At 46.4% G+C, this 141,611-nt stretch overlaps 4 protein-coding genes and 1 pseudogene across 6 annotated transcripts; 3 read left to right on the top strand and 2 right to left on the bottom strand.

Annotated features, from left to right (window-relative positions):
* Positions 1-15,559: 15,559 nt before the first annotated feature.
* On the top strand, positions 15,560-28,455 carry ARPIN (actin related protein 2/3 complex inhibitor). Its single transcript, XM_027089372.1, has 6 exons — positions 15,560-15,907; positions 18,477-18,552; positions 21,424-21,556; positions 24,687-24,893; positions 25,274-25,437; positions 26,286-28,455. Exons 1-6 carry the CDS (start codon positions 15,618-15,620, stop codon positions 26,292-26,294), a joined length of 879 nt encoding a protein of 292 aa, XP_026945173.1. The 5' UTR covers positions 15,560-15,617; the 3' UTR covers positions 26,295-28,455.
* A 2,687-nt stretch (positions 28,456-31,142) lies between these two features.
* On the top strand, positions 31,143-88,907 carry AP3S2 (adaptor related protein complex 3 subunit sigma 2). 3 transcript variants are annotated; one of them, XM_027089373.1, is made up of 6 exons: positions 31,143-31,300; positions 34,853-34,944; positions 35,573-35,684; positions 58,929-59,000; positions 86,231-86,338; positions 87,949-88,907. In XM_027089373.1, exons 1-6 carry the CDS (start codon positions 31,232-31,234, stop codon positions 88,075-88,077), a joined length of 582 nt encoding a protein of 193 aa, XP_026945174.1. In that variant the 5' UTR covers positions 31,143-31,231; the 3' UTR covers positions 88,078-88,907. The 3 variants fall into 3 exon arrangements, with proteins under 3 accessions (XP_026945174.1, XP_026945177.1, XP_026945176.1); XM_027089376.1 differs by lacking the exon at positions 87,949-88,907 and adding an exon at positions 72,379-72,516 and having other exon boundaries at positions 86,231-86,339; XM_027089375.1 differs by lacking the exons at positions 86,231-86,338; positions 87,949-88,907 and adding an exon at positions 72,379-72,659.
* A 5,180-nt stretch (positions 88,908-94,087) lies between these two features.
* On the bottom strand, positions 94,088-97,385 carry LOC113610880 (60S acidic ribosomal protein P1 pseudogene; annotated as a pseudogene).
* A 15,500-nt stretch (positions 97,386-112,885) lies between these two features.
* ANPEP (alanyl aminopeptidase, membrane) lies at positions 112,886-133,116 on the top strand. The gene is made up of 20 exons (XM_027089235.1): positions 112,886-115,245; positions 115,776-115,918; positions 116,028-116,167; positions 116,595-116,721; positions 116,809-116,963; positions 117,226-117,339; positions 117,439-117,582; positions 117,763-117,828; positions 117,952-118,017; positions 119,596-119,771; positions 120,036-120,115; positions 121,420-121,553; positions 121,673-121,728; positions 122,655-122,802; positions 125,948-126,039; positions 126,498-126,608; positions 126,736-126,903; positions 127,631-127,771; positions 128,196-128,277; positions 132,505-133,116. Exons 1-20 carry the CDS (start codon positions 114,641-114,643, stop codon positions 132,691-132,693), a joined length of 2,937 nt encoding a protein of 978 aa, XP_026945036.1. The 5' UTR covers positions 112,886-114,640; the 3' UTR covers positions 132,694-133,116.
* A 4,838-nt stretch (positions 133,117-137,954) lies between these two features.
* Positions 137,955-140,168, bottom strand: MESP2 (mesoderm posterior bHLH transcription factor 2). The gene is made up of 2 exons (XM_027089285.1): positions 139,338-140,168; positions 137,955-138,500 (listed from the first exon to the last, which is right to left on the bottom strand). Exons 1-2 carry the CDS (start codon positions 140,166-140,168, stop codon positions 138,231-138,233), a joined length of 1,101 nt encoding a protein of 366 aa, XP_026945086.1. The 3' UTR covers positions 137,955-138,230.
* Positions 140,169-141,611: the final 1,443 nt, after the last annotated feature.

Consider the following 141,611-nt stretch of genomic DNA (forward strand, 5'->3'; position numbering starts at 1 on the left):
GAAGCCCGGTAGCTTAATCTTTGTACCTGTTTTTTGTTTGTTTGTTTGTTTTGTTTTTTGTTTTTGGCTGCACCCCACGGCTTGTGGGATTTTAGTTCCCTGACCAGGGATTGAACCTGGGCCACCGCAGTGAAAGCACTGAGTCCTAACCACTGGACCACGGGGGAATTCCCTTTGTACCTGTTTTTGATTCTTTCCTCTGGGGAAATTCATGGACATGGAATGGTTGAGGCAAAGATATAGGAAAAAAGTTAAGGCCTTTGATATAAAAAATTTCCTATGATCCTCAGGAAAGGTTTACCAAGGCTCATTCCCACCAAGAAAATATACAAACAATACACAAGTCCATTTCTCATATCCTCATCAACTATGAGCTTTATGAGTCTTTAAATCCTTCCTAAAAAAATTTTTTTCCGTTATGTTTTAATTTGCATTTACTTGATTACAACTGAGATTGAATAGTAAGATGTTTCCATAGTTTAAAAAATTAACTAGTTTTTAATTGAAAAAGCAATTCATGTATATGGTAAAAATATCAAACAGCATAAAAAGATACACTATGAAATAAGTCTCCTTCCCACCCTGAAGCCCCAGTCCCCCTGAGGCAGCCACCATGATCAGTTTCTTGTTTCTCCTTCCAAAAATATTATGTACATAAGCAAGCACACATGCAAGAAGAAAAGCATTTATGTCCATATATAATTCTCCATTTTAAAACCCATGAGTCTAAAGCCCATGATACTGTACTAGGATATTAACAAATAATTTTTGTCTTTTTCATTTATTCTGGACTGAGAGAGGTAAATTAAAGTCTCCCATTTCTATTGTATTTCTAATACACATAAAACCCATATATAATTCTCCATTTTAAAACCCATAGAGTGAAATACAAACTCCCTGACCTGCTTATGGCTCAGACCTCATCTGTACAGCTTTCCCCACCAGTCACCACTCTCCGACGGCAGTGGCCATCTTTGTGGCCCTTGGCATCCTAAGCTCTTTCCTGTCTTGGGGCCTTTTTTCTTGTGCCCTGTTGCCTCAACTCAGATAGCACCTCTAGAGAAGTCTTCCCTGACCACCTGTTCTAAAGCAGCCCCACTGCACCCAGTCTCTCACTGTCACATCTCTTTCCTGAGTTTCCTTCATAGCATTTAGCACTATTGGAAATGATCTCATTTCTGGGTTGTTTTATTTGTTCATTGCTTCTCTTCTCTACCAGGATGCAAGCTTCATGACAGCTTGGATCTGAGCTGTTCTGTTTACCTCTATTTCTCCAGTACCTGGGACAGTTCTCGGCATAGAGCAAGTCCTTGATTAATATTTGCTGAATGAGTGGTTGTTGAGCACAGTGTACTCTACTGTGCTGCTTTACTTAAGCAAGTAAGAGAGTTCAATATTGCATGCAAACACACCTATATATGTTATGTATATATATATGCTTCATTCTTTTTTATGGCTGTGTAGTATTGCTTTGAATTGATATTTCAGTTTATTGAGCCAGTCCCCCATTGATGGACTGTTTGGGTGTTTCTAGTATTTTGCTATTTGCTCACATATCTATTATTTCACATATATAGGAATACAGTCATAGAAATAGTTCTATTCCTAGAAATTGAACTGCTGAGTAATAAGGTATGTGTGTGTATGGTTTACTTTATTTTACTGAGGTATAATTGACATTATATTAGTTTCAGGTATACAACATAATGATTCAATATTTGTATATATTACAAAATGATCACCACAATAAGTCTAATTAGCATTTCACCACACATAGTTACAGAATTTTTTTTCTTGTGATGAGAACTTTTAAGATCTATATGTTTGTAGTTTTAATAGCATTGTCAAGTGTCCTTTCAAAAAAGTTGCACCAATTCACACACATATTTTCCCCAGAAATGTATGTGAGTGTCTCTTTATGTTATAGCCAAATTTGTATTATCAAATGTCCTGATCTTTAACAAACTGGGGGAAAGTATGGATGAAAGCAAAAATCGGCTTTCATAGAAAATATAAATATAAACTGCTAATAAAACATGTTAAATATTAAAAGAATAAAATAAAGTCCAAAAAAAATGATTTAAAAAACCATGTTAAAAGATGCTGAACCCCACTCAGTGTTTTTATTTGCATATCTTTAATTATGAATGAGGTTGAGCATCTTTTAACATGTTCACAAGCAATTTATAAATCTAGAACAATGGTTCCCCCTCCGCTTTTTCATGTCATTGGCAGGTCAGTGCAGAAATTCTAAAATTCAAAGAGCCAAATTTATCAGTCTTTTCTTTTATGGCTGAGACTTTAGGTTTTGTTTAGAAAAGCTATCCCACACTGAAATTACGAGACTTTTTTCTATGTTTTCTTCTGGTGTTTTTACAGTATTAAAAACATTTTATCTTTATTGGTATTCAATTGTCCTGATACCATTTATCGACCTGTCTGTCTCTTCTCTGCTAAGTTGTAATGGCAACTTTATCATATACTGGTGTTTTATATGTCCACCTACACCCTCACCATGGGATTGTGGAGTCACACATGAATGTATAAAGTTGCCTTCCTTGAGATTTTATTTTTGGGAAGCCTAAGAATCTTGAGGCATATGCTATGTGGAGGGAAAATAGGCAAGTCCCTTTGAGAGTACCAAGAAAGGAATATTTCTCAAAACTATGAAGAGGACAGAAATCTGAGGCTCTTGATGGGTGCGGGGGGCACTTTTCACCCTCTATCTCAAGGGCATCAGGAAGATGGCAAGGCCTAAGTGTGTTAGAGCTTGGAAAATTTACAACCTTATAAACTGAGACTGCTAAACCAGATAGAATGAAAATAAATGGAGTTAACATTCAATTCAGGACATTTTAAAAAAACAGAAAAATAAATGTAAAAAAACGAAAACAAAAACGGGGCTTCCCTGGTGGCTCAGTGGTTGAGAATCCACCTGCCAATGCAGGGGACACAGGTTCGAGCCCTGGTCCGCGAAGATCCCACATGGCGCGGAACAACTAAGCCCATGCGCCACAACTACTGAGCCTGCGCTCTAGAACCTGTGAGCCACAACTACTGAGCCCACGTGCCACAGCTACTGAAGCCTGCGCGCCTAGAGCCCATGCTCCACAACAAGAGAAACCACCACAATAAGAAGCCTGCGCACCGCGACGAAGAGTAGCCCCCGCTTGCCACAACTAAAAAAAGCCCGCAAGCAGCAATGAAGACCCAATGCAGCCAAAAATAAGTAAATAAAATAAATAAGTTAAAAACAAAAGGAAGGAATTTGTAAAGCTAAAAAGATAAAATAATGAATTAGAAAACAGGAAAATGGTAGAACTAATAAATATATTCAAAGAATGATTTTTGGAGAGAAAAACTTAAAAACTGGTAAATAAGGATGAAGAAAAAAATGGTAAAGCATACTCATAGCAAGATACTGTACTAGGATATTAACAAATAATTTTTGTCTTTTTCATTTATTCTGGACTGAGAGAGGTAAATTAAAGTCTCCCATTTCTATTGTATTTCTAATACACACACATACACACACACCTGTGCATACACACACATTTTTTTAATGACATTTCCCCTTCATGCACCATTTCCACTCCCATTCCAGCTCTACTCTTCCCCCACCCTTGTCCGCTGGTGCCCACTAATGTATTTAACTATGTGTCCTTGGTTATGCATGTCTCGTCAAATGACATACAGTATTATGGTCTGAATTGTGTTCCCACCAAAGTTCCTACATTGAAGTCCTAACCCCTAGAACCTCAGAATGAGCAGTATTTGGATGTCAGGTCTTTTAAGAGGTAATTAAGTTAAAACAAGGTCTTTTAGGATTGGCCTTAATCCAATATGACTGGTGTCCTTTTAAGAAGAGAAAATTTGGACACAGATATTTATGTGGACAGAGAAAAGAACATGTGAAGATACAGGGAGAAGACTGCCATCTAGAAGTTAAGGAAAGAGGCCTCAGAAGAAACCAACCCTGCTGACATCTTGATCTCAGACTTCGTAGCTTCAGAACTGTGAGGAAATAAATGTCTGTTTAAGCTACCCCATCTATGGTATTTTATTATGGCATCCCAGCAAACTAAGACATCCAGTGTTGGAGTATGTATGTGTTTGTTTTTTAAATTTACATATATCTTAGATATAGACTCAGTTTGTTTCTTTTTTCCCTCTTAGTGCAATTTCTAAAAATATTTTCTTTTTGCTTACCATATTTTCTACAGTGTATATTGATTTTTATTGTTTTTTGTTACTGTGGTAAAATATATATAACATAAAATTTACCATCTTAACCTTTTTTTTTTTTTTTCTGCAGTACGCAAGCCTCTCACTGCTGTGGCCTCTCCCGTTGCGGAGCACAGGCTCCGGACGCGCAGGCTCAGCGGCCATGGCTCACGGGCCCAGCCGCTCTGCGGCATGTGGGATCTTCCCGGACCGGGGCACCAACCCGTGTCCCCTGCATAGGCAGGCGGACTCTCAACCACTGCGCCACCAGGGAAGCCCTTAACCATTTTTAAGTGTACAATTCAGTAGCATTAAATACATTCACATTGCTGTGACTCATCCGTCTCCAGAACTCTTTCATTTTCCCAGACTGAAACTTTATACCCATTAAACAACAACTTCCTCTTCCTCCCTTCCCCCAGCCCCTGGCAACCACAATTCTATTTTCTGTCTCTATGAGTTTGACTATAGGCACGCTCAGAGATATTGCATGTTCAGTTCCAGACCACCACAATAAAGCAAATAGCGCAGTAAAGTGAGTCACATGATTTTTTTTGGTTTTCCAGTGCGTATAAAAGTTATGTTTACACTATATTAAGTGTGCAATAGTTTGATGTCTAAAAAAAAACCAATGGGCTTACCTTAATTAAAAAATACTTTATTGCTAAAAAAAAGCTAACCATCATCTGAGCCTTCAGCAAGTCCTAATCTTTTTTGCTGGTGGAGGGTCTTGCCTCAATGTTAATAGCTGCTGACTGGTCAGGGTGGTGGCTGCTGAAGGCTGGGAGGCTGTGACAACTTCTAAAAGAAGACAGCAGTGAAGTTTGCTGCGCTGATTGACTCTCCCTTTCACAAACGTTTTCTCTGTAGCAGGCAATGCTTTGGATAGCATTTACCCACAGTAGAACTTTTTTCAAAATTGGAGTCAATCCTCTCAAGCCCTGCTGCTGCTTTATCAACTAAGTTTATGTAATATTCTAAATACTTTGTTGTCATTTCAACAATCTTCACAGCATCTTCACCAGGAGTAGATTCTATGTCAGGAAACCACTTTCTTTGTTCATCCATAAAATGTAGCTCCTTATGTGTTAAAGTTTTATCATGAGGTTGCAGCAATTCAGTCACATCTTCAGGCTCCACTTCTAATTCTAGTTTTCTTGCTATTTCCACTATATCTTCAGTTACTTCCTCCACTGAAGTTTTGAATTCAAAGTCATCCAAGAGGGCTGGAATCAACTTCTTCCAAACTCCTGCCTGTTAATATTTTGACCTTTTTCCATGAATCATGAATAAAGGCATCTAGAATGAGGACTCCTTTCCAGAGGTTTTCAATTAACTTTGCACAGACCAATCAGAGGAATCACCCTCTATGGCAGCTATAGCCTTATGAAATATGTTTCTTAATAACAAGCCTTGAAAATCAAAATTACTCGTTGATCCATGGGCTGCAGAATGGATGCTGTGTTAGCAGGATGAAAACAACACTAATCTCATTGTACATCTCCAACACAGCTCTTGGATGACCAGATGCATTGTCAATGAGCAGTAATATTTTGAAAAGAATCTTTTTTTTTTCTAAGCGGTAGTTCTCAAAAGTGGGCTTAAAATATTCAGTACACCATGTTGGAAACAGATATGCTGTCATCCAGGCTTTCCTGTTCCATTTATAACACAGGCAGAGTAGATTTAGCATAATTCTTAAGTCCCTAGGATTTATGTAATGGTAAATGAGCATTGGCTTCAACTTAAAGTCACCAGCTGCATTAGCCTGTCTTTTGAAACTTTGAAACCAGGTATTGACTCCTCTCTAGCTACAAATGTCCTAGATGGTATCTTCTTCCAGTATAAGGCTGTTTCACGTACACTGAGAATCTGTTATTTAGTGTAACAACCTTCATTAATTAGCTTAGCTAGATCTTCTGGGTAACTTGCTGCAGCTTCTACATCAGCACTTGCTGCTTCACCTTTTATGTTATGGAGATGTCTTTTTCTCTAAACTTCATGAACTAACCTCTTCTAGGTTCAAATCTCTTTGCAGCTTCTTCACCTCTCTCAGCCTTCAGAGAATTGAAGAGAGTTAGGGCCTTGCTCTGGATTAGACTTTGGCCTAAGGGAATGTTGTGACTGGTTTGATCTTCTATCCAGACCACTCAAATTTTCTCCATATCAGCAATCAGGCTGTTTCCCTTTCTTATTATTCATTTGTTCACTAGAGTAGCCCTTTTAATTTCCTTCAAGAACTTTTCCTTTGAATTCACAATTTGGCTAACTATTTGGTGCAAGAGTCCTAGCTTTCAGCCTGTCTCAGCTTCGACATGCCTTCCTCACTAAGCTTAATTTCTAGCTTTTGATTCAAAGTGAGAGACATGGGACTCTTCCTTTCACTTGAACACTTAGGGGCCATTGTAGGGTTATTAACTGACTTAATTTCAATATTGTTGTATGTCAGGGAATATGGAGGCCTGAGGAGAGAGAGAGATGGGGAACGGCCAGTCGGATGAGCTGTTCCCACCAACATAACATTTATTAAGTTCTCTGTCTTACATGGGCATGGTTCATGGCACCCCAAAACAATTACAATAGTAATATCAAAGATCACAGATCACCATAACAAATAAAATAATAATGGAAAAGTTTGAAATATTGTGAGAATTACCAGAATGTGACAGAGACAGGAAGTGAGCAAATGCTGTTGGAAAAATGGTGCCAATAGACTTGCTTGATGCAGGGTTGTCACAAACCTTCAATTTGTAAAAAAACACAATAAAGTGAAGTGCCAAATGAGGTATGCCTGTACTCTAGGCACCTCATATAAGTGGAATCATGTAATATTTGTCCTTCTGTGTTTGGCTTATTTCACTTAGCATAGTGTCTTCAAGGTTTATCCATGTTGTAGCTGTGTGTCAGCATTTCCTTTCTTTGTAAGGCTGAATAAATACTCTATTGTATGTAAATACCACAATTTGTTTATTCATTCATCCACTGATGAACGTTTGGGTTGTTTCTACCTTTTTGCTCTTGTGAATAATGCTGCTATGAACATGGGTGTGTAAATATCTCTTTAAGATCCCGTTTCAATTCTTTTGGATAAATACTCAGAAGTAGAATTGCTGGATCATACAGTAGTACTATTTTTAGTTTTTGGAGGAACTTCCGTACTGTTTTCCACAGCGGCTGCGCCATTTTGCATTCCCACCAGCAATGCACAAAGGCCCCAATTCCTCTACATTCTTGCCAAAATTGGTTAATTCTCTTTTTGTTTTTATATAATAGCCATCCTAATGGGTGTGAAGTGGAACCTCATTGTGCTTTTAATTTGCCTTTCCTCCTATAGCTTTTAATTTTTGAATTTTAATCCTACTTTATTTGACATATTAACATTACCTTCATTTAGTTTCTTTGTGGATTGTAACATGTAGCACTATGAAGTTCCCTTTTTAAAAATCTGATTTAGGGACTTCCCGGGTATCTCAGTGGTTAAGAATCCATCTGCCAATGCAGGGGACACGGGTTCGATCCCTGGTCTGGGAAGATTCCACATGCCGAGGAGCAACTAAGCCTGTGTGCCACGACTACTGAGCCTGCTGTGCTCTAGGGCCGGCGAGCCACCAACTACTGAGCCCGTGCATCACAGCTACTGAGCCCACGTGCTGCAACTACTGAAGCCCGTGCGCCTAGAGCCTGTGCTCCACAGCAAGAGAAGCCCGCGCACCGCAAAGAAGGGGAGCCCCGGCTCGCAGCAACTAGAGAAAGCCCATGCGCGGCAATGAAGACCCAAGTAAAAAAAAAAAAAAAATTAAAATATATGTGATTTAATGCCTTTTCTGTTAAGTTCAACCTTGTCCATTATTAGTATTAAAAGTGTGCCTCTTCCATTTTGGTTTGCATATTTCTACTCGGTCTTTGCCAAGTCCTTCTGCATTTATCTTTCTGGCTCACTTTGTTTCAGAGAATTTTTGTATGTGATTGTATTAGCTTGGGTTCCTCAAAAGGCAGAGCCAGAGACAAAAATCTTCCTTGCCATTACTTAATTACTTAATGAGGGAGTGCAATCCCAGGGACGCCAGAGGAAAGAGCTGAGGAGCAGGGAATGAGGGAGAGCAAATCTAAGGGTGCATTACTCAACTGGTCACCACTTGCAATTAAGAGGGAGTGCTTGTCTGGTCTTATGGGCCCATCTTCCAAGAAGCCCTTTCTTTCTTTCCTTTTGTTTTTTTGGGCCAAGCGGCATGTGGGATCTTAGTTCCCCAACCAGGGATCGAACCTCTGCCCCCTCCATTGGAAGGGCAGAGTCTTAACCACTGGGACCACCAGGGAAGTCCTCCAAGAAGCCCTTTTTTTTTGCGGTACAAGGGCCTCTCACCACTGTGGCCTCTCCCATTGCAGAGCACAGGCTCCGGACACGCAGGCTCAGTGGCCATGGCTCATGGGCCTAGCCGCTCCACGACATGTGGGATCTTCCCGGACTGGGGCTCGAACCCGCGTGCCCTGCATCGGCAGGCGGACTCTCAACCACTGCCCACCAGGGAAGCCCCAAGAAGCCCTTTTAACTATATTTCATAACAGTCTGAACAGGGAGAGAAAGGAGGAAGAATTTGTCTGCCAGCTTCTGTCCCCCATTGGTCAAAGGTTCTCTCCACAGGTGTTCACTCCTCTGCACTTAGGGTTGTACAAGCCCTGGTGCCCAGAGGGCCCTGGTGTCTCGTGCTTCAGCCTCAATAAGGACGCCCCAGGGCAAGAAGGGGAGACAAGTGACACAGGGACGCCTGAGGCACTGTTAGGTTGTACCCACGTGAAGTGAGTTGAAGCACACATGGTTTGTCATCACAGCAACAGCTAGAATGGAACAAGTGGCCAAAGGCCCCAGAGACAAGTGGGGCGAAAGGTCCAGCACAAGCACCATCACTCAGACCTGCTTCAGCTGCCCCCACCCAACCTGACTGCTGTACTACAACATGGGACCTCCATTTTTGTGAGAAAAAGATTCCTTAGTCTCAGGATTCCCTTCAAGGTGGTGGCCAGCCACACACCTCTGAAAAGACTTTTATTTGAGAGTCTAGTTCCAGGGTAGTGCCTATTTATCTACTCCCATCAACCCCACGGGGCATCTCAAAGATACCGGTGGCCCTGTCCTTCCTCAGTGCCTCTGGGACTTCCTGCCCCTAGTCAAATGGTGGGTTCTCAGGTCTTACAGAGTAAATCCCTCTTACATTCCACTCTCCCTGAGCCTTGTGATCACTTTCTCAACATTGTGTCAAGGAGGTTCTGGCATCTCTACCTCACTGTCATGTACAAGTTTCGTAGCCATCTCCACACACAGTTGAGACCAGCTCCAGGCATCCTTGCTAGAATATTGAAGGCCACGTCGCAGGTGAATGCCCCATGTCAATACATTCTCTCCAACTGAGCCTTATGTTCCACTCACCCCGTCCCCAGTCAATCACCTCAGATCCACTGCCATGTGGCTTCCCTTTGTTCCAGGTGGCACGTGTTGACCAGGCCCTGCAATTCCTTGGGTGTGTAAGCTGAGCCTCTGGGAGGAGGGACTGTACCCTCCTGCTCAGGTTGTGGTGAGCCCTGATTCTGATTATGTGCCTGGAGGCAATGAGTGGTGAAGGACGCAGATCTTAAGAAAAGCAAATGACATTTTGCAAGGCATCTGCTTCCGGTGAGGACTTTGCACTGTCTCCACATTAGGGGAGGGGCTGCTTCTGCTGGCCAGGAGAGTTTAGGGGAATTTGTGTTTAGGGGATCAAGGTTTTCATGCTCATCCACCCAATGTCCCCATCCCAGGGTCCCATGCTATTTGGAGATTATCAAACCTGCACATTCAGCCTCCTTTGGCAGCTCTGTCACCCTTACAATCAGCTGCTGAGCCTGACTTTTAGCAGTTTGCCCTGAAGCTGCAGAAGATGAGAGTCTCCTTAAAAACTGCCATAAAACTCCCTGTGGCTTTCATGTATCTTAAGTTGGCTGTTAGCTACTCTAAGCCTATCATTTTCTTTTCTGCAAGGTTTCTTATGCTGTTACTAAAAGCTAGCCTACTCTACATTTCTTATAATTATCATTGCCCCCATACAATCAAATGCTACATTCCATTTTCCAGCTCAATTTCACCTTCTGCCTGCACCTCCCCCCAATTAACCACAGATGAAAACCTTAGTCATTCTGATGCCACTTCATGCCAAGGGTTATCACCACCCGCTTACCACTAGCAATCGTGTCCCTGCTGCTGTCAGAACAATATAGGTAATCCAATTTCACAATCCTATCCTGAAAGTCTTCTTTTGAGGACCACCCTTGGGAACAATTATCTTTGGGGGCAAGTGGTGCAGTGTGCCCTTGAGATGAGGTGTGGGGGATTGTTTCTGCGTGAAGTCAGTTGGAGCCCAAGAGGAGGTGGGTCACTACAGAGAGGCTAGGACAGGATAGGTCCAAGGCACTGGAGAACAAGAGACTCAGATATGGCATTAAGAGATGTTTGCTACAAAGGCACATCACAGGTTTTCTTTCCAAACTAGGTTTACCCCATTTGCATGTATTGATGTAATGTGATGGATAGGTTTAGTTCTCATTCTGGCATCATGTTTTATGTTATGCTTTCTCTCTTGAATGCTTCCTTTGTTTTGCAATCTTTTGCTCTGTGGTGTGTATGTGTGTTTTCTTCAGGCTATTTCACTGCATTGGTGGCAACTTAGCACGCTATTTCTTCTGAAACCACCAAACTTTATCAGGACAAGATGTGTCAGATATGCTAAGATATGATCTGATGCATAAAAGCTAAGAGTCCACATGCATGCCTGCTCCTGGTTTTTTTACTGTTATGTATTCGTGCCTGACAGAAATCCTGATAAATTCTATTTTGCTTTCCATCAAAAGAGAAAAAAAAGTTGGTGTGTTTATAATTACGTGCACAACTTTAGTGAGAACACTCCTGAAACTGCTTCCATTTTGACTAGACTTTTTTTTTTTTTGGTCGTGCGGCATGCAGGATCTTAGTTCCCCAACCAGAGACTGAACCCAGGACCCTGGCAGTGAAAGCATGGAGTCTTCACCACTGGACCGCCAGGGAACTCCCTTGACTAGAGTTAACGAGAACTAAATCCTCTGCTTACAGTTTTACCTGTCTGGTAAGCGGAAGAATTTTCTTCATAACAGCTTCCGGCTCCTTAGTTTCACACCTTGTTTCTCCTACACTCCCCACACAGTCCAGGCACTGGGCACTGCAGGGCACGTTTCTCCTGTGATGTGACCCCTTGCCATGCTCTTCTGTGTCGCCCACTCTGTTCCCTACAACAGATAAGCCATCACAGAGGGTGGTAGGGCACTCCAACACCAGGACGGCCGGCGAAAACTGAATTATAGGCGGGAACGACTACAGACCACATAAATCTATTCTGCGAGACCCAAACTAAATGTATCTCTTGTCAGCTTTCCTTCGCTCAGGTTCATTCCAACATCATCTAACATGAGGCAAAGGAGAATTTGGGCAAAATAAGATAGTGGTCTTAACTGACTGCACCAAAACTGTCTTACCTATGAAAATTTTACAAAACCAAATGCCCACGTGAACACATTGTTAGGGGCCTTCAAACCCATCCTGAAAAGGGACCATGGGGCTTCCCTGGTGGCACAGAGGTTGAGAGTCCACCTGCCGATGCATGGGACGTGGGTTCGTGCCCCAGTCCAGGAAGATCCCACATGCCGTGGAGCGGCTGGGCCTGTGACCCATGGCCGCTGAGCCTGCGCGTCCGGAGCCTGTGCTCCGCAACGGGAGAGGCCACAACAGTGAGAGGCCCGCGTACCGCAAAAAACAAACAAACAAACAAAAAGGGACCATGGAACTGAGGAAGCTTTAACTGTCTCCATGTTGTACCTCCTGGTTTATAATTTAATGTAGAGACATCAATAATACACAAATAGGTGTAAGAAAGTCCAACAAAGTTGTTTTTTTCCCCATGATGATTGATGCTTTTTTAGGAAACAAATATCAAAACCTTAAAAAAAAAAAGTTTTCTTGTTCTTTTTAGTTGCCTGTCTTGCTGGTGCCTGGTTGGCCAATTGTGCTGATGGGGTGAAGTCACAGAGCCCAGTAAGCAGATTACTCTTTTTAAGAAAGGATTTACAGCAGTGCAGTCTGATAGAACTTTCTGCAATGATGGAATGGTTCTTCTCGGCACTGTCTAAACTGGTAGCCACTGGCCACATGTTGCTAGCTTCGAGCTCTTGAAATGTGGCCAGTGAGACTTTAGAACTGAATTTTAAATTTTATTTAGGTTTAATTAATTAAAGTTTAAATTTCAATAGCCACATATGGCTAGTGACTGCAATTAAAGAAAGTGAAGATTTGGAGCCATTTGAGGGGGAAGATGACACAGAATGGGGAAGTAGGAGGGGGGCGTTCTGGCCATGAGGTTGTGACCAGCCTGGGGAGTATTTTGGCCTGTTTTTGTTGTTGTTTTTTAATAAATTTATTTACTTATTTATTTTTGGCTGCATTTGGTCTTCATTGCTGAGTGCGGGCTTTTTCTAGTTGCAGTGAGTGGGGGCTACTCTTTGTTGTGGTGCACGGGCTTCTCATTGCGGTGGCTTCCCTTGCTGCAGAGCACAGGCTCTAGGCACGTGGGCTTCAGTAGTTGTGGCACATGGGCTCAGTAATTGTGGCTTGCAGGCTCTAGAGCACAGGCTCAGTAGTTGTGGCACACGGGCTTAGCTGCTCCGCGGCATGTGGGATCTTCCTGGACCAGGGCTCGAACCCGTGTCCCCTGCATTGGCAGGCAGATTCTTAACCACTGTGCCACCAGGGAAGTCTCAAAAAGCTGTACGTTTTTAATGTATACAACTTGATGAGTTTGGAGATAAGTACACACCCATGAAACCATCACTACAATCTATGCTGTAAACAAATTTATCATTTCCAAAAGTTTCTTCAAGCCTTCTTTTTTTTTTTTAAATACTTTATTTCTTTGGTTGCTCTGGGTCTTAGTTATGGCAGGTGGGCTCCTTAGTTGCAGCATGTGAACTCTTAGTTGTGGCATGTGGGATCTAGTTCCCTGACCAGGGATCCAACCCGGTCCCCCTGCACTGGAAGAGCAAAGTCTTAAACACTGTGCCACCAGGGAAGTCCCAAGCCTTCTTTCTTTCTTTCTTTCTTCTTCTTCTTCGTTTTTTTGCGGTACGCGGGCCTCTCACTGTGTGGCCTCTCCCGTTGCGGAGCACAGGCTCCGGACGCGCAGGCTCAGCGGCCATGGCTCACGGGCCCAGCCGCTCCGCGGCATGCAGGATCCTCCCGGACCGCGGCACGAACCCGCGTCCCCTGCGTCGGCAGGCGGACTCTCAACCACTGCGCCACCAGGGAAGCCCTCTTTATTATTATTGTGTGTGTGTGTGTAAGAACACTTAACGTAAGAACTGTCCTCTTAGTAAATGTTTAAGCATATAATACAATATTGTTAGCTATAGGCACTCTACTATACAGATGTCTAGGTCTTATTCATCTTGTACACCTGAAACTCTGTGCCCTTTGACTACTACCTGTGCATTTCTCACTCCTCCCAGCCCCTGGCAGCCATTCTACTCTCTGCTTCTATGAGTTTGACTATTTTAGATTCCTCATGTAAATGAGATCATGCAGTATTTGTCTTTTTGTGTCTGGCTTCTTTCACTTCCAGGTTCATCCATGTTGTTGCAGACTGGCAGGGTTTCCTTCTTTTATTAAGCCTGAATAATATTCCATTGTATGCATATACCACATTTTCTTTTTCCATTCATCCACTGATGGACATTTAGTTTGCTTCTACGTCTTGACTATTGTGAAAGGACCATGGGAGTGCAGATATCCCTTTGACATCCTGATTTCAATTCCCTTGGACATATACCCAGAAGTGAAATTGCTGGATCATTTGGTGGTTCTATTTTTAATTTCTTGAGAAACTTCCATAGTGTTTTTCATAGTGGCTGTACTAATTTACACTCCCATCAATGCTGTACAAGGGTTCCCTTTTCTCCATATCCCTGCTAACACTTACCTTTTGTTTTTTTGATAATAGTCATTCTAACAGCTGTGAGGTTTTCCCTGATGATTAGTGATGCTGAGCAGCTTTTCATATACCTGTTGGTCATCTGTATGTTTTCTGTATGTCTATTCAGTTCCTTTGCCCATTTTTTTTATCATGTGTGTGTTTTTTTTTTTTCTTTTTCTATTTCTATTGAGTTATGAGAGTTCCTTATATCAGCCTGGGGAATTTTGAAGAGACAGAACCAAAGGACAGTTCTGCCCAGAGGGTCTCCTACATCCTTCCTTCTTAGAATTTAGGGAGCAGTCAGGTAGGCCAGATAGGGGTGGGTTTGACTAATCCATTAGGCACAATGCCTAAGGCACAGGAAAATATATTAATTTCTTTTAAAATCAGAAGAAAAAAAGAATTTTTAGGCCAAAGAAAATGTCTTAATATATATTAATATATTCATCTTTATGTCAACCCAGTCATAAAATATAAGTTAAACACTTTTTTTATGGAGGAGGGAGCCCTTGAAAACAAAAATGCCAAAAATGCACAAAAGTCATAATGTGTGGGCGGAGGGGGTGCTTCTTCTACCACTGACAGCTCAGCTTGGGCCCCCAGGTATCTAACCTGGCCACCTCCCCTTTGAAGTGTCCCCCAGAGGCTACACTTTGACTCCATGAATGGGCCCACCTGCCCCAGGGCTTGCCACAAAGGAGTCAAACAAGAGAACCAAGGCTCTCAACAATCCCGGGGTCAAAACAGACCCCTGCACCCGGGCTTGGGAAATGCATCCTTAGTTACATACTTGGGCACAGGGCAGTAGGGAGCTGGGAAGGGGTCCAAGAACTGTGCGGGAAGACGGCGAGGGGCAATGCTCCTTTCTAGAATGAGTTTATTAAATCCTTACAACCCCTCTGATACTGACCCCGTTTTACGGAGGAGGAAGCACGGGCTCAGAGAGGTTGAGGAACTTGCCCAAGCTCACACAGCTGGGATTCCAACCTTGTTAGGCCGTAGATCTTGACACCCAAGACCAGGCTCCTTCGTTACAGATCCCTGGAACCCCACCCTCAGCCACTGTGCGACCTCGCGCGCGGGCATAAAGAGCAGGTCTGTACTTAGCACCCCGCCGTCCCTGAGGGCTGTTCCCTTTTTCCCATTCCTGCTCTCTGGAAACTCATCCTTTCAGAGCTGATCCTATAGGCTCTCTGGGCCTCAATTTCCCCTTTGTGCGTGTGTGGGGCAGGGGTCTCCTTCTAGTAACAAGGAAGAGGGAAAGAAAGAGAAGGGAGTGGCTCCCTTCCCCACCCCCACCCTCGGGGCTAAGGTCCCAGCCGGGTCTTCAGGGAAGCCCACCTCCCGCCAAGCAAGGTCCCACGGGCAGGAATGGGGCTCGGCCCCTTTAAATCCCGCGCGGGAACGCCCGGGGCCGGGCCGCGCCGGTCCCGGATCTGCAGCTGGGAATTGCTGGTCTCCGCGTGTCCTCCCGGTGCTTCCCCTCGCTGTACCCCACCTCGCGGTGCCCCCAGCCCAGCGTGCAGGCTCCTTGCGCCAGGCCTTGAGGGCGCCGCGGCCGTGGGGAGAATGAGCCGCATCTATCACGACAGCGCCCTCCGGAACAAGGCGGTTCAGAGCGCGCGGCTGCCCGGGGCCTGGGACCCCGCCGCCCACCAGGGGTAGGCTCCGCCCGCGTCTCCCCACCGCTTCCCGGGCCCGGCCTCCGTTGGCTCCCGAGGCTCAGCTTTGAATCCGGGCTCCCTGGTTGGCAGGGGGAGGGGGTGCGGTAGCGGGGTCGGGTGCGGGTGGGAGGAAGGGCGGGGCTCGCCAAAGACCTCCCTGGCCTCCAGACCGCTCCTCCCTGTGCTCCCCTCGGAGCGCACCCCTCTGAGACACTGATCGGCGTGAAGCTCACCGAGGGTCGGTCCCGACTCCCAAGCAGGGCTCAAAAGGCGGTGCTTACTTCACGTCAGCCTTTGTCTCAACCCCACCCCGGTGACTCTAAGCTTCACCCCGCTGCCTTGCCTTCAGGCTTTTGCACAGGCTGCACCCCGCTCCGGAAGGGACAGTGTCCTGCTGGACGGCAACAGCGGGTGGGAGTTGGCTTGGCAGGGCCACGGGAGGGGCAGGGCCTGTCTGGAGGGCGTGTTAGATCCGGAGGGCCAGGCCCTGCCATCACGGACGCCGAGGTCATGAGAACGAATGGACGATTCAATTTGCAATTACAAACACTAAAGAATGAAGGGCGCAAGGGGCGGGGTGCGGTAGGGGCAAGTAAGGTCCAGGGTGTTTTCATTTTTCATCCCCATCCCTTCAGCTGCCCCCACCCCTCTCCCATTTCCGTGGTTCCAGAAAAGGAAGTCCCCAGGTTCTGCTTTTATGAAAACTAGAATTGGGAAGCGGAGGTCCGGTTCCTCTCAGTGAGAGACCCTGCGATCTTGGGCTCGTCACGAAACTTATGAGTCTGGGTTTCTCCACTTCTAAAGTGGATACGAATGAGAACAGGAATATGAAAATGCTTTAAAACAGGTGCAAAGGGAAGATACTTTATAGCAGCTTAGACGCCGCCCCCCCCCCCCAAAATTCGGTGAAATAAAAAAGTAAAGTCCTCCGGTCAGAATGGCCATCATCAAAAAATCTACAAACAATAAATGCTGGAGAGGGTGTGGAGAAAAGGGAACCCTCTTGCACTGTTGGTGGGAATGTAAATTGATACAGCCACTATGGAGAACAGTAAGGAGGTTCCTTGAAAAACTAAAAAAGAATTACCATATGACCCAGCAATCCCACTACTGGGCATATACCCTGAGAAAACCATAATTCTAAAGGAGTCATGGGGCTTCCCTGGTGGCGCAGTGGTTAAGAATCCACCTACCAATGCAGGGGACACAGGTTTGAGCCCTGGTCTGGGAAGATCCCACATGCTGCGGAGCAGCTAAGCCGGTGTGCCACAGCTACCGAGCCTGCGTTCTAGAGCCTCCGAGCCACAACTCCTGAGCCCGCGTGCCACAACTACTGAAGCCCGCACACCTAGAGCCCGTGCTCTGCAACAAGAGAAGCCACCACAATGAGAAGCTGGCGTACCACAACAAAGAGTAGCCCCTGCCCCCTGCAACTAGAGAAAGCCTGCATGCAGCAACAAAGACCCAACACAGCCAAAAATAAATAAATTTAAAAAATAATTTAAAAAAAAGAGTCATGTACCACAATGTTCATTGTAGCACTATTTACAATAGCCAAGTCATGGAAGCAACCTAAGTGTCCATCGACAGATGAATGGATAAAGAAGATGTGGCACATATATACAATGGAATATTACTCAGCCATAAAATGAAACGAAATGGAGTTATTTGTAGTGAGGTGGATGGACCCAGAGTCTGTCATACAGAGTGAAGTAAGTCAGAAAGAGAAAAACAAATACTGTATGCTAACACATATATATGGAATCCAAAAAAAAAAAAAAGGTTCTGATGAACCTAGGGACAGGACAGGAATAAAGGCACAGACGTAGAGAATGGACTTGAGGACACGGGGAGGGGGAAGGGTAAGCTGGGACAAAGTGAGAGAGTAGCATTGACATAAATACACGACCAAATGTATAAAAGATAGCTAGTGGGAAGCAGCTGGATAGCACAGGGAGATCAGCTTCGTGCTTTGAGACCACCTAGAGGAGTGAGATAAGGAGGGTGGGAGGGAGACGCAAGAGGGAGGGGATATGGGGATATATGTATACATATAGCTGATTCACTTTGTTATACAGCAGGAACTAACACAACATTGTAAAGCAATTATACTCCAATAAAGATGTTTAAAAAAAGTAAAGTCCTTTATATTTAGTAAACACAATAGTTTACAAAGCGCCTTCATATTCATGATCATATGTTATTGTCATAGAAGCAGAGTGAGGTGGCTATTACTCTCCCATTTGGTGGATAAGAAGACTGAGGCTCTGGTTACAGCAACCCCTGCAGGAGGGGCCATAGCTCAGTCTTGCAGCCTGTCAATGTTCCTTCCTACCCTCCAGATGGTGCCCCAGCCTTTGGGACCCTCAGAGGAGTGGGGGCCCAGTGTGGGAGCCCAGAGAAAGGGGCTGCATCATACTGGGCCTGCCCAGGGACCGGGTAAATGGGAGACACACCTGGGACTTGCTTCTGTCCTAGTGCAGACCCTGACCTGGGCCATTGCACTTGTGGTTCTTGCCTGAGGACTGACAGAACCAGTTGAGCCCTCATGCTCTCTCATCCTTAGGGGGAATGGCGTCCTGCTGGAAGGAGAACTGGTCGATGTATCTCGGCACAGCATCTTGGATGACCATGGCAGGAAGGTGAGGATGTTTCCCTGGGGGCACCCGCAGGGCACTGGCTTCAGGGTCCTCACCCACCAAAGCATCTCTCTGCTTGGCTCTGCCAGTGCCAAGACTTGGGGTCCAGCTCTTTCCCTGAGGGGCTCACAGGGCAGGTGGGGGGGGGTGTTGGTTGGGAGATTAGCAGCCAAAAGGGGCGACAGATGGAAGGGGTCAGTTAGGGCTGTGCTGGGTTTGATGGGAGGGCCTGGGTTCTTGCTGAGAAGACAGACCAGGCCCTAAACCCGAGGGGTGTGTTTGGGGTCAGGACTGGGAGTGAGGTGAGTGGTTCAGGACTCAGGCTGTGGGTTCTGAGTGGGCTGGAAGGCCTGCCTTCTGAAGAGGTCCTGTCACCTTCTGATGGAACAAATTTAGAGTGCTGGGAAGCTTGCTGGGTAGGCAAGATGAGTGGCTCTTTATTCTGGGGCTGAAGGTCCAGCTCCTGTCCTCTGGCCTGGTGGTTCCCACTGCCTCCGGACCTGATGGACAAGGTCAGAGTGAAGTTATCTGCCTGTGTGGGTGCAAGGTCAACAGTGACCTTCCCCTTTAGGGGTACCAGCTCTGTAGCTGGGAAGTCGTGTGTACTTTGGATTGTTTAAAATTGAATTACTTTAAATGCACGGTTGGAGTTTGCTGTTAGAAGGCGCCTTGAAGTGACTGCATTTGCAGAGTGGTGAATATCTTAGCATGGGTTTACACATCTTTTTTTTTTCTTTTCTTTTCTTTTTGGCTGAACTGCAAGGCTTGAAGGATCTTAATTCCCTGACCAGGGATCGAACCCTGGCTCCCTGCAGTAGAAGCGCGGAGTCCTAACCACGGGACTGCCAGGGCATTCCCTTGCACATCTTTTAATATCACTGTGTGGCTGGGTGTTTTGGAATGTTGGATTTTTATAAAGCAGGTCACTGGTGTGGACCTGGACCTCCACGTGTGTAGGGGTGTGAGAGCGTTGAGGTGGGAGGAGGGTTGCTGAGTTCTGGGCCTTTGTTTCCAGCCTGAGTGTCAAGCCACGTTGCCCGGGGCTTCGGTTCCCATGTCCATGCCCTTCTCCTCTTGTCCTCTGAGCCTCCTGGGGTTATGCCCTTTATCACCCACCCATCTCAGATGTCCATGGACACTCCTGGCATTCTCCATTCTGTACTAGCCAGTGTTTCTTTCCTGAGCACTAATTCTAAATCTCCACCCCCCCCCAAATAACCCCACCCAGATGTGCTGACCACCTTATCTCCTTGATCTGTAGAACCAAGCTCATTAAATCCCTTCTTGAGGCAGGCCAGAGGCCTGGGGCTACACACAGCTGTTTTTTCACCCACACCCCATGTGAACAGCCTCAGCTCCGGCTCAGCACTAGTTTCAGGTCAAGAGATGCTTTGCTGCACCCTCCCCTCCTTAGCACGCAGGTCAGCAGGCTGAGCACAGCGGTCTGGAGCCGTAGCCATCCTGCCCAGAAGAGCCCAGCAGTAGCTGAGTGGAGCTGGCCAGCCTTGGCCGTCCTCCACAGGCAGGGTGTCCTCCAGCCCCTCTCCAAACTTGCCTTCTCCAACTCCTTCTTTCCTAATGATAGTGCACTAGACGCCCCCGACCACCAGCCTGCAAACCTCCACTGTCTCCCCTCCCCCCTCCCCCAGGTGAGTAATGCCTAGTCCTGCAGGCCTCCTACCTTGACCATTTTCCCCTCCCCTCCCTTCCTCTTTCCATGTCTGCTCACCTCACATGGGCCCTCAGGAACTCAGCCTGTCCTGACTAAACCTTGCACCCCCTCTCCTGGTTTCTGGCTGCACCCAGCACCCATTCCTGCCCTGCTGCCAGCTTGTCTCCTGAAAGACACCTCTCAGGGTCTCGCTGCTGTCCAAAAACCCTTCAGGATTCCTTCTAGTCTACCACATAAAATGCAAACTCCAAATGCCAACTCAAGGCTGATCCCCCACTTGCTTCCCCAGCGTGGACTCCCATGAGACCTCTCAGGGTCCTGCATTGCTCAAACATCCACACAGGACCTTGACTTTTATTTTATGTACTTGTCTAGGCTCTTAATATTCTTCCTACACCCTTATCCCACAGTTGCAGGTTTCTCCCCACTCTGAGACCTTGCCTTCTCTGTTTCTCCCAGGAAGTGGTTTCCTTCTCTTTAATCTCCTGTTTTGTGTGTGTGTGTGTGTGTGTGTGTGTGTGTGTGTGTGTGTGTGTGTTTTATTATAATATTTATTTATTTAACTTTTTATTGATGTATAGTTGATCTACAGTGTCGTCAGTCTCCTGTTTTGACTAGGACAGCTGGCAAAGAATTTACAGCACATTTCATGCTTTATACTGTGCTTGCTCCTTGAACCCTTACAACGTGCCTGAAAGTAGACATCACGTTGTCTCCAGACAACAGGGGAAACTGAGGCTAGGGGTGATTTGCTCCAGGACTCACATCTGTTGGAAGAGGCACAGTGGCTGTCCTCACTCAGAACTCCATTTCAGTGCCCTTTCCATGGCATCTTGGCTGCTTCTGCTTCTGCTTCATGGTATTTGGGCTCCTTGGTGCTCGGGTTATGGTTTTCTGTATATTCTTTCTGTCTCTCATATGTGGAGGCCTTGGGGTCAGGCTCTGAGCCCGCCCTCTCATGGATGTCTAGCCATGGTTCATTATGTGTGGCAAGTGCTCTACTAAACACATGAATGAATGAATGAATGAATATTGGGAGTGGAAGGCTGTGGCCAGCTTGAATATCTTTTGGAGGTGGGGTGGGATTCTGGGGTAGAGAGTGAGGTTGAGGGGGCTGCAACCGGAGCACTTGGGGAGTGTGTGTTGTGTTGGAGGCTGAAGGGAATGAAGCAGCCCCTCACTGTCTCTCTGCTTGGCCCCAGGAGCGCTACTACGTGCTGTATATCCGGCCTAGTCACATCCATTGCCGTAAGTTCGACCCCAAGGGAAATGAAATCGAGCCCAACTTCAGCGCCACCAGGAAGGTGAACACAGGCTTCCTCATGTCATCCTATAGTAGGTACCCTTCGCCCTTTCTCCCTCAGAGTCTTCATACACTGTGGTCTTCCTTGGTCTCCAGAGGTCTCTTGGTCCCTAGAAAGTGTCTTCTCAGCATGGTCGGCCTTGAAGCCCATGTTTGGCCTGAGGGGCCCCTGGCTGGACTCTTCCTGCCCCCCATTCACTCAGAGGATCCCTGGTGCCCTACCTCAGTGCTGAGGACCTGGGTGCCTTCCCAGCTCCTGCCATCTCCTGCAGTCTGGCAGAATCGTCCATGAACCTGCCTTAGTGCAGAGCCCAGGCCAGGTGGCCTCCATTTTCCTGCCAAAATGCTCACTTGGTTCTTGGGCCCTTTGTGATCTTATTCCTCTTCCCAGTTTTGGCTGGAGAAGGACCTTCTTGCTGTCTGCCCCGTGTGAGAAGGTTTTGAGGTTGAGTGGGTACTCATCATCCCTCTATCATTTTATCCATTCATGCTTTCAGTTGCTCATTGAGTATCTGAACATTTAGTGAGAATCCACCATGTGCCAGACTCTGAGCTGCATGCTGAGGGTTCAGGGACTAGCAAGACTCGGACTTGCACACAAGCCGTTCTCAGGCTGGTAGAGGAGATGGACAGGCCATGACTGGAGCCCTAGCGGGGGCTCTGAGCCCAGGCAGGCGTGGTTGGGGGAGGTGCACTGGAGGAGGGAATGCCAGTACTGGATCCTGAAAGACATGCAGGTATCAGCAGGGTGCCAGGGCTTGGAAGGGTGTTTCAGAGAGGGGGCAGGGTGCCAAGGGCATTCTGGGAACTGAGGGCACCAGCAGGTGAAGAGCAGCCCTGCAGAGAGGGCACTCAGTCGAGGGTGCAGGGGAGCTCTGCGTGAGTGGTTTTAAGTTAGATGAGTGATATGATTAGATTTGCTCTTTTTGAAAATAAATTTATTTATTTTTGGCTGCGTTGGGTCTTCGTTGCTACATGCGGGCTTGCTCTAGTTGCAGTGAGTGGGGGCTACTCTTCGTTGTGGTGGGCGGGCTTCTCATTGCAGTGGCTTCTCTTGTTGCAGAGCACAGGCTCTAGGCACTTGGGCTTCAGTAGTTGTGGCACGTGGGCTCAGTTGCTCCGCGGCATGTGGGATCTTCCCGGACCAGGGCTCGAACTCGTGTCCCCTGCATCAGCAGGCGGATTCTTAACCACTGCACCACCACGGAAGTCCAGATTTGCTTTTTAAAATCCCTGGGGAAGTGAAGAGACTGGAGACCAGAAGGCTATTAGGAGGCCATGATGGCATCTAGGAGGGCCCAGGATTAAGGACTGGTCAGTGAGGATGGAGAGACTGGGCAGACTCAAGATAGAGGAGGGACCATGGTCTCGGTGTTTGTTTGGATATGGGGGGAGTCAGGGATGACCCCAGGATTCGGGCTCAGGTGCCAGGTTTGGGGGATGGAGGTGCAAGAGGAGGAGGTTTGGGGAGAAGATATCTGTTTGGGACACATGGCATTAGCCACGTGGTGGTGCTTCCAGGTAGAGGTAGATGTGCTCTAGGGACTTGGTACAGTTCTAGAACCCAGGAAGAGGGCTGGGCTGGCAGCAGGTATTTCAGAGTCATCACACATGGGTCGTATTGAAGCTGTGCCAGTGGACAGGGTCAGCCAGGAAGTTGTCCTGGGGAACAGCAACAACGGGGGCGGACAGGGAAGGAGCCTTGTAAGGAGCAGGGGCGGGAACGCTGGCGGGGTCTGAGCAGGGTGGGGCAGGTGCGTGTCTCCGAAGCCCAGCGAAGCCCAGGGGTGAGGAGTAGCAATGGAGTCAGGCGGTGCCCAAGGCCCAGGTGAGTCGGGACGGCGGAGCATCCAGTGGCTTCACAGTGACATGCTCCCCAGTGACTGGTGGGGGGTGAACAGTGTCTAGAGTAGTGGGTGCCAGAGCCGGAATGCAGGAAGGTGGTAAAGAAAGATCCAAGAGAGGAGAAGGAGAGGCAAGTCCTGGAGGAGGTGGGAGGGGGTGGGCTCTGGGGCCCAGATGAGCTGGCCTGAGGCAGGAGGGGAGACACCTCGTCCTTTGAGACAGATGGGAAGGAGGAGAGGTTTCTTGCGGTTCTAGGTAACTGGACAGGTAGGTGGTGGCCCCACCTCTGGCTTCTGTTATCTTGCGAAGTAGGAGATGAGGTGGCTTGTCTGGGGGACAGTGGGCAGGGTGAGGGTTGAGGAGAAAGTTCTCTGTGTGAGCAAGGTGTCTAGGGAATCCCAGAAGGCATCCCTGACGGAGCTTGGCAGAGGTTTTACACCACAAATGGAGCATGGTCTGGTGTTCGGGACTCGCGGCCGCCTGGGTATCAGTGTGGGGAAGGCAGCCAGTGGACGGCACTGGGGTTGCCATACTCTCAACGCTGCAAGTTCTCACTTCTTAGTCTGGGACCGGGACTCCCCCCTCCATGCTGCCCCCGCCCTGGGATTAGCAGATTTGGGACTTTCAGGGTAGGCGGGTGACAGGCTGTTGGAACCTTCCCTGAGCCTCTGCGCTCTGCCTGAGCCAGGATGAGCAGGCCAGTAGAGAGTATGAGGACCACCAAAGTTTGCTGCTGGTTCCAGCAGACCCCACCCCAGCCAGGGAGTCCCTGAGAGCCCAGAGAGAACCCTGCCTGGTCACTGGGGTCTCAGTGGGAAGGCAGAATTGTGTGAAGGGCTTGAATCCTGCCTCCTCCACTGACTAGCTCTGTAACCTTGGGCAAATTACTTAACCTGTCTAAGCCTTAATTTTCTCATCTGTGAATAGGGATAGTAAAAACATTGACACTTGCTGAGTGCCAGGCCCCATGCTAAGTGCTTTACGTGCATTCGATATTTCTTTCACATGTCACGTCAGTCCCATCGGGTAGGTACCTCTTTTATCCTTATTTGTCAGGCACAGAGAGAGGTTAAGTAACTTGCCTGTGGTCACACAGCATGTAAGCAGATTTGCACCAGCTAGCCTGGCTCCAGAGCCCGTAGCCATAACTCCTCTGTGATGCGTTCCTTGAGTACTGGCAGGATGGGAACTCAGAGCCCCTACCTTCAGGTGGTTGTGAGCGTGTACAACACTGAGGCCTCACCTGGCTCCTAAAAAGCCCTCCTAGAGTGCTTGCTATTACAGTGGTAATGACTGTCTCATGCTGTGTGCCTGCAGAGGTGGAAGCCAAGGGGAACACCGACAGACTCACACCTGAGGCGCTGAAGGGGCTGGTGAACAAGCCAGAGCTGCTTGCACTGACGGAGAGCCTCACCCCCGACCAGACAGTGGCATTCTGGATGCCTGAGTCGGAGATGGAGGCCGTGGAGCTCGAGCTGGGGGCTGGGGTACGGCTGAAAACTCGAGGCGATGGCCCCTTCCTGGGTGAGCAGTGCAGCCCTCACTGTGGCCTGATGCTCCTATATGGCCTGTAGGGGCTCCTGGCCTCCTGTCTGAGGCTTACCCACCCCTCCTGCTTCGAGTTCATGGAGCAGGCCACATCTGGCCTCCCCGTGGACAAGACCCCTTGAGATTTATTCCTAAGTCCCTGGGCAAGTGCTTTGGGGCCAATAGCCTGAACACTTTGGATCCTGGGGTGCTGCCCAGTCCCATGGTTCCTGTGGGTGACCTCTCCTATCCATTGCCTTGGGGGTCCCATCCAGGGCCTCCCTGAGCACACTCAGGCCTAGGGGACCCCAGCAGAATGGGCCAGCCCCCACTATGTTTCTGCCACACGGAGAGAGGCCTTTAACTTCTCATTTCAGATTCATTAGCCAAACTCGAGGCTGGAACAGTGACCAAGTGTAATTTTGCTGGTGATGGGAAGATGGGGGCATCCTGGACAGACAACATCATGGCCCAAAAGTCTTCAGAGAGGGCTGCAGTGGAGACCCGAGAGCAGGGGGATGGCGCCGAGGACGAGGAGTGGGTAAGCCCGGGGAGATAACCGTGGACCTGGAGTTGGTGTGGTTCATCTCCTGGCAGGAGTTTTGTATGCACTGGTTGTGGTTGGGTGTAGGACAGCAGCATAAACTTTACTCCCCAGCTTTGGTGGAATTCCTGAGAGTGTGTTAGCATCAGGAAAATTCCCTCAAGGTATGAAGGGACCTTTCTTCTTGGTGGGTCTGAACTGTGCCAATCAACAAGAGAGCCCCAAAGATTTATGAAAGCAAGGGATGGAAAGAAGGGAGTGCAGAGGGGAACCAAGGAGACTTAATTCCATTAAGGCTCCAAACATTTCTACTTCAAGTGAATACATTAGCCATGTTGAGCAGCTGAATGAGCATTTTTACCCGCTTTGTTCTCGGCTTCCTGCCCAGAGTGGCTGGAAAATGGCTGACCTGGTCCTTAATAGTTATTTTGGCCCCAAGTTCAGCCTCCTAGTTGATCCTCAGCCTACTCACGGTTGATTTGGTATTTTGAGGTATATTTCACCTGAAGATTTGAATTGGTGTCAAAAGGCCCCAGATTGAACGTTTAAAACAAAGTCTCAGAAAAATGGGCTCTTGATCTAGGTGATGAAGATGATGATATTTGCCAGAGAAAGCAGGGGCAGATAGAGGGAGTGGATTCCCTTTTGTCTTAATAGAGTGAGTCTTGGACTAAAAAACAATTGGAGTTGCCAGGCTAGCTCCCTGAGCCAACACTAATGAGATGAGGCCAAGGCAGGTAGCCGCGGGCCCCCCGGTACCACTCATTCGAACCCTTGTTTGTCTGATGACGGTAGAAGACTTTTACGAAATGTGCTCTGTTCATATCTCTTTACTTTACCTCTAGGACGACTGAGGTCAGTGAGAGATGGGGTGCCTCCGGGGCCCACTGTTGAGCATTTCTTCCATCAACTTTCACTCTGGAGCTCGAGAGAGCAGGTCCACCAAGCCTTGCCTGGTTCTTCCCTACAGCCACTGTGGAATACCCTTTGAACAAGCTCTGCTAAAATCAAACGCAAGAGCCTGACGTTAGACGTGGGGCCCAAGCCTGTGGCTCATGGAGGGTCCCTCCCTGGATGTGAGTCTAGCCTTCCTAGACATTTTCATGGTGGCCCTCACCCTGAGTGGCAACCTTGTTTCTGGAGGCAGGCAGGGGGCAAGTCCCCCAGGGCAGTCAGAAGAACTGGACTTGGTTTTGGTGCAGAACTGGTGGGGAATCCCTCATCTGCATGCAGAGTGGCTCAGAGAAGTTAGCGGGGCCTCCTTCTTCTGTCCTTGTTGTATTTCTTGCTTTCCTTCTGCAATTGCCCTCCTCCCTAGCACTCTGTGCTGTAGCCTCTGCCCTCCTGCTCAAGCCTCCTTGTCCCCTGTGCCCTTTTCAGTCCCCAGAGCTGCCAGTTCTTTATTCCTCCTCTGGTTCTCTGCTACCCTGAGGGTTCCTGTCTCCTGACCTCCTTTGGCGGCTTTCCTGGGAATGCTCTTTTCAGGGAGGCTGAGAGCGTTCACAGGTGTGGCCAGCTGGTCTCCAACTCTGACTCATTCTGCCAGGCCACATTTTGGACAACACCTTTTTTCTTGTTTTGTACCTTGAGAACTTTTTACGAATGAGTAAATCTTCAGGAAGGATTCCTCTACACTGACTGTGTTATTATTAGGTATAAACTGAGCAACCTCCCTATAAGAAGAAAGCCGTATCTTTTTGGTTATGAACATTGCCTTGCTGGGTAGTATGCCCACACCCACATCTATGAAGAGATGTGGAGTTGAAATCTACATGTCCTAAGAATGGGTAGGGACTTGGTGGAATGTGGATCCTGCTTCTCTCAGGGAAAAGAGGGGTGGTGGTAAACTAACAATTATGGAGTCCCCTAATGTGTCAAACACAGCACTAGATGCTTTCCGTGATGATAATTATAGTCCCTGACTGTTGAGTGCCTCTTGGTTCTATTACTTGTGCCAAGCATTTCCAGTATCTTACTTAATTGTCACAACAATCCCAAGAGGCACATGTGATCATTATCTCCATTTTTTTTTAATATGGTTTTCATGGTTGAGGTCCCAGCATTTATTATCAGGGTTCAAACTTTCATTTGCCTTCCTGCATATTTGAGCCTGGGCTCAACAATATGGCTGTGAGGCTTGGGGTTAACACTTCATTTAGGCCACCTGAAGTCACAGGTCACTGGACTGCCCTCGGGTCTCTTCTGTTCTTGTTGCCCTTTTCTTAGTTCACATCCTCGTTCTCTTACCTCGGCTACTATAGAAGCCGCCTCGCTAGTGTCCTGTGTCTGAATGGGGCTGGCTCACTGTTGAGCATGCTGGGACCTCAACCATGTGGTGGCCAGGGGAGGGGTTAAACAGGAGGAGGACTGGGGACACTGACATGGGGAGAGGCACCCAGTGAGGGCATCCTGTTGCCCAAAGCACTGTGGCCAAAGGGTATGGCAAGCTCATGTGGGCAGGCCACCATTCTAAATGAGGAGGCACAGTGTGTCAATGGGGGAGCCCCTGGGCAACAACTAGGCTTGGTGTCTCGGTGGGGTGGGGATGGGCTCCTGGAAGGAAAAGGCCATGGTGGCTGGAGCTTAGAGAATGGTGGGAGGTTGGGCATGGCATCTTCAGCATGTTAAGTATTTTGGGACTTTATCCTTAATACCTTGGAAGCCAGTGATCCCCGGGAGAGTAGTAAGATCTGATTTGTATATTTCAAAGATCACTTGACTGCAGAGAAACTGAAGGCAATGAGCCCAACTAGGAGACTGCTGCAGTGGTGGGGGTGAGAGCCTAGAGTGATTTAGTCTATAGCAGTGGCAGAGGAGATGGAAAGAAATTCAGGTAGACAGGTGGAAAGGGACTTTCCAGCAAGAGAAGAGGACCTGCAAGGCCATGGAGGTGGGGGAGTGGCCCAATCTTGGAATATGCAATTTCTGTACATGGTCATTGCAATTTTATACCAACACATAAAATTTGATAATCCTTTTTCAATTGATGTTATATAACTACTTCCTATCAATATATCACTAGTCTTCATGTCATTGTTTTTAAGATTGACTACCTTAATAGCTCTATTATTTTCCAGAATTTGGGTAATTAATTGATCCCTCTTTGGAGCTATCTGTGTCAAAAACTATTGTAAATTACATAGTTCCCTCAATCTCACCTGCCTCCCCCCGCCACTATATTTTGTTTTGTTTTGTTTTTTAAGATTTTTTGATGTGGACCATTTTTAAAGTCTTTATTGAATCTGTTACAATATTGCTTCTGTTTTATCTTTTGTTTTTTTTGGCGCGAGGCATGTGGGATCTTAGCTCCTGGACCAGGGATCAAACCTGTACCCCCTGCGCTGGAAGGTGAAGGCTTAACCGCTGGACCGCCAGGGAAGTTCCCAGGGTTATTTCTTTAGGGATGGATTACTGGGAATCTAGGAATTCTTTGTAAAGGTCTTGGGTTTTTTTTTTTTCTGTTTGTTTTGTTTTGTTTTTTTTGGCCACGCCATTGCGGCATGTGGGATCTTCCCTGACCAGGGGTTGAACCCATGCCCCCTGCATTGGAAGCTGTAAAGGTCTTGTTATATTGCCAAATTGCTTTCCAAAAGGGTTGTTCTAAATTATAATCTCACCAGCAAGGTAGGAGAGGACTACTTTCATGCTACCCTTGCTAGACTTGGGTATGATAATATTTTAAAAATTGATATTTGATAAGGTAAAAATAACACTTTAATTTTAAGTTAATACTTTAATTTTAATTAGCCTTTTCCCCCATTAATAGTGAGCTTAAGCATTTTATTTCATGTTCATTTTCTAGATGTATTTCCTCATTTGTTACTCAGTTCCTTTGCCCATTTATTACTGAGCGGGGGAGGTTTTTTTGGTTTATCAGTTATTTATATTTTAAATATAACCATTTGCCATATTTAAGAAACTTTTCCATTTAAAAAAATTGACTTACAAACGTAAAATTTTTGTATAGCTATATCTTGACTTTTATGATTTTCATTGCTTCTAAGCTTATATACTCTTTTCAGATGTTAGATTCTCTATCATTTTCTTCCATTCTAGTTATTACTTGGTTTTATATTTAACTCTGTATTCCACTCTGCCTTTAATTTGAGAGAGTATGAAGGGAGATAACTAAATTGCTTATTTTCAAATTGCTAACCAGTTATCCCAACACACTGAATTCCTTCCCACTGTCAAGATATGATGTCTTCCACATCACATATTAAAATCACTTATACTTAAATTATCCATTATATTTCAATAAGTCTCCCTTTAATGACAATGTGAACTATCAGAGTAGGTTTTAATAGTTGGTAGAGCTAGGTCTCACTTATTATTCTTCTGTTTCAGAATTTTTTTTGGTATTCCTCCTCAACATTTGAAATATTTTGTCAAGTTTCAGTGCATATTTATTGCCTTTGGATTCTTTTAAATGAAAAAAAACTCTGGCTACAAGAGTAATACATTTTATTTTAGAAAATTTAAAATAAGAAAAAAATATAATTCCACCACCATTTTTAAAATCACTTATGTAGTACTCAGTTATATACCATGCACTGCTCTGAGTACTTACAAATATTAACTCTTTTTGTGCTATACCAACTGTCTTAGGTAAGTAGAATTTTTTTTTCAAGTAGAAATAAACTAGTCTTACAGTAAAGGAAACTGATATTATGCCTGTTTTACAAATGATGACACTTGCCCAAGGTGCACAGGTGGTGGAGAGAGCCAGGGTTTTGATCAGAGCAGTGTGGTTCCACCGGCCTGTGGTGAACACTATGATGCTGCCATTCCATCAGACACAATTATTATTCATATTTTGGTGTATATACTTCCAATCTTTTACAAAGTGGAGTGTCCCTCTACATACATATGCATGTGGATCAATGCATTTAACCAGTTTCTCATTTTGGAATAATTAGTTTGCTTCCCACTTTCCCCTGTAATAAGACTGCTGAGAGGTATGTTCTTGAGGCTAAATCTTTTCACACACCCACATCGTTTTATTATAAATTCTAAAACTGGAAATGCTGGGTCTAATGTTCAATATATTTTAAAGGCTTGATAAATATTGTCAACTGTCCTTTGGGTAGGTGATTCCAATTTGCAGCTCTATCTGTGATATAAGGACGTGCCCCACCTCACCCGCACTAAGTCATTAAAAGAAAATACAAAAACTTTACTAATTTGGGGTCGCCGGTACCTTTTAAAAGGAATTGCATTAAAGATCCCTTAATTCCACCATTCGCTATCTACCGTGGAGAGAGAGCCCTTTTGCACGAGGAGGCACATATATAATTCACTACAGCATTGTATGTAATACTAAAAAATAAAAATGAACCTAACTTTCCCCAACCGGGGAATGGCTAAATTAGCCTGCATCTCCACACCGCGCAACGTTCTGCAGTGTTAAGGGGAAGGTAAGACTGCATGTGTTAAGGCAGACGACGATAAAGGGAGACTCCCGCTGCGCTTCACCTGGGAGCGCGGCTGCTGTTGGGCTTTCTGCTTCTTGATCCGCTTTTCCGGTGTGCTCGGCTTTGCGCCAGGCCCGGGATTCTGCGGCCCTAGCCTCGGTGTCTGCACCAGCCTTACCCCCGCAACCCGCCGCCAGTCCTGGAGCCTTCTCCAAGGCGTGCCGGGAAACCGGACTCTTGGTGGTCGGGCCCTTGGGCTCCGGGACATGTTTCCGGGAGCTACTTTCAGCAGCGCACCAACCGGAAGCGTCCGTGTTGTGGCGGAAGGAGGTGCTCTCTGGAAGCAGCCGGTGGTGAAAGGAGCGTGGCGGGCAAAGATGATTCAGGCGATTCTGGTTTTCAATAACCACGGGAAGCCGCGGCTAGTCCGCTTCTACCAGCGTTTCGTGAGTGCGGCCGAGCTTCGTCACATCCTTTCGGGGCACCTGCGCCCCTTCTCTCTCTTTGTCCCGTACGGCGCACGCGGGCATCGCCCGCTGACCTCCTAGGCCTCCTGCACCGTATATGTGATCTTCCCCAGACCGGGGCCAGTGTCAGGCCTTGTGTCCCACGCCCCGCTACCCCCGCTCTTTTCCACCCCTTCCTGGACCCCGGCATTTTTGTGCCATTTTTGTGACACTTCTCGCAGAGTCTCAGGGCTCTATAAATGGTGTGTGTGTGTGTGTGTGTGGAGGGGGTGTGCCTCATGGACAACTTGAATGATTGAAATCAAATGAATCTCAAATTAATTAAACTGTTAAACGCAGTTTCACGAGGAGGAAGAAATATGCAGCTTTTTAATTATTTTGCTTTAGCTAACGGATTTGGAAAAGTGCTTTCTTGGAATTATTTTGCTTCAGTGTAGGCTGGGACCGCCCAGGAGCTAGATACCTTTCACTACGTAGAGTTGAAGAAAAAGTCAGTTTGAAAGTGGGAAATATTGAGAAATTATACGTGATAATGTGAATTTGAATTTTCCAAAGGCGTTACTCTGGAAAAAATAAACATCATTATTTGCCTCCTGCCACCCGACGTTTTATTTCTTCGTGGCTAGGTTTCAAAATGTTAAGTACGTAATTGTGAAACCGTAGAGTGGAAAGTGTCAGAAAACTTATGTTCAGGCCTCAGCAACACCTTATTTTACCCTTGTGTCAAGTTAACAAAAATCTTTTTCAGACTTCATTTCCTCTTTTGTCAAGTAGAAATGAAAAAAAATTTTTTTTACCTTTTTCGTAGAATTTTTTAGCTAGGTTACATTTTATTATATCGATTTTATATTAACATTCAATAACACTATTCAACTTGTATTTGCATTTGTGTGTGTGTGAATTTTTCTCTCAGGTTTTTTAAAGTGTTATTGAGATACGTTACATACCATACAGTTCACCTTTTAAAACTATACAGTAGAATGGTTTTTAGTACTTTACAGAGTTATGCAACCATCACCACAATTTTAGAACATTTTCATTATCCCAAAAAGGAACCCCCTACCCGTTAGCAATCATTCTGTGTTTCCCCTCAACTCCCCCAGCCCTAGGCAACCACTAATCTACTTTCTATCTCTCTAAATTTGCCTATTCTGGACATTTCATATAAAATGGAATCATACAATATGTGGTCTTTTATGACTGGCTTCTATTACTTAGTATAATGTTTTCAAGGTTCATCTATGTTGGAGTGTGTATCTGTTCTTTATTCCTTTTTATTGCCAAATTATATTCCATTGTGTGGATGCGCCACATTTTGATTGTCCATTCATCAGTTGATATTTCCACCTGTGGCTCTTGTGAATAATGCTGCTGTGAACACTGATGTACAGGCTTTTGTGTGAGCATGTATTTTCATTTCTCTTGGGTATATATCTAGGAGTAGAATTGCTGAGTCACGTAGTAACTTTATGGTGATCATTCGGAGGAACTGCCAAACTGCTTTCCAAAGTGGCTGCACCATTTTACATTCCTATCAACAATATATAAGAATTCCAATTTTTCCACCTCCCTATCAACATTTTCTATTATCTCTTTGATTAAAGACATTTTAGTAGGTGTAAAGTGGATTCTTGCGGTTTCAAAAATTTTTCTAATGACTAATAATGTTGAGCATCTTTTCATGTCTTTATCGACCATTTGTTTATCTTCTTTGGAGAGCATAGGATTTTTATAAGACCTAAATTAATTCCTAAGTGAAAGTTACCTTGAAAACTGCAGAGTACTAAAAGATATGAGGGATTATTAAAATGATTGAGAGATGTAAGCAATTGGTAGTTTGCTATTTTGTTGAATTAGAAATTAGGTAACCTCACCATTTCATAGTGCTTACCCACTGACTATCACCACTTCCCTGTAGAATCAGATAAAAGGCTTTGCAAGATGTTTTGGTCAGTTTAAAAAAGTGCTGATGCTTAGCATGTTTTGTATTTCTGGGTACACAGAGTTAATCCTTTACAGCATCCTGGCGTCTGTGAGCTTTCTGAATTCTTTAAATGGAAACCAGAAAATAGTGATTGATTTACTCAAACTTACAGTGACCAGTTATTAGCAAGTTTTCATTTATCCATTTGGTAAATGAGAGAGCCACTGTATACCAGTGTCAGTCAAGGTTATGAAAAGTAATTTCTCCACAATGACATTTTCCCTGTTTTTTCCTGTTTCGTTTAAATAACTAACCATTTCAAGTCTAAATTCAATGCTGTAGGAAGAAAGGGGTTAATGTTACTTGAATCTATGTTCTGACTCTTTAAGGGAAGTCCAATCTGAAGGTTTTCTTAAGCTTTGCTACTCAAAATGTTGTCCTCAGACCAGCAGCATTGTTATCACCTGGAAACTTGTTAGAAATGCAGTCTCAGGACTTAGCCCAGACCTACTAAATTAAAATCTGCATTTTAACAACATTCCCGGGTGATTCATTATACATTGAGATTTTTTTTGGCCCTGCCACGTGGCTTGCAGAATCTTAGTTCCCCAACCAGGGATTGAAACTGTGCCTTTGGCAGTGAAAGTGCAGAGTCCTAACCACTGGACTGCCAGGGAAATCCCATTATACATTGGGCACTGGTCTAGAGCTTTTAATTACTTTTGTCTTTTTTTTTTTTTTTTGGCCATGCAGCATGTAGGATCTTAGTTCCCCGATTAGGAATGGAATCTGAATCCCCTGCATTGAAAGCGCCAAGCCTTAACCACTGGACCTCCAGGGAATCCCTACTTCTGCCTTAATGATTGATTTCTCCCTCCCACTATCCTTTTTTAAAAACCATACTTACTATGAACTTCATATGTATAAATGGAAATCAAATATGAGTTATCAAGAGATTCCATCACAGTTGAGCTTTCTGGAGTGTAGTAAGTGAGAAAAGGTGTTTATACCTCTGTAATTGTTCAAGATTCTAATCTGTAAATAGAACATTTTTTGTCTTTCTCTGTAGTACTTTGTTGGTAACACAGCATCTTATATGTAATGTCTGTATTACCAGTACAGAAGATGGCAAATGCAGGTTTTTAAAGCACGTACACGATTACATCTTGACTTCCTTAAAGTGTTAGACCTATTAACGTTTGTTATTTGCCCTGGCATAGATGTTTTCTAGAGTAAGACAAAATATTTCGGAACCAGGCCTTCTAGTTATTCTTTGACCTTGTATGAGAGTTTGTCAGTTCTCCTTTCCTTGGTTATTCACAGTAAAGAAATATCAGCTTACCTATCAGGATGGTAATGGTTAGGGACTAGATATCTAGGTAAATATACCCTATTTTAATTCCTGTAACAGAGACTTGTCGTCAATTTTTCCATAGATTCCCCTTTTACTTTTTCTCTACTCATCATTTCTGTCTTTTCTGTAAACTGGTACCAAATGTTCAAATCATTCCTAGTTTGGAAGCCCTTGCCTTCCTGTCCATCCTCACTGATGGGATGTAGTTTTTCAGACTTTCCCACTGATTCACTTTATTTCTTTTATTCCATAGCCAGAAGAAATTCAACAGCAGATTATTCGAGAGACCTTCCATCTAGTTCTCAAGCGGGATGACAACATCTGTAACTTCTTGGAGGGTGGAAGGTAAATGATCAGTTTTCTCCCCATACATCCACTTTTTTTTTTTTTTCTTTTGTGATACGCGGGCCTCTCACTGTTGTGGCCTCTCCCGTTGCGGAGCACAGGCTCCGGACGCGCAGGCTCAGTGGCCATGGCTCACGGGCCCAGCTGCTCTGCCGCATGTGGGATCTTCCTGGACTGGGGCAAGAACCCATGTCCCCTGCATCGGCAGGTGGACTCTCAACCACTGCGCCACCAGGGAAGACCCCCATACATCCACTTTTGGGTGACCTTCATCATTATTGCTTCTTCAGGCAGTACTCAAGTGTCAAGTGAGTACCTGATGCAACTTGAGCTGAGCTGAGCTAAATCTGCTCAGGGAGAGACCCAGTTCTGTTCTGGAAGCTGCTAAATGGTTGTGCTTCAGATATTTACAAGTTTGGTGCCTGGGAGGATGGGCAGAAGAAAAGGGGAGGTAAAATGGCTTTAGGCACCTCTGCCAATTTGGTTGCCATTCACCTGGTAGAAATGGCCTATTGTTTGGCCTGTCCTCCCCCTTTCTGTTGGGCCCCTTCTCCTCCCTTGGCACAGAGTTTGTCTTTGATATATTCAGTTAAGATATAGGCATTTAAATGTTTCCCATTTTCCACAGTTTGATTGGTGGCTCTGACTACAAACTGATTTATCGGCATTATGCTACCCTCTATTTTGTATTTTGTGTGGATTCATCAGAGAGTGAACTTGGGATCTTGGACCTCATCCAGGTATGTGTAGCAGGTAATGATGGCAGCCACTTCAGAGAGTTTGCATGGGATTTTTTTGTTTTTTTTTTTGTTTTTTTTTTTGTTTTTGCGGTACGCGGGCCTCTCACTGTTGTGGCCTCTCCCGTTGCAGAGCGTGGGCTCTGGACGCGCAGGCTCAGGAGCCATGGCTCACGGGCCCAGCTGCTCCGCGGCATGTGGGATCTTCCCGGACCGGGGCACGAACCCGTGTCCCCTGCATCGGCAGGTGGACTCTCAACCACTGCGCCACCAGGGAAGCCCTGCGTGGGATTTTTGAGTAACCATCTGTAGATCCTTTTGTCAGTCTCTTTTTTGATACTTGGTGAAAGTTACTAGATGTCCACCAGATGGTGCTATGAGAACGCTCCTTAGCAACCTTTAAAAATTCTTAGAGATTCTTCTCCAGCCCTCTCACTCCCTTAGTTTTCTTATACGAGGCTGACACCAGTTCCAATGTGTGTACTCACCCCCACCCCAAGCAATTAACTCAGTTCTCCATGGACAGTAACCAGGTGTCCCATAAATTTGCTCAATTCTGACACTGTCTACCTGGAGATAGATACCAGTCTCAAGTCCAGGTTGTCTGTCACCTGTGCGTCTGACTGACAGCATATAGCTTGAAGATTTCCATGATTTCCTCCTCAGGTTCAGTTTATTTGCTAGAGTGGCTCGCAGAACTTTCTAGAGAAACATTTTACTTACTAGTTTACCAGCTTAATTTAAAAGGGTATAACTTAGGAACAGCCAGATGGAAGATGGGGAAAGGGCGTGGAGCCTCTATGCCCTCTTCAGGCATGCAACTCTCCTCGAATATCCACATGTTTACTAGCTTGGAAACTCTCCGAACCCTGTTCCTTTTGGGTTTTAAGGAGGCCTCTTTACATAGGCATGATTGATTAAATCATTGGCCATTGATGACTGATTGAGTTTGCAGCCCCTCTCCCCTCCCCAGAGGTCTGGAAGTAGGACTGAAAGTTCCCACAATCACATGGTTGGTTCCTCTGGCAACCAGTCCCCATTCCTGGGTGCTTTCCAAAAGTCACCTTATTAACAGAACAAAAGGTACCTTTATCACTTAGGAAGTTCCAAGGTTTTTAGGAGCCCTTTGCCAGATACAAGGATGAATACCAAATATTTCTCATTATAAGTTACAGTGTCACATCATGTTTTAAGATTTTTTTCAAGTATCAAACTAAATGACATTTAAAAATGCATACTTTGTATTTTCACTTGTAACTCTAGCCTAAAGCAAAGAAACTTGATGTTTTATCTAGTCTGAGCAATCTTGACATAGGTAAACATGGTTTTTTAGGCTTTTTGAAAATTAGAAATGGCTTACAGATTTCTTTTCATTACCTTCATGGAAATTGAGATATGTAGGAACCCTGTACTGGGAACTATTAATTTAGTACAATTCCGTCATTTTGTACATGATATTCTAGATAGGCTTTAAGTGACTGAACAAGTTAAGTTGAAAGCACTCAGAAGGAGCATGCATTAAAACCTAATAACAACAATTATAGAAAACTCTAGCTATAGATTATAAAATTTACATGCTTATAACTATATTTTATTTTGTTAAGATAAAATTAAAGAAGCTAAATTTAATATACCTTGGGACAAATAAATGGAAATTTTAAATGTGTATTTTTATTTCAGATATACTACACTCTTCCAAAAAGTTATATACTTGGACATAGCAATTTTTAAATTTTATTTTATTATTTTCTTTTAAATTTTATTTATTTTTATACAGCAGGTTCTTTTTTTAAATTTTTTATTATTTTAATTTTTTTTTTGCGGTACGTGGGCCTCTCACTGCTGTGGCCTCTCCCGTTGCGGAGCACAGGCTCCGGACGCGCAGGCTCAGCGGCCATGGCTCACGGGCCCAGCCGCTTCGCGGCATGTGGGATCTTCCCAGACCGGGGCACAAACCCGTGTCCCCTGCATCGGCAGGCAGACTCTCAACCACTGCGCCACCAGGGAAGCCCTACAGCGGTTCTTATTAGTTATCTATTTTGTACACATTAGTGTATGTATGTCAATCCCAATCTCCCAATTCATCCCACCCTCTTTCCCTCCTTAGTGTCCATACGTTTGTTCTCTACATCTGTGTCTCTGTTTCTGCCTTGCAAACCAGTTCATTTGTACCATTTTTTTAGATTCCACATATATGCGTTAATATACGATATTTGTTTTTCTCTTTCTGACTTACTTCACTCTGTATGACACTCTCTAGGTCCATCCACATCTCTACAAGTGACCGAACTTTGTTCCTTTTTATGGCTGAGTAACATTCCATTGTATACATGTACCACATCTTCTTTATCCATTCGTCTGTCGATGGGCATTTAGGTTGCTTCCATGACCTGGCTATTGAAAATAGTGCTGCAGTGAACATTGGGGTGCATGTGTCTTTTTGAATTATGGTTTTCTCTGGGTACATGCCCAGCAGTAGGATTGCTGGCTCATATGGTAATTCTGTTTTTAGTTTTTTAAGGAGCCTCCATTCTGTTCTCCATAGTGGCTATATAAGTTTACATTCCCACCAGCAGTGCAAGAGGGTTCCCTTTTCTCCACACCCTCTCCAGCATTTTTTTGTAGATTTTCTTTCTTTCTTTTTTTTTAAATTAATTAATTAATTTTTGGCTGTGTTGGGTCTTCGTTGCTGTGCATGGACTTTCTCTAGTTGCAGCGAGCGGGGGCTTGGTTGCGGTGCGCAGGCTTCTCACAGCAGTGGCTTCTCTTGTTGTGGAGCATGTGCTCTAGGTGCAAGGGCTTCAGTAGTTGTGGCATGCAGGCTCCGTAGTTGTGGCTCACAGGCTCCAGAGCGCATGCTCAGCAGTTGTGGCTCATGGACCTAGTTGCTCTGTGGCATGTGGGATCTTCCCGGACCAGGGCTTGAACCCGTGTCCCATGCATTGGCAGGAGGACTCTTAACCACTGCGCCACCGGGGCAGTCTCATTGTTTGTAGATTTTCTGATGATGTCCATTCTAACCAGTGTGAGGTGATACCTCATTGTAGTTTTGATTTGCATTTCTCTAATAATTAGTGATGCTGAGCAGCTTTTCATGTGCCTCTTGGCTCTCTGTATGTCTTCTTTGGAGAAACGTCTATTTAGGTCTTCGACCCATTTTCTGGTTGGGTTGTTTTTTTTTTAATACTGAGCTGCATGAGCTGTTTATATATTTTGGAGATTAATCCTTTGTCCATTGATTCATTTGCAAATATTTTCTCCCATTCTGAGGGTTGTCCTTTCGTCTTGTTTATAGTTTCCTTTGCTGTGCAAAAGTTTTTAAGTTTCATTAGGTCCCATTTATTTATTTTTGTTTTTAATACCATTACTCTAGGAGGTGGGTCAAAAAGGATCTTGCTGTGATTTATGTCAAAGAGTGTTCTTCCTATGTTTTCCTCTAAGAGTTTTATAGTGTTCAGTCTTACATTTAGTTCTTTAATCCATTTTGAGTTTACTTATCTTGTTGCGGAGCACAGGCTCCGGACGCGCAGGCTCAGCAGCCATGGCTCACGGGCCCAGCCGCTCCGCGGCATGTGGGATCTTCCCGGACCAGGGCACGAACCTGTGTCCCCTGCATCAGCAGGTGGACTGTCAACCACTGCACCACCAGGGAAGCCCCTTTGAGTTTATTTTTGTGTGTGGTGTTGGGGAGTGTTCTAATTTCATTCTTTTTCATGTAGCTGCCCAATTTTCCCAGGACCATTTATTGAAGAGACTGTCTTTTCTCCATTGTATATCCTTGCCTCCTTTGTCATAGATTAGTTGACCATAGGTGCATGGGTTTATCTCTGGGCTTTCTGTCCTGGTCCATTGATCTATATTTCTGTTTTTGTGCCAGTACCATATTGTCTTTATTTCTGTAGCTTTGTAATATAGTCTGTAGTCAGGGAGTCTTATTCCTTCAGCTCCTTTTTTTTCCCTCAAGATTGATTTGGCTATTCGGAGTCTTTTGTGTCTCCATACAGATTTTAAGATTTTTTTGTTCTGGTTCTGTAAAAAATGCCATAGGTAGTTTGGTAGGGATTGCATTGAATCTGTAGATTGCTTTGTGTAGTATACTCATTTTCAGAGTATTGATTCTTCCAATCCAATAACGTGGTGTATCTCTCCATCTGTTTGTGTCATCTTTGATTTCTTTCATCGGTGTCTTACAGTTTTCTGAGTAGTTCTTTTACCTCCTTAGGTAGGTTTATTCCTAGGTATTTTATTCTTTTTGCTGCAATGGTGAATGGGATTGTTTCCTTAATTTCTTTCTGGTCTTTCATTGTTAGTGTATAGGAATGCAAGAGATTTCTGTGCATTTATTTTGTATCCTGCAACTTTACCAAATTCATTGATTAGCTCTAGTAGTTTTCTGGTGGCATCTTTAGGATTCTGTATGTAATAGTATCATGTATTCTGCAAACAGTGACAGTTTTACTTTTTCTTTTCCAATTTGTATTCCTTTTATTTCTTTTTCTTCTCTGATTGCCGTGGCTAGGACTTTGAAGACTATGTTGAATAATAGTGGCGAGAGTGGACATCCTTGTCTTATTCCTGATCTTAGAGAAAATGCTTTCAGTTTTTCACCATTGAGAATGATGTTTGCTGTGGGTTTGTCGTATATGGCCTTTATTATGTTGAGGTAGGTTCCCTCTGTGCTCACTTTCTGGAGAGTTTTTATCATAAATGGGTGTTGAATTTTGTCAAAGCTTTTTCTGCATCTGTTGAGATGATCATATGGTTTTTATTCTTCAATTTGTTAATATGGTGTATCACATTGATTGATTTGTGTATTTTGAAGAATCTTTGCATCCCTGGGATAAATCCCACTTGCATGGTGTATGATCCTTTTAATGTGTTGTTGGATTCTGTTTGCTAGTATTTTGTCGAGGATTTTTGCATCTATATTCATCAGTGATATTGGCCTGTAATTTTCTTTCTTTGTGACATCTTTGTCTGGTTTTTGTATCAGGGTGATGGTAGCCTCGTAGAATGAGTTTGGGAGTGTTCCTTCCTCTGCAATTTTTTGGAAGAGTTTTAGAAGGATAAGTGTTAGCTCTTCTCTAAATGTTTGATAGAATTCACCTGTTAGGCCATCTGGTCCTGGACTTTTGTTTGTTTTCTTTGATTTCTTCAGTGATCTCTTGGTTATTTAGTAACGTATTGTTTAGCCTTCATGTGTTTGTGTTTTTTACTTTTTTTCCCTGTAATTTATTTCTAATCTCATAGCATTGTGGTCAGAAAAGATGCTTGATATGATTTCAGTTTTCTTAAATTTACTGAGCCTTGATTTGTGACCCAAGCTGTTATCTATCCTGGAGAATGTTCTGTGTGCACTTGAGAAGAAAGTGTAATCTGCTGTTTTCGGATGGAATGTCCTATAAATATCAATTAAATCTGTCTGGTCTATTGTATCATTTAAAGCTTGTGTTTCCTTATTAATTTTCTGTCTGGATGATCTGTCCATTGGTGTAAGTGAGGTGTTAACATCCCCCACTATTATTGTGTTACTGTTGATTTCCTTTTATATAGCTGTTAGCATTTGCCTTATGTATTGAGGTGCTCCTTTGTTGGGTGCATATATATTTATAATTGTTATATCTTCTTCTTGGATTGATCCCTTGATCATTATGTAGTGTCCTTCCTTGTCTCTTGTAACATTCTTTAAAGTCTATTTTATCTGATATGAGCATTGTTACTCCAGCTTTCTTTTGATTTCCATTTGCACGGGAAATCTTTTTCTATCCCCTCACTTTCAGTCTGTATGTGTCCCTAGGTCTGAAGTGGGTCTCTTGTAGACAACATATACATGGGTCTTGTTTTTGTATCCACTCAGTGAGCCTGTGTCTTTTGGTTCGAGTATTTAATCCATTCACATTTAAGGTAGTTATTGATATGTATTTTCCTATTACCATTTTCTTAATTGTTTTGGGTTTGTTTTTGTAGCTCCTTTTCTTCTCCTGTGTTTCCCACAAGAAGGTCCTTCAGCATTTGTTGTAGAGCTGGGTTGGTGGTGCTGAATTCTCTTAGGTTTTGCTTGTCTGTAAAGCTTTTGATTTCTCCGTCAAATCTGAATGAGATCCTTGCTGGGTAGAGTAATCTTGGTTGTAGGTTCTTCCCTTTCATCACTTTAAATATATCGTGCCACTCCCTTCTGGCTTGTAGGGTTTCTTCTGAGATATCAGCTGTTAACCTTATGAGAGTTCCCTTGTATGTTATTTGTCGTTCTTCCCTTGTTGCTTTTAATAATTTTTCTTTGTCTTTAACTTTTGTCAGTTTGATTACTATGTGTCTTGGCGTGCTTCTCCTTGGGTTTATCCTGCCTGGGACTCTCTGTGCTTCCTGGAGTTGGGTAGCTATTTCCTTTCCCATGTTAGGGAAGTTTTAGGGAAGTTTTCAAATGTAATCTCTTCAAATATTTTCTTGGGTCCTGTCTCTCTTCTCCTTCTGGGACCCCTATAATGTGAATGTTGCTGCATTTAATGTTGTCCCAGAGGTCTCTTAGGCTGTCTTCATTTCCTTTCATTTTTTTTTCTTTATTCTGTTCCATAGCAGTGAATTCCATCATTCTGTCTTCCAGGTCACTTATCCATTTTTCTGTCACAGTTATTCTGCTATTGATTCCTTCTAGTGTATTTTTCATTTCAGTTATTGTATTGTTCATCTCTGTTTGTTCTTTAATTCTTCTAGGTGTTTATTCTTTAATTCTTCTATGTCTTTGTTAAATATTTCTTGCTTTTTCTCGATCTTTGCCTCCATTCTTTTTCTGAGGTCCTGGATCATCTTCACTGTCATTATTCTGAATTCTTTTTCTGGAAGGTTGCCTATCTCCACTTCATTTATTGTTTTTCTGGGGTTTTATCTTATTCTTTCATCTGGTACATAGTCCTCTGCTTTTTCATTTTGTCTATCTTTCTCTGCATGTGGTTTTCGTCCCACATGCTGCAGGATTGTAGTTCTTGCTTCTGCTGTCTCCCCTCTCTTAAGTTTTATTTATTTATTTACACCCATTCACGTTCAGAAAATGACTTAAAATGGTTAGTTTTAAATTTTCATATAGTATATTCACTTATCATATATAAAAATATAAATAAATACTAGAAACATCCAAAAAAGATTCATCTCTAAGATAATTTTAAATGCTTTTTTTTTTTTGGCTGCATTGGGTCTTTGTTGCTGCCTGTGGGCTTTCTCTAGTTGCGGTGAGTGGGGGCTACTTTTATGAGTGGGCTTCTCATTGCAGTGGCTTCTTTTGTTGCAGAGCATGGGCTCTAGGCATGCAGGCTTCAGTAGTTGCAGTGCGCGGGCTTTAGTATTTGCAGCATGCAGGCTCAGTAGTTGCGGCACGCAGGCCCTAGAGTGCATGGGCTTCAGTAGTTGTGGCACGTGGGCTCAGTAGTTGTGGCGTGTGGGCTCTAGTGCTCAGGCTCAGTAGTTGTGGCGGACGGACTTAGTTGCTCCGCAGCATGTGGGATCTTCCCAGACCAGGGATCGAACCCATGTCCCCTGCATTGGCAGGCGGATTCTTAACCACTGCACCACCAGGGAAGTCCCTTTAAATGCTTTCTTAACACCTGAGTTCGATTGGACATTGAGAGTCAATGTGGCATAACAGAAAGAGCTCAAGATCTAGAGTCAGAAAACCTGGGTTTGAATCATGGATCCACCATCTGATATAGAACTACTAGGTTGTAAAAATGGAACAGACTTACAGGTACAGAGAACAAATGGGTGGTTGCCAGAGGGAAGGGGGGATGGAGGTGGAGGGCAAAATAGGTGAAGGGGATTAAGAGGTACAAACCTCCAGTTATAAAATAAATGAGCCACAAAGATATAATATACGGCTTAAGGAATATAGTCAATAATATTTTAATAACTTTGTTTTGAAAGAGATGGTTGCTAGACTTACCTTGGTGATTGTATGATAATGTATGCAAATGTCAAATCACTATGTAGTATATCTGAAACTAACATAATGTTGTATGTCAACTGTATTTCAACTAAAAAAACCCGAAATACTAGGTTGTAGAATTCAGTTGTGACAATGTACTTTATATTATTATACACTGTAGAATGCTATAGAAATGTGCATATTATAAGTGTATTAGAAAATAAAGGTAAAATATATAGTGGTAATTTTAAAATTGAGATGCAGTTATTAGAGGAGATGCACTTCAAGACAAAAGAGAAATGCATATTAACAAGACAAAACGAGAAGTGTAACTTTATAATGTCGTGGACATTTATTAAATACTTAGCATGTACTGGATTTGGGAAGATAGATAAAGAAAAGGTAAAAATAATAGGAACTAAGAGTTTTCATCATTGAGAAGACAATAAAATCAGTAAATAATTATCCTAATATAAAAAGGATAAAAGTCAGAAGTAGAAAACATTAAAATGTTTTAGCGGATGATATACATAGTTATAATGCCAATATATTTGAAATAGCTGACCTCAAAAAATAAATATCCAAAGACACTGAATCCAATATCAGGATGAAATAAGAAAGGTAAAATGAAAAACTGACTCCCTAATAGACTCAGTAGATTTTAGTACAGTAAGACCTCTATTATGTAAGTTATTTTTTAGACTCAGACTAAAAAATCATACTGCTTAAGTGTATTTTATGGAGTAAATTGGTTATGATCCAAAAGCTTCTCACAAAGAAAATGTGAGTCAGATACTGCATTTAAAAAAAAAATTTATTTTATTTTTGGCTGCGTTGGGTTTTCGTTGCTGTGCGCAGGCTTTCTCTAGTTGCGGAGAGCGGGGGCTACTCCTTGTTGCTGTGCGCAGGCTTCTCATTGCAGTGGCTTCTCTTGCTGCGGAGCACAGGCTCTAGGTGCGCGGGCTGCGGTAGTTGCGGCACGTGGGCTCAGTAGTTGTGGCTCGCGGGCTGGAGCACAGGCTCAGTAGTTGTGGTGCACAGGCTTAGTTACTCTGCAGCATGTGGGATCTTCCTGGACCAGGGATTGAATCTGTGTACCCTGCATTGGCAGGCAGATTCTTAACCACTGCACCACCAGGGAGGTCCCTGATATTGCATATTTTTATTGGACAGAATTATTAAATAAAATCTTAGCGAATAATCAGTTGAACCAAGGAGTCATGAGACCTGGCTCTTGTTTTGGACTCTCCTGTTAGCAAGCAGCATGGTCTTAAATCATTTAAGTTTTGTTGGCGTTAGGGTTTTTGTTTTATGTTTTGGCTCTGTGTGTGTGTGTGTGTGTATGTGTGTTTATTTATAAGTATACTAGGTGTTCTTTCTAGCTCTAAAATTCTTTCTCAGGAATACTGTATACTAGAAGAATTATTTATTATGTCCAAATAATCTTTATTCCAAGGATACAAGTCAGTTTAACAATGACATATTCTTAGAGTCTCTATTACAACAGTAAGAAAAATATAACTAATATAATTTCATCAGTACGTGCGGAGAGAAATGATTACCCAAATTATGTTTCCGAAATACTCTTAAATTGGAATAGGAAGCATTTTTACTTGATTATTTAGTGCATGTTTTCTTTATTCAGTATAAACTATTTATTGTTGAAGAAATAATACACTTATGTGGTTCAAAATTCAAAAGGAATACCAAGAGTATACAGTGGAAAACATCTTTCTTCTCTTCTCCCCCAGTCACCCAGAAACAGCCAATTTTAGTTTTAAAACCAAGAGCCAGAGCCAGTGTTATCTCAGGGGAGAAATCTACAGGCATTTATGAAAACAAGGTGTCTCTTACTGTTATTCTAATTTGAGCAAACATTTGTAATGAGTGATTAAAAAAGAAATGAAGAAGTAACATAGTAAAGGAGGAGAGAGGTAAGTTATTACTGTAAGAGAGCCTGATTATGTACCTAGTAAACCTTAAAAAAAAGGGGGGGGGGAGATTGTGGCAAGTAATGAATGATATGAGCAACATGGCAGAATATGAGATCAGTTCGTCAAAATTGAATTTCCTATTTTTTGTGAAAACAGCTAGGAAATTCATAATTAAAGAAATTTCACTTACAGTAGTGACAAAGGATATTTAGTGTTTAGAAATTAACTTAGTATGGAATACTTGATATTGATTCCAATAAAATTATAAAATCTTTGTTTATTTATTTATTTATTTGGCTGCATTGGGTCTTAGTTGCAGCACGTGGGATCTTTAGTTGGTGCATGTGGGATCTAGTTTCCTGACCAGTCATCGAACCCAGGCCCCCTGCATTGGGAGCATGGAGTCTTAGCCACTGGACCACCAGCGAAGGCCCTACAATTGTAAAATTTTAAAGGAAAAACATAAAGGAATACTTGAAATCAGTGGAGCTATAAGCCCCTTATAGGGAAGAGTTGAGCAAAGATGACAGTAGTAATCAATAGATTAAATGGGGAACCAAGTATAAATCCAGAAGATCTTTTTTTTAAAAAATTTTTTTTTGGCCATCCCACGTGGCATGCAGGATCTTAGTTCCCCAACCAGGGATCCAACCCGTGCCCCCTCCAGTGGAAGCACAGAGTCTCAACCACTGGACTGCCAGGGAGGTCCCAATCCAGGAGATTGTATAGAACTTGGTAAAGAGAAAGTTTATGAGGAAAAGTGAATGGCCAAGAAATGCAGAAGTATGTTCTGAGGGAAGAAGGGCAGTAATGAGTGACTGGCTTCACTAGGCTTCAGAATATATAATGGTTGCAGATGAAATTATTATCTACCTAGAAATTCCAAAACAATCAACTGGAAAACAATTAGAATGAGCAATATAGTTCAGTAAGGGACTGGATACAAGTTTAATGTATAAAAACTAATAGCTTTCCCTTAGCAATAATAAGTTAGAAAATATAATATTTAAAAGGGGCCCATTCACAGTAGGAAAACCTTCCTTAAGATACCCAAGAATAAATGTAAAAAATGTGTAAGATCTATATGAAGAAAACTTTAAAATTCTACTGAAAATATGATAAAAGAGCAAAATAAATGAATAAAACATACGCTTTGCCTGTGGAAAAAACTTTTAAAACTGTCAGTACAGTTGACCCTTGAACAACACAGGGGTTAGAAGTGCTGACCCACCGTGCTGTCGAAAATCCCTATATAATTTACAGTAGGCCCTCCTGTATACCCAGTTCCTCCGTGTACACGGTTCCTCCATATCCGTGGTTCTGCGTCTTCAGATTCAACCAACTGGGGATTGTATAGTACTATAGTGTTTACTATTGAAAAAAATCTGAGTGTAAGTGGACCCGCACTGTTCAAACCTGTGTTGGTCAAGTGTCAGCTGTACTTCCAGCTTATAAATTACTGAAAACCCAATCAGAATCCCAATAAGATTATTGCTGTTTTTTAAATAATTTTTATTGTGAAACGTATATACAAAAACTACGGAAAACATGCCTATGCAGTTTGAGGAATGCCAATAAAATGAAACTCTCACCCAGATTAAGAAATAGTACATTGCTAGTACCTCAAAGCCCCCGTATGTCCCTCCTCAGTTCCGTCCCCCTTGTTCATTGCATCCTTCTTCAGACTTTTTAAAGACTTTATTTATTTATTTTCCTTCTTTTCTTTTTCTTTTTTTTTTTGGCTGTGTTGGGTCTTCATTGCGGCTCACGGGCTTCTCTCTACTTGTGGTGTGTGGGTTTTCTCTCTCTAGTTTTGGCGTGTAGGCTCCAGAGTGAGTGGGCTTTGTAGTTTTTGCAGCACGTGGGTTCTCTCGTTGAGGCACTCGAGCTCAGTAGTTGTGGCACATGGGTTTGGTTGCCCCATAGCATGTGGGATCTTAGTTCCCCAACCAGGGATCGAACCTGCATCCCTTGCATTGCAAGGTGGATTCTTTACCACTGGACTACCAGGGAAGTCCCTTTCTTCAGACTTTTAAGTTGATCATTGCTTTGCTTCTCTTTATAGTTTTATCATGTGATGTATATTCCCTAAATGATACTTTGTTAGTTTGGAAAAACTGAGTGTAAGTAGTTGTGTAAGGAAAGGATAATTTGCCACTACTAGATGAAAGCTCCCGCAAGAAGATAAGCTGAACAGTGTCACCATCTGACTTCAGTATCCCTAAGGGTTTTACAAGAGGCCTTTCTGAGGAAGTCTGAGGGCAAGCTCATGTGAGTGATTCTGGGGAAACTTAGAGCTCACCGTAGTTGGGGCATTAGCCTTTGGCTGTCTTGGAGGAACATGGACAGGAGGAATGGACCACTGTGCATTTTCTGCTTCTCACCTTTTCATAACCTCTGTATTTCAAGAGTAAATCAAAGCAGAACATTTCAATGGGGGATGGGTGAAATGAGTATTCTCAGCTGATCCAGGTGGCAGAGCAGTAGAACAGATACTAGATGGTTTGATTGTTTCCATTTTCCTTTTTTTTATTAGTTTGATTGTTTTCATTTTCCTTTTTTTTAATTAACCCAAATATAACTGCTGTAAGTCTTTATGCAAACTGTTGTGTCTCTTCACACCCCAATGAAATTCCTGGGTCAAGGGATTAATATTTCTAATTATAATTCATGTTGCTAGATAGATATTCGGGAAGGTTATATTAATTTATAATGCTTCCTGAAGTATATGAGTTTATGTTTCTTCCTAACTCCAGCATTGAAATACGTCATTTTTAATTTCTACTCGGAGGTGAGTGGTACCTCAGAAATGTCTGAATTTTTATTTTTATTAATCATGCCAACTTTTCCCATGTGTGAATTTATTATTTATTATTATTTTTTTTTTTGCGGTACATGGGCCTCTCACTGTTGTGGGCTGTTCCATTGCGGAGCACAGGTTCCAGACGCACAGGCTCAGCAGCCATGGCTCACGGGCCTAGCCGCTCCGCGGCATGTGGCATCTTCCTGGACCGGGGCACGAACCCGTGTCCCCTGCATCGGCAGGCGGACTCTCAACCACTGCGCCACCAGGGAACCCCCCATGTGTGAATTTACAATGTTCTTTTTCATGTAAACCTTTTGTAATATAATTGAAACATTTGTCCAGTTAAGTCTAGTTCCTGGTTTATAATATTATATTTCATCTATTGTAAGATACACATTTTTTTCACACTTTAATAACTAACATGAGGATGTATATTACAGTAGATGATATCTTACAGTTACAATTGACAGCATTTTTTTCTTTGTTAATACAAAAATAATGGTTTGTCTTATAGTCATTGAAAAAGTAATTCTTTGTATATTTTTGTTTATTTTAAAACTATTTTTCTAAACGATTCTATTAAATGTGAATAATCCATTTCTACCTCCCCTTGTTGAAGAAACCTTAATGTATAATATGTTAAGTTTAGAGTAAAATCCAAACTCCCTATCACAACCTGCAAGGCCCGACATGGTCTGGCTCCTTTGTCTCTCTCTGTCCGATCTCACCATATACACTGTCACCTTCACTGTAGCCATTCCAGCCGCCTTTCTGCTCCTCAGGTCCAAGTACATTTTTACTTCAGGGCCTTTGCACCTGTTCTATCCACGGGAGTGATTTTTCCCAGGTGTTTCCCTCTTCAGCTCTTCAAAAGACTGGCTTCTTCATTCATGACTCAGCTCAAATGTTAATCCTCAGAGAGACTTTCTTGACACTCTGTTTGAAGTAACCCCCATCACATCATCCTATTTACTTCCTTCAGAGCATGTGTGACAATGGAAAAGATCTTGTTTATCTGCCTCATTCTTCTCACACCCAGAACATAACCCAGACAAGAATGTGACTTGCTGACTGAGGTATCCCCAGAGTACACCCGTGTATGCCTAGTGCACAGTAATCACTCGCTATTTAGTGTTTACTCTTCACTTTGTTCCACTGAGTTATGTTTCTCTTTCTGTGTTAATTTTGCACTGTTTTACTTGTTGTTAATATAGGTTCATATCCCAGTAAGACCGGTTATTCCCCTTGGGTGTGGTTCTTTTTCAGAATATTCTCCAATAGTTATAACCATTTATTCATCCTTATACATTTTTGAATAATTTGTAAAGGTCCCAAAAGTCCCTGTTGGATTTTAATTAGAAGTGAATTTAAAGTAGCATTTCCTTGCATTTATTCATTCCTTTCAAATCTTACATTACAGTTTTGTTTTGTTTTGTTTTTCAAAAAAGGTCCTGATATCCCATGGTTTATTCTGGAGTTTTAGGATATTAAGCTTTTTTTTTTTTGCGGTACGCAGGCCTCTCACTGTTGTGGCCTCTCCCGTTGCGGAGCACAGGCTCCGGACGCGCAGGCACAGCGGCCATGGCTCACGGGCCCAGCCACTCAGTGGCATGTGGGATCCTCCCGGACCGGGGCACGAACCCATGTCTCCGGCATCAGCAGGTGGACTCCCAACCACTGCGCCACCAGGGAAGCCCAGGATATTAAGCTTTTATTCATCATTATATTCACAAATATTTCTTTACCATTATACAGCCGTCCCTCTAATTCTTACTTTACGCTCTTCATTATTTGCACTTCAGCATAGTTGAAACTATCCACTTTATGTTTATCTCCTCTACTTCTTCACTAGTCATAAGTTTATCTTCCAATTGGGACAAAATTCCAAATCATTTGTTTTCAATTAAAAAATGTTTTAATAAGTTTTTAGCACAAAGATTATTTAAATCTTTTTAACACACACAAAATTTATTTCAGTATATTCTGAGATATGGAACTGAGTTTCTTTTTCTCTGTATCATGTTCCAGTTTCTTCAAATTATTCAGTCTCCCATTGTTTTGCTACTTCTAGTTTAACTTAAATTTCTGTATAAATGTAGGCCCCTTTTTGGAATTTCAAGTACATTGTTTTGGGTTTTTTAAATTATACAAGTAGTACCTGGATATATTCTTTTTATTTAAAAAAGTAAGGTTTTTTTTTAAAACAGTTTTATTGGGATATAATTCACATACCATACAGTTTATCCATTTGAAGTGTGTAATTGAGTGGATTTTAGTATATTCACAGAGTTGTATAGCCATCATCACAACCAACTTTAGAACATTTTCATCACCCCAAAAAGAAACCTCTTACTCATTATAGTCACTTCCCATTTCCCTCCAACTGCCTCCTAACTCCAGCCCTAGGCAACCATTAATTTACTTCCTGTATCTATAGTTTTGCCTATTATGGACATTTCATAAAAATAGATTTGTATAATATGTGGTCCTTCTGGACCACAGAAGGACCACAGAAGACTGGCTTCTTTAGCATAATAGTTTCAATATCCATCTATTGTTGTAGCATGTATCAGTATTCCATTCCTTTAGCATGTATCAGTATTCCATTCCTTTTTTTTATTATTAATTTTTATTGGAGTATAGTTGATTTACAATGTTGTGTTAGTTTCTGCTGTACAGCAAAGTGAATCAGTTATACATATACATATTATCTACTCTTTAGATTCTTTTCCCATATAGGTCACTAAATATATTAAGTAAATATATTAAGTATAATGGAGAAGTCCTCCCCCTTAGCATTCATTCCCCTCTCATATACCACTCCTCTTTCTAGAGGTAGCCACTATTAAGCCTTTTAATGCATGTACACACACAGACACACACACACATGTCACATACATTATTTAATTTTTAAGTAAAAAGTAATCTCACTACATACATAGTTCCGCAACTTGCTTTTTTAATCACTTAGAAGTCTTGGCGCTTTTTCCACTTCATATATGCTTTTTAGTGATGCATGATTTTCCACAATATTAATATATCATAGTCTTTTATTTATAATCTTTTATTCAGTACCCTACCTGTGGGCATTCAGGTTTCTCCCAGTTTCTTCCTATTGCAAATTATTGTGCAATGATATCCTTGCACATGCATCTGTATGCACGTGTGTTAGTTTCTTTAGGATAGATTCCTAAAATTGGAATTGCTGCTTTAATTAAAGATGTGTGCTTTTTAAATTGTTAGATAGTGCCTAATTGCCTCTCCCCAAAGTCCTATTTCCCCATAACCTTACCAGCTTTAAATATTAAGGATATTTTCAAATGTTTGCCGTCTTATGGGTGAAAAAATAGAAATTTGTTGTTTTCCCTAGCATGCTTGAATACTAGTGAGGCCACATATCTTTTACTGTTTACCAGTCATTTTGTATTTGAAAATGTCTGACCATAGCATTTGTCCACTTTTCTAATGGCTCATTTGTTTTTGTTTTTTTAAATCTATTTATTTATTTATTTATTTTTAAATTTTTTGGCTGCATTGGGTCTTTGTTGCTGTGCGCGGCCTTTCTCTAGTTGCGGCGAGCAGGGGCTACTCTTCGTTGTGGTGTGTGGGCTTCCCATTGCGGTGGCTTCTCTTGTTGTGGAGCATGGGCTCTAGGCACGTGGGCTCAGTAATTGTGACGCGCAGGCTCAGTAGTTGTGGCGCACGGGCTTAGTTGCTCCATGGCATGTGGGATCTTCAGTTGTAGCGCATGGGCTCAGTTGTTCCATGGCATGTGCGATCTTCCTGGACCAGGGCTCAAACCAGTATCCCCTGCATTGGCAGGCAGATTCTTAACCACTGCGCCACCAGGGAAGTCCGGCTCATTTGTTTTATTCATTTGTAAGCGTTTGTTTTTTTCCTAACTTTATGGATACTAATCCTTTTCTGTTATATTTATTGCAGATATTTTCTCCTAGTCCATTTGTCTTTTAACTTTATATAGTTAGGTTTGCTTGTCTTTCTTCTTGTAGCTTGAAGGTATATAAAAATATTCTCCAGTATTGCCATTGCTTTTTTTTTTCTTTTGAGAAAACCATTTTTATTATTATCGCCACCCAGCTTATTTGTGCTTGATTATGTAGCACATTGGCCAGATTGTCTAAAGAAATCTACATAACATTTCTTTCATGTTTCAAGAGATGAAAGTAACTGTAAAAAGTTAACAAAGGTACACAAGACAGTGGATGCAAAAAAATTTGTGTGAGATTTTATCCCATGTGCAGCTTTTATATATTTGAAAAATAGAATTCATGAGCTAAAAAATATTGTCCTATCAAGTTTGTTTTTTAAAATTTTATTTATTTTTGGCTGCGCGGGGTCTTCGTTGCTGCGCGTGGGCTTTCTCTAGTTGTGGTGAGCAGGGACTACTCTTTGTTGCTGTGCGCGTGCTTCTCGTTGCGGAGCACGGGCTCTAGGTGTGCAGGATTCAGTAGTTGAAGCACGCAGGCTTGGTAGTTGTGGCATGTGGGCTCAGTAGTTGTGACATGTGGGCTCTAGGGCACGCGGGCTTCAGTAGTTGTGGTGCGCAGGCTCAGTAGTTGTGGCTTGCAGACGCTCGAGCGCAGGCTCAGTAGCTGTGGTGCAAGGGCTTAGTTGCTCCATGGCATGTGGGATCTTCCCGGACCAGGGATCAAACCCATGTCCCCGGCATTGGCAGTTGGATTCTTAACCACTGTACCACCAGGGAAGTCCCCGCCTATCAAGTTTGATAGAAGTAGATTTAACCTGATTACAACACTAACACCAGTATCATTGATTTAATAGTTACAAAAAATGATGTTTTTCTTTTTTCCCCCAGCTTTATCAAGGTATAATTGATGTATAACACATAACATTGTGTAAAGTTAAGATGTATAGTGTATTGACTTGATATACTTATATATTGCAAAATGATTACCACCATATCAAGCTAACATCTTTTATCATGTCACAAAATTATCATTTCTTTTTTGTGGTAAAAATCATTTTTCAATATACTAAAGTCAGCATGACATCCATGCAAATTAGAATGCTAGCTGTTTGGTGCACAAGGACCTGACTTCAGAACAAGAACTCTGTAAGTCCCATACTTTTTTTTTTTTTTGGCCGCGCCTTGTAGCATGCGGGATCTTAGTTCCCCAACCAGGGATCAAACCCATGCCCACTACAGTGGAAGCATGGAGTGTTAACCACTGGACCACCAGGGAAGTCCCTCCCATACTTTAAATGTGTGATCTTTTTCAACCTGTATCCATTCCTCGCGTTGAAGAGTGAGACCCAATCCTACTCCTCTTTGTGTATGAGTTTATGATCTTTTCATACTGAGTATCTAGATTTCCACATAGTACTTCCTGTTGCTTCAGAGTCTTGTAACTTTCTTCATCAGCTGAACTATATCCAGTGTTTTCCTTTTTATTTCTGTTCAGCGAATTTCATTGGAGTCACAGCTGCTGTGTTATAATAGCTAAATGTGGCTATTCTGATCTCTGCCAAAGGTTTAGCTTGTGGGGCTGCCCTTTGAGCCTCTGTAGCTACCTGAGGAGTTACTTGTGTTCTTGATGGCAACAGGGCAGCAACATTGAGAACAGAATCTCCAGTAGCTGCAGCTGTTTCTTCTTGTTTTTGTTTTTACACCATTTCCTTTTCTTGTAATTTGTCTGCCCTTTCCAACCTTGTAGGATCAAGACCTTTTCCATTCCTTGCTTCTACTAAGGTGATGCCTTTTATGAGACTTAGATGTTGAATGACTTTTGCCTCTTGGTGACTTTCATTCTTTGTATTTGTGTCTGTTCTCACCATTTGCAGATGAATTTAGTTGCTCTTTTCCTTTGTGAGAAGAATGTTCCTTGTCATTTTATTCCCCAGATTTGTTTCTTAATTTAGTTTTAGATTCATGTCATGTTATTTTGCCATCTGAGTCTGTAGCACCTTCGTTTCAGTCCCTTCATGCATTAGCATGCTGTTTGCTTATTATGTTCTGGCTCCTGCGGTTTCTTCCTACATTATGTGACTTTTGTTTCCTTTCTCTTGACCTTGATTATGATCTTGAATAATGATGTTTTGAGAAAGCTTTAGGAGAAACAGATACATCTGACTGTTCATTTTGATCTCTATCTGGGGATGTCTTTTCTGGAGCTATTCCATCTTATTCTGGATCACTAGCCTACTGAGAACCCAATTGTTATGGACTAAATTGTGTCCCCCCAAAATTTGTATGTTGAAGCCTTTAACCCCCGATGTGACTGTATTTGGAGACGGGGCCTTTAAGGAAGTAAGTTAAACTAGGCCTAAGGGTGGGATTCTGATCTCATGCAGCTGGTGTTCTTATAATTATGAAGAGGAAGAGACACCAGAGATCTCTTTCTTTCCACATGCACAAACCAAGGAGAGGCCATTCAAGGACACAGGGAGAAGGCAGCTGTCTGCAAGCCAGGAGGAGAAACTGCTCCTGCCAAACCTTGATCTAGGACTTCTAACCTCCAACACTGTGAGAAAATGTCTGTTGTTTAAGCCACACAGACTTAGTTACTACCATGTGGTATTTTGTTGTGGCAGCCCAAGCAGACTAATACACCAATCTTTTTTTTTTTTTTTTTTTTGCGGTACGTGGGCCTCTCACTGCTGTGGCCTCTCCTGTTGCGGAGCACAGGCTCTGGACGCACAGGCTCAGCGGCCATGGCTCATGGGCCCAGCCGCTCTGCAGCATGTGGGATCTTCCCGGACCAGGACATGAACCTGTGTCCCCTGCATCGGCAGGCGGACTCTCAACCACTGCGCCACCAGGGAAGCCCCTAATACACCAATCTTAATTTCATTGACCCTCTTTAATGAAAACAGCCCCTTGGCACAGTGCTGCTGAGAAATATGGGCTGCTTCTCCTCACGTGTCCTGGCGCTAGGCAGCATCTCCACTTGCTGCTTTGAACAGTGTCAGCTAACCAGAAGCATCCCACAGAATGACTAAATCATTTCCAAGAGAGACCCAGATGGCATAAAATGGATCTGCCATTGCTTTGTTAGTTTTTTTTATTTTTTTTACATTTAGCTCAATATCTTTAAGGTATTTATATATCTGTATTGAGATAGGTACTATATATATATATATTTTTTGCGGTACGTGGGCCTCTCACTGTTGTGGCCTCTCCCGTTGTGGAGCACAGGCTCCGGACACGCAGGCTCAGCGGCCATGGCTCATGGGCCCAGCTGCTCCGCGGCATGTGGGACCTTCCCGGACCGGGACACGAACCTGTGTCCCCTGCATCGGCAGGTCGGCTTTCAACCACTGCACTACCAGGGAAGCCCAGGTACAATATTTTTTACCCCAAAGGATAGCCATTTGTCCTGACACTATTTATTGTCTAGATCATCTTTTTCCCATCAATTTTCCCATCTTTATCAAAAATTGTATTTTCTTGGCATGGGAGGCTCCATGCAAAATGAAGTGCCTCTACTCCCAGACCTACCAGGGCAGGGCAGAGGAGGGGACATCTGCAATAGAGGGAGAGGAAGAGGATTTGGTGGTGCCAACCATTGGAGGCTACATGAATGCTGGCACCCGGTATGGGAGCTACAGATATGGAGGCAACTTGGTGACAGCAGGCTATAGTGACTTTTTCACAGACTGCTACAGCTGTCGTGATTCTGGGTCTTCCTAGAGCATGTAAAAGTATTCCGCACAAAATCAACTTTCTACTTCAATTTTCTCAAACTTCAAAACCCAAAGTGTCTGTGCTGTGTCCCTGTGCTTCACTGGTTTTGTCAACTCTGACTTTTTGGTGAAACTTATCTGAAATTCATAGCCTGTAGAATTTAAGACAATGGCAGTTTTTAATCATGCCTTGTCTTTGAACTTGATCTATTGACATTCACAATAAGTGGAAAACAATTTTCAGAGAATGCATTTTTGCTCAGACTTGCACAGGATTCTAGAACCAGCGTTATTCAGCATTAAGGCAAAAGCCCACCTTTGCTTTTTATGGGAAGTATTACTTTATTTAAGAGACAGATGATGCATTTTAATCTACATCATTTTAATCTACATTACCTTAATTTACAGTAGGTTTTTTTTTTAATGAACTTTGACCTTTTAACAAATTTCCAACTCGTGTTTATGCCTTTGATAGTAATGAAAATGATTTATCCCATCCAGAAAAAAAAATTGTTTTCTTATAAACATGTATATGTTTCAGTATTTTATATTCTGTCCCACTGATCCATACTTTCATTTCTATCTTAGTATTACACTCCTTTAATTACCAAAGCTTTACAATGAATTTTGATACCTAGTAAGACCAGTCATTTCTTATTATCATTGTTTGTCCAAATGTTCTTGGTATTCTTTCACATTTTATTTTCTTAAGAATTTTAGATTTTGTCAGTTTCATGTTTTAAAAAGTCCTCTTGGGAGCTCCCACACTTCTAAGTTCATTTTCTTCCTTTAAAACTATAGAACATGAATTTTAAAAGAACATACATACCCACAAGGACAGAGAGAACAGGAGAGAAGACAGTAGCAAGGAATTGTTTGAAAGAAGGGAAGAGTATGAATGCCTGGTATTCACTTGGCTGGTCCAAGGAGGTCACACCCCAGGCCAGCAGTAGAGAAAGCTGACAGCCAACCTGCTACACACTGTGGAACCCTCAAAAGGCACAAAGCTAGCTGTACAGAGTCTCACTGTGGTGTGGGTGTGGAGTGGTCAAGGAAAGCTGAGAACCAGTTAGATCCCTGAGTCCTTTCTCCAATTCTAGACATAGTCGATGGTACAAGTCGGGGGGATTAAGTGAACATATGCCTTGTGAATGTTGTATACTAACTTTCCAACCCTTTTCCTGCCACTCAGCTCCCAAATTTCTGACAGCTAGTCTTTTACTCTTTAGGCAGGAGATTGTAAAATTCCTCTGGGAAATCTGACCAATCTAAGGAAAATGAAATTTAAAAGCCCAGGGCCGTGGTGGAGGGTAGGATTCCCAGCAAATAGCCATTATTACAGAGCTTCCAATCAGCCTTTAATTCTTATGAATAAAAAACAAGGATAATCAGACATCTGAGGAAAGGCTCTGACATGGAAAATGGAGACTAAAACCAACAGTAAAATTCAACTCATTTTAACAATAAAGCAAACAGCCCCCTATCTCTAAGCCACAGAGAAATAAAGGAAGACAAACAAAAATGGGCTCATAAACAGGAAACACAGAGCAGAATGATCTCTTAAAAATTAAAAACATGAGAGGAAAATGAGACAGAAAAGATAAGAAAATGGGAGGTCGAATACCCCAATATAAACAGCTCCAAAAAAAGAAAGATGAGGAATATGGAAGGGAGGAAATTCTCAACAAAATTATTTGATGAAATTTCCTCAAACTGAAGGACTTGAGTTGCCGGATTCTAAGGGCTCACTGCCCAGTACAGTGACTGAAAACCCATGTTTATGTATGTTATCCTTACAGTGGATTTTCAGTCATTGTTAAAAATGTATAGGGTTATAAATAATGCTATTATGAAATTATTATATGTGTTTTTTGGCATACATTTGTATGCATTTCTTTTGAGTATGTACCTAGGAGTAGAATTGCTGGATCACAGAGTATTAGTAAATAATGTCAAATAGTTTTCCAGAGTGGTTGGAAGTATAGTTTCCATTTATATCAATTTGTACCCAGTCAAAAACAAAAAACTCAAATGTCTATAGGAGAATGGATAAATAAATTCAAGAATGAAATACTATACAGCAGTGAATATGTACAAGATTTTATGACATGCAACAACATGGAAGAATTCACAAACATTGTTGAGTGAAAGAAGCCAAACGAAAAGAGTACATGATGTATGACGCCTTCTATGTAAATTCAAGGACAGGCAAAACTAAACTGTGATGGTAGGAGTCAGGATGGTGGTTACCTTTGGAGAGGATACGGTCTGAGGGGGCATGAAGGGGGCTTCTAGGGAACTGGTAGTGCTCCATTTCAATATTTGGATGGTGGTTACATGATATGCTCATTCTGAAAATTCATTAAGCTATACCCTTATAGCTTAATTATAAAGTATTTATAATATACAAATTATAAATTTGTATATAAATTTTCTGTTTAAATGTTATATTTAAAGTAAATTAAAATCGTAAGCATGTTAATTAAGTTGATTCATGGAAAAGTGTTTTGAAGTTAATGTTCATTGAAATTAGCAGGACAGAGCTATGTTAGCACCATGATAATGAAAAATGTTTTTACATGTATATGTGGAGGCTTGGGGAAAGGACATAGTATTATAAGTAGCTGTTACTTCGTTATTCTTTTATATCAGCTGGCATCTTATAAAGGGGGAAAGAAAGCCTCATGTGTCTGCTGGTTGTATTGCTATACTGAAAACAAGATTGTCCTGTCCTCAATTGTCCCCTTCAAATTGGGATAAGTAGGGTGATCAGCTAGTGCTGGGAGGTTTGCGGTGGGTTTTTTTTTGGGGGGGGGGGGGGGGGTTTGAGATTTATCATAAGGTAAATAGTATCTTGACTGCCCCCTTTACTTTCAGATGTGACATTTATGAAGATGTGACTTGTGTATCTATTTCTCCTTGTTTCCTAGGTTTTTGTGGAGACTCTGGATAAGTGTTTCGAAAATGTTTGTGAATTGGATTTGATCTTCCATATGGATAAGGTAACCTTCTCTCCCAAACCAGGGTTACTAGGAAACTAAGAACTTTGGACATCTCTAGCCATCTGTACACCTTCATGTTCTTTCTTTTGGTTTTTTTACTCTAAGGATAGTCCTAGAACCTAAGTTATTAAACTTAATAACATAAGTTTAATAGTTTTGGGAGTATTTTGCTGAGATTTGTTACCAGTTTTAACACACACAGGATAATTACTGGGCCTATATTATGGTTCATGTTTTCACAGACGGACTTCTTGGTTTAGGGCAATGATGGCTACCAGGCCAATGGTGAGACAAATAGTTTTGTATTGATTTTGAAATGAGTTTCTCAGGCATAGTCCAGTGACAGTGAAGCTTTGAAATAAACACATCATGGTTTTGAACTTAGCTAGTAAAATGTACCCTTTTCCTAAAGAGTAATATAGTGACTAAGACATCAGTAACATAGTTTGAGGTCAGGTGATACTCTGTAGGGAAGCCTGCCAGGCAGAACTGAAGTGGTCCGAAGGACACGTTTTCAGTTTTGTGTTGCTACCATAACTGTGACATGGCTTATGTCCTCATGTGCCAAATTAAATATGGGAGATAGCCAGCAAGGGGATAGGAGCTGCCACATTTATTTTATCCAGCTGGGCACATGCTCTACCCAGTGCTGTTCATTGGTGGAGGTTGGTGCATCTTAGGTTTGCTTGGTCCTGGTTTTTCTTCCACTGATTATTGTCACAATGATCCATGGCCCTTAGAGGGAGATAATGATGTTTAGGAGACTACTACCCATTGCTATGCCGTGATCCTTTATTAATCTGTTTTCATCATGACGAGATAGGTTATTTTTAGATCCATCATTGCCATCTAGAGCACTTTCATTTTCCAGTAGGATCTTCAGTCTCAGTTAACTCTCCCAGGGTTCTCAGATAGCATTTTCTGGGCTAATGCAATGGGTGTTGGAATGGAGTACAGTTTTCTCTCTCAACATGTGGCTTGGCTGTGTGGCTCCCTGAGCAGCTTGGTGCAAGAGAATCACAGAACCCCATTCCTTTTATAGATACTTGACTTGGGGCTCCCTGATAGCCTCACAAGACTTCCGGGACTGACTGATACTTTTGAGGTGGTTACTCTCCCTTTTCATATGAAAGGACTTTAGAAACTTCAGAGACCTCTCAACCTCCTCTTTGCAGGCAATTAGAGTGGTTTTAGGCTTGTCAGTTGTTAAAGGTGCTGCTATCTGGTAATTTCTGTCAAGGAGAGCCATAGCTCTAGTTTCCTTCTGTACTAGTGGGGAAAAAAAGTTAAGACTTAAAGAGACTTGAGAATATGGAGGGAACAGAGGAATGCTTTCTATAGGCCCTATTATTATTTTAAAACAATTTTTTTAAAATTGTGAAATACAAGGTGTTAACCTTGGGGTTAACACCTGGTTTCAAAGTGGATTCCTTTGGGGATGCCACCTGTTGCTTACCAAGCCATTCTCAGCTCATGGATTAAGGGATAGGCTTTGCTTGGGAATTCCCAAGCAAGAGAAGAGGAGGCACAGGTTTCCCATCCTCCCATTGTCACCATGGCAAGGTGTGTCTCTGGTAGGGCCTGTCTCTGGTAGAGTGGCTTCCCGCCCCCTTCTCCCAATGCCCTTTCTTTTTTTTTTTTAAAAGAAACTCTATATTCTTTTTTATTTAAATTTTTTTTTTATTTTTGGCTGCATCGGGTGTTCATTGCTGCACGTGGTCTTTCTCCAGTTGAGGCGAGCAGGGGCTACTCTTCGTTACAGTGTGCGGGCCTCTCATCACGGTGGCCTCTCCCGTTGAGGAGCACGGGCTCCAGGCACGCGGGCTTCAGTAGTTGTGGCGCATGGGCTTAGTTGCTCTGTGGCACGTGGGATCCTCCCAGACCAGGGCTCGAACCCGTGTCCCCTGCATTGGCAGGCAGACTCCCAACCACTGCACCACCAGGGAAGCCCTGCCCTCTGTATTTATCAGACAACTGCAGGAGCAGACTTACCAGTGAGGAGATAGACAAACTGCCTGGATACCAGGTAGTCTGTTATTTGGGTGCCAGCTGTCTCTAGAAGTTGTCTCAGAATGCCAGATGCCTAACACCTGAAAACTTGGGGGGCCTATAGGATGATACACCTGGAGGAGGCAGTTGCGGGTCCTCTGGGAAGTTGAGCTTGGTCCTGTGCAATTTAGGGTCAACTTGTAAGTTACACATGCGCACATGCACACACACGCACACCTGTTGGGATTTTGATTGGAATTGCATTGAATCTATAAAACATTTCAGGAGAATTTACACTTTTACAATATCAAGTTTTATCCATGTTATGGTATAGCCATTTCTTCAGGCCTTCTTTGAGGTTTCTCAGTGAACTTTTACAATTTTTCCCATAGAGGTTTTACATATCTTTTATTAAATTTATTCCTAGATACCTGTTTTTTTATGTAATGATGTTTTAAATATTCATTTTCTGTTTATTGTTGCTATATAATATATCCATCACTTTATTTCTGCAAGTTGATGTTGAATTCAGAGATTGTGTTAAACACTTACTAATTCTGATATTTTATCTGTAAACATTTTGCCCATTTCTTTTCAATCCTGTAGCTTTCTTTCTGTTTCTTGCTTTACTGACTAGGAACTCCAGTGTAATGCTGAATAGAAGTGGTGATAGTGGGCATCTCATTTTGTTCATAATTTCAAAGCGAAGTCTTCATCTTGTCAGTATTTGCTGTATATATAGTATTTGAAGTATAGCAAGTTTTTGGGTAAATATTCTTTATCAAGTTAAAGGAAGTTTCTTCTTTTTCTAGTTGCGAAGAGTTTTTAGTCATGAAAGGGTGTTAAAATGTATCAAAAGCTTTTTTTCCATCTCCTGGGGTAATCATGATTTTTTGCCTTATCATTCTAATATTGTTCTTTAAATATTTGTGAGGATACCTGCTAAAGCAGTAAAGTAATTCCAGTCCCAACTATTTTATTGCACGTGTCTTTTAAAGGAAATAAAAGGCCATAAAAATATTGTTCTTTCTCATATGTCTTATCTTCAGGTGAGTTCTATGAAGTGTTTTGCTGCTGCTGCACATTTCTTTTACAGTTTATAGAACTGTTTATTTTTAGTTGCTCTATGACGTCAGGAAATTGCTGTCCATATCTCCTAAGGTTTTTGAAAAGTGATGATGCAAGGACCAAATCTCACTGTACTCGGCTGTAGAATGTCTAAAGGTGTCTTCCAACAGGGGACTTTCTTTCAGTGGGATTTCAAGCTTACCTTTGCCCTCGTGTAGAGCAGTTGCTAATTCAGGCATATCTTCTATTGATAGTAGAAAATGGTCTTTTACTCATATAGGCAAAGGACCAGTCATAATACAGGAGGAATGTCACCTTGAACACAGTCCTTCTTAATTAGTCTCCACCTTAAGTCAGGAATTCCCATCAGGCGGTTACACTCTGCGTTGGGTTGTCATGGATAGCTGCCCCATTCCCCTAAGCAGTTGTGGCTGGAGTAGCAGGCCTGTGTAAGGTCCAGAAATGACTCAATTCCTGCTGCCCTGGCAATTTTTTTCTAATCTTGAGATTTCTTTCTCAGCTTCTAAATTATTTTTGTCAATGTCCTCTTTTTATTACCGCTGCTCTCTTCACCTCTTCACTCACCCTTTCTTCCTGTCTTAAAGGAAGGTTTATTCCATTCCATTTCTGGAACTAAGTCCTCTTCCTATCTCTCCCTAATATGCAGCATAATCTCGGTTCTTCAACTCGTCTCCGAGGTGTCTTTATTTGCTCCTTCTCCTATAACTACAAATTTCGCCAGATTGTCCCAATCTCTTACAGAATACAGCTCTCCCCATGCTTCTAGTGCTCCTTTTAACTGTCGTTTCATTTCCATTTCATTTAAGGTAAACCTCCTCATGTGTGAGTGATTTATACCCAGTCTTGCATTTCTACTTCGTCTGTTCCTTTTCTGGAGCCTATAGCCTGGTTTTCACTTCTACCCCAAATTCACTGATTATTTCCTAATTCTATTTGCCAATCTTCACCTTCTTTAGTGTTTCCGCAGTATTTGATGCCGTTGATCATTCCATGAAGCACTGCCTTAATCCTTTTCCTACCTTTGTTTCTGTCACATAGAACCCTCCTGGTTCTCTTATTCTCGTCCCACCTTCTACCAGTAAATTATGATGTCAGTCATCTCTCACTTCACTCTTTTCCCTGTCCTGCTTCTATCTTAGATCTCATCTGTTTCTCATACTTAAACTATTATCCACTTAGGTAGTTCGTGAATTGGTATTTCTAGTCCTGATGTGTGGCCTGAGTCTTATTTTTCCCAACTGCTCAAAGACATTTCTTTCTCATTTCATTCTAGTATCTTGTTTCTTCTTGCCACTTCTTATCCGTAGCCAGATTCAGCACGTGTCTCCTGAAAACTGTTTCTTCCCTTAGCTTCCCTTTTCCGGTGGTGCTACCAGTATTCTGTGTCATGTACACGCAAAACCTTTCCTCCTTCTTCCTTGCCCCCAACAGCCAGTCAGTCACTAAAACCTGTGCTTCTTTCCATAGAGTCCTTCTTATATCTTGTGTTTAGATTCACTAGTTATTGACATTGGTCACACTTGCTTTTATATCTCTCTAGATACATACTTTTTTCCTGAACCATTTGAGAGTTAGTTGCAGACATCATAACTTTTCAACCCTAAATACTTCAGCAGACCTCTCCTAAGAACAAAGACATTGTCTTATATAATATGTTGTGCATAATTCTCTAATATACTTAATTACAGCATAATTAATTATTAACCACAACATAACATTCAGGAAATTTAACATTAATATATACTGTTATCCAATATATAGTTCATATTTAATTTTCCCCATTTGACCCAGTAATGTCCTTTATATATATATAAATTTTATAATCCTAGTTTCAATTATGAGTCAAGGAGAGCCACTGTCTTCATTTATGGTGTCTCTTGATTTCAGTTGTGTCTGTTGGGTTTTCTAACCTTGTTTTCTCTTCATTCTTGTTGATCCTGCACACTGGAATTAGATTCATTTTCCAAAGCACCCTTTAGACTAGGTCCCTTGATCACAGACCTGTTTTGGTCCCCCATTATCAAGCTTTGACCCCCTGGCCAGGCATTCAATGCTGTTCACAGTTTGTCCCTATTCTGTCTTGTCCTCACTTACCATTATTTCTAGCCAGATACCTTCTGCTCTAGCCAGAGTGGACCAGTCTTCATCTCTTTGTAATTCGTGCTTCAGAGCCTCTGCCTGAATTGCCTTTCAACATCTCTTTGTAATCCAGTCTGTCATTCAAGCTCAGCTCAAATCCTACCACCCTAAAACTTGTCCTGGTTACCCTGGCCTGTCATCTCTGTGGACAATATGTAGTGCTATTTCTGACCTTATGTACCTTAGTTTATGTGAGTTTGTATGTTTTCCCTACTTGACTAGACCGTTCTTTTCTTTGTGTTTGCCCTTGTCTCCCTCCCTGGATCTAGCATGGCCCCTTTTACTGAGTGAGCTGTCTACAGGTGAGTGTCACTAAAGAGTTCTCATGTCTCTAGCCTCATAAGCTTCTTCATGATTTAAAATGCTGCAGGTTGGAATAAAGTTTGATTTCATAGGCTCTGGCATAGTCCTCAACTCTCCAGACTGTGCCATTTGGAGCTTATCTTGCCTGGGGCAGTTGGTTCCCTTCTGTTTTCAGAAATCCCCCAAACACAGCTCAATTTCATGGCTGAGGTGGGTATTGGTGTTGATTTTGGTGAATTGAGTTTTGTTCAAAGACAGTCACGTGAGTAGCCTAACATTCTGTTCTACCAGTGCCTCAACAGCAAAGCTGGATTTGGAACTCAATTGGGCTTTCAAGATTTGGTCATCAGAGTCATGGTTTAGTGCCTGTGTCAAGGGAATTCATCCAGCCTTTTTATAGATTTCAGTCTGCAATGGGCTGTCTCAGGAGATTTGGAACGTATGCTTTGGGGCAGGTCTGAGCCCAAGAAACCCTGTAGTATGGAATTTAAATCTCTGCTAAGTATAAGCTGCTGAAATGGGAAAATGCTGAGGGCTCAAAATTGAAATGAACTGTTGAGACCTAAGATGAAAGGATCATAAATAAATGATGGTGCTTGTTAAGTGTCCCTTCTGGGAACAGAGGTTGTGATAAGAAAGCTCATTAATGCCCTCCACACCCCAGTGATGTTTGAAGCAGATACCCTGATTTCTGTTTCAGAGAATGGAGGAAGAGTAAAGGACACACGTTTTGTGTGTTTTTAGTGAGGAGGGAGGAGCTGTTTGGGCCTAAAAGAACAAGACATTCTGTTTGAGTTTTAGTTCTTGTGAAAGGTGATAGTTGGCATGTCTAACCGTCTCTGGCTACCTGTGTTTCTCTCTGAATGCTCCCGAGAAAGTGGAGGGGAGCCGAGGCCTGCCTTTTATCCCATCGCATTCCAAGCCCTTCTCTGCTGAGACTTGAGAAGAATTTTGTAGCAGAATATTTTTCAGAGGCCAGTATCTTATTCCCTCAGGACAGCTCAGAGATTAGCAATAATGATTTCTTAAATTTCTAACATTGCTATACTTTGTTTTAAAAAAAGGAAAGAAAAGCTCAGACTGCTCCAAACTATACGTAATATCTGCTACAGTATACACTCTCACTTTCCTTTGCGCTTGAACTTTGCACTGCTTCAATGTACAGTCTCATTGATTGCCACTTGAAATTACAGAGAACCTTTTTGGTTTGTTTAATCGTTCCTTATTACTGGTTTAGGGTATTAGGATGATACTGTACACAGAACAGCAAAATTTGACCTTTAGAGCTGTTTGTTATCCGGCCTTTTCAATAAAACCTAGTGTTTGTCAAGACTGTAGTGATAGCAAAGCTTATTACCAATGATGTTACTTGGTTGTGTTGCAGATAAAACAAATTGTGTATCACCTGGATTGCTGATGTGTAGGTGCCCTAAAAGGCTGGAATTGAGATTCACTTCTTGCTATTATTATTTATGATGCAAAAGAGGATTGGCCTGCTCTGAGATAAAAAACAGAATTTCTTGATCCCCAATTGAAAACCCTTTGCCAGACTTGGTGTTTGTATCAATCTAGGTAGACTAGGTAATAACATAACTCCAAATTTTCAGTAGCAGAAAGGTTAATTTCTCACTCAGGCTGTGTGGCCGTGGTGTGTGTCTGCTAACTATAGTCACTCGGGGGTCCAGGCTGATGGAAATCTTCATCAACGTGTACTTTTCCACCTGGGCGCTTAAAGTGTGTTGGCTCTTAAAGTGACGCATCCATTGCACTCACATTTCATTGGCCAAAAGCAAGTCACATGCTCTCACTTAAAGGCCTAGGAAAGTGCAGTCCTACGGTGTGCCCAAGATGGGGGAGAACCTGAAATAGTTTTGAATATTACTAATGACTACCACAGTTTTGTTTTGTTTTGTTTTCATTTATTTTCTTAGAGGCAAAACAAATCCGACGTATGCTTCAGTATCAATTTATAGGTGGAAACTTAGAAATTTTAGTATCAGAAAAATCGAGGAACACTTGTAAAAAGGAAACATGATTGAATCTTAGGAAAAGGCATCTCATGTAGCAGCTTTTCAGTTTCTCTAATGAAATACTTGGCATTTATGTCTTATATGCTTCCCATATGAATTTAAGGTGGTTTACAAAATTAAAATTCCCTAATAGAATAAATTGCTTCCATATCTGAGAGGCAGGTTCCTCTCTCCTTACAGAGGCTTCCAGTTACCTATCCTTACCTTGATGGCTTTCTGACCTTGGTAAAGTACTGATGTCTGTTGAGAATGTTTTTGTCTTTTTTTCTGTGATTATCAAATAGCAAACATTTATTAATGAGGAGGCCACTGTGTTAGATATGGAGATACAAAGATGGAAAAGACAAATATTCTGTCCTCAAGAGGTTCATGGTGCAACTATAAAGATGGGTCACATAGAGACATTCCTGGGTCTTGGACTAAAGCAACATTTTTGGAGAAGGAGCCTTAAGTTGAATGCAGTTTTTTAGGAGGCATGTTGTTATATGAGGGAGCTCTCATTTTGTACTACTTTTTATAGCAGTGATCACAAGCACTGCATTTAGTCAAATATATATAGTATATCTGCATATTGTACTTCATAAAACTAAAATGTATATACATTATTTATACAGAATAACATAGTGCCTAATCGTGAGCTCTTTATTTAATGATATTTAATCAGAGGTAGAGAAAGAAGAATGGAACTTTAAAGAAATAGCTGTTTCTGGGGCAAGTCTCTGAAATGGAGGAGGGGCAGGATAGATGGTGGCCCATCTATAGCTTTTGCCTGAGAGCCTAGGTCCTAGATATGGAGCATGTTGGGCAGCAGGTGTGACGGCCCCAAGTCAGGTAGCTGGAGAAAACCATTAGCAACTTGAGGTAGAAGATCACTGCCAAGTGAGAAGAGCAGTGAGGTCTGTATGAATTCCTGAGTAGAATACAGTTAGCCCTCTGGATCTGAAGGTTCCACATCTGCAGATTCAGCAAACCTCAGACTGAAAATACTTGGGGGATAAAAATATTCCAGAAAGTTCTAAAAAGCAAAACTTGAATTTGCCATGCTGCCAACTATTTATATAGCGTTCACATTGTATTTGTAACTATTTATGTAACATTTACATTGTATTAAGTATTATAAGTAATCTAGAGATGATTGAAAGTATATGGGAAGATGTACGTAGGTTATATGCAGATACTGTGCCGTTTTATATAAGGGGCTTAAGCATTCACGGGTTTCAGTATTTGGTGGCAGGGTCCTGGAATCAGCCCCCAACAGATACCATGGGTGGACTGTAATCATTCAAGGGGAGGGTAATCATAGAAAGGGAAATTAATGTTGATTGGGCAGCTGCCAAGTGCCGGGCATTGTGCTAGGTACTTTAAGCCCAGTCATCTTTAATACAGTAGATAGTAACATCCCTGTGTAACAGATCAGCAGGCTGAGGCTTAAAGTGCCTAAAACTTAAACAAACAAACAAACCAAAAAAAACACAAAACATGTTCTTTCCACTATACTACAGAATTTGAGAATTTAAATGCATGAATATTATAATAAATATGATATGTAAAAATTTACAAAATTTGTTGACTTCTGATTCCAAAACCAGAATTCCAGGAGACCACACAGTAGGAACAAAGGCTAAAGGTATGACAGGGGGTAGGGAGGAATGGGAACATTAGGGGTGAAGGCCACCGGAGATTGGGAACTTTGCATAAACTGCCGCTAGACAAAGGGTCTGCCAGCTGAGGCATTAGTGGCATTTTGGGCAGTGCAGTTGTTCGTTGAACTGTGGATATCCCTGACCCCCTCTACTAAATGCTAGTAGGTCCTCTGCCTGATACATTTCCAAATGCCCTCTGGGGTGGGAGCAGTGCTATCCTAGATGAAGAGCACTGAGTTAGAGTAGGGTGTGTGTATGGGATTAGGCCGAGAGAAGTTTGAAGAAGTAGATAATGGTCAGACTGTGGAGAACCTTGTCCTCTGTTTCTAAGTCCAATGTACACTCCCCAGTGCCCTTTTCACCAAGCAGTTTTGATACTTCCTTATTCTTAAAGCATTCTTTGTTTCTAGTTTTAGGTTTTATCTACCTTTCTGGCCATTTCATCTGGCATTTTGAGCTTCTTACCTCTTAAATGATCCCTCTTCTCTTTTCTTTTGGACACTCTTTTCTTAGGAAATCTCACACAATCCCATGACTTCAGTTATCTTTCTGCTAGTGATTCCTAAAGTACAATCCGAACTCACTTCACTTCAAACTCAGTTATGTCCAAAACTGAATCTCTATCCCCCTGTATTTCCAGACTGACAGTTCTGGAAAGGTTTTAGGAAAACTTCTTGGCATTCCCCTCACTGCCCATAGACTGAAATAGATATACTTGTCTTGTTTCCACCCGAGCACCTTCAATTACTTTTGCCGTGACATTTAACACAGTGTGTTGTTTTTGCTTATTTGCCTGTTTAAGAGCACACACTCCAGAGCCTGCATGTCTCGGCTTGATTCCCGGCTCTGCCGCTTAAGAACCATATGGCTTGTGCCTTAGGAATTTATGTGTGGACAGGAAATCGTGATAGCACCTAGCTTATATGGTGGATTTGAGCATTAAATATATGGAAAGTGCTTAGGACATAGTAAATATTTATTTCATTCTTTTGTTTGTTTACCCCCCCGCCACCTCCAGATACTGTTAAGGTAAGGATCAGACTGTCTCGCTCACTACTGTATTTCCAGATATTAGCACAATACTTGGCACATACTGGTTATTCATTGTTGAATTCATTTGTCCATCTACTACCAGCGAAATAGTTAATCAAAAATTCCTTTCTTCATGAATCTTATATCTACTAGAGGGAGACAAAATAAAATAAATGTTAGGTGGTAATAAGTGCAGGAGAGAAAATAAAGCAGGTTGAGGGGTGGGTAGGTATGGCTTGATATTTTATATAGGGTGCTTAGGAAACGCATCCCTGATAAGATGGCATTTGAGCAAAAACCAGAAGAAAGTAAGAGAAGAGAGAGATAGATTCTTCCCTGGAGAAGAACATTCCAGGTAAATGGAACAAGTCCAAAGGCCTTGGGGCTGGTATAGCCGAATGGAAGTGAGAAAGCGGGGGGAATAATAGGAGATGAGGTAGGGATGGGGAAAGAGGAGCGGAAAAGTCATCACTGCCTCTGGAGAGGGGAGCTAGGTAAGTGTGGGGACTAACTTTTCAAAAATGTTGTACCATGTGCATATACATATATAGCCTCTTTATCACCCTGGGTCTTCTAGGTCCAGTGCACTAAAGAAAGAGTACAGCCCTCTCTTAATGTAAGCTTTATACAGTAAACAGTTTAAATTGCTGTCTCCTGCTCTGAGGCAAAGTCTGAGCTTGAAGCTAGATAAGTTGTAGATTGTCTACACATTATCCCTTCACCTTAGCCTAGGAACTGTGATTAACTCCGGAGTACAAGTGGGAGGGCCAAGGGAGTGTGTGCACAGTAGTGGTAATGGCCCAGAGTACACCTCAGGACACATTTATGAGTCTGAAAGCACATCCATCTAGATTGGGGAAAACAATTTGCTACATTGACATCTTGGTCATTGATGAATCTTTGTGGCCTTATCTGCTTATGACCCCAAGAATTAAGGTCCATATTCTGTAGAGAACAAGTTGCTCCATCTGTTTCTGAAGTTAGCCAGGTCTGTACCGTGAGACATTTTTAGCAGGTTAGGGCAGAGGGATGCCCAGACCCATCCGCCTGCAGTTGAACTCCTGATAGCACTGAAGGGAAGTCATCCTGTCAAAGCCTGGAGTTGAGCACTTCCTGTTTTTTTGCCCAGTCACTATAAAGTGCATCCCTTTAGATTTTCAGAATCAATATATCTGAATTTACCCTAGAAGAATCATGTTAATGTTGTTTAGAAACCTCAGGGAAGGAATGGAAGGTTCCTTGCTGACTGGGCCTGACCCCCTTGGGCTTTAAGACTGCTGCTTCTTTTCCTACCTACAGAATGAGAGAAATGGGCACATTCCACACAGGTCTGTCCCTGGCACCCTGCTGGCTTTCTCTTTTTACATTCATCCTTGGGCACTCGTCTGCTTTGATACAGATGGGCGACAGATCTACATCTCATTCTGACCCAGGCTAAAGGCTTGTGTTTATGGGAGTGTACAGCACCTTTCCATCTGGATGACCTGCCATCACTTCCAACTTAGTGTACACCAAACCGCTCATTGTCTCCTACTTTCCTCACCTCCTCTCTTGCCTACCCCTCACCCACTTACCCACTCAGCTGTGGTCTTCTCTTCTTAACTTTCCTTATTCTGTCAGCGATATCATCTTTCTTCAAGGCATGAAATCTCGGATGTGTACTTCGCTTTCTATTTCCAAGTGGTCGCAAAATGGTATTGGTTCTTCTTTCAGGGTCCGCTTCAGTCCCACCTCTGCCTTTCCTTCTCTTTTCCTTTCCCCTTTCCTTTCCTTTTCCTTCCTGGGTAACTAATATATCAGCTCTAGGTAACTACAGCAGCTATATCCAGTATTTCTCCCAACCTTTTTCACTCAGTCTAATCTTCCATAGAAAACATTTCTCCCATTTTCCCTTCAGTCTACATTCTTCCTTCTGACCTCAAAGGATCTCTGGATTGTGGATCCTCTTGTCCCTCAGGCTGTCTCTGCTTTGGAACGGAGACCCCTCAGGCCAATCAGACAGTCTTCCTCTGTTTTTCATACATACCTTGTCAATTCCCACTTCTTTGCCTTTGCCTATGCCTTGTCTCCACCCTGAAATACCCTCATCTTCTCCCTAACAAGCTTTCAAGATTTCAGCACCCAGCTCAAGTTTTACATTTGATGAAGTCTTCTCTGAACTCCAGTATTGTAGGTCTCCAAGTTATTTGTCTTCTTACTCTTGCTTTAAAGTTTTTATTCCTAATTGTTTCCAATAGGTTTTAAACTCTTGGAATAGTGTCACTATGTAATAGTTTGTTAGTTATCTGAACAGTACAGGGCACTCAAATATAGTTGGTAGGTTAATTGTTGCAGTTGATTGGTTGTCCAAATTTTGTGTGGTTTTTAAATTTTTTTAATTCTCAAAGCACTTTTCAGATATAATGTCTGATTAACACAGCTAGAGGCCTTTTTTTTTTTTTTTTTTTTGCCGTATGCGGGCCTCTCACTGTTGTGGCCTCTCCCGTTGTGGAGCGCAGGCTCAGCGGCCATGGCTCACGGGCCCAGCCGCTCCGCGGCATGTGGGATCTTCCTGGACCGGAGCACGAACCCGTGTCCCCTGCATCGGCAGGCAGGCGGACTCTCAACCACTGCGCCACCAGGGAAGCCCTAGAGGCCTATTTTTAAAAACTAGATTCTAATTAGACCTCAACTTTCAAGGTTATGAGCTGTGTACACCCACTAGTTTCAGGGCATACATCAGTCTATCACTTAGCTTTGCCTTTGCTCCCTTGGGAGATAACATCTGGGTGGACTCAGGAGGAGCCCTGTGTTCCTTGAGTGGGATTCTGCCTGAAGTGGCTTCATGGGTTCTGGCTCTACTAGATTCTAACTTTGTGACTTAGGCATCCCTCCTAAAGACCTCCTTGTGCCTCAGTTTCTTCAGTTGTAAAACAGGGATGATACCATATTTAATTGATTCTTAGACTCCCTTTTTTGGTAATATTTATAACTTTACATATCAAATCCAGATTTGTCTTACAGTCAATGGCATTTCACAGTTTAATTAGCATTTCAACATTTTCCTTTTTAGTGATACATAAAATAATGGTGTGATTTATAATCAAAGAGTCTTGGCATCTACCATTCACGGTTATTTTTTTATTTTTTTTTATTTTTATTTTTTTTTTGCAGTATGCGGGCCTCTCACCGCTGTGGCCCCTCCCACTGCGGAGCACAGGCTCTGGACGCGCAGGCTCAGCGGCCTTGGCTCACGGGCCCAGCCGCTCCGCGGCATGCATTCACGGTTATTTTGAGGATTGGAGTTAATGGGTAACTGCTTAGCTCAATAAATGATGATTTTTGTCTTTATTTTTACTTTTTTCCTACAGTTCTCTCTGCCTTCAATATTACCCCCTTAACTTCACCCTTTACACACCTGCCTAATGACATATTAAAAGTGTGTTTTTGACTAACTCCCTCGTTTGAATTTTTCAGTGGCTCTGTATCCCCCCATAGCAGTGATTCTTCTTCTTCTTTTTTTTTTTTTCTTTTTTGCGGTACGCGGGCCTCTCACTGTTGTGGCCTCTCCCGTTGCGGAGCACAGGCTCCGGACGCGCAGGCTCAGCGGCCATGGCTCACGGGCCCAGCCGCTCTGCGGCATGTGGGATCTTCCCAGACCAGGGCACGAACCCGTGTCCCCTGCATCGGCAGGCGGACTCTCAACCACTGCGCCACCAGGGAAGCCCTATTTCCTGCATCATTTTATTTTATCTTTAAATAGGTATGTCAGGTAAGAACTCTTGTTCTCCCCATTTTACAGATGGAGAAACTGAGCTTTAGAGCTAGGATGCCTCAGTTTCTCCAAAGTCTCACAACTAGTAAGTGGCAGAGACAGAATTCAGACCCTGGACTCTGATTTCAGAGCCTGCACTCTCCACACAGCTATACTCCCTTAGTGTCCTCTCCTGCTTTAGCATACTCAATGTGGTAAGAATGTATTAAGCTCATGTTTTGTTAACAGATAACCAGCCAGAGAGAGGATAAAATTCAAGAGAACAAAGCTTGGACCATTTTCTTTACAAAGTGTTGTGCTTAGCATTTGGGACCAATATTGCAAACAGGCAGGAAATGAGGGAGGATGAAACAGTAGACAAAAAAGAAAGTCCTGCTAGAACATTTTTAAAAAATTACTTCACAGAGAACTCTGACTCATTATAGGAATTTTTTTTTTTAAGGAAGGAGTAAAATGCAATGAGTATACTTGGCTACAGTCAACAATACATACTCAAGAGCACAAAACAGGACTTCCCTGGTGGCGCAGTGGTTAAGAATCTGCCTGCCAATGCAGGGGACATGGGTTTGAGCCCTGGTCTTGGAGGATCCCACATGCCACGGAGCATGTCCATGCACCACAACTGAGCCTGTGCTCTAGAGCCCGTGAGCCACAACTGCTGAGCCCGTGTGCCACAACTACTGAATCCTGTGCGCCTAGAGCCCATGCTCCGCAACAAGAGAAGCCACCACAATGAGAAGCCCACACACCACAACGAAGAGTAGCCCCCGCTCGCCGCAACTAGAGAAAGCCCACACGCAGCAACAAAGACCCAATGCAGCCAAAAATAAATAAATAAATAAATTTATTTTTTAAAAGAGCACAAAACATAAAACCAGCAAGTGAGTAATCCTTTTTAAAGAAGAAGAATTATTCGGAGAGCATAAAGAATAGTTTTTTGTTTTGTTTTGTTTGGAGACTTTACCATGATTTTTTTCTTTTTTCTTTTTTAATTTTATTTATTTTTTGGCTACATTGGGTCTTCGTTGCTGTGCACGGGCTTTCTCTAGTTGTAGCAAGTGGGGGCTACTCTTCATTGCGGTGCGTGGGCTTCTCATTGCAAAGGCTTCTCTTGTTGCAGAGCATGGGCCCTAGGCACGTGGGCTTCAGTAGTTGCAGCATGTGGGCTCAGTAGTTGCAGCGTGCAAGCTCTAGGGCACACGGGCTTCAGTAGTTGTGGTGTGCAGGCTCAGTAGTTGAGGTGTGTGGGCTCTAGGGCTCAGGCTCAGTAGTTGTGGCGCATGGCCTTGGTTGCTCCACGGCATGTGGGATCTGCCTGGACCAGGGATAAAACCCATGTCCCCTGCATTGTCAAGCAGATTCTTAACCACTGCACCACCAGGGAATTCCCTGAAGAATAGTTAATGAGTTACTGAGTGATTTGCCATTTCCCTTGCCTGGATAGCTTCTCTTCCATTTACTGGTTAGTTTAAGGCCCAGCCTTGTCTAAAATTCCACAGCATTTTGTACTTGGGTCACAGTCTTCCTTTTATTATAGTTAATTCCATGCATGTTTTATCTTCCCTCCTTGACTAAGCCCTTTGAGGCCAGGGTCCAAATCTTATCTTCATTTCTTCCTTCCGGCTTTAACATTCTGTGATGTTAAGCATATTTAAAGACAGCTATTGATGGGACTTTGCTGGTAGTCCAGTGGTTATGATTCAGCACTTCCAGTGCAGGGGTCACGGGTTCTGTCCCTGGTCAGGGAGCTAAAATCCACATGCCGTGCTGCGCGGCCAAGGAAATATTAAAAAAAATAAAAATAAAATAAAAATAGACATTGTTACAGATCACATTCTTTTAGTGAAAATGAGTGAATACTTGAACGTAATACATTATCTTGTTTGTGGGGGTACAGTGGGCTCACATATAGTATATACAGATTCATCTCTAACCATTTGGCAAGAAGAAAGAGAATTAAATTCTAAATACAGAATGATTCTGTCCACAATTCTACTCCCTTAGTCTGTGCCTGGAATGAGTGTGAGAGGGAAGATTTGAATCCGCTCTTCTTTGCCTCTCCTCTCATGTGCCTGTCATGTGCCTCCCATGAGCATCTTACTGTGTTTAGAGTGATTTTAATCCTTAAAGATACAATACAGATTTTCAATCTGTGTGGTCCCTAAACAACAAGCCAGCCACTTTATCTAGTACTTAACTGAGGACAAAAAAAAGTAATCAAGAGGAAAGACTAGCCAGGTTGGACTGCATTGGTGATTTAAGGGATTTTGGCTATGCATAGTTTCCATCTTACTTGGTGACTTTAGAACTTAAACCTTATATAAGATGAGATTCCACTATTTTCTCATTTTTTCATTGTGTGATCATGTGAGTGAAAGAGAAAGACAGAAAATCAAGGGCTAGGGATTGGGTCTTATGGAATTTCATGACAAGACGTCTGGAGAAAACTGTGGAAAACGCCTAGTCTAAAAACCAAGGAAGGTCATGAAAGTGGTTCAGGAGACACTAATAGCAAGGAAAAGAGAAAAACAGAACTTTACAAAGCAGATTGCTTTCTTTGCCTGCTCTCTTTACTTTAGCAGAGCATACCAGGTTTCTGGAAGGCATTTTTATGCCCTCTTCCCCTTTTCATTTCTTTCTAAAATGGGTAATATGGGAACTAGAGACTTACTTTGGAAAAAATGACTCTCAGATGATTTTCTCTTCCCCTATCAGTACTGAGTCCACTTGGAGCATCCTCCTATCCTTTGGCCTATTAATAGCCACCACACCCTCTAGCATAGACAAAGAGATGATGCATACCCCATCCCACCAAGAATCTCTTCCCTCCTTATTCTCTGGAGGCCTTTCCTCGGAACTGATGAAACCAACCAAGCTTTTTGACTTGGGGTAGAAAAAGTTATTAGCACTTAGATTTTATATAGTAGACTAGATATTTTATTAGTGATTAACAGTTCTTTTTTAAAACTTGAATGTTGCAATATTGGCATCCTCCTGTTCCAGTACAAGCACTGTGACCATGCTCTTTTGTATTTGATGAGCATTTTATTGTCTTCTCTGTGGTAATAGTTGTTTTTTTTTTTTTTTTTGCGGTATGTGGGCCTCTCACTGCTGTGGCCTCTCCCGCTGCGGAGCGCAGGCTCAGCGGCCATGGCTCACGGGCCCAGCAGCTCCGCGGCATGTGGGATCTTCCCGGACCGGGGCACGAACCTGTGTCCCCTGCATCGGCAGGCGGACTCTCAACCACTGCGCCACCAGGGAAGCCCCGTAATAGTTGTTTTAAGAAAGATATGAGGGACTTCCCTGGTGGCGCAGTGGTTAAGAATCTGCCTGCCAATTCAGGGGACACGGGTTCGAGCCCTGGTCCGGGAAGATCCCACATGCTACGGAGCAATGAAGCCCATATGCCACAACTACTGAGCCTGCACTCTAGAGCCACGAGCCGCAACTACTGAGCCCGTGTGCCACAACTACTGAAGCCCGCGTGCCTAGAGTCTGCTCTGCAACAAGAGAAGCCACCACAGTGAGAAGCCCGCACACTGCAACCAAGAGTAGCCCCCACTCGCCACAACTAGAAAAAAAAAAAAAAAGCCCGTGCACAACAATGAAGACCCAACGCAGCCAAATAAAAATAAAAAATAAAAATAATAAAAATAAAAAAAGATATGAGAGTATGGATACGAAGTGGGGATGTGAGCCCTTGTCTTGTGTGATACAGCAGGCTTTCATCCTCCAATGCAGAATACCTGGAGAGGGATTGATCTAGTTTAGAGATTTCTGTGGATATGATTGAGCTTGGAGTGTGGTGAGTGTTGACATGTCACTATCCTTTCTGCCCGTGGAGTTCCGCTAGATGGGTTCCTGCCATCCCAATATAGAACTGCATTTTACTATAGAAACAGTATTATTCATGGTACTTAGTTGTAGATGCAGGGGTGCTTTATGGTATCACATTCTAGGTAACATGGATTTGAGTCAGCTTTTGTGTCCTGCTTGCATGAGAACCTTATTTATTATAAATATAGAAAAATACACTGTAACTTTAATATTTAAAAATAAACTTTTGGAACATAGCCAGCAATGTCTGGAGACTGTATTTTTACTGGAGGAAAAAGAGTGATGTTTGTTATCTTCAGGCTCCAGGTCAGTTTGCTTTTAGTGATTGCTGGAGGACAGAGGGAACGAAAAGTGCCCAGTGAACTGAGAAGGTATCTTGAGACTGAAAGACAAGACAGGCAGCTCTATATAATCGATGGATCAGTTTATTATAGGGTAATTCACTCACAGGGTGGGATCAGGCAGTGATCTGGAAGCATTTGCAGCTACACTCCACACTGCCGAGGGGCCCTTGGGACAGTTTCATAGTTAACCTAGTGTAGGGGGGTATGTGCTTGGAAATGGGACATGCATTCCTAAGTCAAGATTTATGAATGGGTTACTAGTCTCATGGGTAACCAGGTATATGTCAGCAAAGGTCTTCATCGTTGTTTGGGAACTAACAGAGCATAGAGGCCACCTGGTCAGAATGATTATTAAACAATATCTATTACATACCAATCCCCTGACAACAGAGAAGTGATTACTGCACAGTACAGTCCCGGGTAGGATCAGCAGAAGGACAGGAGGAACTGTATGTGCCCAAGATGGCATCAGTTATGCTAACAGCCATAGACAGTGATGGCTTCTGTTGACCTGGGATTGGATTCAGAACTTTTTTATCTTCAGTGAGAAACATAACCAAGGATGAACTTTTGAAGATCCTGGAATCCTCTATTCTTGGACAGGTTTGTTGAAACTGACTTGTCTCCACTCCCTGTAGTTCCAGAGCTGTGTCCCTAAGGAGCACCTCTGTCCTTGAAGTGACACTTTTATTTTCCCTTTTAGACTGTATCAATCCTGACACGAAACGAGCAAGCTCATTTTAACCCACTTTTATCTGTGGAGGTTAACTCTTGTGTCCCAGGCAGTTAGAGTGTTCTTCTCAGTGCCAGAATGGGAAGCCAGGCCAACTCAAAAGGCCTGTGTCTCCTCAAAATCAGAACTTGTGAACCAGATGAGCCTCTTTCATCCATGCAGCCAGATTTATGAAGTACCGCTGTGCTTGGCACTGGAGACCCAGAGAAGAATATGACATAGATTTTGCCTTCAAGGAAAATCATGGTGGAGGAGAAGAACAGACAAGTGAAAAATATGACAGTGCACTGAATTGAGTGCCTCAGGAGAGAGGCATACTAGGCACAGCAGTCTCACTGAGAAGAGGGTGATTATCTTAGCCTAGAGAGGTCCTTAGTCTTTCTTGAATTTACTCGGCCCAAGTCTTAAGTATTCATCACCTCAAATCTTGGAAGAATGGTTTTGCAGTCTCTGATTTTTACAGAACTGCTTAACAGGATCAGCATGAAGAATGGTAGAAGGTAGTGAGGGTTAGTATTAGCAATTCTCAGCAGAGTCATCAGCATTACAAGCCCTTGTTCAATTAGAGAAGTGCTTTCTTTCCATCAGGAAGTCCCAGCAGGTTAAACAGTCATTTAACTCTCTCCTTCGATGCTTCCCAGTGTTATTTTCACCTTTCTGTGCATTTTCACAGTGGAACTGCTTACCAAGCCTTTGTTGGCACAGAACCTCTGATTCAAGCTCTTCAGAACAGGAGAGTCACACCTTCCAGGAGTCCCAAAGCTGTACCTAAGCTCTATTGAATGCTCAACATGCACCAGATTTATTCTTATTTCATCTGTTAGTAAACTGGGTCACAGGAACACTTCCTGAGGGAGCCCAGGGTACAAACTTATAGGTCTCTATCCTGATCAGGACATTTCATATTGCCTCTAGGGAATGAGATGGGGAAGGTCTCAAACAGTTAGCTTATACTGACAGAAAAGAATACAGGGGCCACATTGGATGCCCAGTGGATCCAGTTATAGAAGCAAGTACCTTCAACAGAGGGAGGATGATGTGACAGCTTCCTGGAAAAGAAAAATGAAGGAGACGGATGTCCAGATGTGTGGGGAGGAGAGAATAGTCTCGATAGCAGGTTAGACTGCCTTCAGAGGAATAGACATCTTGACTGGTAATCATTCCTACTTTTTGACTGTTTTGAGGGTTGTTGTTTTTCTCTTTAATTAATTTACTTTTTAAATTTTGGCTGCTCCAGGTCTTAGTTGCGGCATGTGGGATCTTTCTTGTGGCATGCGGACTTCTTAGTTGTGGCATGCATGTGGGATCTAATTCCCCGATCAGGGATCGAATCCAGGCCCCCTGCATTGGGAGTGCAGAGTTTTACCCACTGGACCACCAGGGAAGTCCCTTTAAGGGGTTTTAAGAGACAGAATTATAAATACCAACTTTTACTCATTAAAGTGTGGCCATAAATTTATGTATCTTGATCTTGTAAAACACAGTTTCCAACCAGCATTTTACCTGTTAACATTTCAGATTCATCACCCAAAGTATTTCCTCTGTTGCCTTCCCCTCACATCAAGATAACCTATTTGTTTATTAGGGTTATCTTAATCTTTTTATTCAGATTAAACTCTTCCCTGTTGTGATTACTCTTGGGTCAAATTACCAGGGGATTTGCCAGGAACTAAGAAATCAGTAGCACTTTTGTTTAAACACTTCTGAATGAATTTTGCTAGAGAGCTATGAATTACTATTACTTGATAATTGATATTTGTTCAGTGCACACTGCGTTAAGCTGGGTTTAGGGCTCTTGAGGACCTTTACCTCTTTGCTATCTTCTGTTCTTGTGGTTTTTATTGCTACCTACATGACTCAGGTTTCAGATTTCTTTTTCCCCCATATCAGTTGGTTTGTTGGTTTGATCCTTTAACCCTCAGTGTTCTCTGAGGTACTTACCTACATTTCTGCTAGCATCCTTAAGATCAGTCCATCAGTCAGCTCCTGTCATTTAACAGAACCATTCTTTGTGATCTCTTTTTTCTAGGTTTTTTTTTTTTTTTTTTTTTTTCCGGTACGCGGGCCTGTCACTGTTGTGGTCTCTCCCGTTGCGGAGCACAGGCTCAGCGGCCATGGCTCACGGGCCCAGCCGCTCCGCGGCATGTGGGATCCTCCTGGACCAGGGCACGAGCCCGTGTCCTCTGCATCGGCAGGCAGACTCTCAACCACTGCGCCACCAGGGAAGCCCTTTTTTCTAGTTTTTTAAGTACATGAGTTTGGTATTGATTCTTGGCTGCCTTCTCCCCACACTCATGCTTGGCAACCTCCAGCTTTCTCAAGGCCCCTCTATCTCCACTCAAAGAAATGTCACCCATCTTACATGGTCCACTTCATAGTCAGTGGAAGGAAGTCTTCACTGACTTGTCAGGTTAACATGGGCAGCTGGTGAGCTAATCCCTAGTTGCTCATCCTTTGCTCATTTACACTGCACGAGTCACTGTGCTTACCAAAGGTCAGTTGTGATTGTTTCAGACCTGTTGATGCTAGTTATATTGGTATTGTAAATAAGTAACTTAATTAATAATATACAGCTAAACCATGAGTGAGGAAAGAGACTTGTTCTATGAAAACTTAACTTGCTTTGGAAAGGCAAAGTAACTTGCATTGGAAAGGCAAGTTACTTAAAAAAGGAAATGAAGTTGAATGAGGTTTGGACAGGATAACTGTAGGAGACTAGAGGTGGAGGACTCTTAAAATCTAGAAAAATTCTGTGCTTCCTGTTTCACAGGAGTCTGAGTTCTCCCTCTCCTTTAGAGAAACTGGAAATTGTGGATGATACATTATGAGTGAATTTTATACAAGAAAAAAGGCATAGATCTCTAGCTAGCAGAAAAGATCTTTTGGGCTCTACATCAAAAATTTGATGGCTCTCAAGGTAGTGTTTATAGCAGATGATTATGGGCTTGGACATTGGGGAAAAAGTCACAATAAAAGTCAAAATAACTTATCTTTATTACATGAGTTGTCGGTTTTAAATGCTATCCATTGAGGGTAAGGAAAACAGTGTTATTATTCTGCCTCCCTCTTTTTTTCCCCCGTCTTCCTAATTTTTGGCTAGCTGTAGCTTTCTACATTGTCAAAACATATAGCATGGGCATTCTGTTGTCACTCTAATCCCATTTGTCTTAGTCCTACCATTAAGGGGATTCAGTGCTAACCGCCAGTCTTTCTGCCACGATTTTTCCAGTCACCTCTTGGTTAGCAGAAGTGTTTTCTTCTGTAGATTCCTCAAAAAAGACTCATGGGAACAATATTTCCTATTCTGTTACTCTTGATTGACAGTCACCTAGGTGTAAAATTCTTGGGTTACCCTTTGTCTCCTTGGGAAGTTTTGTAAGTATTGCTCCTTTTTCTGCTAGCATTGAATTTTACCGTTGAAATTTTCAAGATTTTGTCCCTCTTTTAAGTGATTTGATCTTTTTGCCTGGTTGCAGAAATTGAGAAATCTTACCTTCAAAGTCTATCTTGGCACTGACTGTTCTGGGTCAGTTTTTCCCTGCGATACAATGTGCCCTTTCAAGAACATCTTGAATTATATTTTTACATCATCTTTATGAACTGAGTCTTTACATATTTGTTCTGTTTCTATGTTGCAGTTTTCTTTTTTGCATATGTTATATCTCCTTTGCTGTCTTCTGTAACTCATTTTCTCCTTATTCCTTTTAATTCTTTTTTCATTTCATTTTAGTTGCTTTTTAAAAATTTCTCCCCTTTTTGTTCCTCCCTATATTTTCAGCAGTCTCTCCTGCCTTTTCTTCCTTCAGTTTCATCTTCTTTTCTGTATGTTTTTTCCCTTCCACTTATGTCTTCTCTTCTTCTTGTCTCCCTGCCTCTCCCACTTCTGCTTTGAGCTCTTGCTTCATAGTTTTTTTTTTTTTCAGTTTTGTAAAGTATTTTATTACATTTTATCTGCTGTATCACAGCATTTTTCTGGTGTGTAGTCTTAGTCTTCCCTTTGGGTTTCCTGTTTCTTTCCTAATTTTTTTCTTGTTTCATCTTTATATAGATCCTGTGCAGATTTCATTTTTATAACTCATCTTTAAATAGGTGAGTTTTTCAGGAACCAGCTATTTGCGGGATGCTTGTTTAGGGGAGGTCCCAAGTCTGTGTTCCAGGCTGGCTGCAGTTGTTCTCATGATTTCAGGTTCCGGGTGAGTTCCTTTACCCTTTATTTCTACCTAGCCAAGAGAGGTGGGTGTCTGCAATTTTTCCACCATGCAAAGGCTATCTTCTCTGCTGCCACAGAGACTGGCTCTGTGAGGCAAATAGAGCTTGTTTGGGTGGTTTCTCATTTAGCCCCAACTCCACGTCCAAGGAAGTTCCTGTCTTCCAAAAACAAGGAATCTGTTTGGTCCCAGAGGGTGTGTTCTTTACCTACAAAAAATATATTTTTGCAGATCTTCCTGAGCTCTCCAGCTCCCGTGTCCTCTCTCGGTAGCATCCTTTCTTCTTCTCAAAAGGAAAAGAGCCCTTGCTTGAGCTCCCTGCTTTTGACAGCTTTTACACCTATTGGCGCCTGGGATTGTGGTTATCTCCTTTTTTTTTTAATGTATTTATTTATTTTTTAATTTTTGGCTGTGTTGGGTCTTTGTTGCTGTGCGCAAGCTTTCTCTAGTTGCGGCGAGCGGGGGCTACTCTTCGTTGTAGTGTGCGGACTTCTCATTGTCGTGGCTTCTCTTGTTGCAGAGCACAGGTTCTAGGCACATGGGCTTCAGCAGTTGTGGCATGCGGGCTCTAGAGCGCAGGCTAAGTAGTTGTGGCGCATGGGCTTAGTTGCTCCACAGCATGTGGGATCTTCCCGGACCAGAGCTCGAACCCGTGTCCCCTGCATTGGCAGGCGGATTCTTAACCACTGTGCCACCAGGGAAGCCCTGTGGTTATCTTCTAATTTTGTTGAAAATGGAGTTTGCATTTTTATTTATTTCTCCTTTTTTGCACTTGAAACACATTTTGAATAGCATTTAAAAATTATGACTTCATGATGCAGTGTTCAAATCAAAAGTCTTAACTGACACTATCTATTAACCAACTGCTGGTCCCCATGATATCCTCTGTTAGGCCTTTTACTACACCTTCTCCATAAAGCCTCCACCACCACACTGTCATCCATCTTTTAAGCACCTGAAGCCCACGGAAGATGCTATGAAGATGCTTTTCAGACTTATGAAAAGCCTTTTATTGGGCTTCCCTGGTGGCGCAGTGGTTGAGAGTCCGCCTGCTGATGCAGGGGACGCGGGTTCGTGCCCCGGTCCAGGAAGATCCCACATGCCACGGAATGGCTAGGCCCGTGAGCCATGGCTGCTGAGCCTGCGCGTCCAGAGCCTGTGCTCTGCAACGGGAGAGGCCACAACAGTGAGAGGCCCGCGTACAGCAAAAAAAAAAAAAAAAACCTTTTATTCATTCAACATGCCTACTCCACACTGGGCATTGTTCTAGGCCTTGGGGATAAAGCATGGAAGACTTTCTACTAGACCTTTGACACACCCTGTTCAGATGAAGAGGGTGGAAGACTTAGTTTGGGATTTTGAGGAGGGAGTATGGTGGAAAGGGTAGAACATGAGCTCTGGAGTCAGACAGACCTAGATTCAGTGATCAGTTCTGCTACTAAATATGTGACATTGGGATAGTTTATTGACTTTTCCATGTATCGTTTTACCTCAGATGGATGTTATAAAATTAAAATAAGTTACGTATAAAGTGCTCAGCACATAGTAGATGCTCAACAAGTACTACTTCCCCCATGAAAAAGGGGTTCATTAAACAAAAGGAGTAAATACTAGGAGTACTGGTATAGAGACCTATTTTTTAAAATTGTGGTAACATTTACATAACATAAAGTTTACTGTCTTCATTTTTAAATGTACTGTTCAGTAGTGTTAAATGTGTTCACATTTTTGTACAGCCCATCTCCAGAGCTCTTCATCTTGCAAAACTGAAACTCTATACCCATTAAACAACACTCCCCGTTCCCTCCTCCCCTCAGTCCCTGGCAACCACCGTTCTACTTTCTGCCTCTATGATTTTGACTACTAGGTACCTTATATAAATGGAATTATACTATATTTGTCCTTTTATGTCTGGCTTATTTCACTTAGCATAATATCCTCAAGGTTCATCCATGTTGTAGCATGTTTCAGAATTTTCTGAATAATATTCCATTGCATGTATATTCCACATTTTGTTTATCTGTTCATCCATTGATGGACACTTGCGTTGCTTCCTACTTTTGGCTATTGTGAATAATGCTGCTATGAAGATAGGTATAAAAATATCTCTTTGAATCCTTCTTTTCAATTCTTTTGGGTATAAACCCAGAAGTAATATGGTAATTCTATTTTTAATTTTTTAAGGAAACACAATACTATTTTTGGAAGCCTATTTCTTGATGGGGAAGTATAAACAGTGTAGTCCCCCAGGGCATAATTTTAAGACCAGTCTTGTTTAACATTTTGTAAATTATCTGTATATGAGAGTTTCACTATTAAATTGCCATTGCATATAGATAATGAAATAGTTCATATTGTGTAAAATTTTAAAACACCTCATGTGAGTGTATATGTAGACATAAAAGTGGTTAATAAGGCTTAATTAATGTAAGCAAACATATTTTATTTGTATTTGAATGTATGCTTTATTACACTCCCTTCTCGAGGTCAGAAGAAATACCCTAGTTACATCTGTTAGTGTATTCCCCTCACTTATTATAGGCAAAATATGGAGAACTGATGTGTCAGAAAACTTCATGTGTCAAAAATACACGTGTACAAACTTGCAGACATGTCTTTTTTCTTGACTGTCCATAGCCTGTGGAGTATATTGGCCCTCAAATCCTCCATAGTTTAGTCTGGACTTTACGCCAATAGGGTCTCAGCTGAAGACAGTTTTTTCCCCCGGAGATATTTGATCATGTGTGGAGATGTTTTTGTTGTCACAGGTGAAGGAGTGCTACAGGAATCTAGCGCGCAGAGCCAGGGATACTGCTAAACATGCTGCGATGCACGGGACAGCTCCCCACAATAGAAGACCCTCCAGCCCCAGATGGCAATAGTGCCCAAGTTGAGAGACCTTGCCTTAGACCCAAACTACCTTCTCAGCATCATCCTCAGCCTCTCTTTTGCATAAACCTGACCTTCTAGCCAGACCCAGGTGCTCCTCAGACCATACACCAGCTGAATTGCTTCCTCCAGTGCCTTTCACCTGAAATCCTCCTCCCTGCTTCTCTGATGGCAGACCCAGCTTCAGTTCTCTCACTGTCTCGGTGAAACTGGCTCTGGTCTCTCTAGCCACTGCTCTCTTCCTTCTCTGACCTCCTGTAGGACTATCCCACTAATCTGGCAATTGGTTAACAATACAAAGTGGTACTTGCTCTCTTTCCAACTTAATTGAAAGTGCTTTGAAGGCCATGTCGATAGGACTTGATTTGAAATATGAAGTACCACCCCTTACATACCCCAGTGGGCACCTTGACCCACCTGGGGCTTCCCATGGCAGCTTTCCTGCCACTGTGGGATAGAGTGGTTTAGTCAGCGCAATAGTCGGCTGTCACAGCAGTCTGAGACTCCACTTTGTTGGGAGAAGTACTAGCTAGATGGAAGGCCCACGTGTGAGCCTCATGACCAAAAAAGTATTCACCCTGAACATGGTTTCTCATCTAAAGCTGGAAGATATGGGATGAGGACGGGTGCCAAGAAACAGGCCTGTTTTGCCTCCAGCAGAGCACAGACTGGAGGATCTTATGAAGCCTGGGGGATAACATATTTCACATGGAAATGTGCGTGGACAGGAATTGTTCTGTCATAGCTGGACTGACTTAATGCCAGTCGGTGTTTATGATGATAACACTAGTAATGAAAGGCATCATTATTTTTTTAGAACCCAATGTGTGCCAGACACTGGGTAGGTGCTTCACACAGGTTGTCTCCTTCAGCCCTCACCACAATCCTGGAAGGAAGCTGAAGCACTGAAAGGATGATTTGCCCAAGGTCAGCCAGCTAATAACAAAGAGCAGAGCTGAAATTTAAACACAGTCTAACTTCAAATGAAGCCTGTGCTCTCAGCCACCACCTTGTGTGTAGCCAGGCCCTTCTGCACTGCTTTTGAAAGAGATTTGTGTCTTGATATGCCGGGATGTGGGGGGGAATCCCCTGTGGTCTCTGAGACATTTGTTATGAATCAGGTGCCAGTGTCAAGTATGACCACCCTGCTGCTACAAGAAAGCCCACAAGGTTTCCTTTGGGTCCACACTGTCACTCCCACAAAGGGCTCTAACCCTTCTTATTTTTGTTTCCCCTTCAGGTGCACTACATTCTTCAGGAGGTGGTGATGGGTGGGATGGTGTTGGAAACAAACATGAATGAAATTGTGGCTCAGATTGAAGCTCAGAACAGGCTGGAGAAATCCGAGGTGAGATGCAGCTGTAATTTTGCCCTGGCTGGTTAGAGAAGACGTGGGCAGAAGGAGGAATGGCTAATGTGTGGGTTTGGGTTGCTGTGGATCCTTAGCAGGGTTTTCTACTCATCCTCTTTCTTCCTTGAGTCTGTCGAAACTCATTGGTTTGAAGGCCAGCCATGAAGATTAAAAAGGTAAGAAAAAGGCTAAAAGTGTGAATGTAAAAGCCAGGTGGCACGGGAAGGCAAACAGCTTCTGGCTTGGGAGGTTATGGCCAATGTTTGTGGTTTCTAATTCCTCCTTCAAAGCCACGTGTTCCCTGGAGGGACCCAGAATCCCCGTCTCCGATTCCAGTGTGGTTTGTTAGTTTGTGTGCCTATGAGTGGTCTCCCAGCAGGCACTTCTCGTGGTTTCAGACCTCAGAGTTGCCAATTTCCTTATTTCCAGTTAGCCTTATAAAAAGCTACAGTAGAGTTTGGGCTGAGTTTGAAAATAGCATACCCCAGGTCCACCCCCACATAGTGCTGAGTTTGATACAAATGCTCACAGTAAATTTCCATCCTTTTCCCCTGAGGTCTCCGTCACCTTCGTCAGCCTTACCAGGGAGTAGAGGTTACAAGCATACACCTTCACACGTGGCAGAACAAGCAGAACAAATTACCTCTTCAATTATCTGAGTGTCTTAAAGAGCTTCATTGCTTTGTGTAACGGAACTTGGTCTTGCGAAACCAGGAATGCTTCCTGTGAGGACTGGCAGTCCTGCTGAAGAAGCTTTTCCAGACCACAGCTATTGTGGCAACTATAGTTCTCTTAGAAATGTAGGCTGGGAAGCTTCCAGGAATAGTAAGTGAGTCAGAGGCAAGGGGTTTGGAAACTAGAAGCAATGGAGACTTGCTGGGCGAGGGTGGAATTGGAGTCAGGATCCTGAAAAGTAGTCAAGAAGGACGAAATGGTTTTGAGAACATCCTCGTCGACTTCTCCCCCTCTCCGCACACTGGGGCCGAGCCTGGAGAGTGAGGGCTGACCGCAGGCACCTTTCCTCTCTGTTGCTCCCAGACCTTCTGTGTCTGTGGGTACATTCCACCTCCTACGTGTCCTTCTTCCCGTCTTGTGGCCACATGACATTTCCAAAGCCAGCTCTTGTCCATTCCATGGTATTAGTTGGCAAGCGGTTGTCCTAAGCTGTGACATTCCTTTTCCCTTTTAAGAATTTCCCTGTGACTGCACTCCTCTGTAAGAGTCTTCAGTCTCTTGAGGAAAGGGTTTTGTTTAATTTTGTTTCATAAACCTGTTGCTGAACATGACTTGGTTAAACTTCCTTGGTTATTTCAACAGGCATCTACTGAACACCTACTGTGTGCCAGGCACTGTTGGCACTGGGGCTATAAAACTGCATAAGACACCACCCACCTTTAGGAGTGCAGATTGGGTCCCTGTACTGTAGAACCTACTAACCTAAAGATTGTTGTGTTGGCCACCTTTGAGGCATAAGGAGGGAAAAATCAAAATGTGCATTGCATGTGCTCGGTTTGGACATTTTCTAGCCCTCTTTCACTTGTTTTTATTTAAGCCTTAAGCAGATGACACTGAGGGTTTCTCTCATACCCACCTTAACGTCTCCCCAGGGTGGCCTTTCAGCAGCGCCCGCCCGGGCCGTGTCCGCTGTGAAAAACATCAACCTGCCGGAGATGCCTCGGAATATCAACATTGGCGATCTCAACATCAAAGTCCCCAACCTGTCCCAGTTTGTCTAAGAGTGGAAGATGGCTGAACTGAGTCCTTGGAACCAGCAAAGCTGAGCCAGTTCTGCAGCAAAGCCCGCTCTGTGCCCTAGAGGAGTCCTGCCTCGGGCCGTGGCCCCTGCTGTCCCGAAGTGGGAAGGAGTCCTGTGTCCACTGGCAGCCTGTGTGCTTGCTTCTCACATGTGCGGCCTTGCCTGTCTCTTGTACACACAGCCACTGCAGATGTGAGGGGCCCTGACTTCCTCAGTAGGGGTCAGGTGCCCAAGCCACTCGCCCCCTTTACCTGCCACGTGCAGCCACTCCCAGGGATTGCAGACTGTAGTGAGAGGCCCCCCTGCTCCCAGAACCCCACCACGAGGATGTTTTCTGACGTGAGTCTTCAACTTTAGCACCACGAGGCTCCCTGAGGTCCTGCAGCATTGACTTTCCTGGTGAGGTGCCATAGCTAGAAAAAGGCTGACCCTCTAGATGTGGGGATGTGGTGAGTGGCAAACAAGGGTAGGATGTTATGAGATCCAGAGTTGCCTACTGACTCTACTAGAGTTGGCACACCCAGAATCCTTTTGTATAGCCACGCTGTCTCATCACCACCTCCTGCAGCATACACTCCCCACTGCCACAGTCCTGGCCCTGCTCTCCCAGGTGTTTATGTGCAGGACACGATCCAAATCATAAGCCTGTTGTTTGCCTGCCCCCCACATTTCTGCCAATAGGGAGGGCACCCCCCCACAGCCAGAGGGGTCCCCCTCAAAGGGGAGGGGCCCTGTGTCTGTAGAAAGCAAAGCTGACAACATGTGGAACATCTAAGAATTATGACTCTTCCAGGTTTAAAATACATTCTCCTTCCGAGTAGCAGACGGGTCAGTTGCTGTGTTATGAATGATGAGTCTTCTTTGTACAGGAAACCCGCTGCTGTCTACACCAGCTTCTGGAGCATGAGAGCCTGAGCTGGGGTCATGTGTTCTGGACCTGGCACAGGGGAAGGCTGGGGACACGGGCATCCTGCTGGCTGAAACCGGTGGCAGTGCAGCATCTTCTCCCCAGTGTGCGAGGGGTCCCTGCCTGTGCTTACTCTGGGCACGCCCTGTTCCCCTCAGATGACAGTCCCCTAGAGCTAGCTGTGGAAACCTGTAAATGTTTACACTCGGTAAGAGCCTTTCTTCCTATGGTTAACTTAAGAGCTGAAGCTGCTCCTTGAAGTAGTGCCTCTTACTCCTGCGCTGCCTTGGGGCCAGGTCTCGGGTATGATGTTGAGCTGCCTTGAGATTAGGGAGCTCGCTGCACCATCATGGTAAAGTCTCCCGGCCTGGGGACTTTTCGTGCCTGCTGGCCAGTGGCCCAAACTGTTTCCTCAGGCCTCCTGATGCTGTCGCAGAGCCCATCTGAGATGGTGCCCGGCAGGACCATGGTCAGGACCACATCTTTTCCCACTTTGAATAATGCTTCCTGTGCTTGGTGCCTTTTGCTCCCTGTAGCCTCTTAACCTCAGTCTTTTGGAACATCTCTGATAACCTTAGAGATGGGCAGTGTTGATCAGAATGTAGGCCCTCTTATGTTGGAAGAGGGAAATGTAGGTTTATATATCTATCTGATGTTAAAACCTCTGATATTCTTTTAAAGAGTTTAATTTTTATTTTTAACAGACATTTCAGTATATTCACATCCCTCTCACATTTGCTGAAAGTGATATAGGGAACAAAGAAGGAAAACGATATTTATTTTGCACCTCCTGTAAGGTGGCATGAGCGAGATCCTTCCACAATCCTTACAACAGACACTATCATCTCCATTTTGCAAGTCAAGAAAGTAAGACTCAGAGAGGTCAAGTAACCTGCTTTAGGTCACAAGGGCCAAGAATTGAGACTGTCTGTTTGCCTAAATCCACAGTTCATTTTTTTTCACTGCTCAAGATGGCTTCTCCCAATTTTATTTTCTTTCTTATGGATAAGGAAACCTCAAAAAGTATAGGTAGCTTCTCAGAAACTGTGATTAAAAACTGGCTTGGTAGCCAGTGAGAGCATCAAAGAGAGCTGGGGGGTCCTCCACATGCCTCCATTGAACTGGTTAGGAAGCAGAAGCCCAAAGTGTTTAGTGTTCTGTCCAGGGTCACAGAGCTAGAACCAAGTCAGTTTTCTTTTTTCTTTTTTTAAAATTTTTATTGGAGTAGAGTTGATTTACAATGTTGTGTTAGTTTCAGGTGTGCAGCAAAGTGAATCAGTTATACGTATACATATCAAGTCGTTTTTCTTGAGTTTGTTTCATGGCTTATCGCATTGCTGCCACATGTTCTGGATTTCCTGGAATAGTATTTGAATGTTTTGCCTGCCAGAAACCAGTGATTCCCAAAAGCCACTGACCAGTCCTAGAGACTCCAGCAGTGGGCATCACAACATCATCCCTCATACTGCTTCTAAAAATGACATAAAACTTGAGCCTGGTCTTTCGTTTGGAACACTTGATCCCTTTGGATGAGCCACAGTAATTGTTCATTAACTACTTGAGGTTGCCTGCAAATCCAGGTGCCTTTCTTGCTTGTTATCAGCAAAGCCATAAACGTTTTTGAAAAATAAGAGGAAATCCTCATTGGCCTTTTTTTGGAGAGGGATACAAATACTGCTGCTGAGAGATGTTGGTTATGAAAATAGGGACCAGGTTTGAATTTGGGAGCCCTTGGCCCTGGATGGTTTACAATGAGGATTTCCTGAAGTGGTACAGAATACTGGTACAGAATTCAGTGTTCACTGCCACTGACAAAAATCTAATATTCCTCCATTCTGCAATTTCTCAGTGCCTGGTGGATGCTAGGCTCAGTTCTGGGCACTGAAGGTTGCGAGCAGTGAGGCCCTGCCTCCTGCAGCTGTCTCTGCTGTGCATCTCTGAGTGCTCAGGTTGCATCTGACTGGCAGCCTGAATTTGTGGAGGCTAGAGTCAGTGACTTTGTGTTTTATGGAATATTTAAAGGACAGTAACCCATTTCCCAACCCCAGCTGACCCCATCACGCTCTGCTGTCTGTGCTCCAAACAGCCTGTCTTCAAGCTGCTAGAACAAAAATACCATAGACTGGGTGGCTTAAATAACAAACATTTCTCACAGTTCTGCAGGCTGGTCAAGATCAAGGTGCCAGCAGATTTGGTGCCTAGTGTGGGCCTACTTCCTGTTTCACAGAGGGCCATATACTTGCTCTGTCCGGAAATAATGAAGAGAAAGCTCTGGGCTCTTCATCCCCTTATAAGGGTGCCAATCCCACCATGGGTACTCCACCCCTGTGACCTCATCCAAACCTAATTACCTCTCAAAGGCCCCATCTCCAAATACCATCACATTGGGGATTGGATGTCAACATACGCATTTGGGAGAGGACACAAACATTCAGTCCATGTGTACCCACCTTTCTGCACAGATCATGGTCCTGTGCTTGTCACATTAAGGATTAAGTCAGCTATCTTGAGTGTTCTCAAGTCCCTGTTATTCAGGCCTCTGCCACTTACAGAGCCAGCCTTTCCTCCCCACCACCTTCACCTCCATGGAGCCAACCTAGGGAAGACCTCTTGGGCCCCAGCTTCACCAGGAAAGAAACCAGGGAAGTATGGCTGAAACCAGGCTGCTGGCCAAGTCCAGTCTCGTGGACCAGTCTTTAGTAGGGGATTAAATCCTTAGTGTGGGCCATGGGTTTCCAAATAGGATGCAGCTGTGATCAGTGCCTGACGATAAAGGTCAAGAGAGAGTGTGATAGCCATGACAAGAGCCAGTGAGGTAGGGGAGTCACCTGGGGTGGGGTGGGGGTGTCGGCTCCTAGCAAATATCCTGGTCTTCAGCTTCCCGAGTCTCCTGCCCTCATCGTGAGCCTGGTGTCCACATACCTGTGTGTACACATGGCCAGTGCCTGCAGGTGGACAAATGGCTGATCTCATGGTTAAGATGTTGCCCACTAGGGAGCACTGGAGGATGCTACATCTGCGATGTCTGGCAGCAGTTGGCAGATAGACAAACAGGCCTCCTATAAGGCAGTAGCTCCATGGAAATGATTAATCTTTTCCAGAAGACTGTCCAAGTTCTTTCCTATTTCAATGAATTAATGTTTTGAAAAGGAAATTCACGTGGTTCAAAATTTAAGGTGACAAAAGGCTGTTCAGCCAGACTCTCACCCTGTTCCCCCAAACCACGGAGCACCCACCCCCATCCCTGGAAGCAACAAGTGTTTCCAATTTAAAAGATTAAGAAACAAAGCCCCTGGATTTTTATTACTGAAACTGAGTGTACTTTCCTCAAAGAGTTCTGTTCCATTTGACCTTGGTTGACAGCCCACTACAATCCTGCCATCCTCTGTAGAGGGAGAGGCCTCCCAGACCACCCCATCCTTGCTCTGCCTCTCCATTTTCCATGGCACTCTGATGTCCTGTGTGTTTGAGTTGTAGTTTTTATCTCCCCCACTAAGACGTACGCCCCTCAAAGGCAGGGATTTGTCTCTCCTGTTCAGTGCTGTATCCCAGCTGCTATGACCAGTGCCTGGTATGTACTTCTCAATAAATAACTATTGAATGAGTGAATACTTGAGACAAATGGTAACTCATTCTAACAGCAACTTGTAGCTTATGCTCTCCAGGGCCCCGTGCTCAGTCAGCATTTGGGGAAAGAACCTGGATAATGGCATTGGGAACAGCCTATAGAGAGGGACCAGGTGATGGCCTGTGGAGGATGAGGGAGAGGAGAAAGGCAAAGTTGATGACAGTGGAGCCCACATGACCAGAGGATGAGCGAGGGAGAAAGACCAGAGTTTGGATGTGGACATGTGACACTGGCGTTGCCTGAGAGTATCTGGGGCAGATGTCCACCAGCCAGCTGGGAACCTGGGAGTGGGCAGAGAGGAAATGAACGTCCAGCCCAGAGAGATGGTGGTTGAAGCCATGTGGGCGAGCGATGTGGCCAAGAGGACTCAGCCTGTGGGCAGAGAAAGGGAGATGAGAGTCTAGACAGAGGAGCAACTTTAAGTCGATGGAGGACTTTCAGTGGGAAGGGCCCCTGCTGAGAGGCCAAGGGGTGGGACTTAGAAGAGATGACCTTTCTTGGTCTTGCCATTGCCCCTCCACCCCAAGCCCTCTAAGTGAGGCAGCGAAATGAGGGAACTTGGAAGGGGTGGCTCTAGCCTAGTGGTGGGGTGGGTCTCACCCACAAGGTGGTTGTATAAGAGTGTGCGTCACAAGCTAGCTCTGTGACGTACAGAGCCTTCGGAAGGTCAGTGACCACATCCATAAAAGGGTACCAATAACTCCTGCCTTAGGGGGCTGTTTGAGGGTTAACTGAGAATTGATGAAGACCACAAAGGACTCCATAAACACTGGCTGCTGTCATCATTGGGATTTTTGCAGAGGAAATGGGAGCTGAAGTAGATGCAATTAGCTGGGAGAGGTTTGGTGGTGCTGGGAAGGAGAGATGGACGTCTGCGGTGCTCAAGTCCTGGCAGAAGACCTCAAAGGTGGGGCTGCAGAGGGATGATGGGGACAGTGGATACTGGCCTGGCCCCACCAGTGGCCCATATCTATAGGCCGCCGGTGGATAAAGCTGTAGGGGAAGTGGTGGAATCTCTGGAAAGTGAAGCTTCCCTTACAGTGAGGAGGTTGAAGACATAGAAGAGCGAGCTTGGGATTGGTAGGACCGGAAGGGTGGGGGACAGAGCCTGGAATTCCCTTCCCCCAGAGTCAGGGGGAAACGGAGAGGTCCCAAAGACATAGTGGGAGGAGTCAGCATTTGGCCAGGACGGGGGTGAGGGCCTCTGGCCAAGCAGGCCTGGCCGAGGGTTGGGTTCCTATAGGGACTCCACGCTTCCTGTGAGAAATGGGATCTTTAGGCTTTCTCAAGAGCAAACCTTACATTTTTTTCCAGCTCTGATATCAGCCTGGCCTGAGAGTGCTTGGGTATAGGGGTGCCCTCCCCTCCCACCTAGGATTGGACCACACTTTCAAGAGGGCAGGTTGGGGGTTATTTTCTGTATTGGTGATGATGAATGCCCTTTACAAACCCATGGGATAAAGGCACAGCTGAAATGACAGAAAGGAGGTACAGGTAAATATTCATTTTTTATTTTAAGAGTTCAGCTATTGAACATGTTACAAAAGAGGTTCAGTCAAAAAGCCCAAAGCCCATGTCATCATCAGACTCCTCAGACTCTTCTTTCTTCGCTGCCACTGTCTTCTCAGCTGGGGCAGCAGTGGTGGAGGTGGCAGGACCTCCTGCTGGTGCCACCCCAGCTGACAGGCAGGCCCACCAGCCCCTTCCTTGCAGATGAGGCACCCGATGTCGACATTGGCCAGAGCCTTTGCAAACAATCCTGGCCAGAAAAGGTCAGCATTTACAGCAGCTGTTTAATGAGGGCATTGATCCTCCGTGACCATCACCTCATAGTTGTGCAGGATGAGGGCCGAGTAGATGCAGGTGAGCTCCGAGATGGAGGCCATGGTACAAGCGAATGCGAGGCGGGCGTGGTGCTAGTCGCCGGATGAAGTGAGGGCCTCACCCCAGTGCGACCCAAGCTTCCTCAGAGGGACTGAGCACCTTAGCGGCAGCTGAGGAGAGGGAGCCAGGTGAATTTTTCAAAGACTGGGATCCACTGACTCCCCAGGCTCAGGTGATATTCAAAATACTTACCAACAGGCCTGTCTCAGGCACCGACAAGTGGAGGTACCAGATGGGCGCTTGGGGGTGTTACTGGTGGTCCATGATGCTTCTGCCACTAGGCCCTACCTCTCCTGTGGTAACAGAAAGGAGAACCCAGGAGGTTGTCACACCTGCAGCTGCTGCAGTTAGCTCCTCTGCTGGCCTGCGTGGGGCCCTGTTGATGGCAACTGTGGCTTGGTGAGTCAGTGTGCCCCTTCCCGCTGGGGCCCTGAGGTGGGAGGGGCAAGGAGCCTCCTCGTACCCCACCCCTAGACCCTTCCAAGCTGCAAGTGAAACTGGAGGCCAAGAGACACAAGCCCAGGGCACGCCCACCGCAGAAGATCACCGTCTTTGCCCTGGGCAGCCTGGCACTGAAGCTTTCCTCCAGCCTCCCAGTTCTGAGTCCTTGGCACTGGGCACCGTTCCCTTGACCCCTCTCCAAGCCTCCCAGTGGCTCCCCAGCTGGCCGCAGGCCACACGAATCTTACTCTGGCTGGCAGGCCTGAGGTCGCTGCATGCCAAAGATGGCAATATGCACAGCCTGGAAGGTAATCCTTTCTTGCTAGGAAAGTGCTTATCTAACTGAGGCAAGCTAGGATTTGAACTGCTAATTGCTAAGCCAGCTTTTCTGGAACTTCTTTTGTGTGTCTGGGAGGTACAGCTGGTCCATGAGGAGGTGGCTCCCATTCAGATGCTGGACTGTGCACTCTGGGGTGTTTTCTGCTGATATTCCTTCTCGTTTTTTGCTGAGTTTCCCAGCCTCTACCTGCCTCTTCTCCACCAACTGGGGCCTACCTGGGCCCTATGAAGTGCCAACCAACCCACCAGCTGTTTCTTGTGCACGATGATGTTACAAGATTGGAAGGAAATCCCTGGATCCAAGGTCTGTGCCAAACAGGCAAGTGATACAGTGATGCTACCTGGCATCGTGCTGTGCCTGGCACAGGTTGGTGGCCCGCAGTGGGCCATCCTTTCAGGCCTCTCCCTGAGCCGCAGTGCTCAGGGTTACAACCCTTTCCTATCAGGTCACCCACTCCCAGCTCCAGCCCAGACCTGATGAGCTGCTCTTGGCTCCTGTGGCCCCAGAAAGGCCTCAGACTCCAGGCTGTGCCAGGCCCTGGCCCTGGCCAACCCCTCTGCCTGTCTTCAGGTCTTTCTCACTCGCTCACTTCAGGAGAGTCTCTGCACAAATGTCGCTGTCAGAGGACTTCCCTGCCCTTTCCTGTTTCTCATGGCACTTATCACCTGACGTCATAGTGTTTGTGATGTCAAATTCTATTCTTTTCACTATTTTTTGCTGCTATTTTGCTGTGCCTAGCACGGTGCCTGACCCACTTTAGCTGTCAGTTAAATAAGTGACTGTTCATGAATGAATGAATGAACACTTCTGCTGTTCCCCTGTCAACATGCATGGAGCTCCACACCTACTCCAGGCTTGAGGGCAGGAAGCTCTGTGGGGTGGGAGTCATGGGGCCTGGCTTCTCAATTCACTGCGTGAGCTTGAGTGAGTCGTTTAGCTGCCTACTTCCAGTTGTAGGAATAGTGTATGAGAACGCACTTATCATAGAGACATAAAGCCCTGAATGGGATATAAACTTGGTTTGAATCCCGGCTCCACCACCTGCTAGCTGTGTGGCCTTGGGCAACATACCTAACCTCTCTGTGCTTCTGTTTCCTCATCTGTGAAATGGGAGTAAAACAGCTTCCTTGAATCAGTCAAGGTTCTTGGTTGCAAACAATAGCACCAACCCAGAAGCTTACTAAAGGGCTATAGGGAAGCTCTCACAGGCTCAACGGAAAGGTGGAAAGCCCAAAACAAAGCTGTCCAGGACACAAGGAAAAATATTCTCTGAAGCATGCCACCAGCACTGCCAACACTGGACCCCAGGGCCACAGACCCTGCTGGCCTTCCCTGAATAGACCGACTCCTAGGCAGTGCCTCTGATTTGTGAAACTCAGATCCAGGGGTCAGGGCAGCAAGTAGAGGAGGCTGGCCCCAGCATCACACAGTGAGGAGCTTGCCAAGCAGGGAAGAGACGCCTGTCCACCACATCACATGCAGAGGGTTGTCCTGAGGATTAGAGTTAATCCAGAACCTCGAACACAGCTAGTGGGAAACCTGGTGGAATCTGCTGGATTTAGAACACGCTTATCCTATGACTCAGTGATGTCAAACTAGTGTGCGTGTCTGGAAGACGGGGACAAAAATGTTAACAGCACTCTGTGTAATCACCAAAAACTGGGAACAGCCAGATGCCCATCGAGAATGGAACACATGAATAAATAAGTACCCTGGACTACTACACAGCCACAAGAAAGAGCAAACTACAACTATATGTAACAATGTGGATAAATCTAAAACACAACACCAGGCATAAGAAGCCAGGCAGAAAACCATGTAGGTTGTATGGTTTCATTTATTTGCACTTCAAACACAGGCAAAGTGGATGCATGATTTTAGAAGCTGGGATAGTGGGTGTCCTAGAACGACAAGAGAAGAAGGGGCAGGAGTGGGGCTCCTTGTGCTGAGAAAGCTCACTTTCTTGATCTGGGTGCTGGTTTCACAGTGTGTTCACTTTGTGAACCTTCATTGAGTTCTTCATTTATGATTTTGTATTTTTCTCTAGGCTTGTTATACTTCAATTAAAAAATCACATACGGGGCTTCCCTGGTGGCGCAGTGGTTGAGAGTCCGCCTGCCGATGCAGGGGACACGGGTTCGTGCTCCGGTCCGGGAAGATCCCACATGCCACGGAGCGGCTGGGCCCGTGAGCCATGGCCGCTGAGCCTGCGCGTCCGGAGCCTGTGCTCCGCAACGGGAGAGGCCACAACAGTGAGAGGCCCGCATACCGCAAAAATAATAATAATAATAATACGGGTTTAAGAAAAAAAGAAAGAAAGAAAGAATTTGTCTCTGGGAAGCACTGGGGATAGTGCCTATGGTATGAGATGAATAAATGTTAGGTCATTGTTGTTACCATCGTCCTTGTCACTGGTTGGTCTCTCTCCCACCCCACACACCCCATCCTCACACACACTGTCCTCCCAGGCTGGAAGAGACCCCTGTGTTCTCAACCCTCAAATGCATTCAGTAGGCAGAGCTGGTGCTGCAAGCACAGGGGTTCTGAGCTCATTTGTGAGTGGTGGGGAAAACCTCCTGGCTCAGCACAACCCATTCACTCCTCAAGGAATTAGCCACTTCCTGCAGAGGCTGGGAGGCCAGAGGGAGTGAGAAGTGGGCAAACAAAGGGCCTGCAAGTAGCTGAGGACAGGAGTGGAGACAGATCAGGGAGGTGATGGGGAGCTGGGGCCTCGGAGGCAGGGAATGTGTTGGAGCCCATCCTGAGGACAGTAGGAAGCCAGGGTAGGAGTAGTCTGTGTGTGCCTGTGTTGGGCATAGGAGAGGTGTATGTGTCCAGTTTGGCTGTGGCTTTAGTGAGGAGAATGGATGAAAAGGGAGCAAAAAACATTCCAGGAGTCCAGTTAGGAAGCCTTTGGTGGTGACCAGGTCAGGGTGAGACCATGGAGGTGGAGAGAATTGGAGGATTCATGGGGCATTCTAGGATTAGAACTGATAGGACTTGGGGATCGTCATCCAGCGTAGAGGGAAGCATGGGGATGGGCGAGGCAGGCGATGACCAGGGGCTTGAGTAGCCCCACAGATGATAGGTCTTGCTCTGTCTGGCACCATGGAGGAGCTGGATTTGGGGTGAGTGTAAGTTAGATTTGGGGAGCAGAGTCAGAAGAGACTGAGACGCAGTGGGCAATGCCTGTGGAGGGTGGGCTTGTGGGAGGGAAGGGAAGCTGTGTGCATAGAGAACCGCTGGCTTACAGGGACACTGCCCAGTTTAGGCAGCCAGCTCAGAGGAGAGGCCCAGATTAGGAGAGTGTAGGCCATGGAATCAGGGTTTCTGGGGCTCAGTGAGAAGGGGGGGAAGGGCTGACAGGGGGATGGGATGGGTGCACAGAGTGAGCCGGGGCCAAGGATGACAGAGATGTGGGGCCTGGTGGGCTTAGCTAGTCTCTAAATTTCCAAATCAATGAGGTGGGCACTGGTGAATGGGAGGACCCTGACCCTTGAGGAGAGCACCCAGCCCAGGGTGGTGGTGCATCAGGGGACATCAGGCTAGATCGCGTGTGTGGAGCCTCTGCATGGTCTCCAGCTAGAACAATATCAATGATAATAGTGAAAGTGGCTCTGGTAGACATTATTACTGTTCAAAGTATCTATTGCCTCTCCCTGGGGGAGCATGACACTTCCCATAATTTGACATCAGGCTTGGCTACCTGACTTGCTTTGGTCAATAACCTGAGCATAAGTGAGGTGTGCCACTTCTAAAAAGAAACTTCAGGAGTCATGGTGCTGCCACGTTCATTCTTATCTCTGCCAGGAGACCTGCAGTGTCCCAGATAAGGGCTGCTCCTTCAACCTGGGTCTTGGAGTGGAGCTGGCTTAGTGCAGAGCGGCAACCAACCCATGACGGACATGTAATGTGAGTCAGAAATAAACCTTGTTGTAAGATGCTAAAATCTGGGGGCTGTTTGTTGCTGCAGTATAACATAGCCTCAGCTGACTGCTACAGCAGCTCGTGGATTTGGAGTGTATACTCTGCACCAGGCACAAATGATTCCATTTGTATAAAATTCTAGAAAACATAAACTTATCTATAGTGACAAAAAGCAGATCAGTGGCTGCCTGGGAACCGGCTGGGAAAGAGGGGGGCAAGAGGGAGGGATTACAAAGGGCATGAGAAAAGTTTTGAGGTGACAGATATGTTCATTATCTTAAGTGTGGAGATGGTTACATGACTGTATATACATGTCAGATCTTACAGACTTTAAATATGTACAGTTTATTGTATGTCAAGTATACCTCAATAAACTGTTTTTATAGAAAACTCAACTCTGTTGGACTAGAATTCTAATAAAATTCTTATCCTTATTTTACAGGTGAGGAAAATGAACCTCTTTGGGATTAAATTACTTGCTGAGGGTCACTCAGCTCTTAAAGGCTGGATCCAGAATCTGAACCAGGTGTGCCTGAATTCAAAACCTGTACCTTTTAACCCTAAAGGAGTTTGAGTGGCAGGCCAAGGGTCCAGGGGTGAGAGCCCCCAGGCATGAATATGGGCTACATATGGAACCCCAGAGACAGCCCCAGCTTAAATACAGTGTTCCCCAAGAGTCACCTTGTGGGGGGAGAGGAGGTGGGCAGATGCCAGGCCCCACGGTTTTCAGAGCAGCCCCATGTCTCCTGGAAGAGTAGGCACAGCATGGCAGCAGTGGGGTTCTGGAGCCAGCTGGTACCCACATGGGAGAGCCGGCTGTTAAAATTTCAGGAATTTCACGAATCAGTTGTTAAACATAGCCGTTATTAAAAATTAAATCATATATGCTTACAATTAAACAAAATATGTGAAAAACAAAGATTATAATACTCAAAACTCATGGCCTCCTAATTATGTTCCCACTCTGGCTGGTGTTTATGCTCTTATGGTTCTGCACACCATTGTGTCTATTAGGGGGAGATGGTCTCTTCCCAGCTCTGCCTCCTGTGGTAGCTTGAATTTGGACTGGTGGGATTATTTACCCCATGGACATGGGAAAAATGCTAAATCAGTGCTAACCCCTCAAGCCCACCCCCTGCGGATTGTTAAACATTTAATCATCACATCACTGAGCCCTAGGGTCTTGGACAGGAGGCTCAGGTCTGGGGCTGAAGGGAGAGGCAAGTACAGACAGAGGCTGGAGGCCCCGGGGCCGCCTATAATGGCGGTGATGAAATGGCTAGCCTGATTCGACCCTAGCTGCCTGACAAGCTTTTTGTGAATTCCCTCCCTTAATCCTCACCACAACCCTGAGAGGTAAAATGCTATTACTACCTGCAGATGAGGAAGCCGAGAAGATATAATACTTGCCCAGAGTTGCTCAGCTAGTAAGTGTCACAGGCAGGATTACAAAGCCTGACCCTTAACTGCTACTGTCCACACACCCTCTGCCCCCTGAAAGTAGCAGTGTTGGACTCAGGGTCTGGTCCCACCGTTTCCTGAAACCTCCAGCCAGGCACAGGCTCCAGGTCCCTAGGAGCCTGGAGTAGGCTTCAGTGACCACTGGGCCCATGGCCCCAGTTCTCCTGTGGGCAGCCTGTCTTGGGGGCCACGTTTTGTGCAGAACTGAGTACCAGAGAGAGGACTGACCCGTTTCCCACGACCGAGGCCAAGGGCAGGCTGACCCCTTTCCAGAACAGTTTGCGCCTCTCAGGGGCCCTGGAGCACTAGGGGACAAGCTGGGCTGGTAGAAGCCCTGAAGCCTCCTGAGGGCTCTGAAGAGGAGAAATTCCAGAATGCTGCAGCCTGAGGGGCCTCTCAGATCCTCCTCTCAGATCTTCCTCTTCATATGTGAGGAAAGTGAAGGCTTGGGAGTGCAAATGTCCCTGAGACTGAGACGGGGCTGACTGTCCAGAGTTGAGTTTCAGAGAAGAGAGTCTTGGAAAAGGTCTCAGGCTGCCAGAGCAAGAGGAGGAAGCCCTGGGAGGCCAGAAGGTTGGAGCAGGTCTCCCAGGTGCCATGAAGGCAGTGCCCCGAGGGCTGGTGGGAAGGATGCCTGTGATTTTCTTTCCGATGCTGGAGGTGAGGGAGGCTGCAGTGCAGGGTTGGGGGTGACAGGTGGGTGTGCTTCAGGTGAGCCACATGAGGAGTGGACCAAGGCTGGCCTGGAAGAGACTGGGGGAGCTGAGGAGGGCCCCAGGGCCCTGCTGAGTGTAGTGGGTTGAATGGTGTCCCCTAAAAAGACATGTCCAAGTTCTAATCTCTGGAACCTGTGAATGTGACCTTATTTGGAAAAATGGTGTTTGATGTAATTAAGTTAGGGATCTGGAGATGAGAACATCTTGGATTATTCAGGTGAGCCCTAAATCCAATGACAAGTGTCCTTATAGGAGATACACAGAGATGAAGGCCACGTGACTCCAGGCAGAGACTGGAGTGATGCAGCCACAAGCCAAGGACCACCTGGAGCCACCAGAGGCTGGAAAAGCCACTGAACCATCCTCCCCAGCACCTTTGGAGGGAGTATGGCCCTACTGACACTGTGATTTCAGACTGGTGACTCTCCATACCAGTGTGAGAATATGTTTCTGTTGTTTTTGACCACCCAGTTTGTGGAAGCCCTAGGAAACCCATCGGTGGGGGTGAAAACGGGCATGTTACAGAGATTCCTCCACTGCATGGGGCAGTGCCAGACGGGAAAGGAGGCTCACAGACTGGCAGGTGGAGTGCGGTGGGCTCAGGCTGGGTGGGCAGAAGGAAGGCCTGCAGAGGGGGACGGATGGGTGGGAGGTGGGGAGAAGCTTGGAGCTCTCAGGGGGATGGGAGAGCCAGGGTCCAGGAGGGGGGTCAGGAAAAGGGCACTTTCAGGAGATGGCAGGTCCTGGGAAGAGACGCGGGAGGGGTGGCCGAGAAGGCAGATGGGGAAACCCCCAGAGCTGAGACTTTCTAGACAAAGAGGCTGACATGCCCAGGGAGAGGCATGCCCAGAGGAGGCATGGGCTATGCCAAGTGGGTCAAAGACGAGCACTGCACCGATATCATCCACGAAGGAATCATTACTGAGGGCTCCTGTGGGCCGTCCGTTGGGAAACGCCGTGCACAGCTTTTCTCGTGTAACTCTCACAACAGTTCGAGGAGGGCTTGTTCCCATTTTACAGGCGAGGAAGGCGAAGGCGAGGGGTAAGGTAGTTGCCCAGCTTGTAAGTGTCAGACCCTGACTGGAAGCCACGTGTCTGCCTGCAAAGCTGGCCTCCTGAGCATCCTGCTCTGCCCTCGGGAGGCTCCCGGGGCAGCCTGTGGCCAGTGCGTGGTTGACTGGGGTGTGGAGCCAGCACTAGGATGGGAGCCAGCCCAGGGGAGTGGCGCTCACCCTGCCTTCTTGCCCCGCCTGGCCTGTCCCTCCCTCTCACCTCGCCTCAGGGACCGCTGTCCCTCCCGCTAGGCTCCCAGTCCATCCTGTCCCTTCCACGCCTGGGACCCCGCTGGGCTCAACTTCGCATCAACAACAGGCTCTTTCCCACTTCCGGCCTTGCCAAGAGAGTCAGCTCTAAAACTGCTCTTTGTCCTTTTTCTTTTTTTTTTCAAAAAATGTGTTTTTGATCAATTTTATAATAAAACCCAAAGTGAATTCTTGAAAACAACAGCAATGAGAAATAAAAAAAGAAAAAACTCTCAGCTCCAGGAAGTGCTGACTCCAGCACCATCCTCTCTAGCCCAAGCTGCAGCACTGGTTCCCTTCCCTCTCTCCCCCAAAACCCTACCTCCACCCACCCATGCACAATTCCTGGTACCAAGCCTCCTAAATATCCCTTAGCCCCTTTGTCTCTGCCTGCTGCTGAGATCCTTCACCTCTGGAGAGGCTCTACGCCTCCCAACTGCTCTTCCAGCCTCCAGTCTGATTCCCCTCCGTGCTGGTCCCCTCTGTGCATGCTCTCCCCAGAGGCTCACTCTGAAAGACAAATCTGACCCCATCAGTGTCCTTTACTCAGAGTTCATAGAGTCTTAACTCCTTACCACGGCATTCAAGGCTTCAATGTCCAGTCCCTGCTTGCCCCAGCTTCATACCCCACCAGGCACCTGACCCCCTGCCTTTGCATATGCTGGTCCCTCTCTCTGCTTGGGACACCCTTCTTCCACCTGTCCGTCAGGATAATTCAACTCAATCCTCAAGACTCAACCCAATTAGTCCCCTCTTTTGATAGCCCTCTCCTGCCCTCCCCAGGCAACAGAGTGGCCTTCTTCCCCACTGTCATGACAACTGGGTGGAACCTGGTTCATTCATTCATCTGATATGTGTCCATTCCCATGCTAGGCACTGGGACACAGCAGAAAACAGTACCGGCCCAGCCTCTGCCCCGGTGGACATTACTATCCCTGCTACTGTTGCCCAGGTAGACCGTGAGTCCCCCAGGACAGGTGCCACCTGCCTGCACAGAGATGAGCTTGGTGCCCACAGGCAGTGTGTGCTCCTTAAATGTTTGTTGACTGAATGACCAACCGGATGAGTGAGTGAATAACCTTAACCCCTTCCAGCTCCCCCTTCCCCAAAGCTTTTCTATCTCCTTTTGTTTTTAAAGTAGTATTTTAATGGTTTTGGTGGTGGTTGCTCCAAAAATAGTACAGATGTATGTTTGTTCTAACAATTCAAAGAATGCACAGGTGTACAAGGAAAAACTGGTAGTCTCTCCCGGCCCTGCTCCCCCCAGCCCCCTGCATCAAGTTGACCTCACTGAAGCCAATGAGATTAATCATTTGGCAGGTGCATTTCCACCACCCCAACACTCATGACTCTATATAAGTCTACATGCACCAAGAAAGTTCTTATGAAGATGAATAATAGTAAATATATTACTTCGGCTCTTGCTTTTTTAACTTAAAAGTATGCTAGGGACATCATTCCAAGGTCATATAAATAGAATTAACTTGATCTCTCCAACTGCTGTGTAATGTTCCCTGTGGATGTTTAATACTTTGTTTAAATGGTACTCTATGGACACTTTGGCCTTTTTTTTTTTTTCTGTAACAAGGAATGCTGCAATAAGCCTCCTCCTACACATCTTTGAGTTCTGGTTGGGTTTCTCCAGGGTTTAGGATAAAGCCCCCAAAGCAGTCACTGGGTCAAAGGGGATATGCATGTGAATTTTTAATAGGTCTTGCCATTTTACTTTCTCAAACAGTTGGAGCAATTCACAAGACTCCAGGAGTGTATGAAAACGTGAGTTCCCCGTACCCTGGCCAATTCTAGATGTTATCAATAGTCTAAACCTTTGCCTGGGCAAAAAATGACATCTCATTGTTTTGAAATTGCATTTCCTGAATACAGCTAAGGTGGAACATCTCTTCATGCAATGGTTGGCCTTTTTTTTTTTTTTTTCCCGTACACGGGCCTCTCACTGCCGCGGCCTCTCTCGTTGCGGAGCACAGGCTCCGGACGCGCAGGCTCAGCGGCCATGGCTCACGGGCCCAGCCGCTCCACAGCATGTGGGATCTTCCCAGACCGGGCACGAACCCATGTCCCCTGTCGGCAGGCGGACTCTCAACCACTGCGCCACCAGGGAAGCCCTGACTGGCCTTTTCTATTTCCTCTTCTGTGAGTTTTTGCCAGTTTTCAATTAAAAAATCACCTTGTAGGAACTTTTTAAACATTATCGATATTAATTCTTTGTTGTATGTGTTGCAAATATTATAATCCCATGTAATAATCGTCTTTTGCCATACAGCAGTTTATATATGCTTAAATGATTTTTAACTCCTTATTACAGGAATTTGAAAACATACTCAAAAGTAATGAGAACGATATAAGGAACTCCCAGTGTACCTACCTCTGAGCTCCAACAGTGATCAAGATAAGGCTAATTTTCCCCCCAGTATGAAGTTTTCCTATTGACGTTGCTTGTGGTGGTTTGTTTTGCAGAAAAAAAAATTTTTTTTGTAGTCAAATTTATCAGTCTTTTCTTTTGAGGCTTCAGGTTTTGTATAATATTTATAAAGGACTTCCCCACTCTGGGATTTAAAAAAAAATTCTCCCATGGTTTCATTCAGTAGTTATAAAACATGATTTGTTTTTCATGGTGGGATAGTATTTCATTATATGGGAAGACCATAATTTACTCAACCAATCACCTATAGCTGCATATTTGGGCTATTTCTGATTTTTCCTGAATTATAAATAATACAAGGCAGTAAAAGCCTTGTCCATGAATATTCTAGTTCATCAGGCTAAATTCCTGAAAGTGAACTTCATTTCCATCCCCAAACTGCTCTCCAGAAAGTCGGGCTGCATTTCTCCCACAGTGGCTTGTGTATTACTCTCAAAATGCCCTCAGAGCCTAAAGCAGAAAGGCAGGGACCCAGAATGGAAGATTCTCTCCCGGCCTGATTGAGCCTTTCTTTGGCTTGTCAGCCATAGAGAGGATTATGTCAAATATGCTAGAGGAGGGGGCCAGGCAGCATGAGACTGGAGGCCCAGAGGAGCTGCTAGGGTATCACTCAGAGCCAACTTTTACTTTACATACAATTCTATACTCCAGTAAACTTGTGACCTGTCTTTTCAGAGCACAGGAACAAATGAGAAAGGGGAAGCAAGGCTGCTACTAAGAGCACCCTAGCCCACTTGTGCTGTTTCTAAAGGAAGAGAAAGTGCATGTCAGTCAAAAAGCAATCACTTTGGACCATGGTGATGCAGTGCTAAACTGTCCCACAGATCCCAGTAATGGATGCGGGAGAGTCAATTAGACTGGGTGATCTCGAAATTTGCTTCTAAACCTGAGATTCTGGAAGGTATCTTGAACTTTATGGTAGGCAGACTAACGCCCCCTCCCTGAAGATGCCCTTGTCCTAATCCCTGGATTCTGTGAAGATGCTTTGCTATGTGGCAAAGAGTAATTAAAATTGCTATCAGCTAACCTTAAAATAGGGAGATTATCTTGGATTATCAGGGTGGACACAATGTAATCACAAGGATCCTTAAAAGCAGATGCAGCAGGCCAAAGAAGAGTTAATGTCAGAGTGATACAATGTCAGAAAGACTGGATAGGCCACTGCTGGCTTTGAAAATGGTAGGGGACCACAAGCCAAGGAATGTGGGCAGCCAGAAAAGGCAAAGAAATTGATGTTCTGTAGAGCCTCTAGAAGGAAGCCCTGTGGACACCCTTGAATATAGCCTAGTGAGATCCATCTTGGACCTGACTTACAACACTGTAAGATAATAAGCGTGTTGTTTTAAGTTGTGTTAATTTGTTACAGCAGCCATAGGAAGGGAATACAAATATCATCTGGTACTGCCCAGTAAAAAAGATACCCAGAGAAGAGGAGTGCCCTGCCCCTGGCTGCACAGCCTCTGGAAGCAACATACTCCTAGCTCTGGTTTTTTTTTTTTTTTTTTTTTTTTTTTTTTTGCTAGGTCCTGCTGCTTCTCTGCCTTCTTAATGATGAGCCCCAGGTATCACAAAAGTTAAATTCTGTGCTGCCGACATTCAATTATCGGGAACAGCCATCTCCGGGGGATGCCCAGTTTATTTTTTTGAATGAGTGGGGCTCCCCCCACCCCCCGCGCCCCAACTCGAAGGGCGAGGCTTTGTGTTCCTCCCCCAAGGGCAGATGCTGTCCAGATGGGGGGGCGGGGCCCTGGGGCTCCGGCCACAGCGGGGCTGGGGGGCGTAGTGGGGTGAGGTGTGGAAGCGGGAGACCTGGAACCGAAGAGCAATTCCAGGGCCTGCGGGCCGGCCGTTGTTGGACCGGCTCCCTATCGGGGGTGCTCCTGGGAGGCTGCGGGCAGGCGGGGGAGGAGTCCGGGCGGAGCTGTGGGGGGGCAGAGGTTAACCCGAGAGTAGTGGTCGGGTCAGGTTACTTCCCTTTACAAAGAAGGGGAAAGGAGGAGTCAGGTCCTAGTGGGCAGTGGCCGTGGCTGGTCCGGCTCGTCGTTCGGGAGAGGAGGCTCCGAGCAGGTCAGTGTCGGGCGCCCTGGCGGCCACAGGCAAGTGGAGCGCGGTGGAGAGGGTCTGCGGGGCGCGGAGGGGCTGCGGGGCAGCTGCGGGGCGGCAGCCACAGTGAGGAAGGGACATCGACGCAAGCGCGCGCAGAGACCCCCGACGTCCCTGCCGACGCCCCCTTCTCAGACCGGTACACTGAGGTCCAAGGAGAGCGAAGAATTCTTTTGGCTGAGATCCCGCTATGATCTCGCGGCCGAGTTGGCTCCGCAGCGGGCCTATCAGCCGGGCAGGGGGCCGTCCACCTGGGGAGGTGGTCCCCGGGGCGGGGAGGGCAGCTGCCGGCGCCTCTGGGGGAGGGCAGATGGAGAGACCCCGCTGGTGCAGCGGACTCTACCCCGCTGGGGTCTGAGGCAGGGTGGTGTGGGGACAGAGGTGCGAGCGTGGTGACTGTGAGGCACCGCAGCTCAGACTCGTAGTGGGTGGGGCGGAGCCAAAAATGAACGGAATCCCGGCCAGCCTTTGGGGTCTATACAGCCCCCAGAGGAGGAGCGGGGGGGGGGGGTCCAGGGTCAAGGCCGCAGTAGGAGTCCCCCTTAGCTAACCTTGGACGTTTTGCCTCCGTCCAAAGCCTTCCCCCCGACCGCTTAAAGGGAATTCCCGCTGAACAAGCATCGTCTCCCTTGCTCCTTACAACCCCATAGTTCGCGGGTTCTCCTGAGGCAGGAACGGAGCGCCCGCTCCAGCACTCCCTGGCAGCCGAGAAGAGCAATGCTCCTACTGCAGCCCGCACTTGCTCTGCGGAGGGGTCCTCCAGATGAGCCAGTGGGGCCCTAACTCTGCACCTCCAAACCCCCAGCAGTGCAGTGGGCACGGGTGCCCCAGTTGGGTCATGCCTTGGGTTTTGTAACTTGAATCCGCCTCCTCCCTCCAACCCAGCCCAGGGACTGCACCAACCAGGCAGTGTGGTTGAATTGTCAGAGTACTGTTCTCAGTCAGGCCTAAGGTATGATTGTGGCTTAGTCTCTGAGTCTCTAACTGACCTGGACCTCTCTGGGCCTTGCCTTATTCACCTGTAAAAGCAGAGTCTTGGACTAGATGGGCCCTTCCGTTGGTTGTCTGTGTTTGAGGAGCTGGCTGTAGATATGTGAGGTGGGGGAGGGGAGAAATGAGGGCATGGTCACACGGAAGAGGAAATGGGCCTCCAATCCACCAAAGATCCCTTTTGGACACATTGGGGGCAGCGGAGGTGGGGAAGGCAGGGTGCCTCGCCCCTCTCTGGCAGTGGGCTGGCATCCTCCACTAGTCCACCTCCCTAAAAAGCCCTAGAGTAAAGCTAGACTATCAGTGGAAGAAAGCTTACCCCAGAGAGCTGCTCCCACTTCACAGATGGAGAAACAGGCTCAACTGTGTGAGGCAGACCGGCCACCTGCCCTGTGATTCCCCCAGAGCCTTCTAGGGAGTGGGGCATAAGCTCCTTCCCATTTCCACAACCCTTAAGCCAAGTCCTCCAGCCACTTTGCTTCAAGAGTTTTATTGCTAAGCATTCTGGGAAGACAGGTGGGGGGTCCCCACGTGGGAAGGCATCAATCAGGGTATTGGAATGGGGCCTAGTTCCTGGGCCTCTGGCTCTGGTGGAAAATCCAGGACCCCATGCTGGGGGCTATTCGAGAGTCTAGGAGGGATGGCAGGGACAGTAGGCCAGCTGTTCACACTGAGTCCCCGGGGTGCCTTCCTTCACACAGGCCAACAGCCGTCACCTCCAGCCTGGGCCCAACCCTGGGTGTCCGTCATTGGAGACGCTACAGTGGTTCGGGTGCACCCTTGAAGGCAAGCCAGGGTCCTCCACAGAGAGCTGTGTCTGGTAGCACAGTGCTCCCCCTCTGATAAGAAGTTCCACTTCCTAGAACCAGCCCCTGCTCCCAGTCCTGGTCTGGGGGCAGGGAGCTCATGGCCCCTTTGTAGAGCCCCCAAGCTGACTTCCACCAGGTTGCCAGTCTCTCAGCTATTCCTTGCAGCAGCCACTCCTGCCCCCTGTCCCTTAGTGTGCCTCTAAAATTGAGAAGAAGGGACACACAGTTCCCCTAAAAGATGATCAGGTCTTTCATCCTGCCCAGATTGGCCTTCCTTAACTTGTTGTCATGTGTTGTTATGCTAAAAGGTGTGTGTCTCCTCCTGTGGTCTTTTAACCCTCCTGGGCACTGCCTAGTAGGAAATGTGGGGAGCTGTATGAGAGGATGCTTTGGGAGGCACATATAGTTAAGCAATAGAACCTGCCACTAACTAGCTGTGTGACCTTGGGCAAGTCACTTAACTTCTCTGTGCCTTGGTTTTCTCAACAGCCAAATGGTGGTGATTATCCTGATGGTGATTATCTGTTCAGTTACACAGATGGGAGTTTCCAGACAGGATCCACAGCCCAGAATGGCCCTTCCGAGGCTGGTGTACTTCCCCAACTCCAAGAGGGCCCCTTCTGCTCCTTTGCTCCTGAGTGCCCTTGCATTGGGCTCCAGAGGCCAAAATAGGAGCTGACTTCCCATTAGGGCCTTCTGCGGTTCTCACAGGATGGACAATGTCCAAGGCTCCCAGAGGAAGCACCCTGGGGGCTGGCCCAGGCCCAGCCTCACGCAGCTGTGGGTGGAGACCTCAGAAGTCTGGGAGAAGGCCAGGGGCTGGAGGGGCCAGAATGTGCCCTGCACTGGGGCCCCAGCCTCATCCCTGCTCCTAACTCGCTGCTCCTTCAGAGCAGACAGATGGGCTTCAGGTTGTTCCATAGCTCCCAGCCTGCACAGCCTGAAGCTGAGGAGGATAGGGCGGGGAGGTGTTGAGCGAGCATGAGCAGCAGCTTACGCCAAGACCCAGCGATCTGTGAGGGAGCTGGGACTGCACAGTTGTTTGCCTGACTGCTGGTCCTGGCTTTCCCCACTACAGCCCCTCCCAGGCTCCTGGCGTTGTCATGTTTGAATTCAAGGCAACTTGTACCCCCATATCTGAGATAAAGCTGACTTTTCCCATTCAATTAATGCCTTCTACACGAGTGGCTATGCCTCAAATATTCTCTAACATGATTGTTGTCAACCTTAATTTTTTTTTTTTTTTTAATTTAGAACTTTTGTTCCCGGACCAAAACATAGGCAGGGCAGAAATAAATAAACCCATAGATGGGAAGGCTGCTTTGGTTGAGACCGGGGCTGGGTACTCAGCTTCGCCCCCATCAAGAAATGAATGGTAAAAGGAATGCACACATTCTGCTCGCCTGCAGAAATCTTCCACTCCAAAGACAGTCTGCAGGTGATGCCACCCCAGAATCATACAAGGTGGAGCAGTGATTCCCCAAGTGAGTGCAGCTAAACAAGATGATTGTAGTGGCTACCTAGATGAATAGTTTTAAAATCAATAGTCATAAATTGAAATGTGTATCAGAAAAAATATAACGTAATACATCCAACCATGACTTCTTGGTCGTTATTGCTCAGAAGGAGAGTAAGTAGTGAATTTATTTAAAGAAAAATGTTAACTAAATAATGTGCAGGAGGATCACAGATATGGCAAAACTCACAAAAGTGGTTTGTATGCACAATCTAGGAGCCCAAGAAGGAACGTGAGGCATAGAGGGGAAATCTGTGCCGAGGATCCAGGGTCTGAATTAACGCCGAGTTTGGTCTTTAACCACTGCCTCTCGCTTTCTTATGGCTGCTCCATTTCGCGAGCATGTGTTACCTGCCTGCTGTGTACTAGGTGCTTGCCTGGTATGGAGGATATCATCCTCATGGCGCTGAGTCTTGGGGGTGCTGGGAGAGCTGCCCCGGGATAGCATCGCTGAAGTGAGCTTCCAGGATGAGTGGGTGGTATGTGAAGGAAAGATAGAAGCTGTCCAGGCCCAAAGAGAAGCTTGGGGTAAGGGTGAGGTGGGGGTGAGGGTGAGGATGAGGGTGGAGTGGGGGTGGAGGAAGGAAGAGATGGTGGGCTTGAGAAACCAAAAGAGGCCAGTGGGGCAGAGCAACAGGGGGAGAAGGCTTGAGATGAGACCAGAGAATCATTGGAGGCTAGATCACACTAGACCTATAAGCCAAGGCAGGGATTGTAGACATTGTCATTCATTTAGCCAGCATTGAGCTTCTGCCCTGTGCTAGGCATGGAGGGGTGTACAAAGTCACAGAGGCTTCCCCTGAGGTGCCTTCTCTAGTGAGAAGCTTTTGAACACATAGATGGCCTTAAGTGCTGTGATAGAGGTGTGAACCAGAGGCCAGGGAAGCACCCGGGGGAAAGGGGCTGCCTGTTCATGAGAAGGCAGTGATGTTTGAGCTGGGTTTTGAAAGATGAGTAGGAGTTTGACAGGAGGGAGAGGCAAGGCATTCCCGGCAGTGGAAACAGGATGGGTAAAGGCACAGAGGTATGAAAAAGTCCAGGGAGTTTGGGGAAATACCCACAACTGGAGCCACATCGGGCATTGGAAAGAGGAGAGGCCAGAGGGTCAAGTCCACAGAAGGTTTTCAGGCTCAAGACAGAGCTGAGGTTTCATTCCACAAGCAGTGAGGAGCCAGAGACCAGGTTCAAGCAGGAGAGGACGATCCCTCTGCCAAGGTGTGTGGGCACGTTGGGTGACAGGGGAGAAGAACATGGTTACTGCTACCCAGTGGGGTGTAGAGATGGCCATGCCTGGGCCTTGGCAGGGGGCTGGAAGAGGGATCCCTTTTTATTATTAGAGAATGTGGGGGCTGTGGAGCATGCCCCTCTATGTGCCCCCAGCCTGGGCTGGCACAGTACCCAGAACAGGGACCTCTCATTACAGGGCACTGGGCTGCCTGCTGTGCCAGCTTTGAAGACCAGAGGCCCTTTCCAAAAGGGTAAAGATCCCAGCCAGCTGGGCCACGGACTGTGTCCAAAGCAAACAGGAAAAGGCCACGATGGGCCAGGCAGGGCCTCTTTCTTTGTTTGGAGTAGAGATTAGGCCAATCAGGCTTATGTGTCTTTTTGCTGCAAAGGTGGGAGAGGGCTTCAGGTCCTACAGAGTGAAACTTGTTGCAAGGGGATGCATGACCCCTGGGTGCCAGCCTTCAGGGGTACAACAGGGATGGCTTTCCTTGGCAAATTCTAGCCCTGATGAAGGGAGACTGGAAGCACATACTTCTCACTCTCAGTCACCCTCAGGGGCTGCTGCTCCCTCTGTCACCATGCCCAAGTTGCAGCCCTCCCTCGGTACTTGGCTTCCCACTCTTGCCCCTTGGCCATCAGCCCAGGCCTAGGAGGGGTGGCTGTAGGTCACTGCAATGGGAAGTCCACACTGTCCAGACCAACGCCCTGGGGGGCAGGTCTCTAGAGAGAAAGAGGGAAGTGCTGACGGCTCAGAGCGCCCTGGAGCCCAAAGATGGGCACCCAGGATTCCCCTGAAGACCCTGTACAGGGATGCCTGAATGAATTAACCTATGAACACTTACCGTCCATGCATGCATTTGTTTGCCAAGCCTCCAGGTGGGCTCACAGGTTGCTGGCCCAAGACGGGGCAGGGAGTGGCCAATGAATGAGGAGCTGACAGACCAGATGAGGGAGGAGACAAGCGTGGGCCCTGAGATGCATCTGGCCCTAGCAAGAGTCTTGCCTGTCTGCCATGGTTGGAGGAGGGCTCAGAGAAGGGGGTAGACAGTTCTCCCAGGGCTAAGTGGGAGTGGAGACAGGGGTGGAGATGGGCTGCAAAGACTCCAATAAGGAGTGACGCCTGAATTGACTCACTCATTCATCCATGCACCCATTCACGCCTGTGTGCATTCACTCAGCAAATATGTATTGAGCAACTACTATGTGCCAGGCACCGTGCCTAGTGCCAGTGGGCAGAAGCAGCCAGGGACCTGCTCTTATGGGGCCTGCCGTTGGTCGGGGAGACAGGCAACACTCAAATCATCACCACACAGATCAAATGGAAAATTGTACTGAGTTATAGGGCTTTGAAGAAGAGGTTTGTGGTTCTAAGGGGCCTGACCTAGTCACGGAGGTCAGGGTGTCTTCTCTGAGAAAGACTTGAAGAATAAATAGGAAGTAACCAGGGCAAGAAGGGGGAGAAGATGATCCAAACAGAGGGAACTGCACATGCAAAGGTCCTGTGGTGGAGGGTCTGGGTGAAGGCCAGAGTGGCTGGAGTGCCACAACAGAGGGGAGTGTGGTGAGAACGAGGTTGGGAAGTGGGCCAGCTGATAGCACTTGAACTTGTGGGTGTCTTTAGAAGATTTGGTCTGAATTCCAAGAGCAAAGGGAAGGTTTTAAGCAGTGGTGCAAAATGATCCAATTTGTGTAGCAAACTAGTTTGAGGGGGCCCAAGTGGAAGTGAGGAGTCATGAGGGTCCAGCAGTGCCCACATAAACAATGACAGTGGCTTTGACCAAGGACATGGTGAGATTGGGGGGCAGGGTGAGTTGGATGTTGGGGTGAGGGTCAGGTGATATTGAGGTCTGAGGAACTGGGCTGGCAGATGGGAAGGGTGACGATGAACATCATATTCCTGTAAGAACATATTATATTGAGCATGATAAGTAATATCTTCCTTTCTACCAAGGATAGAATGGTTGACCTCTGAGTAAGAAAGAAGGGAAGGGAAGGATTTTCAGGTTCTACTATATGGTATTTAATATGTTTTCTCATTAAATCTGTTCAACAAATCTGAGAAGTAAATACTATTATTTATGTACGAGGAAAGGAGTCTCAGAAAGGTAAAATTACCTGCCCAAGGTCACGGCTGGGAAGAGGTTACGGCTCCACCAGCCTCCTCTCTTAAAAAAAAAAAGAAAAAAAAAAGGCAAAACAACTTATTTCATTCTTCTCAGTGAGCTTATAATTGAGGAAAAAGTTTTTGGCAGAAGGGAAAGGGAGGGGAACCTGGAAGAACTCCCTGCTCTGAAAGAATGCAAGGGAGCCTGGGGCCATGTCACTGAGGAGCCCTGGGCATCCATCCAACCACAGGGGTGAACCAATGTGTTCTTGACCCGAGCCGGAAACCAACTCTCCCTTTCTCTTCATCTCCCACCTCCCTGCTCCTGGGAAGTCCTTCTAACCTCCTGGACCTAACCTCGATCCTCCTGTTCTGGTGCCCATTGTCTCCTCTTGCAGGCAGATCCAAGCCACCTGGCCGCTCCCTCTCCCCGCTGGGCACGAAGCCTGACGCCTGCCCTTCAGCCCTCGGTGGGCTTCCAGGAAGCCTGCAGCCTGTAACCGGACAGTTTGCTCCCAGCAGGTACCCCTGAGCTGCACTCCGCACACTGTTCCTGGATCTCCTCTCCGAAACCTGGGCAGAGTGTGTTCCCACCCAGTCCGGTGACCTTCGCCTGTCTGAGCCCTGGTTAATTTTTGCCCAGTCTGCAGGCTGTGGGGTTCCTCCCCTTCAGGGATATAAGCCTGGCCCGAGGCTGCCCTGTTCCCCACCTGTCCTGAGCCTCCCCAAGCTCCCTCTGCACCCTCACCATGGCCAAAGGATTCTACATATCCAAGGCTCTGGGCATCCTGGGCATCCTCCTGGGCGTGGCGGCCATAGCCACTATCATCGCTCTGTCTGTGCTGTATGACCAGGAGAAGAACCAGAATGCCGGGTACGCCACCACCGTGGCCCCTATGAGCCCCGTGACCACCATCACCACGGCCACCACCTTGGATCAGAGCAAGCCATGGAACCGATACCGCCTACCCACGACACTGTTGCCTGACTCCTACAAGGTGACACTGAGGCCCTACCTCACTCCCAATGAGAATGGCCTGTATATCTTCACGGGCACAAGCATCGTCCGCTTCATCTGCAAGGCCCCCACTGACGTCATCATCATCCATAGCAAGAAGCTCAACTACACCACAACCCAGGGGCACATGGTGGCCCTGCGGGGCGTGGGGGGCTTCTCGGCCCCCGACATCGCCAGGACCGAGCTGGTAGAGCCCACGGAGTATCTGGTGGTACACCTCAAGGGCTCGCTGGAGTCAGGCAGAATGTACGAGATGGAGAGTGCATTTCAGGGGGAGCTGGCCGACGACCTGGCAGGCTTCTACCGCAGCGAGTACATGGAAGGCAATGTCAAAAAGTAAGTCAGAGCTGGGTCTGCTGGGGGGCAGATCCTAGGTGCTGAGGCAGAGCTGGACCCTGGGAGCTAAGGAAGGGCTTGGGTTCGGGGCCTTTGAACCTTCGGGAGTCCTTGGCTGGCCCATCACTCCATCTGCAGCTCCGGTAGAGCAGCTACCAAGACAATCGACCCTTTCCCGGAGGGCTCCTCTATACTTTATTAGGGAGTAGGGATGAGAGATGAAAGTGCCCCTTGGATAGATAGGAAAACAGGCTCTGAGGAAAGAAATTTGCCAAGGTTTCCCAGCCAATACAGGGATGGAGCCTGCCAGGACTTTGACCCTGAGTCCAGAAGGAGCTCTGCTCTCCCACGTCAGCTGGCCTGTCGGCCTAGAGGCGGCCTGGGGGAGGTGGGGAGGGCAGGGATTAGGCCAGGCAGCATCTGTGCACCCCATCCCTGCACACCCAGCAACATCCTGCAGCCCCAGCCCCACACACCCACACGGGCACAGGCATTAAGCTGGCACACCCTCTAACCCCCGCTTCGGGCAGGGTGCTGGCCACGACACAGATGCAGTCTACAGATGCCCGGAAATCCTTCCCGTGCTTTGACGAGCCGGCCATGAAGGCCACATTTAACATCACCCTCATCTACCCCAACGGATTCACGGCCTTGTCCAACATGCCGCCCAAAGGTGAGCAGGTCTGGCTGGGGCCACACATCCTTGGAAAGCAGACCCCCAGGGCTGGGGCACAGGGCAGGGAGAGGGCACAACCCCACATGCCTGTGTGCTCTCTGCCCAGGTCCCAGTGTCCCGTTTGCAGAAGACCCCAAATGGAACGTCATTGAGTTCGAAACCACGCCTGTAATGTCCACATACCTTCTGGCCTACATCGTGTGCGAGTTCACGAGTGTGAAGACAGTGGCACCCAACAACGTCCAGGTATGGAGCTGAGGCCACCTATCCTTCCTCGGGATTGGTCCTGGCCTGGGAGATATTCCTATTTATCCTCATCCTTGTCCCAGCCCCTGACTTGCTAGGCAGTGTTTGAATCCCAGTTCTGAGTGATCTTGGGCAAGTGCCTTAGGTTCTCTGACCCTCCGTCTCTGCATCTGAAAAGTGGGACCCTCCTCATGAAGGGAGTTCCCGACTCCTGGGTGCCAGACAGATGGTGTCTATGGCTATTGTTATTCCCCGAAGGCCCCTGCCTGTGACTCAAGGCTCTGAAGAGACACCCCCGCCCTCTCCTCCGCTGACCAAGCCTCCCAGTTTAACTTAGTTGGTCCCCCAGCCTGCCAGGCTTTGGGACTCGGCCCACCTGCACCAGGACCCAAGAAGGGCCCCTGACCTACCTCTGTCTTCTTTACAGGTCGGGATCTGGGCTCGGCCTAATGCAATTGCAGAGAACCATGGCAATTATGCCCTGAACGTGACAGGTCCCATCCTAAACTTCTTTGCCAAACATTTTGATACACCCTACCCACTCCCAAAATCTGGTGAGTGAGGTACCTCGCATTGGGGGGAAGTGGATGGGTCTCCCCCCATAGCCCGAGGCCATCCCACCAACAGCCTGGACTCCCCAGACCAGGTTGCCTTGCCCGACTTCAACGCCGGTGCCATGGAGAACTGGGGGCTGGTGACCTACCGGGAGAACTCGCTGCTGTTTGACCCACAGGCCTCCTCCAGCAGCAATAAAGAGCGGGTTGTCACTGTGATTGCTCACGAGCTGGCCCACCAGGTAGCCCCCCCATCATGGGGAGTGCAGACAAAGAACGAGGGGGGCTCTGGGAGGAGACGGCACAAGTTGTGGCTCCGTCCTTGGCAGCTGAGAAGGGAAGAGTTCCACCTGGCAGGGTGTCAGGGAGGAGAGTCATGATGATGTCGGGGAAGCCGAGCTCAAGACTGGCACGCTGGGAACACTCGGTGAAGGGTAGCTCTGGGTACCGTTAGTGACCGCAAGGCGCGAGCGGCTTGCCGGGCTGACCTCCCCTCCCCCACAGTGGTTTGGGAACTTGGTGACCCTGGCCTGGTGGAATGATCTTTGGCTGAACGAGGGCTTTGCCTCCTACGTGGAGTACCTGGGTGCTGACTATGCAGAGCCCACCTGGAACCTGGTGAGCCCGCTGCCCAGGGACCTCTGGGGTCTGGGATGGGGGAAGACCTGGGTCACCCCCTCCCAGGCCAGTCTCCTGATGGCTGCTGGGGATTTGCAGAAAGACCTCATGGTGCCGAACGAGTTGTACCATGTGATGGCTGTGGACGCGCTGGCCTCCTCCCACCCCCTGACCACCCCTGCCGAGGAGGTCAACACACCTGCCCAGATCAGCGAGATGTTTGACTCCATCTCCTACAGCAAGGTGCTGCCCAGCCCCCGTGCTGGTCCTGAGATAGTAGGGGTCATGGGAAGGGAGGTGGGATCTCGGCCCACAGGGGCCCACCGAAGCTGGGGGCTCCGGGAGCACCTGTCCCAGCCCAATGGGGACACAGGGTCTCCTGCTGGCTCGGCGCAGCCTTCTGAGCCCCCTGTCCTCCACCAGGGAGCCTCGGTCATCAGGATGCTTTCTGAGTTCCTGACTGAGGACCTGTTCAGGAAGGGCCTGGCGGTGAGTACCCTTGGCCAGCCATAGGGTGGGAGGTGTTTCCTCCAAGCCCCGGCCTACCACAGAGGCTGAGTGGTAGAGCCTGGGGCAGCAGCTTTACCCTCACCGTGCCCTGTCTTTCCACAGTCCTACTTGCATGCCTTTGCCTATCAGAACACCACCTACCTGGACCTGTGGGAACACCTGCAGATGGTCAGTAACAACCAGCCCCCCTGAAGCCATTCTGTGGGGGTCCTGAGATGCTGAAAGTCCTTGGGGGCAGCACACGTGTAAGAGAATGTGCCCAGCTCCACTGCTTACCCTCCCAGGCAGGCCATCTGGAGGCTTGGTTGCTCATCTGTAAAATGGGCACAATATTGTCTCCTTGAAGGAGGTGTTACGAGAGCCTGGGTCATGAGCCCTGGCAGGCAGCCCCCTTCACGCTACAGTGAGCTCTGTGAGGGCAGCTGAGGAGTGCCGTCATCTGAGTAGCGAGGAAACGGGCTCTTGTGGTTCCCAAGCCCAAGCCTTCCTCTCCCTGGAACTTTGGAGCCAGTCATTCACCTACTCAGCATTCCTGGCCGCCCTGCGCCCTGGCTGGCCCCTCCCAGACATGACTTTGCACACACCAGAACCCTCAGCGCGCTCTCTGACCCTCCTATCCAGCCTCACCTTGCATTCCTGTCCATTCAGACCCTGAGTGGCCCCTGTCTTTGGGCAAACCCTCTGACCACTCCCACCCTCCCGCCTGCCCCTCCTCCCCACCTCTCTTGAGACTCTCCCCATCATCCCCCATCATGTCTTCTCCTTCACGGCGGCCCCCACCCCTTCTCTGTGGCCCTGGTCAGCCCTACCGATCCCCCCATATGCCTGTGCTCCATGACCAGCCTGACCAGGGAGGGGAGGCCCAGGGCCTTGTCACAGAGTCACAGCTGGGCTCCAGGGCCCTCCTGGCCAGTCTCCAGCCCGACATCCGTCTGCCACGAGGCCGGTCCACCTCCCACACCTCCCACAGCGTCAGTCCCTCCCCTCCGCTTCCACTGTCTTCCTTGCCCAGCCTCAGTTTCCAGCGCCTTCCTTTCTTCCGAAGCCAAGCCCTCCTCCACACCAGCACCCCTCCAGCTCCATCTGCCCCTCCCTCTTTCCCTGAGCTCCTTCTCTCTGCAGCCCCCCTAGAGATGCCCTCTCCCTCAGCTTGCACCTTCCGACAGGGTCTTCTGCCCTCTATTTACGCTGTTCTTAGTTTTTTATTTTCTCAGTTATTAACAGGTGTGGTTGGTTTTTTGTTATTATTATGAAAGCAATGCACACACATGGAAAAAGATGAAAAAAGATTTAAGACAATAACAACCACCCTAAGCCCATCCCCAGACCCTCATCCAGGTGCGTTTCCTTCACATCGCCACGAGCCTCTCCTTCACGCTGCCTGTGACATGCGGACACTGGTTTTCCTTCCTCTCTGTCTCCTCTCCCTGCCTGTCCTCCCGGGTTTGTTCAGGCTGAGCCATGGGCATCCTGGGTGCCCCTCCCTGACACACACCCACCTGAGGGTGGATCACAGAATGGGAGGCCACATAGATTTGCTTAATCAAAGTGGAATGAACCAGAGGCTGGGAAGCTCTTGGCTCGTCCAGCACTGGGCAGCCGAGGAGACAGAGAGCCGGGCTGGGACCCCAGCTCCTGCCTCCCAGCAAAGTGGTACCACTAAGGGGAGGCCAAGGGTGCAAGGGGAGAGTGGGTGGGTGGGAGAATGGCAGTTGCTGATGGCTGCACCATATCCCTCTGCCCAAGGCTGTAAACAATCAGTCGGCCATCAAGCTGCCAGACACCGTGCGTGCCATCATGGACCGCTGGACCCAGCAGATGGGCTTCCCTGTCATCACTGTGGACACCAAGACAGGGAGCATCTCCCAGAAGCACTTCCTCCTTGACCCCGAGTCCAGCGTCACCCGCCCCTCAGTGTTCAAGTAAGCAGATGAGGTCACTGAGACAGGCGTCCTAGTGAAGGTTCTGAGGGGCAGTTGCTCTGGGACCCTCTGACCATAGCAGGGCCTGGCCCGCTGTGGCCCTGCCACAGTGGCTGTAGACAGTCTCCTTCCTGGGCCAGGAGGATGGGGGCGTTTTAGTGCCAGAGTTGGGCAGAAACTGGAAGTCCGGGCAAGGCTGTTCTTTGCTGGCAGTGCCCAAGAGCTGCCGTTTCTCACACCTGGCCTCTGGATCTCTTGTTCCAGATACCTGTGGATTGTTCCCATCTCATCTATCAAAAATGGCAACCAGCAGGGCCACTACTGGCTGCAGGGCAATGCAGCAGGTAATCCAGCCCTGCCCTAGTGGACAGCAGCCCCATCCCATACTCCCAGCTCCTGGCCCATGTTCTGGGGTTATGGCAGGCCTCAGCCAGGGCTTCCTTCATCGTTTCATTCAACAAATGGAGCCAGCTTCTTTGGTTCTAATTTCTACGCTGTGTGACCCTGGCCAAGTTACCATCTCTCTCTGGTCTCCATTTCCCCATCTATACAATGGGGCTAGGAACAGTATCTACCCCATTGAGTTGTGTGAAGGTTAAAGAAGAGGATTCCCATGAAATGTTTAAAACAGTGCCTGGCACATAGTATGAGCAGTCCTACTCTGCCAGGCACTGAGGAAACCAAGGTCAAGGCAAGTCATCCTCTGCCTAAGCCAAGGCTGCAGGTGAAGGGAAGGAAGACAAGCAGTTCAAACGTTCCAGAGCTGTGCTGAGTGCTTTAACGGAGGCACATGTGGCCTCTGGGGTACTGGGGCAGGTGGGTAGGGAGCGGGGAATAGGGAGCTTCAACTTCATGGAGAGGTCAGGAAACACTGGAGGAGGTGAGCTGAGTCAGAGTAAGAGCAGGAGTTCGCCAGGCTAATGGCAGCAGAGAGAAGCAGTCCAGGCAGAGTCAAGAGCAAGCGCAAGGCTTGAGGTAGGACAGAGCTCGGGGACTGAGTGTGGCTGGGGCAGAGGTGCGCCCTCGGTGAAGCTGAAGCGGGTCCCTGCAGGCTGCAGGAGACAATGGCTATGTCCTCGGGCCAGGAGGAGCTGGGACAGGTGGGAAGTGGGAAAGCCATTGGGTCTGACCTGCAGTTATGGAAGGATCCCCTCTGGCTGCCAGGAGAAAGGGTGGAGGGAGAGCCGTGAGGAGGGGGCACAGAGCCCCCAGGAAGAGATGAGCGGTGCTGGGGGCTAACTGGATGGGAGGCGCTGCCTGGGTGTGATGGCACTGTTACAAGTGGAGAGGTGGGAGGAGGAGGGGGTGGAGGGGGAGAGGCCACCTGGGGAGTTGAGTCTGAGTGGCCAGGGGTGTGCTGATGGAGTTGTCCCGGTGGATGCCACTGACGCGGCCACACAGAGCCTGTGGGAGGCAGGGCGGCCACTGAGGTTCAGAGATGGCAACTGGTCTGTCCAAGGTCCACGGCCAGAGTCGGGCCCCGGCAGCCAGTCCTACCCCTCTTCTCCGCCCCTCTCCTTGGCGTTGGCCCAGCGGCGTGAGGGCCGGCTGCTGCCAGGCTGCAGCGGAGGCTGCTCTGCCGAGGCCTGGGTCAGGTCAGCCTGTGGCCTTCTGAGCAGCCCTGCCCAGCTCTGGTCTCTCCCCACAGCCCAGAACGATCTGTTCAAAACCGGAGCAGAAGAGTGGGTCCTGCTTAACGTCAACGTGACGGGCTATTACCAGGTGAACTACGATGAGAACAACTGGAGGAAGATTCAGAATCAGCTGCAGATAAGACCAGCGGTGGGTACCTGCCGCCCCACCCATCCCCTGCCCGAGGCCCAGCCCCACGACGGGGCCCCAGACTGCAGGGCCTGCCCGCACCGCCAGCCCGAGGTCACACGCTCTGTTGCTCCTTCTAGATCATCCCTGTCATCAATCGGGCACAGGTCATCTACGACAGCTTCAACCTGGCCAGGTGAGTGCTCAGCCACAGAAGCCTGGAGACTTGGTGAGTGCGGTTCCATAGTGAGAGCCAGTGCTGCCTGCCGCCGTCCTCACCGTGTGCCAGGCTCAGCACCGTGGGCTCCCTGTGCTTGTGCACACCCCTCCCTTGGCCCCATGTCCCCGGAGATTGTCGGCGTCACAGCCCGTACTTCCCAGAGAAGGACTCTGAGATTCAGAGCTTGAGTACCCTGCCTGAGGTCACACATTAGCCCATGACAGCCAGACGCAGTCCTGTCCAACTCCAAAACCCCAGTGCACTCCACGGCACCAAGGTTTTCCGGAGGGCTACCTATGGCCCAGGCCACCATGCTCAGTGCTGAGAAAGATACGGGAAGGACAGGATAGAAGAGATGCAGCATGGATAAACAGATATTTATTGAGCAGCTGCTGTGTTCATGAGCACCAGCAGGTGCCAAGTTCTTAGACATAAGTGATATCACCCATAGACATGGACACTTATGAACCAAATATGCACAGATGGCCTGAGGAGGTGGAGGGAGGAAAGACCAGAGAGCCAAGCAATCAGAGAAGAGGTGGGCAGAGTAAATAGCACAGGTTTCTTGTCTTTTTGAATTTCTGATCTGTCTCCTGTGGGCTGTGTGGCCTTAGGCAAGGCACTTTACCTCTCTGAGCCTCAGTTTCCTCACCTGTAAAATGGGGATAATGAGCAAGGAAATGTGACTGGCAGTGGGTGAGGGCCAGGCCTGGGCTGGCCTCGTCTGTGGCACCACCCAGCATCCACATCCCTCGCCCCTACCCCCAGCCCCACCCCTGGTGAATGCTGGAGTTGGCTCAGTTGGGCCTCTGGGACCTCAGGCTCTAGGAGGAGGTTGGGGTTCCCACAGTGAGGCTGGACTGGGTGGGGGTGCTTACTTGAGCCCCTCTGTCTGTTCCCAGTGCCCGTATAGTCCCTGTCACCCTGGCGCTGAACAACACCCTCTTCCTGAAAAACGAGATAGAGTACATGCCCTGGCAGGCCGCCCTGAGCAGCCTGAGGTACTTCAAGCTCATGTTCGACCGATCCGAGGTCTACGGCCCCATGAAGGTACAGAGGGTCATGGCAGGGTTCAAGGACCAATTCCCCAGTGCCTGAAATTACACCATAAGGAAGTGAATAGAAATATTGCCTGGAATGGTGAAACACGCCAAGTCCTTGGCAGTGGTGAGAGAGTAGGAGGGATGTAGGGTGAAGGGACCAGGGATTGAAAAGGTGAGCAGGTTGGGCACGGCAAAGAAAGGACACAGACTTCTAGCAAGGTTTGCTAGATTTGGAAATTAGCAAATCCTTCTTTCAGAAGGCAACAGAAAAAGCCACAGAACAGGAAGGGGGTGGGAGTGAGGGAGGAGGCCTTTTATCAGCTGTGTGGACTCAGGCAATCCTCCTCAGCCCCAGAGAACCCCTCTGTGAAAGAAGCGGGCCTGTGCCTGCCTAGCCTGCCCTAAGGGCCTGGAGGGGGATGCCGATGTTAACAGTTTTGAAGCTTGGGGGCACGGGCAGGGAGGATCAGAGGGAAGCTGCTTGCTCTGGATCCATAGCTGAACCCATAAGGATGTTCACTGAAGTGTGGTTTATAAAAGACAAGAAAACCAAAAATACTCAAATGTCCAACAGTTGGAGTTGGTTACGTAAACTAGAATATCCATTTGATGGGATATTATGTAGTCATTAAAAATGTTTTTCACATGATTAACTAACTGTTATGGTAAATGAGGTTTTAACTCACTTTAAACTCATTAACCTACCTACACCTTGGATTCACCCCATCCTCCTAATGTAGTAAAATCACAGTATTTGGTCAACTCAGCATTCAGCACTTACTGTATGTGATTATTTAAATATCATTCTCCGCCGAGCCACATAAAGTACCATGTGTGTGTCTCCTTTTTTATACATATTATATAAATGCATCAGATAGTACATTAGTTTTGCTTTTTCCTGGAGGCATCCCTCCTGGTACCCTCTGTCGGCCTGCTCCCTTCTAGAACTGCTACTCAGCTCCCATGCTGGGAGGCTCTCCATTGTTGCATCTCTTGTTTCCTGAACCCATGGATTCTTCCTTGAGTTTTCTCTCTATTAGGGGAGCACATCTTCCAGTTTTGGAGAAAGGGTTCATAAGAGGTGGATTTTTTCAGGTAGATTGTCTGAAATGTCTTTATTCCACCTTCACACTGCATTGAGAGTTTTCTTGGGTTTAGAAGTTTCTAGGTTGAGGGACTTCCCTGGCGGTCCAGTGGTTAGGACTCTGCGCTTCCACTGTAGGGGGAATGGGTTCAATCCCTGATCAGGGAACTAAGATCCCACATGCCTCGCAGCATGGCCAAAAAAATTTTTAAAAAGTAGTTTCTATTTTGGAAATTATTCCTCAGGAAATTTCAGGTCTTGCTCCATTGACATCAAACCTCTCATGTTTCTGTTGAGAAGCCCAGGGCCTTTCTTATTTCCAGTTCTTTGAATGTGGCCAGTTTCCCCTTCTGGAAGCTGTGGGCTCTTCTCTCCATGCTGGTGGTCCTTCATGCAGGCCTTTCTTATCCTTCTACATTTTCAACCTGGACAACTTTGCATTGCTCCTTTAAACTTTCTTCCTCTCCTTTTTTCCCCCGGTTCTCTCTTTCTGGGATACTTGTTAATCCAATTCACTGCCCTTACATTCGTCCTCTAGTTTTCTTCTCTCCTATTTTCCGGCTTGTTGACTTCTTGTTCTGACCTCCGGGATATGCCCTCAGTTTAGCACACCGCCTCTCCTCATTTTTTCTATCATATATTTAAGTTTCCAAGTGCTATTCCTGGCTCCAGCGTCCTATGCAATATCTTCCCTGAACTCTTGGAGGATATTTATCATAGGCTTTTATGAAGTTTTCTTTTTCTTTCACTGACTTGTTTCCTCCAAGTCTTCTGTCTGTTTTGATCTCCTCTTTCAAGTTGGAAGCTGAGCTGCCCCTTTGAATTTGAGAGTGAGGCAGTGGTTGAAAGCTCCACGAGGAGGTGGAGTTTGTCACCTGCAGTCTTGTTATGGGGTGACTAAGTAACTCCTCGTGGGGACCCTCAAAAATTAATATCTGTGACTGTGTTCCCTTGAGACCATTCAGTCTCCAGAGTGATCCTCTGTCTTGTGCAGTTGAGGCTCACTTTCTGGGATCAGGGTGGGGAAGGAAACTGGGGGGTACCTCCATTTAGGCTGTAAACTTTCACCTCTGGCCCTCTCTGCAATTCAGCAACCCTCCCACTGTGTCTGGGGACCCTAGTGCTGAGCCCCTCTGATTCAGCCTTTCTCATGGTGGGGGGAGGGGTGTTGCTTGAGGCAGGGAGGGAAGTGGGCGCTTGAGGGTTTAATTAGTCCCTCTACAGACTTGGACTCCATTACCCTGTTCACAGCCCGGCCTCACTCCTGTCCCCTGCACACACATCCCTCTAATTCTGAGCCTCGCCACAGCAAGTCTCCTTGCTTCTGTCTCCATCTCCCCCATGGCAGGTGCTCTGCTGCAGACCCCCGCCTTGGCCAAGCCTGTTCCACCTCCCTCTCTCCACCTCCCAGCTCCTACACTGTGTGGCCGTCTCATCCACTGTTGTTTCCTTTCCAATTCTCTTTGCTCTTGGGGGTTTATTCCTTTAACGTTTGGATGCGGATTCTGGTTGACACACATGATAATCTACTCTACTGAACCAGCGTCTGCAAAGGAGTTTAATAACATGGGTTGGGCCTTACACGACAATGCCAGCTAAAAGAACAGCATGCAGAATTGTAGATATGCTGGGTAGAAAAGAGAAAGGAAGGGGCAAACTCACCAATTTGAGAGTCATGAATTTGGTAAGTTCTGGGGTGGTTAGTATTTTCTGCCTATGCTTTACAGTGTTTTCTAAATTCCCCACAATAGAGGCAGAATACTTATGATCAGGTGGGGGGGGGGGATGGTAGGCCCTAAAACTATATTAGGAAATGGTGATACTTAGACATCAGTGTCAGAACTGGTTGAGGAGAAAGAATCTCAGATCAGTCATCTGAGACCTGAACTAGCGCCGGCTCCTTTGACCACTATCTGGCCTTGGGCGAGGCCCTTAGCCTCTGGCCTCTCGCTTCTGTAGCGATTAGCCCTTGCTACACTTGCCCACCCACATCAGAGGCTCCGTGGGGCTCCAGGTGGGTCAGGCATGAGTCTCTTCTTTGAGGCTGTTCATGTTTTCTTTTTCCCAGAATTACCTCAGGAATCAGGTTGAACCTCTCTTCCTATATTTTGAAAATCTCACCCAAAACTGGACTAAGCGCCCAGAAAGCCTGATGGACCAGTGAGTATGACCTCTCTTGGGTCTGGAGATCACAGGTGGCCCAGGCACCCTGACCTGGGAAGTCCAGAACAAGTCCCAGCAGCATCCTCCTCTGAAGTTCCCAACTCCTGGCTGGACCAGGGCCACCAGTCAGGGAGAGACCCCACCCACCCACTAAGAATAGGGAGCCCTGCCCTGAGGCTCTATGTGGCCTCTTTGTACAAAGGACCAAACTGAAATTTCAAGGTCCCCTCACCGGCATTGTTATTCAGATTCTAGGTGTTGAAGGTGGGGCTGGAGTCTGTGCCCACCCTCCCTGGGCTGCCCAAGGCAAGAAGCAAAGAGGGGGACCCAAAGGGCGGGAGGGCTGCAACCTTAGAGCCCCAGCCCTGCTGCCCTTCCTGGAGTTGTGTGTCAGCAGGGGAGTCTTTGCCAGAGTCAGAGCCAGGCATGCTGACAGAGTGTCACCCCTGGGGCAGGTACAATGAGATTAATGCCATCAGCACTGCCTGCTCCAATGGGCTGCCTAAGTGTGAGGAGCTGGCCAAGAACCTTTACAACCGGTGGATGGAGGACCCCCAAAATAACCCGTGAGTGTGTCCCCTGCTTGTCTCCTGATCTTTATCTGTCCCTCAAGCTCACAGCCCTGCCCTCATCAGACCCTCGTCCTGCCCTCCCTGCTGCTACTCTACCCCTGACACCCTGACCCCACACCAGGATCCACCCCAACCTGCGGTCCACCATCTACTGCAACGCCATCGCCCAGGGCGACGAGAAAGAGTGGGACTTCGCCTGGAGGCAGTTACGACAAGCCCGACTGGTTAATGAAGCTGACAAGCTCCGCTCAGCGCTGGCCTGCACCAACCAGGTCTGGCTCCTGAACAGGTGAGGACCAGAGCTGGGTGGGGCTGGGTGAGTCCCCTCCCCGCCGGGGACCAGGCTCCCAATGTGGGGGAGAAAGAACCAGCCAGGCGTCCACACTCTCCTCCGTGGGATCCTCGCAAACCTGTGCAGTGGAGCAGTGTGTTTCCCAGTTTTACAGATGAGGACACTGAGGCTCAAAGAAGCAAAACAACTTGCCCAAAGTCTAGAAGCTTTACTAAGTGAGAAAAACAAGATTTGAATCTGGATCTGGGTGTACGTCCTGTGCTTTTAACTGCTGCAGTCTCCTAGCCTTTACCTCTCTGTCAAGGGCTGTGGTGCACCTGGACTTGAGGCCTTCTGGACATCCAGCTGGGCACCCCCCAAACCCTTGGATGAGGGCTCCTGGCTCCCACTGTGTGCCTCATATGCCATCTTCTGTACTTCAGTAAAGAAGAGCTACCCTCAATTTCAAAGACAGGAGTGGCCATCCTACCTGGTGCAGCGCTTACCCCTTCCTTCGTTCATTCATTGTCAGATATTTATCAATCACCTGGTCTATGTCAGTATGATACCTAGCATAGCCAGTGACCCTGCTTAGGGGACTCAGTGTCCCATCTACAGGAGGGCGGTAGGACCGAGGAGTCTTTAACCCGCAGCATGCTGAAGGCATGTTGAGAGGTTGCAGGAGAGGTGTGTGTGGTGGAGGGCAGGGTCCTTTTACTTATTACGCAGCATGTTGTCCTCACAGGTACCTGAGTTACACCCTGAACCCAGACCTCATCCGGAAGCAGGATGCCACCTCCACCATTAACAGCATTGCCAGCAACGTCCTCGGGCAATCTCTGGCCTGGGACTTTGTCCAGAGCAACTGGAAGAAAATCTTTCAGGAGTGAGTCTGCTGAGAGCATGTTAGGGGAAGCGCACACCAAGGCTGCGTCCCCTGGGGGTGGCCTGTGTGCACCAGACCCTGTAGGGTTGGGAGTGGATGGTAGACACTGCATCGGAGTGGTCCAAAAAGAACCCAGCCTGAGGTCGGGAAGGGACAGGAATTGAAAGATGTGGCAGCGGGGCACAGCCGTCCCTTTTCCCACTTGGGGGAAAGAAAGTCTGGCTGGTGGGAGTGTTCTCTGAAGAGATGGGAGCAAGGACACTGCAATCAAACCTGTGTTCAAGTCCCTAGTGGTGTCTCCTTGGACATGTCATTTCATCACATCTACGAGATAGGGACAGTCACAGGGTCCTGTGTCGCCTGCCAGTCACTGAACGTTGGTTCCTGGCCCCCCTCACGGTTCCTCTCTCTCCCTACCCTGCAGTTACGGCGGTGGTTCCTTCTCCTTCTCCAACCTCATCCAGGCTGTGACCCGAAGATTCTCCACTGAGTTCGAGCTGCAGGAGGTAAGAAGCCCCGGACCTTGGGGAAGCACCCAGAGGCCCATCCCCAGTCTCAACGGACAGCCGCCACTCAGCTCCCACCGCATGTGTTCACAAGGCAGCGGGGCTCCATGTGGTCAGGCCTTCCTCATGTACAGGGGAAACTGGGTATCCAGACTTTCTAAATGTCACAGTTCAATCACAGATATTCATCTTGGAATTTTTGTATAGGCAAAAGGTAAAGAGAATAATATAATGAACCTCCACGTACCCGTTACTCAGATTGAACAATTGTTAACATTTGCTGACATTTTTTGGGAGTGGACAGTTTTCAAGCTAATCACTGATATTATATAATTTCACCTATAAACACTTTAGTCAGATCTAAAATAAAGGAATTTAAAAACATAATCTATCATTAGCAAATACAAGAAAATTAACAATGCCTTACTATCATCTTATACCCAGGCCATTTTCAAATTCTGTCTTTTTTTTTTTTTTTTTTGGCCGTGCCACAGCCGCTTGTGGGATCTTAGTTCCCTGACCAGCAATTGAACCTGTGCCCCCTGCGTTGGGAGCACAGAGTCTTAACCACTGGATCACCAGGGAAGTCCCCTATGTTCATGTTTTGAGTTCTCATGGGTGTACACCTAGGAGTAGAATTGCTGGGTCATTTGGTAACTGTGTTTAACTTTTTGAGAAACTGCCAAAATGTTTTCCAAAGCAACTGCACCAACTTCCATTCCCACCAGCAATGTATGAAGGTTCCAATTTCTTTATGTTTGGGGGAGAATTGTTATTTTCCTTTTTTAAAAAATTATAGCCATCCTACTGGGTGCAAAGTGGTATCTCACTGTGGTTATGAGTGGCGTTTCTCGGATGACTAATGATGTTGAGCATCATTTCATGTGCTTCTTGGCCGTTTGTATATCTTCTTTGGAGAAATGTCTATTCAAATCCTTCACTCATTTTTTTTTAAAAAAATACATTTATTTATTTATTTTTGGCTGCATTGGGTCTTCATTGCTGTGCACGGGCTTTCTCTAGTTGCGGCGAGTGGGGGCTGCTCTTTGTTGCGGTGCACCGGCTTCTCATTGCGGTGGCTTCTCTTGTTGTGGAGCATGGGCTCTAGGCACGTGGGCTCAGTAGTTGTGGCTCGTGGGCTTAGTTGCTCTGCGGCATGTGGGATCTTCGCGGACCAGGGCTCGAACCCGTGTCCCCTGCATTGGCAGACGGATTCTTAACCACTGTGCCACCAGGGAAGCCCCCTTCACTCAGTTTTTAATTGGTGTATTTGTCTTTTTATTGTTGAGTTACAAGAGTTCTTTATATATTCTGGATACTAGGCCCTTATTAGACAAATGATTTGCAAATATTTTCTCCCATTTTGTGGATTGTCTTTTCAGTTTCTTGATAGTGTCTTTGATACACAAAGTTTTCAATTTTTAAAAAAATATTTATTTATTTATTTATTTATGGCTGCATTGGGTCTTCATTGCTGCACGTGGGCTTTCTTTAGTTGCGGCGAGCTGGGGCTACTCTTCGTTGTGGTGCGCGGGCTTCTCGCTGCGGTGGCTTCTCTTGTTGTGGAGCATGGGCTCTAGGCACGAGGGCTTCAGTGGTTGTGGCACGTGGGCTCAGTAGTTGTGGCTCGCAGGCTCTAGAACACAAGCTCAGTAGTTGTGGTGCAGGGGCTTAGTTGCTCCGGGGCATGTGGTATCTTCCCGACCCAGGGATCGAACACATTTCCCCTGCATTGGCAGGCGGATTCTTTACCACTGAGCCACCAGGGAAGTCCAAAAGTTTTTTATTTTGATGAAGTCTAACTTTCTATTTTTCTTTTGTTGCTTGTGCTTTATGTGTCATATATAAGAAACAATTACCTAATCCTAGGTCACAAAGATTTACACCTATGCTTTTTACTAAGATTCTTATCATTTTAGCTCTTACATTTAGGAGTGATCAATTTTGACTTAATTTTTGTACATGGTGTAAGGCAGAGGTCCAATTTCATCCCTTTGCATGTGGCTATCCAGTTGTCCCAGTACCATTTATTAAAAGGACTATTCCTTTTTTTTGTAATATCATTAATTTATTAAAAAATTTTATTGGAGTATAGTTGATTTACAATGTTGTGTCAGTTTCAGGTGTACAGCAAAGTGATTCAGTTATACATATACATATATTCATTCTTTTTCAGATTCTTTTCTCATATTCTTTTCTCATATATTCTTTTCTTATACAGATTTCTTTTCTTATCACAGAATATTGAGTAATGCTGTCTGTGCTATACAATAGGTTCTTGCTGGTTATCTATCTTATATATAGTGGTGTGTGTATATTAATCCCAAAGTCCTGATTTATCTCTCCTGGCCCCCATGTTTCCCCTTTGGTAAGCATAAGTTTGTTTTTGATATCTGTAAGTCTGTTTCTGTTTTGTAAATAAGTTCATTTGTATCATTTAAAAAAATAGATTCTACATATAAATGATATCTATGATATTTTTCTTTCTCTGTTTGACTTACTTCATTTAGTATGATAATCTCTAGGTCCATCCACGTTGCTGCAAATGGCATTATTTCATTCTTTTTTATGGCTGAGTAATATTCTATTGTAGTTATGTACCACATCTTCTTTATCCATTCCTCTGTTGATAAAAGAACTATTCTTTCACCCATTGAATGATCTTGGCACCTTTGTTGAAAATCATTTGACTGTAAATTTTAGGGTCTATTTCTGGACTCTCAATTCTATTTCATTGATCTGTTTGTCTTTATGCTAGTACACATTGTCTTAGTTATCATAGATTTGTAGTGAGTTTTGAAATTGGGATTGTGGGCCCTCCAACTTTGTTCTTTTTCAAGATCATTTGGCTATTCTGAATCTTTGCATTTCTTTATGAATTTTAGGATCAGCTTGCCAATTTATGCAAAAAAATACAGTTGGAATTTTGATAGGGATTATATTGAATCTGTAGATCAATTTGGGAAGTATTTCCATGTTAGTAATATTAAATCTACCAATCCATTAACACAGATTTATTTGTCATTATTTTTCCTTTTATTTAGGTCTTCTTAATTTTTCTCAACAATATTTTATAGTTTTCAGCATACTGGTCTTGCACTTCTTTTGTCAAATTTATTCCTAAGTATTTTATTCTTTTTGATGCTATTGTAAATGGAACTGTTTTCTTAATTTCATTTTCAGATTTTTCACAACTAGTGTATAGAAATACAATTGATCTTTGTATATTGCTCTTATATCCTGCAACCTTGTTGAACTCATAAGTTTTAATAGTTGTGCTTTTTTATTTTTCGATTCCTTGGGATTTTCTGTATACAAAATCGTGTCATCTGCAAATAGAGATAGTTTACTTCTTCCTTTCTGGATGCTTTTAATTTCATTTTCTTGCCTAATTGCCCTCGCTACAACCTCCAGTACTAATACATCTTTTAATCTGTAGCATCTCTTTAAAAAAAAAACCAACCAAAAAAACATTTATTTGCTCAAGCAACTGGGCCATTCGTACTATAGAAATGGCCACATTTTGAATTTGGCTGGTTGCTTCCTTGTGGTGTCAGTTTAATTTGTTCCTCTCTCCTCCCTTGATTGGATTGAGATTGTAATTCATTTAAAAACTGAGGATCAACTCAATAAGAACCTCACAATGAAGATTAAATACATGTAGGAGCCAGGCTGAACCTTGGGGCAGTCTTTTTTTTTTTTTTTAATAAATTTATTTATTTATTTATTTTTGGCTGTGTTGGGTCTTTGTTGCTGCATGCAACTTTCTCTAGTTGCAGCAAGCAGGGGCTACTCTTAGTTGTGGTGCGCGGGCTTCTCACTGCAGTGGCTTCTCTTGTTGCAGAGCGCGGGCTCTCGGTGTGCGGGCCTGCTTCAGTAGTTGTGGCTCGCGGGCTCTAGAGTGGAGGCTCAGTAGTTGTGGTGCATGGGCTTAGTTACTCCGAGGCATGTGGGATCTTCCTGGACAAGGGCTTGAACCCGCATCCCTTGCATTGGGAGGCGGATTCTTAACCACTGCACCATTAGGGAAGCCCAGGGCTGTCATTTTTGACCCCTGCCAGGGAGAGGGAAGGACTGGCCCTCCCTGTCCTGGAGAACAGGCTGTGGTCCCCATTCCCATGTTAGGGGCCCTAACATGGAGGGGGAGGACAGAGGATCTGGCAGCCCTCTCCTCAGGGCTGTGTTAGAGACCTAACCAGGGGCTCAGAATTATCCTTTTCCTCACAGCTGGAGCAGTTCAAGAAGAACAACATGGATGTAGGCTTCGGCTCAGGCACCCGGGCTCTGGAGCAAGCCCTGGAGAAGACCAAAGCCAACATCAAGTGGGTGAAGGAGAACAAGGAGGTGGTGTTAAAGTGGTTCACAGAACACAGCCAAATAGTCCCTGGTGCTTACAGTCACCTGGCCCCCATGTGAGATGCCCACGTGTGTCTATCCAAGTGGCTCACGGTAGGGCCCCCATTCCTGAAGCCTGAGGCACCTGTGTCCTCCCCTTAGGAACAGAGTCTCTGGCCCATGTTCTCTCCACTCTGCCCAGGGGGCCAATCCAGTTTCTGATGGCCAGACTGTCCAAGTGCCTCCCAGCCCCTGCCCCTCATGCCAACCCCACCCCAGGCCTGGCATGGCTCCTGTCACCCAGGGCCCTGGGGCTGATCTCAGGGAAGTCCAGCTCAAGGGCCAGAAGAGCAGAGGCCCTTGATGGATGATGGACTGCCTTGGAGGGCTGCCCTGTGCCCTCTCTCACCCTCCCATAAAGACCCTGAACCGGAGGAGTCAACAGAGCACCAGATCTGTATATTTTTTTCTAAGATAAAATGTAAATAAAGGATTTCTAGATGAGCTTCCAGACTCATTACTAAACTAGAGCAGGAGTGGATCTGCACAACAGCTAGAGAACCTGGGGTGCGTGGGGGCCTTGGACCCCCAGGAAACATAGGAGGGAAGAAGTACCCAGGCTGCCGGTCCTTCCTAGAACAACTGTATGGCAGTGTCTGCCTGCAGTGTTCATTTCATTGGCAGGATCGAGACTCTGGGTGCTGGGCAACCACTGGAGGTGGAAGGAATGGGGACACAGCAGTCCCCAAGGTGGAGTGGGACTTGGTGCCAGACACAGAGCAGGTCCTGACAGTGGAGGGAGTGCTTTTCCAGAAAGCAGGAGTTTCCATGGTTTCAGAAGCTAGGATTTGCACCTGAACTAGCGTAAGGCAAGTTCAGGGAGCAGGGTGCTGGCTGGGCCCCTCTTCCTGCACTGCAGCCAGCACACCTGGGAGAGTGAGAGAACAGGGCTCACGGTAAGGGCAGCAAGCCCTGGATCCAGGCCTGGTGTGACCACTCACTGGCCAAGGGCATGTCCTGCCACCTCTCCAGGATCCCTGGGTGGCATATCAGTTTGTAAAGTGGTTGTTTTCAAGAGTAGCATACAGAAAAAGGCAGGTGCTCTCCAGATCACCTGGGGCAGCCAGTGATCAGGGCCAACTCTGAGGAGAAGGTCTGGGACCCGCAGGGCTCCACGGCCCACATCAGCCTTGGTGGAAATTTCTTGGCAAAGGAGGTCCAGCTGAGCACCCAAGGCTGGTGGGAGGGAAAGAGGGAGGTAACAGATAGCCCAGGCTCCTCAGGGGTCACCTCCAGTTGACCCCGCCTGTGAGCTGCTCCAGCTGAAGTCTTGAAGTCCAGCCTGTTTCTTGACCCCTGGGCTTTGGTTTCCTCATCTGCACGATAAAGACGATCTATCGTAGGGTTGGTGTGTGGATCTAAGGAGATTCACGTACTTAGCACACAGTCTGACACTTAAGGAGAGCAGGGTGTTACTATCATCCTTAGCCCTGTCTCCTGCTCAAGGCCCCATTCATCCTTTTTCCTCCCAGCCTCTTCCTCCTTGTGAGAAGCGCGCCAGCGGGCCTGGGGCCAGGAAGGCTCCTCCACGCTCCACTGCCTTCCGCATATCAAAGGGTGGGGCGGGCCAAGGGGTGGGACCAGCCTTGGATATGGGTCCCTCCACCAACCAGGAGGCTCCCCCCAGCCCAGCATCTCCGGACCAGCCCTTCCTGTCGCCAGGGCCCAGCTGCCGGCGGCTGGCACTTGACCTTAGGGGGACCAGAGGGCAGGCGGCCCCCTCAGGTGGTCCCCACTGGAGGAAGGACCAGCACCGCCATCTAGGGTCCCTGGGGGAGCCAGGTAGGAGAGTCAGCAGGGACCCTAGTCTCGGTGCCTGGCACTGGGCTGTGTTTATGCGCATTATCTCATTTGGTTTTCAACAGCCCCAGGAGATAAGGACTGTCTTTATCTCAGTTTTGCAGATAAGGAAACCGAGGCACGGGGAGGTTAAGACCCCACCTCTAATGCCCGTGCATGAGTGGAAGCTGGCCCTGCATTTGGGGCTACGGTAGTTAGGCACTCGTCACCTGACAGCTCACAGTGCAGGCATTCATGACTGCCTGTGGGGCTGGAGGAAATCGGTACCGAGGATGCAGCGAGGACATGCACAGCCAGAGACCTGCTTGCAGAACCTAGCTCAAGGTCGGATGCAGAACAGGAGCTGCCTAGAACTCTGACTGCTCATTCCCTATCCAGCGCTCCGTCTACAGGTAGGTTGACTTCTCACGGCCAGTGGGGGGCCCTGAGGATCAGCCAGAAGCAGCAGGGGCGGGGGGAGGGGCTCTCCCACCTCCCCACCCTCCAGGAGACTCCTCAGGAGGCACGTCCTCTGCACTGCAGGGTCATTGAGAAGCCCCGGGTGAGGTACTCGGTGAATGTCCAGTCTCTTATGGATGGTGACTGGGTCCCCAGGAAGGTGTAGGTGGACCAGTCATCCCAGGCAGGGCACCAGCATCAGCCCCTCTCCCTCCCCTGCCAGGCACTTAGCACAGAGGTGCAGCCAAGAGCAGCCTGTCTGGGATGGAGCCACACAAGAGAGTGAGGGGCTGCTGCTCCTGAGAGGCAGGGCTGAGCCTGCCCTCCCAGAGGGTGAGGACAGGGGTGGGGGATTAGCCCAAGCCCCCGGCAACTCCAGCTGGGGTGATAGCAGCCTTTTGCCTCTGCCTTTGCATCTCCCAGAGGAGCTGGGAGAAGAAGGCTGCCAAATTCCAGAAGATGCTCAGCTCTGGCTGGCCCTTGCCGTGGCCATCAGTGACTGGACCAAGGACTGAGCCCAGATAGGCGGGAGTCAAAGGAAGGAGATGGGCAGCTGTTCAGTTCCGCCTTAGGTGCAGGTGCCATGAGACTGTGGAGCCAAGTCCTTGCATCTTCTTGAGAAGGAGAGAGCACTGGACAGGGAGCCAGGGGCTTAATGTTCCAACCTAGCTGGAGGGCTAGAGAAAGTTGCTCCCCTCCCTGGGCCAGTTTCCTCAGCTGTAAAACGAAGGAGCAAAAAATAGCCATTGCTCCCAAACCTGGTTGGACCTCGGCTCCAGGTTCCCAGGTCCCGGCCCGATGCACTGAATCGCACTCTCAGGGTGGGACCCTGGAACCAGAGGGCTCAACATGCAGTCAGGTGAGGGAACCACCAGACTGGATCATCTCTAAGGTCGTGTGATTCTATTCAGCTATTATGTATTGAGCAATTACTACGTGCCAAGCCTAAGAACCCTGAGAGGTAGGGTCTATTATTGTTGCCACTTCACAGCTGAGGAGACTGAGAGTCAGGGAGGTTTTGTTCGTTTTTTGTCTTTTCAATTTTTTGGCCGTGCTGTGCGGTATATGGGATCTTAGTTCCCCAACCAGTGATTGAACCTGCGCTCCCTGCATTGGAAGCTTGGAGTCTTAACCACTAGAACGCCAGGGAAGTCCCCAGGGAGGTTTTGAAGCTTGCCCACAGTTACACAGAGAGTAAGAGCTGAATGAATGTGCAACCAGGGCAGCTGTGCCCGTTATCTGTCTCCCTGCTGCATGTAACCTTGTGTGAGCGTTTCCCATCCTCCGCTGTGGCAGGCAGCCCCTACAGAGGGTCCTGGGGTAGGAACCAGAACCCACTTCTAAAAGGTTGGGGGAAGAAGGCACTGCAGTGGTCGCCTAATCCAGCTCCTCTTTAAGAGATGGGGAAACTGAGGCACAGAGATGGAGTGACTTGCCTGGCGTCAAAGGGCATGTCAGCAGGCAGTGGGTCAGATGGGAGGCCCTGCATGTGGCAGCTCACTCTCTGGTCTTCCTCCTGCCTCTGCTCTCGCCCTGCACCGTTAACAGTGGCCTCCTGCCAGGCTCCATTTCTATAAGGCAGTCCAAAAGACCAAGAGTGGCTCTGACCAGCCCACCCCCTACCCTCCACCTTCACTGCCCCCTCCACCCAGGACACAGAGGCCAGATGCCTCCCCCTGCCGCCATGTGGGGCTCCCCACAACCCTACCTCCCAGCTCCTTTTCCAACTCAATTTGTCACTTTTCCCCTTCAGTCCTGGACTTCAACCACCTCTTTCAACTTGGCTCACGCTGTTTCTTCTGCCTACTCCTCTTGGCGAACTCCACACATCCTTCAATACTCAGTTCCAACATCCTGCAACTCTCCCCTCTCCGAGTCAGAAACAGAATGAGGTCACCACCACTGCTGGCTCCCAAGCCTATGGCAGCCTTTGCTAATGGATCATGGCGCCCTTTCCCCAAGATCCTGGAGGTGCCTCTTAGTCTTGCTCAAAGCCACATAAATCAATGCGGCAGGACTAATGGATCAGGTAACTCAAGAACGCAATAGCACTGTCAACCCCATCTCCCACCAGGCTGGCATATCCTCTTTGGTCCCAAAGTACCTTGTATAAACCCCCATCTTGACCTGGGCTCTGATCATTTCCTTCCCTGTAATTTACCCCATTAATCAGGGCACGTTTTCTCCAGCACCTAGTACTGGGTGTTGTGAGCTGAACTGTGTTCCCGCACAACTCTTGGTGAAGTTCTAACCCCCAGTATCTCAGAACGTGAATGTATTTGGAGATAGAGCCTTTAAAGAGGAACTTAAGGTAAAATGACTTCACGTGGGTGGGCCCAAATCCAATATACTGGTGTCCTTGTAAGAAGAGATTAAGACACAGACGCAGAGACTGGTCCATGGGATAACCATGCGAGGACACAGCAAGAAGGCGGGCATCTGCAAGCCAAGGAGAGAGGCCTCAGAAGAAACCAAACCTGCTGACCCCTTGGTCTTGGACTTCCAGTCTCCAGAACTGTGAGAAAATCAATTTCCGTTGTTTAAGCCACCCAATTTGTGGTATTGTCTTATGGCAGCCCTAGTAAACTAATACACTGGGCCTAGCACATGGGAGCCACTCACAAGCACCCTTTGGAAACAACTTCAGATAACTGTGAAAGAGCCCTATGGGTCAGCAGGAATGCACACAGGAGAATGCAAAAGGGCAATGGTGACGGGCTTCAGGCAAGTGAACAGGCCCGAACGTTAACTCACCTGTGTCGCCTGCACAGCAGGCCAGGTGGAGCCCCTGCGCAATAATTACTGTCGAACTGGCAAGTGAGGGCCTGAATTCCAGGAGGGGAAAGCAGCATGATTTGTTCCCTGCAGGATGGGAACGTTTTTCCTTTTCCAGAAGCAATAAAACCCCAAGTGGATAGAAGAAAAACAGACCAAACCAAATTTGGGTGTTTCTTTTGGTTTTTTTTTTTAAGAAGTACAAAATCTAAGCATATACTTTTCTTCCCACTCCCATCCCCACCCACCCCCAAGCCCACTCCCCCACCAGTCCCAGCCTGTCCAACCACTGTGGTCAAACAACCCATGTTACTGCAGCTCAGGTTGTGCTCTACAGAACACTGGTCGTTCTGGGGGGCATCTAGGAGTGGAGGGACTGCCCCAGCCCCGACTTCAGCCAGGGAGGCCACCCTTAGCTGTTTCAAACACTGCTTCCATGAAAGACATCACTTGGAAAAGGGATCCTTGGCTAAAACAAAGCCTGAATACTAGTGAAGTAGCAGGTGAGGAGGACACCCCACGCTACAGGCCTGATTCCAAGGCCATTAGTAGAAGATGCCCAGGTGAGTCCCCTCCAAATCTTCTTGCCAAAATTCAGGGTAGCCACTGAGCTGTAGGCCTGAGCTCTGGGGAGGGCTTTCATCACTGAGCTGGAAGGCGGGGCCTGGTCCCTGGTCCTCCGAGCTGGGCAGCACCTCTGCACTGTGGCTCCAGCATCCCCACTGGGTCTCAGGCTGGAGTCTCTGGCATGCTGGGCGGGGCAGGACAGGAGGGGTTTCTGGCAACAGACAAGGCTCTGGAGACATAGAGATTCCCTGAGAGAGAGAAGAGTAGCGGGTTAGTGGGCCACTGCCTCATGCCCTGAGATCCTGAACCTGGATGTTCCCCATAGTGTGGCTGGTAGCTGCTGAACTGCCCTGGTGCCATGGATCCAGTGAAGCAAAGTGGTTTAGAGTACAAGCTCTGGAGATATACTGCCAGGGTTCAAAACCCAGCTCTGCCACTCACTAGCTATGAGAACTCAGATAACCTCTTTTAGTCTCAGTTTTTTCATCTATAAAATGGTGATGATGATAATAAAACCTACTTCACAGGGTTGCTGGAGGGCTGATGAGTTAGTTAATTCATGTAAAATACCAAGAATCATGTTGGGCACACAGTAAGCATTTAATAAATTTTGGTTATTAATATGCTCTTTTATGGAAGCTTGAGGAAAGCATGAAGGTCACCAGATCCAAGCCCATCTACTTAGAAAGCCCCTACCCCCGGGGCAGCCAGGCCTCCCTCCCCCTCAAACCTTGATGGAGCACTTGCAAGGAATTTCCTGAATTACCTGAAGGCCCCTGCTACCTTCCACCCTGGACTCTGAAAGCAAGTCTGAAGATTCCCCCCTCTTCCACATGACTGTGAAGGCTTCTAGGTAGAGGTGGTGGTGGCCTTAACTTCCCAGGGCCCCCACCTCTTTCCCCAAGGAGGTTAGGGTCTTCTTCATCCTCCCTTCAGCTTTCCATCCCTAACCAGGGTTGGATTAGGTAAACCCGGGATCTAAAAAGCATAAGATTCTCTGCAGACTAGAGCTTACTCACCCCCTCCGTTTCCAATCGAAGCCTGGGGACCACTCCGAGGGAAGCGGAGAGAGCCTGGGCGCGTACCTGGTACACTGCAGCCAGCTCCATTGCGGGGGGCGAGGTCCAGGGCGTGGCCTGGTCCCGGGGCTCTGGGGGTGTCTGCGCTCCGGAACAGGCTTGGGGCGGCGTCCAACGAGCCGCGTCAGGGGCTCTCCCTTGGGACAGCTGCGGGGGCGACTGCATCCCGGGGCAGTAAGGGAGTGTCACCCAGGGACCCATATCAGACACCCTGCTCCCCAGGCGCTCGGGCGCCGCTAGGGCTCCGGGACAGACGGGCGGGGACCCCCAGGACACCACGGCGCTAGCGGCTGAGCCAGGGCCGCACCCTTGCGTCTGCGTCTGCGCCTGCGCGGGGCCGCCGTCGGGGCACAGCGGGCAGCCTCGAGGGAGCACTGCGTCGCTGTGCCGCCGGCGCCGGCGCTGCAGGCTCTCCTCGCTGAGGCCCAGCACGGCCGACAGGTGGCCGATGTAGCGGATGGCCAGACGCAGCGTCTCGATCTTCGTCAGGCTCTGGCCGGCGGGCGCCACGGACGGCGGCAGAAAGCGGCGCAGCTCGTGCAGGGCGCGGGCGAGCGTGCGCATGCGCAGCTTCTCACGCTCACTGGCGCTCTGCCGCTGCCCGCCTCCTGGCCGGCTCCGCGCACGTCCGGGTGCCATCGAGGCGGCCTGTGAGGCGCTGCGGGCAGGGGGCGCCGGCTGTGAGGGGCCGCGGGCACGGTCGCAGGGGCAGGAGCCCGACGAATCCGAGGAGGAGGCCGGGGACGTCGAGTCCGAGTGGCCGGTCCAGCCCCAACCCTGCGGGAAGATCCAGTGGTCGTGGCCGAGGAGGCCCTGCAGAGGAGGGGACTGGGCCATGGCCGGGGCTGCGGGCTCTGAGAGGCTGGGCCGGCCACCTCCAGGACTGAGCTTTTATCTGGACCAAAGGTGCGAGGTGGACCCCTGCCACGTTACAGAGAGGTGTCAAAACCCACAGAGCCCAGGGAAGGTCTGGGCAGGGGGTGTCCTGGGAAAGCGGGCCCATTTGCGGAGGTGTGGATTCTGACTCCTCGGGGGCTCTAATGGAGGCCCCTGCAGCCCGGGAAGTGTGGGAGGGACAATTCGCATCTGGATGGAGCTGCTAAGCTTCTCACTGTGTTCCCACCCACTCCGCCTCATCCACTGCTCCGGTGAGTGCCCGGGACCCTGACAGTGGTGGGCAGTGCCATCGTCTGGGGGCGGCCAGGCTGTCCCTCAAGTGACTCAAGGACCCCCGCAAAGAGTGGCCGCCTCCCTCATCACCACCCTCCGGGAGACTGTACCCAGTAACTCCCACCCAGTGCGTACAAGTGTGCTGGATAAGGCGTCAAGACAGACCCCGAGGGACTTGCTCACAGTGATGGCGGGAGAGGGGTTGGGGAAGGAGGGGACATACGGGTGGACCGTTACTGGGTTCCCAGAGCCCGCACTTGCTGCTTTGCTGAGTGACACCGAGAAAGTCATCTCACTGTCCACAGTTAGTTTCTTTCCCTGAGAAATAGTACAGAGCAGCCTGAAGAAGAGGCATGGAGTGTAGTGAGTGATGAAAATGGGGGAATGTGGGCCCCCAGGCAGGCCTGAGTCAGACCCTCTTTATTTGCTGTGTGACCTTGGGCAGTTCGGTTAACTCCTCTGAGGCTCAAGTTGCCTCATCCCTGTGGCAGTAAATAAAATACCCACCACCTAGGATGGTTGCTGGTACCAAGTGAAACCATCCATGGGACCACTTAGAATGAGCCTGGCAAGTGGGCTAAATGTTTGCTGCTACCATTTTATTTAGAAAGTACTTACATTTCAAGATGCTTGTAGGCATTATTTAATACATATTTATTTAGCAGCTGGTAAATGTCAGGCATACCAGAGTGAACAAGATAGTTGTGGTCTGTGCTCTCATGGGATTTCAGTCTTGTGGGAGAGAGGAGTAAACGTTATGTAATTAGTAGCTCCACCACTAGCTAGCTGTGTTGCCCTTGGACAGCTCTGAGCCTGAACTACAGCTCTTAAAACAGGAGTAGTAATTATAGTATCCGCTCACAGGACTGTTGTTATAGTCTTATAATATAACCTTTGATACAGTGAAGTTTAAAAGTAAAAGCTCCCACCCCTCAGCAATAATTACAGTTTAAAGGAGGTATCAGTGTTCTTCGTAATCTTCAGAGAAAAGGCTGAACTCAGAGGGACTGTCATGCTCTGGCCACAGAGGCGGAGAGGTCACAACTGGGTCTTGAACAATGGGTAGGACTTGGGTAGGGAGAGAGGCAGGTGGAGAGCATTCTGAATGTG

The sequence above is a fragment of the Aethalodelphis obliquidens genome, unplaced genomic scaffold (assembly GCF_003676395.1).
Source record: "Aethalodelphis obliquidens isolate GAN/ISIS:26980383/991018 unplaced genomic scaffold, ASM367639v1 scaffold65, whole genome shotgun sequence".
NCBI classification, from domain to species: Eukaryota; Metazoa; Chordata; class Mammalia; order Artiodactyla; family Delphinidae; genus Aethalodelphis; species Aethalodelphis obliquidens.

What these genes read in the sequence shown, in the direction of transcription:
- ARPIN (XM_027089372.1), top strand. Translation starts at nt 15,618, where the DNA reads ATGGGGCTCGGCCCCTTTAAATCCCGCGCGGGAACGCCCGGGGCCGGG. An exon ending in TGGATGACCATGGCAGGAAG is followed by an intron (nt 18,553 to 21,423) that starts GTGAGGATGTTT and finishes GCTTGGCCCCAG; the next exon opens with GAGCGCTACTACGTGCTGTA. An exon ending in AGGCGATGGCCCCTTCCTGG is followed by an intron (nt 24,894 to 25,273) that starts GTGAGCAGTGCA and finishes TTCTCATTTCAG; the next exon opens with ATTCATTAGCCAAACTCGAG.
- AP3S2 (XM_027089373.1), top strand. Translation starts at nt 31,232, where the DNA reads ATGATTCAGGCGATTCTGGTTTTCAATAACCACGGGAAGCCGCGGCTA. An exon ending in TCCGCTTCTACCAGCGTTTC is followed by an intron (nt 31,301 to 34,852) that starts GTGAGTGCGGCC and finishes TTTATTCCATAG; the next exon opens with CCAGAAGAAATTCAACAGCA. An exon ending in TGATCTTCCATATGGATAAG is followed by an intron (nt 59,001 to 86,230) that starts GTAACCTTCTCT and finishes TTTCCCCTTCAG; the next exon opens with GTGCACTACATTCTTCAGGA.
- ANPEP (XM_027089235.1), top strand. Translation starts at nt 114,641, where the DNA reads ATGGCCAAAGGATTCTACATATCCAAGGCTCTGGGCATCCTGGGCATC. An exon ending in GTCCAACATGCCGCCCAAAG is followed by an intron (nt 115,919 to 116,027) that starts GTGAGCAGGTCT and finishes CTCTCTGCCCAG; the next exon opens with GTCCCAGTGTCCCGTTTGCA. An exon ending in TGGCACCCAACAACGTCCAG is followed by an intron (nt 116,168 to 116,594) that starts GTATGGAGCTGA and finishes TCTTCTTTACAG; the next exon opens with GTCGGGATCTGGGCTCGGCC.
- MESP2 (XM_027089285.1), bottom strand. Translation starts at nt 140,168, where the DNA reads ATGGCCCAGTCCCCTCCTCTGCAGGGCCTCCTCGGCCACGACCACTGG. An exon ending in AGCTGGCTGCAGTGTACCAG is followed by an intron (nt 138,501 to 139,337) that starts GTACGCGCCCAG and finishes TCTCTCTCTCAG; the next exon opens with GGAATCTCTATGTCTCCAGA.